The sequence below is a fragment of the Vulpes lagopus genome, chromosome 8 (genome assembly GCF_018345385.1).
Source record: "Vulpes lagopus strain Blue_001 chromosome 8, ASM1834538v1, whole genome shotgun sequence".
Classification (NCBI taxonomy): domain Eukaryota; kingdom Metazoa; phylum Chordata; class Mammalia; order Carnivora; family Canidae; genus Vulpes; species Vulpes lagopus.
Genome location: NC_054831.1, coordinates 33,081,023 through 33,225,201, shown reverse-complemented (window position 1 = coordinate 33,225,201; position 144,179 = coordinate 33,081,023). Strand labels below are relative to the sequence as shown.

General features: G+C 36.1%; 1 protein-coding gene across 4 annotated transcripts; it reads right to left on the bottom strand.

Moving 5' to 3' along the window:
* Nucleotides 1-26,114: 26,114 nt before the first annotated feature.
* Nucleotides 26,115-134,689, bottom strand: ZMYM2 (zinc finger MYM-type containing 2). Of its 4 annotated transcripts, XM_041765641.1 has the most exons (26): nt 134,520-134,689; nt 133,633-133,698; nt 103,391-103,892; nt 103,036-103,129; nt 97,308-97,593; nt 95,184-95,349; nt 94,188-94,400; nt 83,377-83,448; nt 79,377-79,527; nt 78,780-78,895; nt 75,982-76,098; nt 73,672-73,822; nt 71,071-71,243; nt 63,438-63,603; nt 62,875-62,909; nt 55,597-55,726; nt 54,738-54,853; nt 53,635-53,806; nt 52,256-52,381; nt 51,339-51,433; nt 49,884-50,052; nt 49,489-49,640; nt 32,367-32,481; nt 31,232-31,483; nt 30,811-30,931; nt 26,115-29,490 (listed from the first exon to the last, which is right to left on the bottom strand). In XM_041765641.1, exons 3-26 carry the CDS (start codon nt 103,880-103,882, stop codon nt 29,298-29,300), a joined length of 3,873 nt encoding a protein of 1,290 aa, XP_041621575.1. In that variant the 5' UTR covers nt 103,883-103,892; nt 133,633-133,698; nt 134,520-134,689; the 3' UTR covers nt 26,115-29,297. The 4 variants fall into 4 exon arrangements, 3 of the variants coding, with proteins under 3 accessions (XP_041621575.1, XP_041621573.1, XP_041621574.1); XM_041765639.1 differs by lacking the exon at nt 134,520-134,689 and having other exon boundaries at nt 103,036-103,892; nt 133,633-134,044; XM_041765640.1 differs by lacking the exons at nt 83,377-83,448; nt 134,520-134,689 and having other exon boundaries at nt 103,036-103,892; nt 133,633-134,142.
* Between the last annotated feature and the right edge of the window lie 9,490 nt (nt 134,690-144,179).

Here is a 144,179-nt window from a genome sequence, read left to right as displayed (position 1 = left end):
GGTTAATTTTTTAACCCAGTTTGAACCAAGTTTGGAACAAACTTTTTAACCAAGTTTGTTCCCAAGTTTGGGAACACTTGCATACAAGTCCTTATGGAGACATATTTTTGGTTCTAAGAGTGCGATATAGCTGGGCTATATGGTGAGTGTACATTTAACTTTTTAAAGAAACTGTAAAGTGTTTGTCAAAGTTGTACAATTGTATATCTCCACCAACAGGGTAGGAGGGTTTTAGTTAGAGCTGCCTAATTCTTGGCAAATTAACATGGAAGATAAATATTTTTATTGATTACAGGAATCATGAATATATACAAATAGATCTCAGATTTTTCATATGCCTTTTAAATATCATTACTTAGTTGATTACATCTTTGGCAGTTAATTCAGTGGAAAAGGAAAATCCAGAGTTACCTTTTAGGAACCTGGGTGTGTCAGTCATTTATTTCCACAATATTGCTGCTTAACAAATAGTCATATACAAAAATAAACAATTGTTTTGTTTACAAGACTTCAAGGTTCACTTTATCTGCGTGTCTGTTCTTCCAGGACTGTGATCACTTGCAGGTTAGCCAGTGGGCCAGGCAGCTTTTCTATCTTAGCTGCAGCTGCTCAGAATGTTGACAGTTGCTGGCTGTCAGCTGACATGAGACATGGTCACTGGCAGAGACTTGGGTGGCTCTGCTGTGTTCTTTGTGCCCCATCTCCCAGCAGACCAACCAAGGCACGTCTTTAAGGGCATGTAAGGAGTAAAGGTGGGAATGGAGACACACAGCACTTTTCCAAGCCTCTGCTTGTGTCCCATCTGCTAACGTCCCATGGCCAAAGCAAGTCACACAGCCAAATTCAGAATCAAGAGGCTGGAAACCACATCCTCTCTTTAGTGAGAACCGAAGACTCATATGATAAAAAAATATAGCTGCAGACAGGGTCATTAATGCAATCAGTCTTTCACACCCCATATGTCACATTTCCTACAATGATAGTGAAGAATCAAAGCCCTTCAAGAAAACAAAGTCATCAAGAGGCCAGGTATGACAATGCAGAAGGAGGCCTTCTTCCTGGGTCATTGATTTCAGCACAGCTGGTTGCTACAGGTACTAGATCAGCAATTCTGGAGCTCTAGCCTGCACTAGCTCCCTGGAGATGCTTCTTTTATTTCCCTCAGTATATACAAATACTGACAAATACAAATATTTGACACACAGAGAAGAGTATACATAAGCTCCATCTATCCAATGTAAAGAATAATAAAAGCTGAACATCCACCCTCCAGATTAAAAAATACAATATTAAAAAAAATACAATATTACTAAAACCTATGAAGCTCTCACTTGCTTCTTTGTGATCTCAATGCCCCCCTCCCCACAAGAAGTAGCTTCTTTCTTAAAATTTCATGTTAGTAATGCCTTTGCTTTTCTTCATGGTGTTACAACATCTGTATGTATCCCTTAACAATAAATATTGTTTAGTTTTCCTTTTATTTTGGGCTTTATGTAAATGGAATCAGTGTATATATATTTCTTTGAAATTTGCTGTTTGTTCCTTAAAACTATGTTTCTGAGATTTATCCATATTGTCCATTAAGATAGTTTGCTCTTTTTCATGGCTAAGTATTATACTGCTCTATCCACAGTAGTTAGACAATAACTACTGTTGGTGTGCATTCAGATTGTTTTTTGCTTTAGGCTAATTTAAGCAATGATGCTATGAACCTACTTGTACATTTCTCCTGAACTCCAGTACAAGAGTATGTCTAATTTATAAAACTAAGAGTAAAACTGCTTGGCATTTACATGTTCAATTTCATTAGGCAATACCAAATTGTTCTACAAAATAACACAAGCTACAAATAAACAGCTTTAGTATAAAGATTAAAAGCTAAGGAAATATGATGAAATAGCTATATGTCAATAGATTTAAGAAATTAAGTACACTAAAAAAATTCCTAGAAAAATAGATTACTAAAACTGATTCCAGAAGAAAAAGAACACCTGAATGGTCACTCCTGTAACTGTTAAAAACATTGAGCCAGTGCTTAAATATCTTACCACAAAGAAAACACTCATTTTCCAGTTAGTTTCATAAGATAGTTTCACAGGATAATTCTACCAAATGTTTGTGGAAGAGATTATTCTAACCCTATATTAACTTTTCATATTAATCATACTTATCATTTCTTTGCTAACCATTCTTTCTTGCATCTCAGAACTTTTCCTGCTTCCCGAAGGAAACATGGAAGTTCCTTTAGTGAAGACTTAATGCCAATAAACTGAGTTTTTATTTCTCTGAAATAGCTTCATTTTCCCCTTATAATTTAAAGACAGTTTCAATATATACAGAAATATAGGCTGATATTCCTTTTGAAAATGTCACTCCACTATCTTTTGACCTCCATTATTATGGTTAAGAGCTATGTGCTCAAATGAAAAAACAAACAAACAGAAGTTACATGCTCAATGTTAAGTAAAATTGTTATTCCTGTGAAGTTCTTCTTTCTTTATAACTGCTAAGAATTGTTTTCTCTTCCCAGTGCAGTTTCACACAGTAAAAGAAGAAAAGAAAAAGAAAAAGGAAAGGCCACTTTTTTGTGCTATACAGAATTTGTAAGAAAACTTCTTAGCTAATGTCTCCAAGAATCCCCTTGAATCCCACTCTGAAGAAACTGGATACTTTGGTAGGTAAGCAAGCACAAGACCATTCTCTAGTGTTTATATAGAGAAGTCATGGAAATTTTCCCATTATATGTATCTAAGAGGATGTGAATGCCACTTGAAGCAAATTGTAGTTTGGGGCAGTTAAGCACAGTATCGTTCTCTATTTTTGTAAGGAGGCTTTTAAGAATACCTCTTACTGAATGTATTTTTTTTAAATAGAGAATTTTCTCTTTTCTTTGGTATTCAGCATTTTTATTACAATGAATGGATTTCCCTTTCGGATTTCTGCTTCCTGAGTGTGAGAATTCCTGTCCTTTGTCGACTTTGGACAATTCTTAGCCATCATATCTTCAAACATTGCGTCTTCACCTTTGGAACTCCGATACATTTACATCAGACATTTTCTTTGTAACTCCTTGTCTTACTCTCATCTCTTTGTTTCTATCAATGGCTTTCTACATAGTTTCCTCTAGTTCATTTTTAGCTGTGCCTAATCTGCTATTTAACCTATCCACTGAGTTTTAGCTTCAATCATTATGATTTTCAGTCCTAAAAGTTGTTTTTTGATTTATTCTTTAGTCTTACAAGTCCGTCTTGATTGCCATATATTAATCTTCTCTTTAATTCTTTAAAATTCATTTTATGCTTTCATCTGATATTTCCAGTATCTTCTGTTTTCATGAGTCTGCTTCTGCAATTTAATTCTGCTGACTCTCACTCATCGTGTTTTGTACATTTAATGATATGTATTTGTGAGCTTTTGTTCTTTAGAACTTTTTCTGTTGGAATTCCTTGAGATCTAGTTTTGAGTTCTGGGGTTATGATTAACTCAGAAACACTTTTCTCTCTTTTTTTTTTTTTTTTTTGGCTTAGGTTTTCTCAAACCACACAAATAGTGTAAATTTTGACCACACAACATGTGAATGAGGATTTGTGGTTTGTATTTCTCAGAAAAGAATTTTTCTTGCCCTCATGAAGCAGCTTCATTCTAGTGAGGTGAGATAGATAATAAAAAATAAACATAAAAAATGAGAAAATGACAATGCTTAGAATCTAATAAGTGCATGCAAAGAAAAAGAAAAAGTAGAGCAGAGTAAAGGAACTGGAAGCCCAGTGGGGTGGGAAAGTTTTCAATACTTAATAGATTCAACAGGGTAGGCCTCATTGGAAAAGTGGCATTTGAGCAAAGCCTTAACTGAGCTGAGGAGTATCTGAGTGAAGAGTGAGTTTGCATGATCAAGGAAACACTGGAGGGGTCATGTGGCTTGAAAAACATGAGTGAGGGGACAGTGGTAGTTAATGAGGTTGGAGAGGTAAGACGTTTAATAACAGCATTATAAAATCTTTATTTTGCTCTCAGTGAAATGAGGAACCATTTCAGGGTTTGGGGCAGAGAAGTCAAGTGATCTGACCTATAAAAGGGTCACTCTTTCTGCTGCGTTGAGAACAGACTTCTGGAATACAAGGCAGAAGCAGGAAGATTGGGTAACCTAGGCTAGACATGACAATGGCTCAGACCAGAGGCAACAGTTGAGGTGGTGTGAAGTGGTAAGATTCTAATATTAATTAAAGATAAAACCAATGGGGCACATGAATGCTTCAGTTGGTTAAGCTTCTGTCTTCGGTTCAGGTCATAGTCTCAGGGTCCTGGGATTGAACCTCGTGTTGGGCTCCCTGCTCATGGGGAGTCAGCTTCCCCCCTGCCTCTGCCACTCCCCTGCTTTGCCCTCTCTCTCTCTCTCTCATGCTTTGTCTCAAATAAATAAAATCCTCTTATTTATTTTTTTAAATCCTTTTAAAAATTAAGAAAAAAACATTATCATATCCTGTCAGATTCACTGTGCAAAATGGTGATAAAGAAAGGGGTTGAGGACTAATTTGAGCCTCCGTTTCCATGGCCTAGTGAGGAGCACTGAGGTTAAGGCTAAAGTCCATTCAAGGAGCCTAGTAGGTACGCAAAAGTTCGCACCCTGAAAGACTACACACTCAGCCTAAAAATTAGGGGAAAAAAAAGAATTAGAAATCCCTTCTGTTTCCCAAGACCACAAGAAACTTTGCCTGATTTAATCCTCGGTGCTAACTGGACAAGGGCCACTGTGCCTCAGATGGCTGATAGCCATAGCTGGTTCTCAGGCAGATTTGTAGCCTGACTCCACACTACCAGTTTGACAAAACATCTTCACACAGAGTTGGGTTTAAGGTGTCTACAAACTGGCAAAAATGCCTCCAAATCCTTTCTAGAGGAATCTAGGTCCATCCTACATCTCAAAGAAACCCACAAATGATTTTCCAGTGAGTAGCTACTGGAGAAGTAATTTCTTTCCCTTTCATCAGCAAAATAATCCATTTTTAAATTTATCCTCACACAGCACACAGATAAAACTCATTATATGCCCAAAGAAATGTGGCTTGATGAGTGACAACAAACAGACACAGTAGATGGCAGAAATAGACCTACAAAGATTTCAGATTTTAGAATTAGCAAATGCAGGATATAAAATAACTATATTCACTATTTTAAAGAACTAAAAGACAAGATAAATATATGTGCAGAGAGTAAGAACTCATAAATAAGGACCGAACAGAAATTCTAGAAATTAAAAATATAATAATAATACTAATTGAAATTTAAAACTCAGTACACAGATTTAACACAGAGGTGAAGAAAGACTTGCGATTTGAACAATATGGATATAGGTGAAGAAATTATCCAGGATGCTACCTGGTGAGTCAAAGAAATGGGAAATATGAAAAAGAAAGTTCAGAGATAGGAAGAATAGGGAAGAGTTCATATATATCTAACCAATATACTAGAAGGAAAGGAAATCAAGAAGAAGCAAAGACAATATTTCAAAAGATTACATCTAAGAATTTTCCAGGATTAATCCAATCCATAGATTGGAAGATCCAATCCATAGATTCAAAATCCCAATAAATCTCAAGTCCAAAAGAAAAAAAAATCTCTGCATTATACTAAAAGTACATACACCAAGGCATTTAGAAAAATATAAAAGACATTTAAAATCTCACTACCGGGATCCCTGGGTGGCGCAGCGTTTTGGCGCCTGCCTTTGGCCCAGGGCTCGATCCTGGAGACCCGGGATCGAATCCCACGTCGGGCTCCCGGTGCATGGAGCCTGCTTCTCCCTCTGCCTGTGTCTCTGCCTCTCTCTCTCTCTCTCTGTGTGACTATCATAAATTAATTAATTAATTAATTAAAAATAAATAAATAAAATCTCACTACCTAGAGAAAAACTTTGCTAACAGTTTTTTCTTTGAAGTATTTTCTAAATGTATACTTGTACAAAATTAGTATCATACTATACATTCATTGATGCTGTTTTCTTAACATATTATGAATATTTCCCTATGTTAGTACATTTTCTTCAGAATCCTAATTTTAAAGGCTCCATGTTATTCTGTCATATAAATGTATGACAATTTGTTTAAGCAGAATCTTATTGTTGGACATTTAAGTTATTTCCAATTTTTGATTATTTTAAATAATGTATAGTATATGTAAATATCTTCTACATTCCTATTTCTTTAGGACAAATTCCTAGAAGTGGAATTGCTGAGTTGATAAATACAAATTCATTATTACTTTTTGATTCAAAGAACACATCCAGATGGCCAACAGATACATGAAAAAATGCTCAACATCACTCATCGTCAGGAAAATGTGAATCAAAACTACAATTAAATATCACATCATACGTGTTAGAATGGTTGAAATAAAAAACACGAGAAACAACAGGTGTTGGCAAGACATGAAGAAAAAGAAGCCCTCATGCACTTTTGGTGGAAATGTAAACTGGGCAGCCACTCTGGAAAACAGTATAGAGTCTCCTCAAAAAGACTACCGTTCATTCCCGGGTTTCGGCACCAAAAAAGACTACCCTATGATCCAGTAATCACATTACTGTGTATTTACCCAAGAAATACAAAAACACTAATTCAAAGGGATACATGCACCCTGATGTTTATTGTAGCATTATTTACAAGAGCCAAATTATGGGAAGCAACTGAATGTCCATCAATAAATGAATAAAGAAGAGGTGGTATGTGTATATAATGGGATATTATCAGCCATAAAAAGAATGAAATCTTGCCATTTGCAATAACATGGACGAATCTAGAGAGTATAATGCTAAGAGAAATAAGTCAGAGAAAAACAACTACCATATGATTTCACTCATGTGGAATTTAAGAAACAAAACAAATAAGCAAAGGGAAAAAAGAGAAACAATCCAAGAAACAGACTCTTAACTATAGAGAACAAACCAATGCTTACCAAAGGAGAGGTGGAGGTAGAAGATGGTTGAAATAGGGGATGGGGATTAAAGAGTACACTTATCATGATGAAAAAAAATAATGCTCATACAATAAAATGATTAAAATTATAATATGTGCTCATAAAATATTACTTGCTTAAAATATTTTTAAAAGACTTTTTGATTCATATTGTCAAACTGCTTCCCAAAAAGAATGTGCTGAATTATTTCCTTGTCAGCAGCCTAAGAGCACACATGTCTCACCACATGTGAGGGCCTTTCCCCTCACTTTCCTCAAGTAAATTCAAAATAGTTCCGTGAACTTACTCCCCAAATGTTAACTGGCTTTCATTTACGTATCCAAAAACAGAAGCCCCTGATACTTATAAATTAGTGAAAGTATCATTTCACATGACTGGTAAGAACTAAAGTAACCGAAGTCCCCAAGAACACAAAAATATGAACATTTGAAAACATTTTCAGCTATTTTAAAACTTTGTTTCCCTGTTTTCCAAAGTGACTATTCATTTACTTGAACAAAACATTTTAAAATGCAGTTGTCATCTATTCTATGCCTCCAAGAGCTGGGCAGTTTGTTTTATAATAAATGGTGGCCTTAGTTCATACCATGTGATTGAAGGGCATTCAGCACACGTTGGAGCCTCTAATCACAGCCTATAATCTCGTTTTCACATTTCTCTCTGGTATATCCTACTTGACCCTGCTTATTGAAGCACTTTTATTGTGCTGGTTAAAAGGACAAGGGATTGAGCAGAAACAAAAGTGAGGTCTGAGAATTGTTTTTATGCCATGTGCCCAGTCCAGCTCTACTGCTAAATGAATAGAAACTATCTGGAATTCAGCCAAAGCTACTTGATGGAAAACTCTGACTTCCAAAAAGTATTCCTGGTTCTTTTTTAAAAGCATCACAATTTTCCCAGGATGAAAGAGAAAGGTTTGTGTGCTCACAATAAGAGCACAGCTAGCTAGGTAGCTGGCCATATAATCCAGATTTCGTCAAACTTTCTGTAAAGAGCTAAATAGTAAATATTTTAGATTTTGTGAGCCAGACAGTCTGTGATGCAACTAACTCAATTCTGCTACTGTTGCAAGAAAGCACCCCTAGATAATATGTGGCCTAATGGATATGGCTGTGCACCAATAAAACTTTACCCAACAGGGCCACAGCAATATTTGGTCTCCAGTGTAGTTTACAACCTAATAGTTGTCTCTAAGGTCCCTTCCAACTTTGAAATTCTTCAAATCTGTCACAAGGCTTGGACTTCTGGGGCATGTGGTGTTTTGGATTTAGGATGTCCAATATTGGCTGGTGTTTAGGATGAGGGTGGAGAGAAAGGAAGTTCTGCTAATCTCCAGACACAAATAGATTCAGCATATTGGCCAGTAAAACTACCAGTTGGAGGAGGCTAAATTTTTGACTCAGATGTTAACATTGAATCTTTTTTAACTCAATTCCTGTGAGATTTCTCCAATCACGGGTGAATCTTCCAGTTCTACAGTTGTACGGAATCCATTCCTAGCCTGTATTGTGATGAGAGGCAGCCACAGGAACCTTCAATTCTTTAGAGAACAGACACAAGACAAAACTGTGTAGACAGCTGAGAAATGGTGGACTGAAGTCCGCACCCCACCCCCTTGGATTCTTTTACAGGAAATATGAGTTCAGATGAATGATCCTCTGATATCCGCAGTGCCTACTTCCAGGAAAGCCTAAAAAAGGGAAACGGAGCTCTTTTTCTCCTCCTGCTTTTCACAGCAAAATTCTCTGAAGGCAGCAATGTTACTTTCTCAAGTTCCTAGTCTGTGTATTTAACTCAACATCTGTATTTGCCCCAGTGCTTCTGACATCCAGGCATCCCGGTCTTTTTTTAACCCCCACGCCTGCCCCATAGTAATGTATTCACTGACCATCAAGTTGCTGGTTGTGCCTTCTAGTCTCTTCTTTCTATTATCCTAAAATGTAGTCATTCCCCACATTTCTGTCTTTTGTTCTTTTCCCTGTAAAGTCTCCCTTTTGAGATCTCATTCATTTCTAGGTCTGTATTTCTTCGTGATCAATCTCAATTTCTTCCCACCTTTCCCTTAAGCTTCAGTATTCCAGCTGGATCCCAAACTCAATATATCCAAAGCTGGATTTAGGAACTCCTCAAACTGAGTACTCCTGCCCTGGGTCCTCTTTCAGTTTATGGCATCTCTCACCATCCCAAACTCAAAACCTCAGAATAATCATTCACTTCTCCCTCTTCTTCAATCCAAATTGTATCAATTCTTCTGTCCTGGTTCCTCTCTGCCTGGCAACCCTTACTTTCTATTTCCTGGCCTTTTAATTGTAGTCTCTGCCTGCAGACTGGCCCCTGTTCAGCCCATCTTGAGCAAAACTACTTAGATTAACATTTTAAAGCTCCCGTTTGAAGTCACTCACCTATTTAAAAACAATCTGTAGCTTCCCATTTAAATAAAGCCTTGAGACCCTCCATAATCCAACTCCACACTATTGTTGGCTTTTCCAGCACCATTGCCCCACATGAACTTCACATTTCAACGAGCTCATTATTCTTCTAACGATCCTTTCTTTAGTGACTGCTTTTGTTTATGTCTGATAATAAAATGTCTTCTGTCTTTCCCTATCTACTCCTCAGCTTCAATTTAAAATCCAATCCACGCGATCCTGGAGACCCGGGATCGAATCCCACGTCAGGCTCCCGGTGCATGGAGCCTGCTTCTCCCTCTGCCTGTGTCTCTGCCTCTCTCTCTCTCTCTCTCTGTGACTATCATAAATAAATTAAAAAAAAAAAATTAAAATCCAATCCCTCCATGGTAGTTCCCCAATCACTGTAGCCCAAAACAGCTCCTTTATCCTCTCTCTATACACCATGATACTTAATTTGTATCTTTTTTTTTTTTCTGAGTGAGAGAGAGAGCAAGGGGGGGAGGGGAGGAGAGGAGTTTGAAGTAAAAAGGAGAGAGAGAGAATGCCAAGCAGGCTCTACACCCTGTGCAGAGCTCCACACAGGCTCCATCTCACAACCTGGGCCAAGATCAGGAGTCGGACACTTAACCAACTGCACCACCCAGGCACCCTTCATCCCATGTATCCTAAGTGGCATGTGAAATGATGCTTTTTTACTAAATCATAGGCTTCTGTTTTTGGATACGTAAATGAAAGCCAGTTAACATTTGGGGAGTAAGTTCACGGAACTATTTTGAATTTACTTGAGGAAAGTGAGGGGAAAAGTCCTCACATGTGGTGAGACGTGTGCTCTTAGGCTGCTGACAAGGAAATAATTCAGCACATTCTTTTTGGGAAGCAGTTTGACAATATGAATCAAAAAGTCTTTTAAAAATATTTTAAGCAAGTAATATTTTATGAGCACATATTAATTTTATAATTTTAATCATTTTATTGTATGAGCATTATTTTTTTTTCATCATGATAAGTGTACTCTTTAATCCCCATCCCCTATTTCACCCATCTTCTACTTCCATCTCTTTCCTCTGGTAAACATCGGTTTGTTCTTTATAGTTAAGAGTCTGTTTCTTGGTTTCTCTCTCTCTCTCTCTCTCTTTTTCCTCTGTTCATTTGTTTTGTTTCTTAGATTCCACACATGACTGAAATCATGATATTTGAGAAACATCATTATAGGACAGTGGGATACCTCTCCTGTAGATGATGAACTTGCTGAGGGCAGAAACTGACTGTCCTATAATGATATTTCTCACACAAGGCCTTGCCCATTGTCTGTATCCAATTAATACTGATATAATAAATACGCATAAATGAAGGAGGGATATTGTTTTTACCATTCCTGTAGAAAAGGTCCACAAAGCTTTTTTTGTTTAGGGGTTGAGTTTTTTTTGTATATTTTAAGCCCTTTCAAAGAATAGCACAACCATGAATTTCATTGATGGGACTTATAAATATAAAATTAATCTTAACAATAACGAGTAAAACAAGAATGGCAGCCCCTTCCCAATGACCTTATGCTTAAAAACATTTTTAAGGTTGTCATAGTAAACTATAGAAAAATACTGTATAATTAAAAATCCTCAAAGGAACTATATAAAAACACATGACATTTTAATGAAAAGATGGAATATAAACATAATTATATTTATATACAAGTAATATGAATATATGGATAAGGACAAGATGGGGGAAGTATTAATATACTAAGAAGATGAAATTTCAGATTTGTTATGCTAAAATTTTCCCCTTATGCTTACAATTTAATAGTCTTTACTGATCTTACAAAATTATCTGAGTCCCCAAATTAAAAAATCTAAGGCAGAATATTTCACCAAAAAGAATGAAAATTAAAAAATAAAAATAAAAATAAATTTAAAAAAAAAGAATGAAAATTGTTGGGATCCTGGGGTAGCTCAGTGGTTGAGTATCTGCCTTTGGTCCAGGGCATGATCCTGGAGTCCTGGGATCGAGTCCCACATCGGGCTCCCTGCATGGAGCCTGCTTCTCCCTCTGCCTGTGCCTCTGCCTCTCTCTCTGTGTGTCTCTCATGAATAAATAAATAAAATCTTTAAAAAAAAAAAAAGAATGAGAATTGTCCAGAAAGTTGTCATTTGAAAATCCTAACTCCAAAAAGTAGTCATTTTCTACTATCTCTGATACAAAAATTCTTCAATAGGGAACCCTGGGTGGCGCAGCAGTTTAGCACCTGCCTTTGGCCCAAGGCTCGATCCTGGAGACCCGGGATCGAATCCCACGTCGGGCTCCCGGTGCATGGAGCCTGCTTCTCCCTCTGCCTGTGTCTCTGCCTCTCTCTCTCTCTATCATAAATAAATAAAAATAAAAAAAAACAAAAATTCTTCAATATTTTTTTTTTTTTTGCTTCATGTCCTTGATTGCCTGCAGCTCACTAGAACGTGTTTCCATCAGCCTTTCATTGTACAGTGTCAATACATGGCTGCAGTTCTCTGTTGTGTATTAACTGAAAGCTTGACCACATGACTGTCTCAGACATTTAATTCAATAGGATGGAGAAATTTCTGGTCAACATCATCAGACTAGGGAGTGAAAACAAGAAGAATGAGAATTTAAATAATAACCTCTTATTTCAGAAGGCTTGTTCTTTTGTAGAAAAGGCTTTGAGCTAAACCCACCAGTATCTTGAGGGTTTCTGCAAAGCTACCATAAAGCTGAGATTTCAGCTATAAAACAAACCCATCTCTTTTTTTGGTGATGCTCCTCCATGTCACTAGCTGGAATATCCCTCAAATAAAGCAATCCAACACAAACTGCCAAAAAGAAAAACTCTTTCCTTCCTGTACACATTAAGGGAAAAAAATAGTTATAAATGATGTCTGATAAGTACATACCAGCCATTCAAAATGTGAGGATATGAGGCTGCTTGAATTACCCACCAACTTAAGTCCACACATACTATTTCCTTAACCAAAGGAACAAATTCAAGTGTACCCAGCAGGGCTTGTGTGACAACAGATAATACTTAAATATAGATCTTTTATCTTCAGGTTCAGAAAAAAAAGACATAGTTTTACTCTTGCTTTTCAACCAAAGAATTTTGTAAGCCTAGTCAACCTCCAATAATAATAATTAACAGTAATAATAATTGCTCTAAGTACTCACCATGTAGAAGACATATGGCCTGCTGCACAGCCAGTGTCACCAGTATCCTGGAAGCAAGAGGAAGGCCAGGCAACCAGTTGTCAGGATGTCAGTCTAACAAAGAGCATTCAAACGTGACCAGAAACATAACTATTACCTAAAACTGTGTTTGCTTCTTGGTGGGTGTCAGGCCAAAAGACACAACCAAGCCAAAGAATAGGAAAAGGAAGGGTTTTACTTGCAACAGGTAAAGGAGAGCACCAGGGATGTTCCTAAATCGGTGTCTCCTCAATCAATAAAACGGGGAGTTTTAAGCTAAGGGTGCATCAATATTCATGAAGGGACTTGTGCAGCCGGAATTCAGCAAGGAAGTGGGGGCACAAGTCACCTTCAGGTGAGAAAGTACAGGTCAAAGTCAAGAGGGCCAACGAAGTCAACATCAACTAGTCTTTGGCTCCAGTTGGTCCAGTATCTGCATGCTCAAAGGGGTTTAGATCCTCCAAAGATAACCCAAGAATGTGGGTGGAACCAATCTTCACACTTGAATCAGGACTGGCAGTTTTACCACTGATTGATTGCCCCTGATATCATCAGGTTCTCTCCTGGCTCGACAGTGGCTATTTGTTCTCAGATTCTCTCACAAGGTGCTAGGGAGCTCGAAAATGGCATTTCTTACGTCAAAGAAAAAGCTACGTCTCTCTTTCTTTTGGGGGGACTCCTAACTCTCTCTGCTTATGCGACCTCACAGAGAAAAGTGGACTTTGCAGAACCCCCCTCAGCAAGAACAGCATGTGTGATGGGAAGATGTGCTTCGGCCAGCGGCCTGGGGAGAAAGTGAGATGCCCAGGGGCATATCCAAGCTATATGGGTTGGCCTCTTGATTGCCTCCCCTGGAGGGCACATCCAGGTGACCATATTTCCTCAAGTGAGGTGTGCACATTACAGGCCAGAGCAGACTTCTGGGAGGACCTTTAGGGAGAGGCTGAGTCCTCCCTCCTGGCCTCCTTTTCACCCACCACCACTCCCAGGTCAGCATCTCTTAAAGTTGAACATGTTTAAAGAATACTATTTTAAAGGGGGGCCAAATAATGAAGCCAACCAGCCACCAGCAAGACTGGAGCCAGCCCTGCTCCCTCTATTTCTTCAAGGGCTCCATTTCCCATTTCCCAGGGCCAGGGAGCCCCACTCGCCAGGGCCATAGCCTGCTGTGCTGGTTATGTTGCGGGCAGAGGCCTGGCTGGGCTGCCTCCATCTCTTCCTCGGCTACAACTGCTGTCATCCATGGGAGCTCGAGCCTGAAACTGCCCACAGCCATGACTCCCTTTTCTTCACCCCCTGACACACATGCCCTCCAGCACCCATGTGACACTTCACTCCTCGTGGCGGAGTCTCTGCTGATAGGTTCAGTCTCCTCGGTGACACTGTGACTGTTTTAAAAACTTCCCGAAAAAAAAAAAAAAAAAAAAAAAAAAAAAAACTTCCCGAGACATATTTGTCAGGTACCTCCAACAAGCCTCTAGCACGGTAATGAGCTTCAGAATAAGCATTTCACACAGAAATGCAATTTAGAGATCAGCTAATCCATGGTCATGACAGATATGGAAGCAGGAGTAAAGGAGAGCTCCTCAAAAGCTGCTGGGCAGTGTCAGGCATGATGTGCCCACTAGGCTACATCACCCTTGTTGCCGTGACCCCAGGACAAAATCTCATTTGCCCTGGAAGACCCATTTTTAGCTCTCTGAAATGCTTTGCCTGGCCTCCTCTCACATCATGTCACAGGCTCTTTTTTCTCTTTATCTGTTCTTCTACATTGTGAGGAATATTTTGAGGAAATACCATTCATCTTTGTTTACCCAGTGCCTCTCAGGCCTGATACCATAGTAGGTCCATGAATACTTCTCGAATGAGGTAGGAACATCCCTTCAACAAGTCATGGAATGCCAAGTTAGGTAATGGCCACTTAATGCATAAGACAAAGACAAGATAGATAACTTTGGCATGGTAAATAACAAAATTCCCCAAATATCTCCTTCCCAAGCAGATGTGTAATTATCTTCACGGAGATGTTTATATTTCAAGTCAACAGGCATGAATTAATGTTCTTTCTATCAGAGACTCATATCTTGAATGCATCAACTTTATTAAATTTAAATTTTCTTAATGTGATAAAATAGACATTACATAAAGTTTACTGTTTTAACCTTTTTTTATGTACAGTTCAATGGCATTAAGTACATTCACATAGATGTGGAACCATCACCACTATCCACTTCTAGAACTTTTTCATTTTTCCAAACTGAATCTCTGTACCCATTAGACAATAATCTCCTATTCCCCTCTCCTCCCAGCCCCTGCAACCACCATTCTACTGTCTCTATGAATTTGCCTATTCTAGGGACTCCATACAAGTGGAATCATATAATTGTCATCCTTCTGTGTCTGGCTTATTTCACTATAATGTTTTCAAGGTGCATCCATGTTATAGTGTCAGTTTTTTTTCTTTTCAGATTCCACATTTTGTTTATCTATTCATCTGTTGATAGACATTTGGGGAGGTTCCACCTTTTAACTACTGTGAATAAATTTAAAATGTTTAAGCAATATATTTAAATAATTTAAAAATAAAGCAGTACTAAAAGGCACATAATGAAAACTAGCAGTCTCCTGCTTGCTGACCTATTGCTCCCCAAAGGAAATAACTTTCATGTCACTTAGCTATTCTGGTCATTTCAACCATCTTTCTTTCTTTTTTTTTTTTTAAGAGTTTATTTATTCATTCATGAGAGAGAGAGAGAGAGAGAGAGAGAGAGAGAGAGAGAGAGAGAGAGGCAGAGACACAGGCAGAGGGAGAAGCAGGCTCCATGCAGGGAGCCAATGTGGGACTCTATCTCAGGTATACAGGACTATGTCCTGGGCTGAAGGCGGCGCTAAATCGCTGAGCCAACCGGACTGCCCAGCCATCTTTCTAAATGTAGTGTATTTTCTTGAGTTTTTTTTTTTCTTGAGTTTTTAACGCTTTAATGTAATCTGCTGATTCCCCACCATAAGAGCTAGCTCTCCTACTACACATACCCTTCATGTATCCACAGAGCTATCTCCCCTCTACCAGAGTCCCAATACAACTACATCACACATTTTGATAAAATACATTTCAGTGTTTATTGTATTATGTGTGCAAATCAGGGTCCAGCCAGGAGACAGAAGCCATACCAGTAATATGAACAGAGAAAATTTAGCAGGAAGAATTATTAACTTAGCAATTAGGAAAATGCTTGAAAGAGAACCCTAAAGAATAAAGATATATCAGGTGCACAGAGAAACTAGTATCTCTAGGATGGACGAGAGTGCCCACAGAAGGGCCAGTTCAGAAGAGCCCTCTCCCTAAGGTGGAGAGGGTGTGGCTGTGCACAAAAGTGCGACCATGTGCCGAGGCTGGGCTGATACCCAGGTACCCACCACTAAGGTGTCAGGGAATCTCACTGGGAAGCTGCCCACTGAGAATCTGTTGGCAGCCTTAGCGTGAAAATGAGGAAACCAAAATTCAAGAAATGCCCCTTCCTCTTACAAGGTCCACCAGTGCCCTTTATTGGACAAGGTTTGATGTTGCAACATCGCCAAAGGAAATATTTATATAGAGTCCAGCTCCAATATCACAAAGTAGGGCAAAGAGGGGTGAATGTGGAGCAGACAGGTAATAAATACCATGTTAATGAAACAGTGACCCTGAAACCCTCTTCACTACCCTTCATTGCCTCACATCTGGGTTGGATCTCCTATTTCCTGGATCCATATCTTCCTCTCCATTTACAATCTCATTTTGGTGGAAGTGTCACTTCTTGACAGTTACCTAAGAGAGGTAAGCTTCCTGAGAATATGCATTCTGAAAATGTCCTTAATCTACCTGATAGTTTAGCCAGCTATAGAATTCTAAACTCATTTTTCCTCAGAATTTTAAAGGCATTGCACCATTATTTTTTAACTTCTAGCACTGCTGTTAAAAATCCTGATGACATTGATTTCTTATCTTTTGCATGTAATCTGTTTCTTGAATTTTTTTCTTCCTCCGTGGAAGCCTTTGGGATCTTTTCTTCCTATCCAGATTTTTGAAATTTCACAATGATGAGTCTTGGTCTGAGCCTGAATTATTCTGGGCACGCTGTGCCCTTTCAATCTGGGTAATCCTGTTCTCTGGATCTGGGAAATTTTCCCATATTACATCTCTGCCATTTACCACCCTGTTCTTTCTCTGTTCTCTTTCTGGAACTTATAGTTGTTTGATGTTAGATCCCCTAGGCTGAATCTTTGGGAAGCTGCCCACTGAAGATATGCTGACAGTCTTGCCCTGAAAACAAGAAAACCAAAGCCTGAAATCCAAGGGCAGCCCTCTTGCAATGTCCTCCAGCGCCCTCTACTGACAAGATTTGACGTTGTGACATTGGCAAAAGAAGTGTTTATGGAGTGGGGCTCCGGGATCACATAGCAGGACAAAGAGGGGTGGATATAGAACTGAGAGGCAATACATTTTCCTCTCTCATACTTTGCCCCTTTTCATCTTTTTTTCTCGGCTTTATGCAATTTTTCTCAACCTTGTTATCCAGTTTTTCTACTGAATTTTTTGTTTCTGCTATTTTTTTTTTAATTTTCCAGTCTTTAATATTCCTTTTTCATAGCCTGATTGCTTCCTGTGTTTCTGTATTACTTCTTAAGTTTTTTGCCTTTTTTTTTTTTTTGGTTGGTTTGGTTTTGAGGGGTTTTTTTTGCCTCTTACACTGTGGCTTTTTCTTCCACCTCCTTTTTTATTTTATTTTTATCTCCATCTTCCACTGAAGCTTACCTCAAATGTCTAGTCCATTTTTCTTAAAAGTACAAAACACCCGAAAGGGAGCTCTGTGGGTGTGGGTAAGTTTCCTGCCTGTTGGAGTTCACCCTAAGTTCACTGTGCAGATTGTGATGTCAGCAGCTGTAGGTATCTCTGTCTTTTGTCTTGGGCTAGTTGTTTCCCAAGAGGAATCCTCAGATCTTCTGCCAAATGGGCTAGAAGCCTGGCCTCAAGCATCCTGGGCACCAAGGGCCAGGACTTGTTCTTTTAATCCTCCTGTTTCCAGAAAAGCCTTTCACTCCTGCCTCAGTTGTGTCTGGTTCCTGAGTCCCCGGTCTTTCTGTCCCCTCTCCTCTAAACCTCCAGACTTCTACAGGTAGAGGAAAAGGCTGCATAGAATGGGGAGAGGGCTAAATGGCTTTTTAGACTTTTATTTATATTTTTAGTAATCTCTACACCCAACATGGGCTCAAACCCACAACCCCGAGATCAAGAGTTGCATGCTCTTCTGATGGACCCAGCCAAGCACCCCTCTTTTGCAGACTTTAAAACAATCTTCCATATCCTATCTTCAGAGCATCTGGTGCCCCCAATTCCTGAGACTTTTGGAGGTTCTGGAAATAAATCACCAGCTTTTTGTTAACTTATCTTTCTGAAGACATATTCACTCACTCTCTAGACACTATAGTGTAGTGAATAAACTCACAGTGTCTGGAGCCATGATTGCTTATTGGTACCCTAGTTTCACCACTTACAAGCTGGTGAGCTTGGACAAGTTATTTAGCCTCTTTGTGCCTTAGTTTCTCCAACTGTAAAATGGGAATGATACAAGTACCATATTATAGCTTACAGCAAGGGTTAACACACTATAATCCACAAATGAAATCTGGCCCACAGCCTGTATTTGTATGGCCTGTGAGCTAAGATTGGTTTTACATTTTTAAAGGGTTACAAAAACCCCAACTCACAGAACATATGACAAACCTTGAGAGGAGCACAAAGCCCTTAGTTAACTATTTAAAAGTTTTCTGTCTTGACTTACAGGATAGTTGTATTAACTGAACTAAAGCAGTTAAAGCACTAGAACGAAATAAAGTCACTTATTCTCCAGATTGGAGGTATATATTTTATACATGTACTGGAATTTTCAGCTTATCAATGGCATTTAAAGCCATTGAGACCACAGAAGAACCCCAAAGGATTAAGTTAAAGAGGCCCAAGAACTGACCTCTGGTACCCAACTTTAAGAGACCAGAGAATAAGGAGGATAGTAGCAAAAAACACCAAGGACTATATGAAGTCAGAGAAAAATCAGGACAGTGTAGAATATTGGAAACTAAGTTGTAAAAGCATTTCAAAAAGGATGTGATCTATAGTTTTAAATACTTCTGATAGACTAAGTAGTATGATGGCTAAGAATTAGCCATTGGATTTAACAACAGAGGGTCACGGGTGACATTAGTGAGCACAATTAGTGAAATGATGGGGACAAAAACCTTAAATAAGAGGAAACCGGAGACGAGAAATTAAAGACCATGAGGACAGAAATTATGAGGAATTCTGCTACAAAGAGAAGCGGAGAAATGAGGTGGAGGGAAGTAAAATTAGGACATTTCTTTCGTTTTTTTTTTTTTTTTTTTTTCAAGATGGGAGCAACAAGAAATTGCATTCTAATGGAAACAATCCATATACATTAGGTGGGTAAAGGTGATGGTGGGAGGGATGGAAGTCTCTTGATTACTTTAACATTGCATTAATTATTTTCATTGAATTAGGAATCAAGGTAAGCAATTTAAGCAAGGGTTGACAAATTTGCAGACTTTTCTTCCTATCCAGACATGCAGGCAAAGCCTTACCCACAGTCTGTTTTTGCATGACATACTAAGAATGGGTTTTGTATTTTTAAATGGTTGGAACGTTAATTTTAAAATATTCAGTGACACATGAAAACTATATGAAATTAAAATGTCAGTGTCCACAAATAAAGTTTTATTGGAATGCAGTCATGCCTTTTCATCTACATATTTTTATGGCTGCTTCTGCATTATCAGGGCACAGTTTAGTTGCAACAGAGTAGTATGTGGTGCTCTACTAGATTCGGGCTGCTACTCAGTGACTTAGTCATGACACTGTCTCAAGTGCCATGTGTATTGCCATACACCATCATTTAATTTTTTTTTTTTTTTACCATTGCAAATCCATGTCAAAATAAAATGTCTCTTGAATGTCACACTCCCAAAGCACAGTGGCATGTACATTCTTCTTATCAAACTAGGTAGCATTGTCTTTTTATTCAATGACACTATAGCTATGCTAAAAGAACAGCATTACCAGACTGAGAATTTATCACAATATTTCCAATTCAGAGGAAAGCAATGGTCAGAAAAATAAGAAAAGTTGCAATGGAATAGCTCAGTCCAGCAGAATTTCCTCACAAAAATGAAAACATTCACATGAGGCTGCAACCAAGTAAGTTCCAAGTGGCTCGTTTGTTAGCCAAGCAAGTCATTTACCAATAGCTAACTAAATCTTATCTGATTGCAGCAACCAAAGAAATGTATCCAGATAAAATAAGCTTAGCCTTTTAAGTCATTTAAAACTTTAAAAAGAAGGTAAAGGATTTTAAGTGGTTTTCTTAGCTCTTGATGAGTCAAAAGATTTTTAACCAGTATTGCATAGCTGTCTTCAAGGAGTCAATGTCATTAGAAGGGACTGAAGAATTAGTCTCAACAGTTTGTTAACTACAGGCAAGAATATTTTCAAAGTTGAGAAAACACTAATTCAGTAAAAATGAAAAAGTAATCTAAGATGTGTGCAAGAAATGGTGGCAAAAATATATATGTCGTATAAAAAGTCTTGGTTGAAATGTAAATATTTAAAGCCCATGGTTGTTCATGGTATTGTTCCTCAGCAGGTACTTTTTAGTTGAATCTATCATGTGTTAATTAAGCCGTAGTATCAAGGGTTAATTTCATTCATTCTTGTGGACATGAGTAGGTCAGGTTAAGAAGCTGAATATCCTGACATGCCATATCACACAGCAGTCCCAGTGGCTTAGCAGTACTAAGGTAGCATTGTGAGGTTCTGAGTTCAGGGCCATTGACATTGAATGAAAAGAACCGTACTCAACCACTATTATTGAACAGAGTAACTTTAGAAATTGTTTTTTGTTGCTGGCTTCATAATGGGTTCTTAATAAATTCAACCTAAAATTACAAGGCAAAACAGTGCTTAGTAAAAAAAAAAAACATATTGCAGTCATTCCCAACAACTAATGTTGCTTGAATCACTAGTAACATCAAACTGCTTACAATTCTCATGCTGTTGGTAGTTAAAAGAAGCATCTCCAAAAAAATAAAACATAAAAATATAAAGCAGCATCTCCATTCCCACACCTATTTACAGCAGATAGATACATCTTCCATGTTCAAACTATAGTTCTACCAGTATGTTTCAAAGATCAACGCAAGTGTAATGGAAATTTCCTTATATCAAAATTCATTTATAACTGTGCAACTGAAGAGATCCCATCAAATTGTCAGAAGTAATTAACCTGCAACATAATAACATGCTAAAAGGCAAGTATCAAAAGAACCTAACTGTATAAATGCCTTCTATGTGATGAACATGCTTGATCAAAATCATATAGTCATGGATTGGTACCAGTATTTGGCAACACTTATATTTAAAAATATACTTTCAAAGATGAAATGTGCAAAATCTAACAGATGAACATTTGCAATTGATCTTGATGTTAACTTGAAATACCAATTAAGCAAAAGGATACTCCCCAAAAAGGCATTCCATCCTTCTCAATAGATGTGTTAGAAGTTGTACTCAATTATTACATTTTGAATTGTCAATAAATTTGTGAAAATTTAAGTATCTACATAACTTCCATGTTGCCCAAAATATGGACTCTCTGGTACTTTCCAGAAAGTTTGTTGACTCCTAAGCTTAAGGATGGGGAAGTGTTAGAGTTTTGAGACGAGAGGAAAAGGTACGAAATAGTAATCGAGGAGAGTGAGACAACGAATGGACTAGAGCAGCATTGGTCATGGTTGTGTCTGTCTCGGTCTCTCTCTCTTTGGTACATCCTGCTGCAAATATGCAGATGAGGGCTGGCAGAGTTAAGTGCTCTAGTTGTGGCTATTATTGGCTCTGCTAAGCCCATCTCCATTTAGCTATCTGCCTCCTGTCTTCCAAAATTTCGCTGCATACTCACCTATTAATGTTTGTCTTGGTGTATGCTTACTAATAAACATGTTTTATCATTGAAAAGCAGTTCATGGATGATGGGGATTGACTGAAAGGATTACCTACTTTCATGTCTGTTAACAGTAAATGGACAGCAAAAAGGTTAAGCAGCACACATGAACTTTCCCATATAGACCTTAATTTGGATCACAGTTCCAGCATTGTGTGGCCCTAGGCTTTATTGATCTTTGGAGATAATACCAACAAACCTTATGGGTTATCACACAAAAAGGACTCCAATAACTATTGATCTTATTCCCCTTTACACACACACAAAAAGCCTCAAATATAGAAAACAGAGAAATAAGTCTATCTCAGATAATCCACATTAAATTTACCTAGCTACTTATTTATGGCAAAATAAAAAGCATGTGCCTCCATAGCTCACGACTCTGAAACTGTGTGGATAAAATTAAGTGACATTTGAAAACAAAATGGAAGGCTCCAGTTATCAGTAAATCCTTCCATAGATGCAGTTTCCTAGAGGAGGGCTTTCAAACATTTGACTAAAAAACATAAGAAACATATTTTATATTTGTCATCCAATACCCAAATATAAAACAACTTTCATGAGGAAAACACCTTTATTGTGTTCTATCCTACTCAATTCCATTTTTTAAAATTTGGAGGGGCCAACTTTTTTATTGTAGATCTTTGGGTTTTTAACCCAGGCATTAAAAAATGCAGCTCTGTAACCCACTGTCAATCTTACTAAATCAATCTCCAGGGGACAGGTCAGAAATCTGCATTTCAACAATAAACTTCGTAAGTGATTTTTAAGTGTCTATATTTTGAACACTACTACAAATCTAGCCCTATATACCAATCCCATTGGCCCTCTTAACTGGGAAGGTTATAGAAATTCATTGTATATGCTGAGTAAACTGAAGACACAGCCATAGAAACACAAGTGTTCAAAGGCACACCAAAAATTGTGACTTCATGAATCATAGGTCCTATTTGAACGGCTCCTTTATTTTAAAAGTTATTGAATTTCTAAGTACTTATAGTCATAAATTCATTCAACAGTAACTAGCAAATGCCACAAACTTTGCTGGGAGCTAGGGATATAGCGGGGGGCGGGGGAGGGAACCTCCCTACTTCATGAGCTTACATTCTAATCTTTTTTTTTTATGAGATTACATTCTAATGAAATATATTGTTGTAGCATAGTGATTAAAAACTGAATTGATGGGAAACTTGGGTGGCTCAGTTGTTGAGCGTCTGCCTTCAGCTTTGGCTTAGGACATGTCCCAGAGTTTGGGAATCGAGTCCCACGTCAGGCTCCCTGCATGGAGCCTGCTACTCTCTGCCTCTCTCTGTGTCTCTCATGAATAAATAAAATTATTAAAAATAAATAAAAACAATTAAAAAGCACTAATAACCTTTGAGAGCTTTCAATGTGGTAGATATTCACTGCTATTTTTCAATTTGAATCTATTTCTGCACCCTAAAAGTAACTGGCACCTCTCCCTTTCCAGAGTGAAAAATAGAATAATACAGAAATCTGGAACCGCATTCAGGAATTAAAGAGATGAGCTAAGAGTAGGATATTGATTAAAAAAAAAAAAAAAAAAAACCTTGACAATATTAGTTTGCTTTCTAATACAAGTGATTGTTCTCAATAAGGCCTGAGACCCGAACTTACTCTGACATTCCATCACATGATATTTCTCCCCAACTAGATCAAGTCTTTGAGAGGAGGGGCTGGGTCTTACATTCTATTGTGTTCTCAGTACCTGGCTTAATGTGCCTGAAAGAATAATCACCCAAATATCTGTTGAATGAATAAATGACTGGATTCAATGACTGCAGCTATTCATATGTGTATCATACCTCTACAGAATTATGCTACAAATACAGATGCAAATGGAAAGTAAAAGTAAAAAAAAAAGTAAAAAAAAAAAAAGAAAGTAAAAGTAGTTATTTTTAAGTTTCACAATTCAAAAATGATTTTAAGAAGTGCCATTTATATTTATGCCTAAGCACTCCTTGCATTTTTTTCTTTAAATATAATATACATTTTATTAAAAAATCTTCAGTTACCTCTATCACAACTAAGCAAAAAGAGAAAAAATAATAGATATTTTATTAGAAGGAAAATACTAGATAGGACATTACTTTTATTTACAGGTCTGCAGTTCCTTGTTAGAAATTCTAAGATCCAAGTCTGAAAATCTAGTTTTTCCTGTTTGTGACAAAAACTGAGCTTAACTATGTAAAGCTTTCTATAGCTGTACAGTTCATTCCAGTTACTGTGGATATCTGACTTACTGCTGCGTAAGGACTGCCCCAAGCCCCAATGCGAAGGTATTATGTAAACTACAGGCACATATGTATGTATGTATGTATGTATGTATGTATAGATAGATAGATAAGATAGATAGATAGATAGATTTTATTTATTTATTCATGAGAGACATAGAGAAAAGCAGAGACAGGTAGAGGGAGAAGCAGGTTTCCCGCAGGGAGCTCGACACAGGACTCGATCCCAGGACCCCCAGATCACAACCTGAGCCAAAGGCAGATGCTTAACCACTAAGCCACCCAGGCATCCCTCAAGCATATATTTTTTTGAAAATTCTGAATTCTAAATCTCCCAAGGGTTTCTGATCACGATCATACTCATAGTAGCACCCTGTGCTGTAGACTATTGCCATCTGCTGACATCAATTTAGAACTACAAATACATAATCCAAATGGAAAGGTTTAATCTTTCTTATAGTGTTAAGAAGAGTACAACCATGATTTAGAAAATTATTTGAGAGGTTCTATCTTCAAAAGCATTTACTACGAAAAAAATTCTTAGTGTATAAAGTCTTTAAAAATATTTTTAATATATTGCACCTTGTATGTTCCATCCATACTATATAACCCAGAAGTTGAATTACTCACCTTGATTCAATGTTAGTTTAATGCCTTTTAGAATCCTCTGGGATGCATGATGAGGGTACTCTAAGCTATCTACCTCTTTGGCTGGGTTTTTTTTTTTTTTTTTTTTTTTACTTATTTGAGAGAGAGAGAGAGAGAAGCAGGCTCCCTGCTCCCGGCTAACATGGGGCTCTACCCCAGGACCTGAGCCAAAGGCAGACACTTAACTGACTGAGCCACCTAGGTGCCCCCCTTTGGGTGCTATTTTTAACTACTCTTGTAATGGGTCAGTCTGAAAGCCAGAGATGAATCTGATGCCATCAAAAGGGAGCCATCAAGAGTCAGAAATTGTGCCACTGACCATTTTTAATGGAGCTAAAAGCATTATCAACCAGGTTATGGGAATCTAATATTTTATATAATCAACAGGCGGTGGCAATTCTATGAAACTTACTCTAGACCAAAAAGCCTCTTAGGGTATTTCTGAATATACACCATCTTCTCTGTTGTAAACTATCATGAATATATCCAATGTTCTCTAGTAGTTAAATGTACATATAACAGTATATCTTGTTTACAGCCCGTAACTGCAACACTTTTGTCTTCTTAATCTTTTTCTCTTCCTTCTTAACTACCATGGTTAGCAACAGTTCTTTGGCACAGAGAAAATATGTAACAAAGATAGGCTGTTAAGTTTTATAATAATAAATTTTCATGTGCTGAATTTACTTCTGAGGAGTTATCTGAATAGGACTTATAAAAAACCAGGACTAATACTTTCTGTATTAAGGCTATTTTAGGAAAGATCTTTCCCCTTTCCAAGGAAATGTGTCTAAATAAATCATAAGGCTTCACACATAAATCTGTAGGATTTACTACTAAGCCTCTTAAGCCTAGTATCAACTGTGCTTAATTTGAAATTCCAGAATCAGAAATCAATTCACTTTACAGATCTAGAAATCAAGGCCCAAAGAGAATAAAGTACGTGGTTGGAAGTCCCAGAAAGAGCTGTAATTTTTCTTTCCACTGTATTACAACAGAAAATAAAATATACTCAATTAGGATTTACACCTGCCTTCCTTCAATGATAGAAAGATCTCCAATGGTAGACACAAATGGTCTGTGACCCTCTCTTTGGTTCTATTTCTAATTCTGTATTTACAGATTAAACCTTAGTTTCTCTTTGGTTCTTTTTTCTCAAAAGGCCTAAATTCATGAGCTTAATTCAATAATTACTTAAGACACTATCTGCCCAGATTTTAAGAAACAACTTTCTTTTGTCCAGTTCCTTATAAGGCAAGGAATCACAGTGACTTATTTTGGGAGTTCCTCTATCATCTAGCTTCTAAGAAAAAAAAAATAATATAAATGGAGACACCACACTTTAGATGTTTCTATTCTCAGACCCAGACTGATGCAGTTAACCTGTTCTGGACATCAACTTCTAAATGTATCAGATTTTTGTATCACTTTCAAGTATGATAAACCCAAAAACAACAAAAAAAACTTAACACTGGAAAACAGCATTACAAAGGGTCCACTCCTAAAAACACACTAAAATGGACTAACTGAATCAAAGAACTTCTCTAAAAATGAGCAAGGGGCTTATTAAGGGGGGAAATCCAAAAGTATTATAATTTAGTTAAAGAAATTTATTCTTTAAAAATATTTTCATGTACACTTTCATGACTATTTTGTATGAGGGGAACAAGGACATTATCCTACAGTCAGTGTTAACTTAGAACATTAAGTGACATATGTATAACAGTACATTTTGGAAATAACTGGCAAAATAAGTGTAAATTTTTATAGTGATTTAAGACTGCAAAATATTTAAGATCTCGGATTCAATGAACCCACATAAGAGTAGTACAAACCAAAAATTCGCAGTTTTAGGACTTCTCCATTACTGTAATCCTTAATACTATGCATAAGCACGTTATCCCATTTTCAAATTGTCCCAAAAATGAGTTATCCCACTCCAAATTGGCCAGGACATAGGGAAAGTCCATGAGAAAAACAGTGACAAAAGTTTGAATGCACAGTACAATATGCATCTTCTCCCTATCTCAATTATGTTTAACACACTGGTAACAACTTATGTAATAGAAGTATTTTTTTTTTGTTATTTTTTAATAGAAGTATTTTTATGGCCAAAAAAGAAAAAAAAAAAGTTGAACTTCTTGCCTAGAAAAATCCTTTAATGTCTTATATTACCTAATACAGTTTAAAACCCAAAAATTGTGTTAATGAAGATTCAATTTGCACGGGAAAATCACCCTTCTCAGTATGAATAAAAACTCTGATTCATTTTAAATGGCAAAATCTTCAGAACAAAAAATATAGCATCTCCAATAGACATCTAAAGACAATAAAGTTATATTTACAGGATGCTATCATCAGAAATCACTTGGAAGCAAAAAGAAACTGCTACCATTTAACTGTCCTCTTTGTCAGCAGTCAGCTACGACCACACAAATTAAGGACATTCAGGAACCAATGAAATAAATGTATTCTAGGTGAAATAAGTTTCACAGAACAGACAATTCTTATAAAGTTTTTTTTTCTTTTCCCCCTGAGAGTCAAGTTAATCAATCCTTGGATTGCATTCAAGACAAAAACAAGAGCTCTAAATCCTCAATCATGTTAAGATCAAAATTATGTAGACATTTGTTTAGAAAAGCTAAAATGTACAATAAAGGAAATGTAAATAGCAAGACAAGGTGCTTAATAGTAGTACCATGGCAGAATGTATGGTATTTGGTAGAATAAACATTAAGTGACATTTGGGGCAAACATTATTGCTTGATGGAATATAGCACCACTTTGAAGAATAAAAGATGGTTAGGATTAACCGCCTTTTAATCAACAATATGCATTTATCGGAAAAGTGCTTGAAGTACTTCCGGAAAAAGGTTAAGTATGAGGAAAATTTTTGTAGTATATATTTTAAATACGTTACCCACTTTTCTTCATTAAACAGACAATGAGCAATCTATTTTAGTAAACTAATATCAGATTTGCTACTGTCAGTCTGATTATCAAATCAACAAATATAAAATTAAGGGACAGAAATGTTATTCAAACTTATAAAACAAGTTAGAACATTATAAAGTAATTTTATGTCAAAAACATTTCTGATAATTATTGCTTAAATATACAGTGATTACACTTGTGAAATTTTCCATATCATGATTGAGAAAATTTCTTCTGAATGCTAACATTTATCCTAAGCAAGAGAGAAATATCTAAGGGACATGTAGACACTGCCTAACCACTGTGGAAAATAGCCCAAATTCCCCCCAACAATTTTAAAAAACTAATGTCACCATGATGAGTCAGGAATCAGAAACAAGACAATATGATTACACACATGCTCTAGGAATTCAGCCAAATGATTTCTTTATAATAATTTGCAGCTAGCATTTTGCTTAGTCTTTATAAAGTAGGATTTTAAGTAAACTTCCTTGTTCTAAAAGAAAAGGTCTGCAACGGATAAATTGCTATGCAGAAGCACAAAGTTTTTTAATGCAATCTTCTATAAGAAGTAATTAAATTTTAAAAGCCAAACAATCTAACATCAAATGTGACTTCCTTCGAGATAGACTTTATCTTATCCATCAGTTTCTTTTTCTTCTTCAATCATCTGAAATATCAGAATTACTACACTGGTAACCTTCATAGTAAAATGTGATACTATCTTATTTAAACTAGCTTGACTTTCTATAACAACTATTTTGGGAGTGGCATTTCTAAAAATAATTTTATCCAACATATGCATCAGTCATATTTGAAGGCAATACAAAATTTCTAATAAAATTGGTAAAGTTTTTAGAGTACTACTCAGATACTGCAACATGATCTCTATTTTTAAGGGGAGGGGGGAAAAGAAAAAATCAAACTTCTATAAATGAATGGGATTTTGGATACTTATGGTTGGCATAGAAAACAGAATTCTGTAGTTTCATTGGACATTTTTACAAAGAAAATGTCTCAATGATCATGTTTTCAACATCATTCTTCATATATATATATATATACACACACATATATACATACATATATATACATACATATATATATATATATATATTTTTTTTTTTATTGTTGACTGGGGTGATGCAGAAAGCCACAAATGAGAAAAGGACACTAAGGTTTTAATAAGGGGAACAAAAAGTTGTTTTCACCAGTATAGATTCACATTACAGTACACCAATATTGACAGCATTCTCTTGTCTATTTTTGGTACAGAAGATGGTATCTCTCTACACAACCTTGTAAGGCTTCAGTAACTGAAACATAAAACAAAACAAACAAAACCCCCAAAAAACAAAACAAAAAACCCAGCCTATTAGTTTACAGTTTATTTTAAAAATTCTGAAAGACACTGCAAGTTCTAAACTTTTAGTAGTGCTACCCATACACAACCATCTGGTCAAGAACCCAGTAAAAGAGCCTCCTTTCAGGGAAGCTTTGCAACAGTAGAGTTGTGCAATATGGATGTTTCTTACTACAAGAAAAAAATTATACATGGCACATTCTCATTCGTATTTTGTAATGTAAAAAGTTACAAACATACCTAATCAAATAAATAATAAAAAAAGAATTTGAATGTATTTGTTAAGTATCCTAAAACCACTACATAGAATAATGGCAACTTTCACTCACAGATTATTTACATGGTAATACCCAGTGTGGGTACACTGCTACAAAACTCAAAACAGAAGGAGTAAACTTGAAATGTTTTCCATAATAAAGATCTAGCAGCATGACTATCTAATGCTGTTTTATCCCGATTGCTTCTGAAATGTTCCTTTTTAGTCTGTGTCTTCATCCAGTTCATAATTGTCTTTATCATAAATATCTTTTACTAAAAGAACCCGTACAAGCATATTTTCCAAGGTGTTTCGGTCCAGTGAAGTAGATGTGTACCAGACAGGACTATCTGTAGAACTAGAGCATTCTGGTTGCAAATAAAAAACATCCATTCTCTGATTAAGATTCTGTGGACTTTGGGAGAAAGGAAAAAGTCAATTTCACAGTATATACACAAAACTCCCCCAAACTTTCTTTTTTTCTTCCAAGAATAATTCCATTACTATTAATCGTATCATGTGGTCAGACCACGTCTCATTACTTACATTAAATATTCTATCATTAAGATATATTGGAAGTTAATTTCTGTGATGAAAGATTATTTTCCCACCATAATTTAAATTCTGTATTTCACTGAATCCAAAACAATATAAACAATATTTTTAATCATTACTTTAAAACTGCCACTCAACCAGTAAAATGCTGCCAATTACAATTTTAAAATGTAAACATAACATGCATCCCAGTTTCAGAAATAGTAAAATCTGAAAAATGTGTCTTAAAATTGATGAAATACAGTCGCTCATAAAATAAAATTACCCAATAGCATTTTACAAAAGAAATTTTAACTTTTAAAATACCAACAAGATAATAGTAAGATAAGAGTTTCTAATCTATAGATGACACCATTACTTTTATGAGTTCTTAAGAACTAACCTGGGGACCTCATCATAACTTATAAAACTTTACATAAGAAAATATACTTAATTCATAAGTATATTGAAATATACTTTCAACTCTTTGAAAATTAAAGAGTACATATATAAAGCAAAGGACAAGCATAAAATAATTTATGATCTGTAAACATTTCACTGGTTTAAAATTTTCAAAAATGTCTGTTCTTATTAGATTGGGGGGCGGGCAGTGGTAGTAGTAAAACTACTATATTTTTCAACCCTGTATCCTTCCAACCTTAATGGACTGTTTTCTCTTAAATGTAAAGTACTTCATTTTCATCTCCATTTTACCTTTGAACATACCTTTCATCAGGGGAGTGGGCAAATTATAGCCTATCACTTATTTGTGTTAAATTTTATAACACAATAAAACTATTTACTATAAATAAATTTAAAATATATAGTATTATTGACATATAGTATATGGCTGCTTTCTGGCTATAATAACAGAAGAGCTGCAGCAGAGACTCTATAACCCAAAAAAGCTGAAAACATTTACTATCTGATCCTTTACAAAAACAGTTTGTGCCCTATGCATTTATATATAATATAATCATTGGGATTACTGTAGTTTAAAAGATGACTTCTTAACATAAGCTCTAATCCTAAAGTATAAAGTATAAGCTGGGTATTTTATAATAATGAGACAACAAACATTAGGCATGAAGAGAGAAAAATCTAAAAAAAGATCAGTGAAAAAAAAGTCACTTTGTAATGTTAAATTCAAGGCAACTAACCCATACTACCATTTGAAAAATTAAATATCATTAACACTTACCTTTTAGACAAGTAGCATTCAAACATTTTCACAGGACATCTAGACGGATTGGCTGTATTTTCAATTTGTTCAAATACTGGCTCATCATCTTCATGTTTTCTTTTTCCAGTAGTAATTTTATCTTAAAAAATAAAAATAACATAAACTCCTAAGACCAATCTTGAAGACAGGATATACTATTCACTTCTAGTATCTACTATACCAAATATGTGGCTTCTGGTAACTCACAATTTTTCTAACAGAATGAACTAAGATTTTTTTTTTTTTTTTTTTGAACTAAGATGTTTTAAGAAGTTGTCTTACTTCATGAAAATAGCAGTCCTTAGATTCCTGACAAGTGACCTAAGGTAGTCTTTATTAAGTAAGGCTAAGTTTGGTTATCCTTGCCACAGACGACCTGAAAATAAAAATGTTACACTACCTTCATTATCTGTTCCACATAAGGAAGACACTTGGTATCGAAGACATGCTTTGTTTTCCATTGTTAAAGGATTTTTTTTCCAGTGCCTAAATACAGTGCCAAAGGAAAGTCTTAAGTGTTGTTCCACTGTTTTCAGGCCAAAATACTTAGTGTTAAAGTAGAACAGGGTATTCAGAAGAGCTACAGGAGAGTGTGATCCTAGCTGTTTTATCCTCCAGAGATAATCTTCTTCAACTCGAGAAAAAATTGACCCTTAAATAAAGAGAAATATTTTTAAAGAATTACAATAAATAAAACAATTTTAATTTAATCATCTAAAAAATAAAGTTAATTCAAGAACAAACCTATTCCAATCCTCCATTCACACCAGGTCAAAACTGGAATGAATTTCAGAATTCCCTATGCAGCTCTTTAAAAAAAGAGGCCAGGGGAGACACACTAGACTATGGAACTAGCATCTCTGGAGTAAGGGGCTAGATGTTTGCTTCTGTTCTTCTGTAGGACAAGCACAGAAGGTCAGAAAGGAATTTAAACCTGTAGAATTCCTGAAAAAAGATCGTTGATTTCCATTCACAAACATATTTTCTTCACACACCTAAAACAGATTTCTTAGAGAAATTTACATTACAATATTATCCCCTAGAAGCCTTATGAAATAAACATCCAGTGTCTTACTCCAGAGAAAGAGGTTCACATTTATTACAAAATTCTTCATAAACAGTAGTTATCAACTACATTCATTTCTAACTCAACAAAAGATGAACAGTAAGTTCATGAATAGGTATACTGAAAAATATGCCATCTAATTTAAATTATTCCCTAATTATTTCTAATATGCTTCCTGTAAAAATAAAAATCCCAGCAGCAAGTCAGCAATGGAATGCCTTATTTAAAAGGCATTACAGGGACACCTGGGTGGCTCAGTTGGTTAAGCATTCGACTCTTGACTTCAGCTCATGTCATGATCTCAGGGTCATAAAACGGAGTACTGCATGGGGCTCCACACTCAGCAGAGAATCTACCGGAGATTCTCTTTCCTTCACCCTCTCCCTTTGACCCCTCCTCCAACTCGCATGCATGTGTGCTCTCTAAAATAAATTACCAAATCTTTTTAAAAAAATAAAAAGAGTATTACCATCTGGAAGTATGCTGGGTTGCCAACTTCGGAGTATTTTATTCAATTCTTGCTCAAATGTTTGGTATCCTGGATCAATAAATATGTTGTCTTTTCGATTACTACCACCCAAGTACTACAAAAAAAAAAAGTTTCTTGAAGGAAAAACCAACTAATTTTAAGTAGTGAATACATTACTTATATTCTCTATGTCTTAAGAAAGAAAGAAATCTTATGTCTATGAAAAAGAGGCACAGTAATGCAACATGAGAGATTACTGGCTTTATCTATATATGTAAAAATCATAAAGTTACCAATTACTCTGATGCCTAAAAAACTCAAAGCTGAAATACACATCTAAGAATCCAGAATGTAAGAACTGGGAGAAATCTTCAGTCTGTCAGATAAAAGCAGAATATCTGGCTCTAATGCTCATTATATAGCACATGGAGAAAAAACAAAATTAGACTTTCCAGTAAGAGTAACTAAAAGAAAAATTGTGAATGGTACAGATGGGATAAAATGTTACTCTGTAGCTGTCTGAGGATCTCTTCGAGCAATCTTTGTCAGGCTAAGGCTTTTTTACTTACTGCCTCTCTTTGTTTAACTCCTGTGAGTCACACAAATTAATGACTCTAACAACTTACTATGACAAACCTTAACAGCGAGGGTTGTTAAAGAATAATTTAAACACTAAAGTTTGCAAAGTCTCTCTCCAATGTAATCTAAAAATAAAATAACGTAAAAGTAAAATGTATGACAATAGCACAGAGAACAGGAGGCAAGAGTTGGAAAACTTACACTATTTTAAGGTTCATACATTATACATAAGAGATAAAATAATTTGGAGGGTAAATAACTGGAGATGCATATTAAATTCTAGGGCAATCACTACAAAAAGGCATAAATAAACCAGTAGTGGAGATAAAATACAATCATAGAAAAATAACTAATTCAAAAGAGAGCAGAGAAAGAAAAACAAAATACCCCACAAAGAACAGATAGAACAAATACAAAACAACCAGGAGGACAGATTTTCATCCAATGAAAATGTGATTACACTGAGTATAAAAGGTAAACCAGGTAGCAAACTAGAGTCCTTGAGCCAAATCTGGCCCACTGCCTATTTCTGTCAATAAAGGTTTCTTGAAATACAGACAAGATTGACATTTGCATACTGCCCAAGTCTGCTTTCATACTACAATGGCAAAATTGAATGGGTGCATGACACAGACCAGTGGGACCACAAAGACCAAATAAAATGTTTACTCTCTGGTCCTTTATTAAAAAAGGGAAAAAACTTGTTGGTCTAAACACAGCAAAACAAGATTGGTCGACTGGATTTAAAAAAAAAAAAAAAGGTGAAGCCTAACAATATGCTACTTACAAGACACCTATTTTTTTTTAAAGTAATCTCTACACCCGACATGGTACTCAAACGCATAACCCCAAGATCAAGAGTTGCATACTCTTTCAACTGAGGCAGGGAGATGCCTCAAGACACCTATTTTAAACATGAGGACACAGATAAGTGAAAAATTAAAGGATGAAAAGATATATACATATACTAATCAAAAATCAGACTAGCAGGGCACCTGGGTGGCTCAGTGGTTGAGCGTCTGCCTTTGGCTCCAGGTATGATCCCAGGGTCCTGGGATAGAGTCTCACATCAAGCTCCCTGTGGGGAGCTTGCTCCTCCTTCTATGTCTCTGACTCTGTGTGTCTCTCATGAATACATAAATAAAATCTTTTAAAAAAAAATCAGACTAGCATATCATCATCTGATCTAATATTAGTACTACTAATCAGACGGAAGATTGGCCATCATAATTTCAAAATAGCAGAACAAAAATTCCTAACTAATGCCTTTCAAATAGGATGCAAACCAAGTGCCTGGCAATCAATGAAGTAACAACGTCAGAGCTTCCTCTGCTTTTAGGTTAGTCAGAGGACTGGAATTAAACTATTTTCTAAGCTATCTGGAAATTCTCAACGTTATTATTGTAGCATTAATTGGTTAAAATGCAGTATCACAATTTGATCTATTTAATGAGACTACAAATATTTTTTTAAAGTTTTATTGTTGTTTTTTAAGTAGGCTCCACAACTAGCAGGGAGCCCATGTTGGGGCCTAAACTCACCAGCCTGAGATCAAGACCTGAGCTAAAATCACGAGTTGTACACTTAACCAATGAGGCACCCCTATAAATATTTTTTTTAAGTAGGGTCCCTAGACATTTTTAAAATGCAAATTTAGGGCACATTATAGAAAACAATCACAAAAGTGAAATCCTAATGTTTGGAATAGCAATTTATATTTTTTGTTCCTAACATAGAGCAGCATACATAATAATAAAATAAAAAAAAGAGGGAAGGGATTCTGAAATAATCTTCAACTATATTAAGTCAAGCAACAAAGGGAAAGTACTTTTTATGTACATTCAGAACTTATATTCAGAACTTATATTCAGAACATTCAGAACAATAACTAGCCAAAAACTATTAGGCTCTCGGCTCTACTACAAGTAGCTCCTAAATGATATGTCAACACTCAGTCTTTCTGAAGAGGCTTCTCTGGCAATCCTTGATAAGTTAAAATATCTGCTGCTTTTACTGTTACAGAAGAAATGACAATTTATGTTATGAGTCACTGCTGTAGTATATGAAGTAATACTATATTATGGTATTGTTATTTTCCATTAAAAGTAGTCTCAATTTACAAATAACTAATCTACAAAATTTACAAACACCTAATCTTCCCTATCACCAAAGCCCAGTAACTTCTGCTTTTCAGAAACAAATGAGAAGCCAAAGACAGCAGCACCTAGAAAGTAATCCTGGAGAAAATGCCCTGATGGGCCAGGCCTGTCTGAAGAGCAACAATCTCAATCAAAAATTATATTCATAGAGGATGCCTGGGAGGCTGTGGGTTAAGCATTTGACTCTGGTTTTCAGCTCAGGTCAGATCTCAGAGTCCTGGGATAGGCCCAGCATGGACTCCACCCTCAGTGGTGAGTCTGCTTCAGATTCTCTCTCTACCTCTCCCTTTGCCTGTCCCCCTACACTCACACACATTTATTTAAAGATAAATAAATATTTAAAAACAAAAAAGCAATGTAAACACAACCCACCATTAATTTAGCTACAAATCAGCAGCTCTGGCATTTCAATAATATTATTCCAACCATCAGCTACCAGAAAAAATACCTCCAAGAAAAAAATGTTGAATGTTGAATGTGATCATTAAAAATGCTTAATATCTTTCATGTTTCACCATGGATAAAAGATGAAGTCTAAACATTTTATCAATGAATACAGGCCCTTTGCTATATGATTCTTACCTACTTCATACCCCACCCCCAAACTCTCTACACTTCACATTCTACATTCTAGCCATGCCAAGTAGTTCCTGGAAAACTGTGACCTGATATGTATTTTTCTCTCTTCTTGGAGTGTCATTGTTCTTCCTTGATTCTTCTTGCCTAGAATTTCTATATATATCTCAAAGCTCAATTTAAAGGTCTTTACCACTGTTCTATTTCTTCAGATTACATCCTTAGAATCAATTAGTCCTATTTCTGTGCGACCACCATACCATTCATGAGAACGATGCTGTTTAAATATCATTTGTATATGTATTTCAAATCCCTGAGCAGAGTGAGCTACTTAACTTCCCTTCATCACCAAAAAATGGTAATAGTAAGGTTGTTGAGAGGATTAAATGATATGTCAAGCAATTAGCACAGAAAGCAGTAAACAATTTAAAAAAAAATAATCTCTGATATCTACTCCAATGTTCAGTGTTCAGCATACAATAAGCATTTAACTAATATTTCCTGAAAAAAAACAATGAAATAAGGATTAGTATAGTAAAACTCTGACTGTTTTACACCACTGCTATGAAAAATAAGGCAAATTATTAAGGCCTTTCTGAATCAAAAAAATATTAAATGTTTTAAAATGCTGGATGTATTTTAATAGAATTTAACTATCAAAAAAAAAAAAAACAATTATACAGAACTCAAACAAGATATACAATTAAGCCTGTTCACCTGACTTAGCGACTGCCACAATGTATTGGGAAACAGAGGGAAGGAAGCTATAGTACAAAAGTGATTAATATGGTTCCATGTTCTTAGTTGACAAACTATTATACCTTTTACATGTTCATAACAAAAACACAGAGAAGCATACATATCTAGCTAACCATGATGAGGTGGGAGGATTCAGGAAAAGGGTATCCACAGTTCCACTGACAATGGCACTTGGTTTGGGGGCATGCATGTGTTAACCTGTGTAAGATAGTGGGATTTCATGTAATTTTCTTTTTTTAACAATAATCATTATTCCTTATTAAGCCAAGGGGAAAATCAACTATTTCGTTTGTGAGGGAAAAAAAAAAAAATGCTGTGCTCCCCTTTCATATAACACCCAGTTAAACATCCATTTAATTACATTTAACATCTCAATATACAATACAGAAGCAGCTACCTGTTTACCTACCTATATTCACAAGACTTAGTCCTCACAACTAAAGATGTTATTTCTTCTAAACACAAATCTAAGAAAATCATACTTCAACATTATCTTATTTTTATTGTCATATGTGAACAAAACCAGTAAATACAACGGATAAAAATGCACACCCTTACAAAAATAGCTGCTATTTCTGTACACATCCTTGAAGTAACATTAAACAGCAATGATTTCCAGAAAGTATATTTTAGATACCTTATTTTTACACTGAATTTTAGGATTATTTTTAAAGCTGCTTAGAAATACCAAACAGTCTTTTACAAAATTAAATCAAGTCTGTGAAAATATGTCCAATGATGAAAAAAGTAAAAGAAAATTTTCAAGTGTATTAAAAAAAAAACCCCACAAAATTTATCATCTTTACTATTTTAAAGTAGAGTTCAGCAGTTAACAACTTTTTAGAGGACACATTGTTTAGTACATAAAGAACCTGTAAAAATAGAAGAGGTAATTCTGACATATGCTATAGAATAGATAAAATTTGAGGACATTATGCTAAGTGCAATAAACCAGTCACAAAAAGAGTAATACTGTATGATTTCACTTATACAAGATACCTAGAGTAATCAAAAATATGGAGACAAAAAACAGAATGGGATTGCCAGGGGGAGAGGGAGGAGAGAATGAGGAGTTACTGCCTACTGGGTAAAGCATTTCAGTTGTGCAAGAAGAAGAATTATCAGTATGGATGGTGTGAATGTGCACAGGATTACCAAGGTACTTAATACCACTGACTTCTACACTTTAAATTAAATTAAATTAATATGGTTAAGTTTTATATTTATTTTACCACAATAAAAAAAATTTCGAAAGAAGAACTTAAAGACTTCATTTATAATCATTCATTACATAATCCATTTAGCTCTAAAACCTCTAACAGTAATTGGAATTCTAATATTTACATAATCCATTCAGAAAAAAGCAACCCAGAGATTCAACCTCCTGTAACAGGGTTATAAGGAAGCCAGCCAATTCTTTTTACTTAAAGAAAATGAAAATATAACAAAAATTTGTGGAATGGAGGTAAACTAGTTCATAGAAGAAAATTTATAGCTTTAAATGTTTTACCAGAAAAGAAAAAAAGGTCTATAATCAATGACCTTAAGCTAGAAAGAAAGAACAAATTAAGAAAAGAACTAGAGACCAGAGATTCAAAAAAAGAAAAATCAATGAAACCAAAAGCTCTGAAAAGATCAACAAAAGAAAACTGAAAAACCTTAGCTTCATCAGCAATACAGGCAGACTAGAAAGAACCCTAGCCCAATTAGGCCCAATCCCACTAGCCATCTGTTTTTCACAACCTATAAACTAGTAAGGACTGTTCTGTTTTGTTTTACATCTATAAACAGTTACATTTTTAATGTGTTCTCTAAGTAGCTACAGAACATTGTAGATTTTTGCCCTTTGGCCAGCAAAGCCTATATTATTTACTATCTTACCCTTTAAGAAAGTCTGATTCTAAAAAAAAAAAAAGTCTGTTTTCTCAGTTAGATTGCCCAAAACAAAAAGACACAAATTATCAGTATCGGGGATGAAAGAAGGATAAGCACATCCTACAGACATTAAAAGGATAAGGGAATATTACCAACCTATACTAACAAAAATTTGACAGCTTTGATGAAATGCATAAATTTCTTTAAAGATAAAACTGCCAAAATGTACTCAAAAGAAAGAGAAACTAAATAACTCTATAGCAATTACATGAATTGACTTAGAAATTTAAAACCACCTCAAACAAAAATACAAAAATACAAAAAAACAAAACAAAACAAAACAAAAAACCCAGACCCATAAGGATTTAAGGAAGGAATAATACCAATTCTCACAAATTCTTTCAGGAAATTGGAGGAAGGGACACTTCCCAATTCATTTAATGAAGCCAGTGGTATTATTCCAATATCAAAGCCAGGGAAAGACTATGGACATTTGCCAAGTCACTAATTAATGGTAAATTAGCAAGTTTAATCAGCAATATATAAAAAGGATGATATATCATTATCAAACAGAGTCTCTCTCAGAAATTCAAGGTTGATTTAACATCTGAAAATTGATATGCCATTATTCACAGAAAAAGGGAGAAAAACCATATGATTGTTTCAATAGATGCAGAAAAGGCAACTGACAAAATTCAATAACCTTTAATGATAAAAATAGCAATATTAACTAACTGGAACTTAATAAAAATTTGGAAGGATAAAAAGGGGAAAAAAATCCTCTCAGCAACAAAATAAAAACCTATAAAAATTTTCAGCCAGTTAGGAAATAGAAGAAAATTTCCTGGTAATAGGAAATTACAAAAAACATATGGGCAACATCATACATAATGGTGAAGGATCTCCCCCAAGAATTAGAAACAATCTAAGGGTCTTACTCTCATCACTTGCATTAAATGTTAGGAGGTGGGAGGAGGCCTGAGATCTCTAACTGATGTAATAAGACAGGAAAAAGAAGACATGCAGGTACACGAGAAAGAAGTAAAACTGTCTTTATTCAGACATGATTATATATGTAGAAATATCTAAGAAAAAAAAACATGTACTTGAACTAACCATGAATTGGTATATACAGAATATAAAATGAATTTTACAAAAATCAATTATATTTCTACATACAATTAATTGTCAGAGGAAACAACTAAGAGAACAAAGAATATTTGACTTTACAGGAAGTAAACTAGGTGGAATAGAGATGGGTAGGACAGAGATCCCCATTTTTTTAAATTTTTTATTTTATTTTATCGTTTATTACACTGTAATTTAATGTTATCTAGATACTAGTTTGTAAGCTGAATTTCTAGCAGAGGCCATTTTTAACTGAAATTTTATACAGAACCCAAAACATACAAAAAAAGTACACCTGGATTAAAACAACACAAAGAGCTGGAGTTTAGATGGCAGAGAAGTAAGGGGACCCTGGGTTTTCCTCATTCCTCAAACAGAGCTGTGCTGAGGTCAGATCACTTGGAGGAAATCAATCTGAGGACTGGAAGAAGGACCTCCATGATTGGGAGTGAGACCTCATGGAAGGTACAAGGTACATGGAAGTAAACTGAGGGAGAGAAAAGTATCCATACTCCGGAGGGAAAGGAATGCTTTCCTCGGGCAGAGAGAAAGGAGAGAGGAAGAGAGCGGTTGAAATGAATGGGGTGGTGCCATTTTAGCCTCCTTACCAACATGTTCAGACTTGAGAGAGCAACACAGCAGCCCCCAGGGGAAGTGGGAGTCGTTTACATCAAACCCAGCCCCCAAGTGCCTGGCAAATACTTTAATGGGGCAGGGCAGACACCAAGCTAGCACAGCAGGGAACTCCCCCAAAAGAGCAACACAGGCAGCATACTACCTGCACCAAGTCTACTGATCATATAGGCGCTTCAAAGTATCCTCTTCAGTTCTGGTGGAAATAGGACCAGGCTGTACTACTTCTTTCCACTGGAATCAGGCTTATAGTTTTTTGCTTGTAACTTTGTTTTTTTTTTTTTTTTTTTTTTTCATTTCCTTTTCTGTTAGGATCAGGCATCTTTTTTCTTCTTTGAAATCAGGCTTATAGTAATTTTTTAAATTGTCTTGTTTTTTTTTCATTCCTTTTCCTTTTCTCTTCCTTGTGGAACAGGCTTTCCTGTTTTTCTCCCTTTTTTTTTCTTTCTTTCCTTTTTCCCATGCTTTTTTTCAACAAACAAATCAAAGCGTACCTAGATAAATGTCCAAACACTCCCCACTGCAAGAAAAGAGGAATCCTGCACAGGACTGACCAGTGAGAAAGAACAGGCAAAATCCATCAGTAGAGTGTTCACAACATACACCAGAAACACTTCCTTAAGTACCAGGCCCGGGTCAGTGTATGACCTCTTTTTAATACAGCATTACTCTCAGGTGGAGAAAATATAACAAACTTTCGTAACACGCAAAAGAAGACAGAAACTTAGCCAAAATGACAAGATGGAGGAATACTCCACAAAAGAAAGATCAGGAAGATATTACAGCCAGGGACCTACTCAAAATAGATATAAGCAATGTATCTGAACAAGAATTTAGATCAATGGTCATAAGACTACTAGCTGGATTTGAAAAAAGCATAGAAGACACCAGAGAAACCCTGCCTGCAGAGATAAAAGACCTAAAAACTAGTCAGGCCAAAATAAAAAATGCTGTAACTGAGATGTAAACCTACTGGATATAATCACAACAAGGACTAGAGAACGAGAAGAGAGAAGAGGACAGAAAAACACTATAGAAGATAAAATTATGGAAAAATAATGAAGCTCAAAAGAAGAGGGAAAGAAAGCTATTAGATCAGGAAGGCAGGTTTAGGGAACTCAGCAACTCCATAAAGCAAAATAATGCCCATCATCACAGAAGTCCCAGGAGAACAGTGGGATAAAGGGGCAGAAGGTTTATTTGAACAAATTATATCTGAGAACTTCCCTAGTCTGGGGAAGAAAACAGGCATTCAACTTCAAGAGGCACAGAGAATGCTCCTCAAAATCAATAAAAATAGGTCAACATCAGGGCATACCATAGTGAAACTCACAAAATACAAAGATAATGACAGAAGTCTGAAAGCAGCTAGGGAAAAAAGATCCTAACCTATAAAGGTAGACACATAAGGCTGGCAGCAGGCCTGTCCACAGAGACCTGGTAGGCCAGAAAGTAGTGGCAGGATATATTCAACGTGTAAAATGGGAAAAATATGCAGCCAAAAATATTTTATCCAGCAAGGCTATCATTCAGAATAGGAGAGAGAGTTTCTGAGACAAAAACTAAAGGAGTTTGTGACCACTAAACCATCTCTGCAAGAAATATTAAAGGGGAACTTCTGAGCAAAAAGAGAGACCAAAAGTAACAAAGTATAGAAAGGAACAGAGACAATCTACAAACACAGTGACTTTACAGGTAATACAATGGCACTAAATTAATATCTATCAATAATTACTCTGAATGTAAATGGACTAAATGCTTCAATCAAAAGACATAGGGTATCAGAATGGATTAAAAATAAAGACATCAATATGCTATTTACAAGAGACTCATTTTAGACAAAGACACCTCTACATAGAAAGTGAGAGAACCATTTATCATGCTAATGGACGTCAAAAGAGAGCTGGAGTAGCCATCCTTACATCAGACAAACTAGATTTTTTTTTTTTTAAGATTTTACTTATTTATTCATGAGAGACACACAGAGAGAGGCAGAGACAGGAGAAGCAGGTTCCATGCAGGGAGCCCGATATGGGACTCAATCCCAGGACTCTGGGATCACGCCGTGAGCCGAAGGCAGGCATCCCCAGACAAATTAGATTTTATTTTATTTTTTTAAGATTTTATTTATTTATTCATGAGACACACACACACACACACACACACACACACAGAGAAAGAGGCATAGACATAGGCAGAGGGAGAAGCAGGCTCCATGCAGGGAGCCCATCATGGGACTCAATCCCGGGCCTCCAGGATCATACCCTGGGCTGAAGGCTTTAAATCAAAGACTGTAATAAGAGATGAAAAGGATATTATAGCATAATAAAGGAATTCATCCAACAAGAAGCTCTAACAATTGTAAATATTCATGCTCCAAACTAGGAGCAGCTGAATATATAAACCAATTAATAACAAAGAAATTCATTGATAATAATAACAGTACGAGACTGTAATACCCCACTCACAGCAAAAGACAGATCATCTAAGCAAAGGATCAACAGGGAAACAAGGACTTTAAATGACTAAAAATGACTAACTGGACCAGATGGACTTAACAGGTAAATTCAAAACATTTCAAACCTAAAGCAGCAGAAAAACATTCTTTTTGAGTGCACATGGAACATTCTCCAGAATCGATGACATAGTGGGTCACAAATCAGGTCTCAACTGGTACAAAAAGACTGAGATCATACCACGCATATTTTCAGATCACAATGCAATGAAACTTGAAATCAATCATAAGAAAAAAAACTGGAAAGACCAAAAATACATGGAGTTTAGCTTAAAGAACTTCCTCCTAAGAAATGAATGGGTCAATCAGGAAATTTGCTCAGGAAATGCCAGGGCAGCCCGGGTGGCTCAGCGGTGTAGTGCCACCTTCAGCCCAGGGTGTGATACTGGAGACCTGGGATCAAGTCCCACATCAGGCTCCCTGCATGGAGCCTGCTTCTCCCTCTGCCTGTGTCTGTGCCCGCCCCATCCCCCTCATAAATAAATAAATAAATAAATGAATGAATGAATGAATGAATGAATGAATGAATGAATAAATAAATAAATAAATAAATAAAATCTTAAAAAAAAAAAAAAAAGACGGAGACACCTGCCTTCAGCCCAGGGCATGATCCTGGAGTGCTGGGATGGAGTCCCTTGTCAGGCTCCCAGCGTGGAGCCTGCATCTCCCTCTGCCCTATGTCTTTGCCTCTGCCTCTGCCTCTGCCTCTGACTCTGCCTCTCTCTCTCTCTCTCTCTCTTTGTTTCTCATGAATAAATAAAATCTTTAAAAAAAAAAAAAAGGAAATTAAAGACGAATTAAAAAAACAAAACGGAAGAAAAAGAAAATGGAAATACCACAATCCAAACCTTTGGGATACAGCCTTTGCTGAAGTATACTGCAATACAGGCCTTGCTAAAGAAGCAAGAAAAGTCTCAAATATATAACCTAACCTTATACCAAAAAGAGCTAGAAAAAGAACAGTAAATAACACCTAAATCCAGCAGAAGGGAAATAATAAAGATTAGAGCAGAAATGAACGATAATCAAAAGAACAGATTAATGAAACTAGGAATTAGTTCTTTGAATTAACAAAACTGATAAATCCCTAGCCAGACTTAGCAAAAAGAAAAAAAACCCAAATAAATAACGAATGAAAAAGAAGAGCTCACAACCAATACCACTGAAATACATAAACTTGTTTGTGAATACTGTGAGAAATCATTTGCCAACAAATTAGGCAATTAGAAATGGACAAATTCCTAAAAACATATAAACTACCAAAACTGAAACAGGAAGAAATAGGAAACCTGATCAGACCCATAACCAGAAAAGAATGAGATCAATAATCAAGTCTACCAATCAAAAAGATAAGTTCCTTAGGGATTCTGGATATTAGCCATCTCAGGGGTGGATGGCTTCCCAGGGGAATTCTACCAAACATTTAAAGAAGCACTAACATCTATTCCTCTGAAACTGTTTCAGAAAAATAGAAATGGGGGACGCCTGGGTGGCTCAGCGGTTGAGCACCTCTGGCTCAGAGCGTGATCCCAGTTTGGGGATTGAGTCCCACATCGGGCTCCCTGTGAGGGGCCTATTTTCCCTCTGCCTTCGTTTCTGCCTCTCCTCTCTCTCTCTCATGAATAAATAGATAAAATCTTAAAAAAAAAAAAAATGAAAAAAAAAATGGAAATGGAAGGAAAACTTCCAAACTCATTCTATGAAGCCAGCATTACCTTATTCCCAAAACCAGATAAAGACCCCACTAAAAAAGATAACTACAGACCAATATCCTCTGATGAACAAGGATGGAAAATTCTAAGATACTAGCTAATCGGATCCAACAGTACATTAAAAGGATTATTCACCACAACTAAGTGGGATTTATTCCTGGGTTACAGGGGTGATTCAACATACGCAAATCAATCAACATGATACACCACACTAATAAAAGAAAGGGTAAGAACCATATGATTCTCTCAACTGACACAGAAAAAGCATTTGACAAAATACAGCATCTTTTCTTCATAAAAACCCTCAAGAAAGTAGGGATAGAAGGAAAATACCTCTACATCATAAAGACCACACACGAGAAAGATTCACAGCTAATATCATCGTCAATGAGGAAAAATGGAGAGCTTTTACCCTAAGTTCAGGAACACAAGAGGGATATCTACTCTCACCACTGTTGTTCAACATAATACTAGAAGTCCTAGCCTCAGCAATTGGACAACAAAATGAAATAAAATGCAACCCAATCAGCAAGGAAGAAGTCAAACTTTCACTCTTCACATATGACATGATACTCCGTAAAAAACCTGCAAGACTCTACCCTAGGGGAACCCTGGGTGGCTCAGCGGTTCAGCGCCTAACTGACTCAGGGCGTAATCCTGGAGTCCCGGGATCGAGTCCCGCTTCAGACTCCCAGCATGGAGCCTGCTTCTCCCTTCTGCCTGTGTCTCTGCCTCTCTCTCTCTCTCTCCGGCTATCATGAAGAAATAATAAATAAAATCTTAAAAAAAAAAAAAAAAAAAAGACTCCACCCCAAAATTCCTAGAAGTGATACAGGAATTCAGCAAAGTGGCAAGATGTAACATCAACACACAGAAGCCTGTAACATTTCTAGGTACCAACAATGAAGCAGAAGAAAGGGAAATCAGAATCCGATCCCATTTACAATTGCACCAAAAAAACATAAAATACCTAGGAATAAACCTAACCACAGAGGTAAAGGATCTGTACTCTGAAAACTATAGAACACTTATCAAAGAAATTAAGGAAGACATAAAGAAACATTCCATGCTCACAGACTGGAAGAACAAATATTGTTAAAATGTCTTGTGCTACCCATAGCAATCTACAAATTCAATACAATCTCTATCAAAATAACAGCATTTTTCACAGAGCTGGAACAAACAATTCTAAAATTTATGGAACCAGAGAAGACCCCAAATAACCAAAGTAATGTTGAAAAAGAAAACTAAAGCTGCAGGCATCAAAATTCGGAGTTTAAGCTGTATTTTTTTTTTTTTTTTTTAAGCTGTATTATTAAAGTTGTAATCCAGGTGCCTCCATGGCTCAGTCAGTTAAGTTTCTGCCTTCAAGTCAGGTCACGATCCTAGGGTCATAGGATAGAGCCCCGCATGGGGCTCTCTGCTCAGTAGGAAGTCTGATTCTCCCTCTCGTTAAGCACCCCCCTACTCATTCTCTCTCAAATAAATAAATATCTTTTTTAAAAAAATAAAATAAAATAAATAAAGCTGTAATCATCAAGACAGTATGGTACTAGCACAAAAATCAATTCATATATCAGTGGAACAGAATAGCGAACCCAGAAATGGACCTTCAACTATTTGGTCAACTAATCTTCAGCAAAGCAGAAAAGAATATCCAATGGAAGTTTCTTCAACAAATGTTGTAGGAAAATTGGACAGCCATATGTAGAAGAATGAAACTGGACCATTTTCTTATACCATACACAAAAATAGACTCAAAATGGATAAAAGACCTACATGTGAGACAGGAATCCGTCAAAATCCTAAAGGAGAACACAGGCGGCAACCTCTGTGACCTTGGCCACAGCAACTTCTTGCTAGACATGTCTCCAAAGGGAAGGGAAACAAAAGCAAAAATGAACTATTGGGACTTCATCAAGATAAAATGTTCTGCACAGCAAAAGAAACAATCAACAAAACTAAAAGGCAGCCCACAGAGGGGGAGAAGATATTTGCAAATGACATATCAGATAAAGAGCTAGCATTCAATATCTATAAGAACTTATCAAACTCAATATCCAAAGAACAAATAAATAATCCAATCAAGAAGGAAAGGGAAAGGAAAGGAAAATAAAATAAAAATAGGGTGCAAACTATTAAGAGACTATTAAATATAGAAACAAACACAGTTGCTAGAGGGGAGGTGCATGGGAATATGGGGATGTGCATTAAGGAGGAGGAGCCTATCTGGGCAGCCCGGATGGCTCAGCGTTTTAGTGCCACCTTCAGCCCAGGGTCTGATCCTGGAGACCTGGGATCGAGTCTCATGTCGGGCTCCCTGCATGGAGCCTGTTTCTCCCTCTGCCTGTGTCTCTGCCATGCTCGCTCTCTCTCTCTCTCGGTCTCATTAATAAATAAATAAAATCTTTAAAAAAAAAAAAAAAGGAGGAGACTATCTTTTTTGATGCACTGAGCACTGGATGTTACATGCAACTGATGAATCACTAAATTCTACCCCTAAAACTAGTAATACACTATATGTTAACTAACTTGATTTTTAAAAAGTCTTAAAAAAAAAAAAAGAAACCACTAGTAAGAGTCTAGGACTCAATTTCTTCCCTTCCTGATGAGTTATGTTGGCAGAATCCTAGAGTGCTCTTCAACATTTTTACAAATGATTGATCTAGGGGCGCCTGGGTGGCTCAGCAGTTGAGCAACTGTCTTTGGCTCAGGGCGTGATCCTGGGGTTCCAGATCAAGTTCCACATCAAGCTCCCTGTGGAGTCGTCTGCTTCTCCCTCTGCCTATGTCTCTGCCTCTCTGTCTGTCTCTCAAGAATAAATAAATTAAAATCTTTAAAAAACAAAAAAAAACCAAATGATTGATCTAGAAAACAAAACTATTTCTATGATGATATAAACATCTTTTTAAAAAGATTGTTCCAAAAAAAAAGAGGGATCCCTGGGTGGCTCAGTGGTTTGGTGCCTGCTTTCAGCCCAGGGAATGATCCTGGAGTCCCGGGATCGAATCCTACATCGGGCTTCCTGCATGGGGCCTGCTTCCCCCTCTGCCTGTGTCTCTGCCTCTCTCTCTTTCTCTCTCTCTCATGAATAAAATCTTTAAAAAAAAAAAAAAAAGATTGTTCCATCATCTTAAATAAATACACACAATAAAAAGCAGTGGAAAACTGAAGATAGGTTTATTGTGTACAAGTCAATAAGTGCCTACTATATGGACAGCATGGAACAAGACACAAAGAGTAAAAGCCAGCTCCTATTTGCTCTGAAGAGGATTTATACGTAATAAATAACTGATTCTGATGCTTACTGAGATGTTTTCACCTACACCTGGGACCTGCTATTTCTACTCTTTTTTACTACTCGGTATAATAAAACGGGAAAAACATACATGGGTCCACAATGAGTCAGAACCACTGAGGACAGATATGTTTAGGGATTCTTAATGTTTTGGATTTTACATGGTATGTATATACTTATATAATATTCCTAGAGTGGTCTAGGGAAGTACCCTATATTTGTTTAGAAACATTAACAATTGGGATCCCTGGGTGGCACAGCAGTTTGGCGCCTGCCTTTGGCTCAGGGCGCGATCCTGGAGACCCGGGATCGAATCCCACATCGGGCTCCCGGTGCATGGAGCCTGCTTCTCCCTCTGCCTATGTCTCTGCCTCTCTCTCTCTCTCTCTCTCTCTCTCTCTCTCTCTCTCTGTGACTATCATAAATAAATTTTTTTAAAAAATTTAAAAAAAAAGAAACATTAACAATTGTTTAGTGACTTATATAGTTCATATTTTATGGATAATCAAACAGAAAGTATAATAAATAGTAACCTGAAAACTCTTCAAGTCAGGTTTTACTATCAAATGAGTCTGTGAAAACATAAAGGGTGAAATCTCTAGTTTTCAAGGGTTTTGGGATTTGGAATGGTGGACCTATTTACCAAGTAAACATGAGGTTCATAAAACCTTCTATATATTTTAGATTGTTATTGTAAAGTTTATGATGGCCTTTTTCAATAATTTAATTTATAGTATTGTGGTATTTCCCCACTGCCACTTGTATAATCTCAGGCAAATCTCTATCCTGAAGAATATATAACTAAAATATAAATTAAAACAATTCGAATTTTCTGAGTAATTTACTTCAGTATCTACCACCTGTTAGCAGCATTAACATTTAATTTTGGGCCTGGGGCACATGAGTGCACATGCTCAGTTGGTTAAGCATCTGTATTCTTCTAAGGTCATGATCCCAGGGTTCTGGGATGGAGCTCTACATTGGGCTCCCTGCTCAGCAGGGAGTCTGCTTCTCCCTTTGCCCCTACCCCCCCTTCTCATACTCACTTGCACTCTCTCTCTTTCATTTACTCTCTCTCTAAAAAATAAATAAAATCTTTAAAAAAAAAAAAAAAAGTCTATCTTTTACCACAGCTAAAAATACACAAAATGTCAACAAGATCCTTTCTAACATCTGGGCTCCAACTTGAACAATTTGTTCAGAATTACAAGTTGATCCTTATGTTTATTATGGAAAACAGACTCCCAGACATGTGGTTTGTTTATCTAAAACCCCTAAAGAATCATCTTTTATAAGATGATTCCGAAGAACTAATGAGTAAATATCCTATTTCACAACTTAGAAACATGAGAAGTGTACAACTGAAACAGATCCACTATTTGCAAAGGAACTCATTTTCTGTTAACCTTTATACATATATAGGCAATACATATACATATATATACAGATCACGCCTCAGAATGTTAATTCATTTATTTCTAATTGTAAGGAGGAAATGAAGTCATCCTGATTACCATATATCCTAACGAATATACAGCTTTGTGAGGTCTGTTAGAAAAGATACAGGAGTTTCAAGTGGCCTGACCCAACCTCCATTTTTCACATAAACTCTTTTGGTTATGGTACAACAGTTTCGGAGAACTTGAGGATTTTTAGGAACATATCTCATTATAACAGAAAGACCTATATACGAAATAGCTAAGAAAATCCTTTTTAATATCCTAATATTTTCAAAGAAATTCTTTTTTATCTTGGTAAACTAAGAAATCATTATGTTCCATAAAGCTACCCTTAATTTTCTTGAAACATAACATTTTTCTTTTCCAAAGCAACTACAACAACCTTTCTTATTAACATTAGATTCAAAAGTAGCCATCATATTACTAACCTCCTGTATTCCAAGGCAAAGATAATAGATGCTGTCAGGTGCATAACTCTCTCCATTTGGACGTCGGATCTCATTGACAAAATGGGCTAACCCATAGTTAAGCTCAGCTGTGGTATGAGAGAGCAGATCCTCTTTTAACTTTACTGATTTAGCTAAAAAGAAAGAAAAAATTAGTAACTGTTATTATTTACTCTAAAGATTGAGAAACTTTAAGAATGAGAAACTTTCTGAAATTGATTTATACTCTAAGAATTTAAGAGTAAAATGCGATCTATATTTGAATGTACTTAAAATACTGTGAACTATACTTATGGTTTTTTTAAAGTAAATGTAGTTTAATAACCAAAATCTTGATTTGAAGTAAGACATAGAGGAAACAAAATCAGAACACTTACGAGATTTTAGCTCATCTAATACCAGAAGATCTTCATCAAGTTGCCTAGTTTTGACCCAGTGTTTCCATGCGTTTACACCATACGTATATTTGAAAGGAAAGGTACATTCTGAATTGTCAGAACTATCATCATGAGACTGGTATCCTGATACAGCTTTTCTCTTGGCTCCCTATTAGTAAAACACCATTGTAAGATGTTTTTTTAAAAAAACCTGTATTATTTCATGACTTTATGTAAAAAAATCTCTCAACAAATGCAAATTAAGAAAAACATATACACTTAGAATTGATTGGTATTCCAGAATCTGAGAATAGTTACTTGAAATATATCTCCAGGAGTGCCATATTTCTACATAAACCACTTTATATATCAAAATCATTTTAACTTCTGTGAGAGTCACTGATAAAATAATTAAGTATAAGATATAATAAATAATCTGAAAAGGATTCTACATATTAATGGGAGAGAGAAATGGAATTTTTCTGTGATCCCAACTTATGGGGAATGACCACTCAGCTCCTTTCACTGTCATGATGGCATTATTTGCTGTATTAAAAGTTTTAAATTTTGATGTAGTACACCTAATTCACCAATTTTTCCTGTTATTCCTAGTACTTTTGGTATATCAAAGTACACCTACATAACCCAAGGTAATCAAGATTTAAACCTATGTTATTTTATAATTTTAGTCCTTACATTTAGGCCTATGACCTATTTTGAGTTCATTTTTGTGTGTGGTATCAAAGAGGAATCCAACTTCATTCTATTGTAGGTACTCACTACTTTTTCGATTTTTTCTTTTTCTTTGTGGGGAAATTTGTGAAAGTCATCATTTTCTTTTTCTTTTAATCTCGCTTTGTGTTATTTTTTTATCTTGCTTTATGTTAAATAAATATATAAAGTTGTTGATAAAGTATTCTTAAAAAATCACACCTGTTAATACACGTAGATTTGACCTACCTGAACAATTAAACTATCCAGCACGTCTTTCCATATGCTGACATGCTTAAAAAGACCAGATATTATAAACTGTGTACATCAATCTCACAGATTAGTCTCATCAGAAAAAATAATGGAAAAAACAGATCTCTAGAAAACAGTCTCAATTCTTGCTAAATAATTGAGTTTATTCTTTAGCTACATCAATCTTTTGTCAGGATAAAAGGAAAATTAAATGGCAATAATATTCACTGTTCTATAAAGTTATAAGTAAATCTGAGACATTTTTATTACTTAGAAATGAAGTAATAAAGACTAACTCTTAAAGCCTTTTAACACCAATAAAAATTAATTTAAAAAAATAAATAAATAAAATAAAGCCTTTTAAATCTAGGGGAAACAAGTCTTCCCATAGTCTCAGACACAACTGTGGATCACTATACCCTTGCTCCACACCTAAAGAGGTATCACTACATAGAGATAGTGGTTAAATGCAAGAATACTATTACTTTATACCTTTTTTTTAGATCGAGGTCTAGGCTGTTCCTCATATTCTTCTCCAAAAACAGGTGGCAATAAAAATTCATTTTCCATATCAAGCTCCTCAGCAGCTGGCAATCAGATCAGAAGAACTTTTATTTCCAAATATAACAGCACAAGCTTACGTTACATAAAACAGCCAACAAAGAACTAATCACAGAATATAAACAAGCACCTATATATGGGGATAACTTATGCTGGGGGGCGGGGGGGGGGGATATCATCTATGAGTTCTGGTAAACCCTATTCAGACCTTTAAATAACAACATGAAATTTTCATGGAAATGTCTAAGATCAGAAAAACTATTACAACCTGAAATTCAATTCTAAGATTTAAACGGTCTTAAGTACAAATCCAATTCAACATATCAAACTTTTAAAATAAAATGCTTTACATTCTATTGGATGTGATTAGTCATCAATAAATTTAGGAAAATAATGAAAAACAGAACATCTCTTTCACAACAAAAGACCTGAAAATACTTTTTTTCCCCTTGAAGGTGAAACTTAATTTTTAAAAAAACTTATGAAAAATACTATCAACATTTTATTTAATTTTTTAAAAAGAAACAACCACTTCTTTATCTTTTCTCTATCTACAAAGTTTTCTATAATGAATTACAGTAGGAAAGTATCTTTTTAGGCTCTAAAAATTTAGAGAATTTCTAAAGAAATTCTCTTCAAGTTTCTTCAATTCAATCCTATAGCCCATTTCAGAAATTAACTGTTGAATTTTGTTTGGGTAAAAAAAGAAAAGAAAAAAAGACAAATATAAACAGTAAAGGTAATAGCACAAACATTAAATGATAATGATCATAACCACAGTTATGATTCCGTAACTAAATTCCACAACCATAGTTTACACTTAAAGAATAAAATAGCATTTTGAGTACCTCTGGGGAAATCTATTTCAATATCCAAATCTGGTTCATATGGTACATCAGGCATATTCGACTGTGTCTCCGGGTCAGAGTTCTTCAAGAGATCTGAACCAATTATGTCAGTTTCAATAATTACACCTGTAATCAAGTCATAATATAAAAAAATCAAAACAGAAGAACTTAAAAGTACCTTTATTTAACCTAGCAAAAGAAGTCATTTAATTTTAAATATAAAACAAGAATTAACACATTAATGTCACAAAAGGAAAAGGTATATATAGCTATCTTGAAATGTAACTACCATAAATTTTGTTATTGTTAGATAAGCAAGCATTAGCACATGGAAACTTTTAATCCTTTAACTGCCCCTTTTCAAAAGTTAACAGGTATGCTTTGATAAACAACTCTGGTATGCAGAGTATTTCTAAAAGCAATCTCTCATGAAAAATAAAATAAGGGTGGATAATGCCATTTTCAACAGTTTTTGAATTATGACCTAAGTTTTTCATTACAACTGCTTTCCAATGTTTTGATCAGTTGTTTTCAGTTTTATATTACAACCCACAGAAAGATATGCATTTTATCCATTTGAAGGTGGTGATGGGAGACAGAAAGACAAATATAGACACACATACAGGAAACAAAAGTTTCACAAAACAATATCCTTTCGATGAGATTCACACTAACATTTTCCCATTTCACTTCATTAACAAACAAACAAAACCACTGGTTGCAACCCCCTAAATTAATCTGTAACAAAGTCCTCAACAAACACTGTCACATTATGAAACACACAGAATTTATACTGCTTCTATTGTATCCTAGGGCAAAAAAGATTAGGCAGTTTTGTGGTTGAAATAAGACTGTGGGTAATACCAAAAGAGTAAGGGTAGGAATAAATATTCTAAGAGAATCATCTATAACATACTTATGTTACATTTGGCAAACACTGCCCTAAGAGAAATTAGGATAAACCCCGGTTTAGATAATGCAAATTATTTTATTAAGTATAGCCAACAAAACAAAATTGGGGATAACCATTACAAAATAAGAGTTTGGATCATTATTAAAGTCTACTACAAGTTTTTTTTTGTCTGAGCTAGTACATTAAAACAGGAATTCTGAGTTGATTTTACAAGTCAAATTCTGTTCCAATTAAAACAGGGACCTTAAAAATTCCTGCTTGAAACTGGGCATGGCATAAGAGACAGCATGTGCCTAGAAAAGAGTATGGATCTCTTAATACAAAAATACGTTTTTGTTGCAATACTTCCCCCACTCCTATATCAAGTTGAAACATAATGATATGTCCTGCAACATACTATAATAATTACAACACTTATTGAAAACCAATGATACACATTCACAAGGTGAAATATAGTGCAGCTCACTGTTAATGTTGGCAGCTTCTGTTTTCCCCTCATCTTCAGTCATCATATCTGTCATTGTAAGCAGCTCTGTATCAAGAGGATCTGAAGAAACTTTGCTTTTTAGATCTTCAATGGCTGCAGGGATCTTCTCATTGCTATCCAATGAGGCAGGCAGAAAAACAGGAACCGGCACCTAATTAACCAAAGTATTTACTGTTAGGTTCACTCAACATTAGAAGGTAATTTTCCTGGGAGGGCAGGGGAAGCCAGTCTGGTATAGTCAGTGGAGGGTGTGGAGATTACTTAAAATTAAAATCTTTAGGGGCACCTGGATGGCTCAGTCAGTTAAGAGTCTGCGTTTGGCTCAGGTCATGATCTCTGGGTCCTGAGACTAAGCCCTCACATAGGCTGCTTAGCAGGGAGCCTGCTTCTCCTTCTCCCTCTCCGCTTTTCCCTTTTCTCCCTGCTCTTGCTCCTGCTTTCTCTCTCTCATTCTCTAACAAATAAATAATTTCCCAAATTAAAAATTATTCTAACACATGATCTTTATAATACCACAGTGGATAAAAGTTTTGGAAAAAACACATACCAAAACTAAGATGTCAACTGTAACACAGCCCAGAAAACAAGCAGCCTTTTTTTTTAAATAAAAATTAAAGAAAAATAGTATTTGAGGTACTTCAGTCTCCCAGGAGACTATGGCAGCCAAGTCCTGGCATAATGTCTTTACTGCAAGTGACTTAGGACAAAATAATGTAATGATAATTTATATGAAATTTTATTCCATGTTTCAGTTTTAAACCTTACAACTTCACAAATATTTTTCTCTAAAATGAACTCAAATAGAAAATACTACATATATGCATAAAGCACACAAAGGCATTTGCTAAACTTCACCTTTAAAGATGAACATATAAAAAAAATAAAAAAATAAAGACGAACATATACTTGATTAAACACAAAGCAAACATTGACAGAGATTCAACCAAACCTTATTTAAATGGTAAAGGCAAAGACTCAACCCTCTGTTCTACTGGCTTCACTAATGTAGGAATTACAACATTGTTCTCCTATCTAATGCCTGATAAACCTCAAAATGAAAAAAAACTTAAAATCTGACTTACAGGAACAGGAACTGTAGTAGGAACAGGAATATTCTGACTGTACATGTGCATAGGTACTGGGATATACACAGGTACAGGAATAGGCACTGGAACATACTCTGTTTTCCAATTATCATCTAAAAATACAAAATGTGTTTAAGAAGCAATATTAAATAACACTTAATACATAGTTACTCCATGTTAAAATAATTTGGTAACAAATAAAAATTTAAGTTAAGCCTCAGTTCCCTTTTAAAAGAAATTAGGTACAGTTTCACAAATTTAGGTACAGTAAAAACAGTAAAACTAAATACAGTAATTTTTAATAAAGAGAGCAAAAACAGAATTTAGCCCCCTTTTTAATACAAAGAAAACATCCTTTAAAAACATTATATAGTTTGAGATATACTATCAGATTTCCCTCATATCCCCTGCAAAAAGATTTATCTAGTTAAACAATTAGAATACATTTAAATCTTATAAAAATATACAATTGAATTATTTCATCTCATTCTGACAAGGAAATAGAATTGTTAACATTACAGGTCACACTTACAGAGATGACTTTCTCAGTGGGATTACTGTAATTTTAGTGAATTTAGCCCCAAGGAAATTTTTGATACAGCATTTTTTTTCACTTGTGACATAATTTATATTCTGGGCCTTTAAGGGATTGATTTTCACTAATTATTTTAAATAATTAGACCTTGAAACCTGTATTCTCAATGTCATGTTTAAACTCAGATAAGCAAAATAAACAGAAAATTACAAAGTGACCAAACAAATACATTCCATAGCCTATTATTTGAGGAAAGCATGAATTTCAGGAAGAGAAGTATTAAGTATAAGAAAGTATATAAGGCAATCTTTCCTAAGTTACCTGTCTGACAAGATTTGGTCTGCATATGAGGTTTACAATAAGTAGCTTTCGTCATTGTTAAAGGTTTGCAAAGAACAGCTTTGTTCTTCATTTCCTTATTAGGTGTTGGAGAAGGGGGTGGTGCTGAACCCTACAGAGAAGCAAAGAGAAACATTTTATTTTTGCCTCTAATTTTTATTACTTCCCAGTGTTAATGAATATCTGGTTTCTAGGTGATGTGAGGGAACAGACAAGAGTTTAAGAGTATAACCAAATTATGTTACTATTACTATGTTTACAATAGTCTTAATGTGAAAGGATCACTGTGAATCTGTCCTAAGTACTGACAAAGCAGGAGAAATCATTCCACAGAACCGTAGAATGGCTACCACCAGCATATTATTTTAAAAACATAAAAAGACGATTTTCACTTTTAAATAAAAAATACAACATTGTTAACCTGAATATTGAAAATAATTAGGCTCTTTTAAATTTATTTGAGAAAGAAAAAAGTTCTTGTATGTTGCAGCAATTATAATTTCAGAAACCTGTCCTAGGTAATAGTCTCTCAGCTGTTTTCACCATGTTCACTGTAGCATTATTTGCAATTGAGAAGCTCCCCCTGCCCACAACATCCCCTGTAACACACACACACACACACACACACTTACTTTAAAATAAGCTAAAGATCTGTCTATAAGGGACTAAACATAGGTGCTCGCCATACCACCTATTAATATAGGAAAAAAGGTACAACAATAGCCAAACTGTGGAAGGAGCCTCGGTGTCCATCGAAAAATGAATGGATAAAGAAGATGTGGTCTATGTATACAATGGAATATTACTCAGCCATTAAGAAATGACAAATACCCACCATTTGCTTCAACGTGGATGGAACTGGAGGGTATTATGCTGAGTGAAGTAAGTCAATCGAAGAAGGACAAACATTATATGTTCTCATTCATTTGGGGAATATAAATAATAGTGAAAGGGAATAGAAGGGAAGGGAGAAGAAATGTGTGGGAAATATCAGAAAGGGAGACAGAACATAAAGACTCCTAACTCTGGGAAACGAACTAGGGGTGGTGGAAGGGGAGGAGGGTGGGGGGTGGGAGTGAATGGGTGACGGGCACTGAGGGGGGCACTTGATGGGATGAGCACTGGGTGTTATTCTGTATGTTGGTAAATTAAACACCAATAAAAAATAAATTTATTTTAAAAAAAGGAAAAAAGGTACAGAATACAGAATATCTGAGGTACTTCTATACAGTCACCATGAATACTTAAGTAGTAAATACTGAATCATTACTCCAATAGTAAATATAAAGTTAGGTTCCTACAAGTCTCTGGTCACATCATTTTCATCAACAGATCAATACATAACAGTGTTTCTCTTAAAACACATTTGTTTTCATATACATTTCTTACAAATCATTATATGCCATGTTTTTTTAATAACACATGATTATAGCATTTACTCGTGCTATACTGTACTAGGATTATTGACTCACTCAGCTGTGTACACATTTGCACAGTATACAGATACAGTACATACATACTGTATGGTACTCATAATCAGTCCTGTTAACACATACTGTATATTGTGCATTAATGCAAATAAAATCCTGGGGGAAAAAAGAGTAAATATTTTAAGTTTTATAAAAACATTAACATCTTACTCTTAGTGGACTTGCAGAATGTACAATGGGGCAGTGCACTGTGTGGTTAAACCTCTCAACCTTTGGTATGCCCATAAAAACCAAGGGAAAGGTTGATGGCAATTATTCTGTAGAAGAGGAAGAAGTTAAAGAAGGTGACATGGTGACATCTGGCAGTTCTATCTCAAGAGTTGGCTCTTCATTGTCTTGTTGACAATGTCAGCACTTTTCCCTCCCAAACTGGCTTCAAAAAATGAAAGCAGCCTTGTCTGCTTGGCTTTTAGGCATCTTGATATAAACAATAAACACAGTGGTACTTAAATTTGGGGCTTTGTTCAAGCATAGGGTCATATTTTTTCAGGTCACTGACAATTTTTCCCAAGGCAGAATTCCATTCCAGTATTTTGGCCATTCTTGGGAGTCTTAGGCTGACTTTCATCACTGAACTGATGCCTTGTTTTGTCATCTTGTCAAGGTCTTCATCGGTGGGCTATACTGCCCTCTCTACCAAACTTTCTCAAACACATGCATGTCCCCAAAGTGTTCTTCACTTATTTGGTACAATACACATTATGTTTTTAACACCGTTCTTTTTATTTTCTGTTACACCTTCAAAGACTCTGAAACTTTTCACACTGTCTGGTCAAACATTTTCCTAACAATTACTCATAGTAGCCTGCTTGATCCTGTCCTAAGCTGTGCCAACATAATAAATAATGTTGCGTACAGTGACTAATTTCCAATAATCTATCAAGGTGGTTTCCTTGTTGGTACGGACGCTCGAAAGCTTTCTCATGAAGTAGGTCTTGAAAGCTTTAATTATGCACTGATTGAGAGTCTGGATGAGAGAGAGTGTGTTTGAGGGCATAAAAGGAAATATAACCGAAATAGGCATTTTTCTTCAAGGCAATGGAATTACCTTGTAATAAAACCTCAAAGCAACGTTTTCATTCTGGAGACAGTGTTCGACTTCTAGGATGAAACAGTTGGGAGAACCAATCCCAGAATATTTTAGATACCATTCATGCTTTTTTGTTCCACCTCCAATGTACAGTTCAGTTTTTTCCCTGGGTTTTTCATGGATTTTGGGCTCTATGTACCAAGAGGGGTTTGAAGTTATCCTTGGCTTTGGCACACAATAGCAAGGTTGTATGGTCTCTAAATGATTTAAAGTCAGGGGCTTTGAAGACCACTTGTATTATTTAGGTTCATTTGCCACTGACCTTGTGAAAGCAAGTCACAGTCCCACTAGTGTTGAGATCTTCCTGAATGCATATCCCTGTTTCCTGTGTTAACATTTCGCTAATATTCTTCCACAGCATCCTGGTCCTAACCTGCAGAAACTATCTCACATGCAAGTCTAATATTTTTCATACCATTTTGCTTGAAATGTGTGAGCCAGCCAGCTATAGGCAAGAAGAGTAACTTTTTCTTGATCCTGGGTAACACATTATAAGCTGAAAGCCTGACAACAATGCTGTTTCACTATGGTTTGTTTGTTTGTTTTTTAATTAGTCCTAAGTCCATGAATCCATAAATATAATCAATCTTACTTCTTTTCCATTGCTTCACCATGTACTATAGATTTTACTTCAACACTTGGAGTTGCCTCATCTTTTGTGAATTTCTTACTCCTTTTTCTTTTTTTTTTTTTTTTTTAATTTTTATTTATTTATTATAGTCACAGAGAGAGAGAGAGAGAGAGAGAGAGAGAGAGGCAGAGACACAGGCAGAGGGAGAAGCAGGCTCCATGCACTGGGAGCCTGACGTGGGATTCGATCCCGGGTCTCCAGGATCGCGCCCTGGGCCAAAGGCAGGCGCCAAACCGCTGCGCCACCCAGGGATCCCTCCTTTTTCTCATTGTACCATATTGCTGACTTGCGAACATTAAACTCACTGCCAAACTGAATGAAGCTCACCTAATACACATTATTTCCTCCATAAGGCATAGAGCAGCCTTTTGGTGTTTAGGAACATAGGTAGCATGTTAATACTATGCTTGGGGGATCTTTTATAAAGCAAAAATCATCAACAAAAAGGACAAAAAACGAAAAAGACAATACTAATTATTAGACTACGAAAAGGACACCTGCTTATAGGGTGAGGCGTGACAAGAAGGGAAAGCTTTGCTTTGTTCTAACTCAGGAGAAGATATGCCTCAGGAGATTCACGTTTTTTACCACTCTGCACATGTCTGCAAATTTCTTTGAAAATACCATGGGTATTGATTTAGGGGTTACAAATATATTTTAGGGAAATGGCAAATTTGCAAATGATGATCAATTGTACTTAAAGCATTTACTGTGTAATAAATTTATCTGTGCATATTTAAAGAGATAGAAATTTTTTCAAGAATTTTTTTAAAAGCTGTTTATATGGTACATATCTCTCAAGTTACAAATAATGCATATGGCCAAGGGACTGGTACTATTCTAGATTCATCAGGATTTCAAACCACATTATTAATCAGCTAAGAAAAAGAGCTATGAACAAAGAGCTAGGGAACCTAGTCCTAATACTACTGCTGTGCAACATCAGGAAAGTGACTCAATCTCTTGTGTTTCAACTTCCTCAACTGTAAAATGGGAAGAATAATTTAACAAATAGGCACCGAGTATCTACAACATACCAAAATTAGGTAACCTGGTTCAAGCAGGAAAATCCCCTAGAACTCTCACATAAGAACCAGGGGTCCAAAATTATAGATATCCTAGATCATGCAATGTTTTCCCTCCTGTCATTTAGAAACATCACATCATATCAATCAAAGTATGCCACCTAGTAAAGACCTACACTTGATGCTTGTTACTTTTCTGTCTGTCAGTAAGCAAGATATACGTACGTCTATTTATACTGAATATTGGAGGAGAACCCAAAATAATTAAAATTATAATGACAAAAGCTACCATCTGTTCAGTATTTACTTCGTGCCAGAGACTATGTGCTATAGACAATGTATGTTGAAATCTAATACCCAATGTGATGGTATCTGAAGGTGTGGCCATAATATGGGGATTATATCACGACAACAGAGGCCTCATAAATGGGAGTAATGCCATCATAAAAGAAATCCTAGAGATCTCTCGCCCCTTTTTACAATGTGAAGACACCGTGAAAAGATGGCTGATTTATAAAGCTAGAAGCAGACTCGCTCCAGATATTGTTATCTGCTAGCATCTTGATTTTAGACTTCCCAGCCTCCAGAACTGTGAAAAATAATTCTTGTTTGTTAACCACCCCATCTATATGGTATTGCTATAGTAGCTCAAATGGACTAAGACATTACATAAAACACCAAATCTACGCAACTCATAGAAGGAGTTATTTAATTCTCTTAACACTATAAGAGGAAGGCCTTTTAATCAATCCCACTTTACAGTAAAGATGAAAAAACTAAGGTGCAGAAATTACACAACCTGGGAAAGATGACAGAGCTAAAGTTCTCAAGTCAGGATTCAAGTAAATTCACTGAACACCAAGCTTATGTTCTTTACTATACACAGTACCTTTATGAGGTCTGGAACATAAAAACTACCATGTGTTTAATACTTACTATGTGATAATCCTGAAAGAGTTACTATCTTCATCCCCATTTTACAAACAAGAAATTCACACAAAGAACTTGTGTAAAGAGACTTGTTCAAAATTACACAGCTAAGGGACGCCTGGGTAGCTCAGCGGTTGATCATCTGCCTTTGGCTCAGGGCGTGATCCCGGGATCTGGGATCAAGTCCCACACTGGGCTCCTTGTGGTAAGCCTGCTTCTTCCTCTGCCTGTGTCTCTGCCTCTCTCTGTCAACGTGTCTCTCGTGAATAAATAAATAAATAAATTATACAGCTAAGTTCTCACCCTTTAGTTTATGGGTGGGGAATTAAAAGATTTCAAAAGCTTACAAGGAAAAGATGGGAGACAGCTTTTATAAGACAAAAGACAATAGTTGCTGTCGCACACTGATATCCTTCCCTAGACCCTTCCATCTGTCATATAATGTGGTTCAAGTGCTATGAGAGAAAAAAAGCATTTCATATTGTGCTGGTAGAAAGTGGGCCTTAAAGCCTTAGTCTACAACTTACATATTTGAAACAGGGTTGCAAGTTGCCTATGGCTACACAAAGTTAACAAAACACATCCTCATCATGGATAAAAATTGCCTGTTACTAAAATGACATGATTCAACTGAATACTTAAATGTATTTCTGAACTCTCTGATTTTAAATACATTTCCACAAGGCGGGAGAATGACATATAGGGGAGGAAGCAAAGGAGAAAGCATTCTTACTTTTCTAGGATTCTAATTATTAACATCAAAAGCAAAAACTGAACAGAATAAGGTAGAATTACCACTATTTCATCCAGGTCAGTGATCTAAAGTGGTGGTTACATACTAAAATCACCCAAAGAACTTTTTAAAACACAGAATTTCTGAGTTGGTGCCTAGGCACTAGAAAGTTCCAAAAACTCTTCAGGTGATTCTAATGTGTAGCCCGACCTAAGAAGCATTGATTTATACTTTCTTATCAGGACAAAAACTAGCCCAGAGATTCAATATAATGCCAATAAATTACTCCTGTAGAGCTTCCTTTAGATAAGGATGCCAGAAATACCAGTATTCAGACACTGGTAATTATTGTTACTCAGCCTATGAGAGGGCAGGCTTATAGTGCTTCAAAGTATAGCAAAACATTGATTCTTCTCTTTATTCATTACACATAAATGGATACTTTCAACCCACAATAGCCTTAAAATGCTAACATAAAAACAGAATTTGATGTATTAAACCAAAGTCTAAAGAAAAAAGAAAAAAATCCACAGGACACATTATGGAAATAGTTCTCATACTTAAAAACTTGTAAGTCCTGGCCTCCAACACAGACCTTCAGATATCTGTTTGAGAAATAAAAGCTCAAAGCCATTAATAATCTGGCCCAATCTATCCTTCTACCGCATTCCCATGATTCCACCACAAGTCCCCCTGAAGTTTTGTCCTAATGAATAGTGCATGCCCTTAACACATTCCTACTACATTTCATCACTATCTGGCAACCTTCTACTCAACTGCTCTGAAGTTTTTGACAGCTACCAAGAACAGATACAATCAGTCAGTCAATCATTTGAAACATAGTATTGCGCTGCCTTTAAGAATATGGGTACTTTGAAGCACCTGAGTGGCTCAGTCAGTCAACTATCTGATTTCAGCTCATGTCATCATGATCTCAGGGTCCTGGAATAGAGCCTCATGCTGGGTTCCCCGCTCAGCGGGCAAGCCTCCCTGTCCTTCTGCCCCTCCCCACACTCTTGCTCACACTCACTCAATCTCTCTCTCAAATGAATAAAAACTAAAAAATAAATAATAAAAATTAAAAATTTTTCAAACAATTATGGGTACTTCACCTCTAATACCATTTATATGTCTACTCCCTCAATGTGGGTAGAGGCCATAATTAATTTACCTTTATATTCCTAAGCATGTATGAAAGTATCTGTTTCTTAATATTAGGTAATAATTCAGCTGAATACTTCAACTGACCCAACAGAGGAAAGTAAAGACCTTTTATTATGATGATCAAATTAAATTGGACTATTTATTTATTCCCACATTATAAAATTCAATATTTAGCACTTTACTTAAGCAATACTTACTGTCATTTTGGTTCGGGACGTCTGACAACCCTGATCTAAAAACAAACAAATTTAAAATAAGACAAATATCACAAATCTCTATTTCTCATTAAATGTTACTGATTTTTTTAAATTGTTAAGAAAATATTTTAAGTAGAGAGTACCAAATTTGAGAGCTGAAATACAAAGCTAAATAAGTGGAATTTCTAAGTCCTCTTAGAAAGTATTCATTATTTTGGCATCAATACCATTCTTATGCTTAACTTGTAAATAAGTCACAACTTCTAAAGGGTCTTCATTGTTCCTCCCAACCTAACACCCAGCACATACAATTTGCTAAAATTGGTTTTCACTTAAAATTGCCATTTTTTTTTAACTAGCACTAAGTTTTCAAAATAAAATAAAATAAAAAAACAATGTATCTACAGAAATTTTATACAGGCACCTCTATCCAGACAAATGATGGAAGTTGGTCTTAAACTATGTCCAAAATCAACTATTCATTATCATTAGTTTGAACTGGGAGCTAAGAAACTAAAAACTACTATACAGATTTTTCAGTTACTATCTAAACTATTACATACCATAATGTAAGTTTTCAGGTCCTTTCTGAGTCGTCATGTTGGGCTCGTTTTGCTGACAGTAGAAACGTAGTAAGCAGTGTTGATCACAGAAATGTTTCATTTCTCCACGCCACTGCACTCTCTCTTTAAGCGTTCCTTGAGATTTACAGCAGTCACATCTTGCAGCCTTAATAAAAAAAAGGAAGGTATCAGACATTTCAAATTAGAAAATTTAAAAACTCAGACATGCATTTTAAAAGATTTCTAAAAGTTGATCAGTGATTTTTGCCAAATGTGATAAAACAATTTGATAAATAAAAAATAATATGAATCATTAACATACAGGAAAAATCCACAATAAAAGTGAAAAAAAATGTAGCAATTTACCTAGTGTCAAAATTCCTTTTTATACTTACCAGTAGTTAAAGACCAGCATTAAAAGATAGGATAACCAAAAAAAACAAAAACAAAAACAAAAACAAAAAAAAAAAACAGATAGGATAACCAAAAAAAGTGAACAGCAGTAGACCAAATGGATACAATGTATTTTAATATTTTAAAATAATTTTGAGGACTTTAATGATATACTAGTAGAAGTTTCCTACAATCAGAATACACTGAAAATCTCTGATTAATAAACAGATTTCCTGTGTTCTTGACAGCTCAAGAGAAATCAATTTAAAGATGTTTAAGACCAGGAAAAATTTTAAGCAAGCTCTTATGAGAAAATCATAAGATTTTTAATTTGAAGTATTTTCAACAGTTTAATAAAAGAGCTTTATTAAATATATTGATTTAACTATTAACAAAAACTTTAAGTTCATATTTTAAAACACTCAAATACTTAATTAAAAAAGAATCCTATTTGAAGACAATCAGCCCCAACTAGTAAAATTCATACATAAAAAAATTAAACCTTATGATGGTGAATCCATAATCCAGGAACAGATTTTCATTTTTTAGTGAACCCATTTTCCCCTAGATTTTGCCATTTTCACTATTTTTTAACAACTTCATCAATGCATGGACCAAAAGATATGAATAATTCCAAATACAGTTCTTTTCATAATTGTTTGATCCAGTTAAGAGTAGAAATAAATTACCATATTTTAATTACCCTTTGGTGTAACTACCAACTTTAGAAGTTTTGATAAAACAATGCATATTAAGTTCATTATAATCATGTATCTTTTCCTTACTACCTAAATAATCTATAGTTCTATACTGTGGGTTCTGAAATCTCTCACTTTATTTCTCAATAGGAGTTCTATGAATAAATACTATGTCAAAATTCCTAGTCAGGAATATTAATAAATGATTGTGTTGATAAACAGGTCTTATATAACAAACATACCCCAAGGTTAGAACACAGGCTCTTTTTTTTCTCCAGGTCAGGTATTTCTCCTGCTGAATAAATGTTAAATGAATGAAGATTTGTAGTATAAATTATGACTATTAAGTGATGCCAATATCACATCTCTTGTCCAAAAACTGTGAGCTCAAATTTTATATTGCTGGTAATATCATGTGGTAACTTCAGTAACATTAGCACTTACAATCAACCAGATCATATTTTACTCAATAATGGAAAAGGTCTCTGGTCACCACTGAAAAACTGTTCTTTAAAATAACCTTTAAGTATTCAAAGTTTCAAGGTTTGGCTCCCTTTTTATACTTTACACTCAAAGACAAAGCACAAAGGAAGAAATTTAAAGTTTAACATTCTAAAGAAAATTAAAAAATAAAATTTAACATTCTAATTATTGAATCTAAACAATACAAGGACATAGCAAAAGTGAAGTTGTAGCCCAACTACCTCTCATTCACTGAGAACCTGAAAAATAAAAGCCCAGTATGTTGTTGTATCTACTGTCTATAGTCCTAATCACAGTACTGGAAATGAGGTGACTTGTTTAAGGCCAAACATTAAAAATGCAGAGACAGGATTCCAAGCAGACAATCCAAATCAAAAACTGGGCTTTATTTAGTAAATCAAGTTATAAAGACAATGGAAAGACAAAATGAATTAATATGAATAACTAGAGAATAAAAATCTTGAGAAGTAAAATGCTGCAAGAAGATTCTCAATGGGGATCCCTGGGTGGCGCAGCGGTTTGGCGCCTGCCTTTGGCCCAGGGCGCGATCCTGGAGACCCGGGATCGAATCCCACATCGGGCTCCCGGTGCATGGAGCCTGCTTCTCCCTCTGCCTATGTCTCTGGCTATGTCTCTGCCTGTGTCTCTGGCTCTGTCTCTCCTTCTATCTCTCAAGAATAAATAAATAAAATCTTTAAAAAAAAAAAAAAAAAGATAAGAAGGTTCTCAATGTAACATCTAAAACCTAAAACAATTTGTATAAAACTCAAGTTACTATATGTACTATGCTGATTAAAATATTTCCATTTACACATTAATTTAGAAGGTAAAGGACATAAAGCCAAGTACATTCGACTCAAAGAATCTGAACAATGAAATCACTTCATTATTTTATAATTATAGACATTTGGATTTTATAGTAACAAGACTCGAAGCTCCTTTCTTCCAAAGGGTTCAAAACAAATTTAGATGACTTCTCTATATCCGAGGAGCAAAATTAATGCCAATTCAAATTTAGATGACTTCTCTATATCCGAGGAGCAAAATTAATGCCAATTCACAAATGGAAATAAAATATGTATGTTTTTTCAGAATGGAAGGATAACAACAATACTCAATACTAATTCCAAGTTCAATCAAATTTTAGAAGTGTGAACTTCATTTTCATTTTGTTTTTTCTTTCTAAGACACTCATTCAAATTCTGGGTAAAGTGTTCAGAGTTGAGTTTAAAATACAATGGCTAGAGCAGCCCAGGTGGCTCAGCAGTTTAGCGCTGCCTTCAGCCCAGGGCGTGATCCTGGAGACCCAGGATTGAGTCCCACATCAGACTCCCTGCATGGAGCCTGCTTCTCCCTCTGCGTGTGTCTCTGCCTCTCTCTCTCTCTCTCTCTCTCTGTGTGTGTGTCTCTCATGAATAAATAAAATCTTTAAAATAAATAATAAAATGAAATGAAATGAATAAAATAAAATAAAATAAAATAAAATAAAATAAAATAAAATAAAATAGCTAATTGTATTAAAAATGACCAAGATTCCTTACCAAAACCACTTCCCCCCCAACCACAGGAGAGAACTCTTAGAAAACCTTAGTATTTCTACAGCATAACAACTGAAGAATGGGGCACCTGGGTGCCTCAGTCAATTGAGTGTCTCTTGGTTTTAACTCAGGTGGTGATCTTGTCTCAGGGTGATCTCATGAGTTGTGGTATCTCCTGATGGACTCTGCAGTTGGGGTGGAGTCGAGCTGGAGATTCTATCCCTCTGCCACCCCCCCCAGCATGTGCATACTCTCTCATAAATAAATAAATCTTTATAAAACAAAAGAACTGGAGTATGACTTAAGTTGCTAGCTTAAAAATTATCACTTCATCATCTACTAGTGGTAGATCAGGGGAATGTCTGTTATTGGGGGTAGGGAGGAGTGGGTAACAGTAACCAGTTCAAAAACCTAAATAAAATAAGTTCTTAATTCAAAAATCTTAATCTAACATCTCAGCTAATACCTGAATCTCTCCTTCAATAATCAACAATAGGTCACTGAGCCTATACTGATGCAGTCCCTTATTATTTGGCAGTTTCAAATACTCATTTTTGGTTGATATATATATATATACACTACGTTTAACTTTAACTTGCTCATCTACTTGTTTCTCATTTGACTAATCAGACCTAATTTTGAGGCGGAGGAATCCATGAATATGAATGAAATAGGGGATTTTACAGCCATTTAAAAAAATCATTACTTATGACTTCCTAATATCTAAGTACACCACAGTTATATAAAGAAAAAAATGCAGTGATAAAACAGGTGATTGTTGGCAAAGCAGTCCAGTGACAAGAATTCTCCACTTACCCAAAAAGCACATTTAAAGCAAGAATATTAGATATTTCCTTTCTAAAATTATTTCAAAAACAAAGTATTTTTTTAAATCAGTATTTCCAGCAATTTATCAAAAAAGGCAGAACTTAAAACCCCAATATTTTGTACCCAGATATCCTTTTATAACTAAGATTTACTAAAACATAAGTATTAATTTGATTAAAGCCCATAAAACATAATACTTTTATAGTATTGCAGGGCACTCATATTAAAGAAGGCTGCCATTCACTATTGGTTTGTACAACAAATCAAAATCCTCGTTAAAGAACTGTAATTTCAAGTAATAACACTTAACACTTGAAAGATTATTAGTTTTACTAAGTACAGTGAAGGAGTCTGGAGAAACATTAGGTCTTCTGAATTAACTTCACGTTATCAAACACCTCACTATTATTCCATTACAATAATAAGCCCTTTTTCTCCTAAAATTTCAAACTTATAGAGATCAAAAGAACTATTATCCCACCTGGTTTCACATTATGCCTGGAAACATTTATTTTGAGGAATAGTAAAATCTACCTCCTTCTAAAAAACTATCTGGGAGAAGAAAAAAACATTAACCTTATTCTCAACATTTTTTGGTTGCATGATTTCAACATATTTTGTATTCCAATTTAGAAGACAGTATTTAATAAACCTCTATTTAAATCCAAATGCAAACCATTACATAAACCAAAAAACAGACCATTCAAAACATCTTGTCAAGAAACAAAAGCCAAAAATTTAAAGTATAATTATAAATATTTAAATTTAATTTAAATAATTAAAAAATGTAAAGTTATTTATACTCTAGATAGTCTCTGAAATTGAGGCACAAAGATAAGAAAGTGGAAAATACAATTTATGCACTCCTCTGGTGAGGAAGCAAATGCTCATGACTAAAGGTGAAGTTAACAACTGGACTGGCTAGCTTCTGGTTTTAAAGTTTCCTTGATGAGGCATTTTTTTTATAAATTATTTTTCTAATCAAAGTTGGACAGTTAAGGGTCACATTTTTTTTTAATGAACTAAAACCTAAAACTTGAGTTTTAAATTTAAAAAGTGGAAGAGGAAAGGTCAAAGAAATCATAATTCGGTTTGAGACTCAACTTACTACGTTTTCAAGTTGATGACAGGATGTAGCAGTGAATAGAAGTGACTCATGAAAGGTCTAAGAAAATACATTTTGACTCAAGTAGAAAGCATACAGAACAAAGTTTTTCCTTGATTATAGTGTTGGCTGCTGCCACAAAGAAGCCAATGATGAATAAGGAGAGTTAACTCTTCTTCATCTGAAAGCTGGTATTCCTATTGATTGTACAGAAAAATCATTACTTGCTTTACAAATCCCTACCATATCACAAAAATGCTCTTACCTTAATTCCTCAGATTAGTATAGTATGTAATAATGCCACTGTGCATATTATACATTTGTTAAGTTTCAAATAAGATAAGGAATAATAATAAAAATGTGTTTAATGTACAGAATATTGACTTTATGCCAACAGACAATTACAACTGGTTATTTAACTAACATGTTATTATATATTCTGGAATGCACTGCCTCGCCAAAATTTCATCACTAACCATTACGTAAATAAAAACATTAGACATCGTGAAAAAAAAAAAAAAAAAAAAAACATTAGACACAATTATCCTTTAAACAGAAAAATGGAAAAATGGCAACATCTAGAATAATGTGGTCTTTTGCCAAAGAACATTTCTTTGCTTCCCCAAAAAAGAAAAACAAAATAACCAAGACTTCTCTATTTTAAATAATATAAAAGAAGGCAAGAAGAATTTATTCAAAGAAAGAAGACAGAGACATACATTCAGTGTTCTGTGATCAAAAAACAAAATCCTCCAAAAAGGATTTTAAAATATTAAAGGTTTGGATTCACAATTACACAATTAGGCAGAAATTTGTAAAGCAACAGAGAATCATCATTATCACATGGTAACAATTTTTGTCTCTAAAATTATAAAATAAACAAAGGATGACAGGAAATAAGAATAAAATGGAATTTTCCCATCTGTAGTCACTAAATAACTTTACTATTTTGAGTACAAAACAAATTTTCATTAATAAAACCTCCTGAACAGTGGACAGTATTTGTAGGTATTATACAAAATTGAGCTTTTAAAGCTACTAAAGTAACATTTTGAATCATTTCTCAAAATTGCTAGTGTCTATAATAAAACAAAAGGTTGGTTTAGACTAAAAGAAATGAATGTTAGAGAGTGTCAGTACGTTTATCCTGTGTTTCTAAAATTTGAACCTTAATTGAAAGATTTTTTTTTTTAAGTTTTTTAAAATTTATTTTAGAGACAGAGCTTGAGCAGGGAAGGGACACAAGAAGAGGAAAGAGAGAATCTCAAACACCATGTTGAGCATAGAGCCAGACATGGGGCTCCATCTCATGACCCTGAGATCTTGACTCAAGCTGAAATCAAGACTTGGACACTTAATCTACTGAGCCACCCAGGTGCCCCTAGTGGTAAGAAAATTAGAAGCAACAGTAAAATTATGAAGTAATTTTAAAACTACACCAAAACTCTTAGCCTCCACAACCTCTTTCAACTTGGAAAGAAAATATTTAAAAAATGTTACTTGATATGTTGAGCTGTAGACAGTCAAGAACTACACCAAGAATGTTTGTAATTCTACTATATAGTATTAACACTAATCACGTTCATTAAATAAACTAAATAATATTCTATATATTTCAACCATTTTAACCCTTTGTTCTTTTAGCAATATTTCACAGCTTTAAAGTTATGATGTCTGTCTTCACATGCTTTAGAAGTGCCACCATAATGAAGTTTTTTTTTTTTTTAATTCTTTTTAATTTATTTATGATAGTCATACAGAGAGAGAGAGAGAGGCAGAGACACAGGCAGAGGGAGAAGCAGGCTCCATGCACCGGGAGCCCGACGTGGGATTCGATCCCGGGTCTCCAGGATCGCGCCCTGGGCCAAAGGCAGGCGCCAAACCGCTGCGCCACCCAGGGATCCCCCATAATGAAGTTTTAATAATGAGATGGTTTTCCATGTTATGGACATATGAACTAATTACTTTTTCTTGGGTAGTATCTGACCAAACAAAGCCCAAATTTACACTAATTTTTCTCACCTAGAAAAAAAAAAAAAATGTAATGGACAAAAAGTCCATTATCTTTTCTAGAAGTAGATTATAATACTACACACACACACACACACACACACACTTATAGTTTCAAATTAAATATTTTTGGCCTCTATCCATATAGTGTCTTTTCACTTTGAAACTCTCCAAAGATCCACAACTAAAAAGGTAAAAAGGAACAAAGTGTTTTAAAATACATCCTAAGTATCTAAAACAATGTTCAACACTGATAAAGTAGTCTGTTTATATTTGGTGAAATAAAGACAATAAATTTTAGAGAAATAATCCATTTGGTTAAACTGTATTGCTGAAAATAAAGATATATTCTAGTTTTGGGAATAGGTAAGTTATAAGACAAGTAAAAATGCTACCTCAAGTTACACAGAAAAACTTTCTGAAATGACAAAAATTTTAATGAATTCTATTATCTGGGCTGGGCTTAGTATGTGTACGTTTTTTAAGTAAATAAGCTACCATATTTGTAATGGTAACTGTAATATTTTATTAAAGATTGGATAAAGCAGCTGCTACAATAAAAAATTTTAGTTACTTGCCTTGTAGTACCAATCCTGAAATTTCTTACAGCAGTCTTCACTACAGAAATCTCTCACGACACCATCAAGTTCTTTAGTTGCTCCCTTCTTACACAGTTGAGAGCAATAGTTGCAAGTAACACATCTCAATCCTAAACGTCGTGCAAAATCCTGTTTATACAATAGTTTGCAGCCTGAAAAATACAAGGTTTTAATATTAAAACAAAAAAAAATCAAAAACTATTCTCTGAGGTGAGAAAAAGCTTATAAATCAAATAGATCATTGGCTTTACAAAGTGTCTATAAGTTCACATATAAAGTCCTTTTATTCTGAGCAAAACCGAAATCTACTATGATCAACAACAACCTGTAAATACTGGAACAGAACATGGAATATTATATTAGATCTCATGTGTATTCAAATAATTAATGTTCTAAGACTTTCAAATCTAGTAACATCTGGTAACTATTTTGTTTGCTCTATTTAAATACATTCCTGCTAAGCTATCATGTTTATATAGTATATAGTAAACATCATAAATAGGCATTAGAGAAACAATGTAGATTGTTGAGAAGCACTGAGTAAACTTAAAGATATACTCAGCTAAGTAGACATTTAAAGCCAAATTTTCTAGCCTTACCTTTCTGTCACCCTACATGGACCTTAAGAAAAGTAAAACTGAAACCAGTTTGTCCAGGGAAAATGTTTCATATTCTTTTAATAAAGTATTTATTTTATTTATTTATTCATATATTGACTTGTCCAGGGAAAATGTTTCATATTCTTTTAATAAAGTATTTATTTTATCTGCTATATGAATGCATTAAATTTAAGTCTTTTTACATATCAACCTTAATCTCTACAATAGCTCTATAAAAAATAAATAATTTCCATACTTTTTACTAATACTGTGCCACATAAAAATGACCTTGCATTGCTATCTACTGAAATCCTACTCACCCATTACTAAGGACCTCAAATTACACCTCCTCTGCAAAATCTTTATTAAACCTAGTTTTAAATACTCTTTCTTATCTGTGAACTCAAACTGCAATTGTTTTCTATCATTTTATTTGGCAATTATGTACTATCCTATGATTTCTGTTAATATGAACTATATTTAAAAGTCTTAATATTATACCTTTATTAAAGCTTTGTCTAGTTTCTAATTAGATTTTGATGGTAGTACCAGGTATTACACATGTTTTGTTATTTCTGCCAAGTTCCAGGAGAGAACTAGGTGCAGTTAGAAAAAGCACAAAATACATTACTAAACAGGAAGAAGACATACGTCCTTTTTTACCTTGTATTGCCTAGAGATATTAAGTCCCTCCAATTGCATATTAGACTCTTATATGCCAATTCTTTATTTGCTGCTACTTGTCTATTCATTTTAGTAATAAAATCCATGTTATCTAAATGGTACAAGATCGTGGATAGGTATGTTAGCCATCAACACCAATATATTCAGACTTAAGAATCACTAAGACTCTCACTGCAGAAAAATTCAGGTGTAGAATTAAATTAATTCAGCATCAATCTTTTCAATGAAACACTGTCACTTTTCATCACAGCTATGATCTTAACAGTAAACATGGTTACCTTTCTCATTCCAGATGAAATGTACTCAAACCTATAAAAACAGGAATGCCTTGTTTTATAAGCAGTACCCTCTTACATATATAACCTTATATGTGAAATGTATAATGTATTAGACAAAGGCACTAACTGAAGGGACCAATAGATCTTTTGAATTTTTGGTCATTCAATATTGCTGGCATTTAGGATTTTCCAACCTTTTTCTTGCCCCTAACTAGCATTAGAAATTCATATAAAAAGTGGATCCAGTGGAGAAAAAAAAAAAAAAAAACAACTGGAAAACAACAGATGAGGATAGCTGATAGAAAAGCTGGGAAAGTTTAGTGCCTGGGGCCAAAGAAAGAATAGAAACCGAAAGCCAGCTTAGAGAGAATGTGACATTTAGGGAAAGGTAATAACAAGAGCCCAAAACCCAGTTACAATCCTGGTTCCTATCTCTGGAGAATTAGAATGAGAACAGTTCATTTCTATAATCAGCTGCCTGGTACCAGAGCAGCAAAGTATAAATGAGACGAGAAAAGGAATTCTTGAGTATACAATAACAAGAGGCAGTGTTGCCTGGTATTCCAAATTAAAAACCTAAAAGTATTTTCCCATTGTAGTAATGCCACATATGATTTTTTTTCTGATATACTGAAAACCTTTGTAGACTAGGCAGGAAGCTGGGCAGGGAAATGAACCCAATGGAAAGTAATTCTAATCCACTTGGAAAATCAATTTTCAGATCACAATTTCTATGTTGAGAAATGACATATAATATTTTTATTTTTAAAACTTCCTTTTAATGGGAAAAACGGTTATCAACTTTTTAGGGATAAAATACCTTGAGGCCTAGAATCTACAAATTAAAATAACAAAACAAGTCAGTAGAAAATCAAATTCAATTTTTTTTTTTGGTTCAGCTACACTAAAATTGTACAGCTACTCTGGACATATGTAGTTATATATTTTGAAAATATTTTGGCAAAAAATTAACATTAAATATCAATAAAAGTTATGAACAACACTGTATATACACTTGCCTTCACTACAGAAAGGTCTCTTAACGCCAGAGAAATTTACTGTTTCATGAAGAGTCTTCTCCTCTTGACAGTATTCGCAATATGTAACTATGCAATGCAACTTCTTATAGTCATCTGAACAAGTTTTGCTGCAGAATTGATGCACTTTGTTCTAAATGCACAATGGGAACCTTTGGTAAGTATTTGACAACCACCTCAAGAACAAGTTTAAGAAATAAACAAGCCACTTTTACAGAAACAAAGTTAAATCATTTACCTAGTTAACGTGATTGGTAATCCTTGGGATACATTTCCTATAGGCCAGAGACAACTATTTAACTAATTCACTGCTTTATTTAAAAAGACCTCCACAAAATTCAATACCATTAACTATCCAAAAATTACTCAGTGAAATAGTAAAAGTATCACTAGAACAAGATGGCAGTTTGGTGTTGCTAAGGGAACTGGAGAAATGGGGGAAAAACAATAGAAGATACAACATGGGTAAACTACAAAAAGATGAGAAATATGACATTAACACCAGTTTGACTCAAAAAGAAATATTCTTTGTTGAGTACAGTCAAGTAGACTCAATCACATTCCTATCGCAGCTTAATAGTAACAGACCTATCATGGACAAAATATTCAATTTGGGGCCATCACACAGTGTACTGCTAAACTTTAGCCTGAGTTGGTTCCCCTGAATGGAGTAAGGATAGTATTATCTAGTTATTTCTCCTGGCCCCAAAACTACAATAGCCAAAGGTACTTTCCAAAAACCAGCCAAACATAAACAAGTTACAATTCCCAGGGCAGCAATTTTTCCCCTCTGTTATTATGGAGGATACAGACTAGGTCTAATCCATCTACCTAACAGTTGGCAAAGATAGCTGAAGACCAAGACAAGGAAGGTGCAAGAGTCTAGGAAGCAACTCAAATAGTAAGGCAATCATCAGCGGAAAGTTGCCCCATCATGGACATACAAATTACAAGAGGAAAAACAGCAACAAGGAAACTGCAAATGCCAACCATGGAATGAGAAGAAGAGACCCCTGAATTCTCAATCGCCTGAGTGACAGGCTCAACTCTCATTCAGTTTGAATGTGTTTCTTAATTCCTTCCAACACTTAACCTCCATGTTCATAAAAGCAACACCAAGACTACAAAAGCCAGGTAGCACTAACATGGAGATGGTAGAAAGGACCTCAATTTCATCTAGTATTATCAAAATTCAATTTAGGCAGGGTCTTTATTCCCTATGTAACATTATTCATTGCGCTTGTTTATGGATTTTTTTCCTCATTCCCTACCATTCCTTTATTCTTACTAGGCCTTCAACATTTTTCCTGCCATATGATTTAAAGAGGGTGTTATTCACTAAAAACCATCTCTGGGTGCCAACAACAGTCTGCAAAAATAACTGGTTTAAATGCTCTTGAGAAAGCACCAAACAAAATAGCAAGCTAAACAATTTTCTAGAGACTAAAGTATTAAAATAATGAAATTTCAGACTTCCAAAGTACTTTACTAATCATGTAGTCAGGTTCTGGTAATCTTTCTCCTAAGACTCAGCTACTGAGTGACTTGCCAATAACTACTAGCAAGTTGTAGCTCAAAATCAATCTATTATTGGTACTTATATCTTGTACACTATTTTATTACATATTCCATGCCCTCGAAAAAGGTGAAAAAAAAGAATGGCCAAAGATGAAAACTGATCAAGAAAGCAATGTTCAGCACGTCTGTCCACTGCCCATCCATCCACACATCCATCCATTACTGTTCCCTTATTTAAACAAAAATAATTATCAGGTTTTGCTAATGGCAAAATATATGGCAAAGGAAATTAATAAACTGGTGAAGGCAAGAGTGATGAGAAAGGTTAAATAACTTTCTATTAGGATTCTTTTATAAAATTATAAATTTTAAAAATTTAAATGAAAACATGGTGACAAATTCTAATTTGTACAGGTAGCAGGCAATATAAAATATTATAGTTCACAGACAATATTTATAAGGATGGGGGAAAATGGAAAAATACAGTATAAACAGATGCTCCAAGTATGCAGCTAAACTAAACAAAATAACTTTCTATACACTACTACAAATATAATGTATAGTGAATAGGACTTCAATAATTTTTGTTTGACCAAATAATCAGATCCTTTGTTGATTTTATTCCCACAAAAGAAAGTAAATAATTCAATCATCACAATATCTGAAGAACTAATCCTTATCCATTAAGAAATAGGTCATCAAATGGAAACACCATTATTATTTTACTAGACTCTCATTTAAGCAAGACAATATTCATAACAAAATAGAACTTGCCTCCCATTCCAGGATTTCTGGCTTTGAACAAAAGGAATTTTTACAATAGTTGCATTTCAACTGAATATCACTTGGAGCTACAAACTGGCCATTTGAAGATGACTGCATACTTAGAGCCTAAAACAAAGAACAAAAGATACTGAGTCTGATACAGATTTTAGAATTTTTATTTGCCACTACTATTATATATTGACTATGTCCAAAAAAATAGTATGTATCTTCCTTAAATATTTCCTCAACACATAAAATTACATTTCTGAGCTTTGTCTTTAAAAATTATATTAGTACACTAAATTTTATGAAATTGAGATTCATTTTTTACTACAGGATTACTACTATTAACTTTAAAATAACATGAAAAGGGAAAAAAAATCACACAGCTCAGGTATGATTTTTTAACTGTAAGTAAATATAAGCAAATAATAGTTAAAGGTGAACAAGTTCTGAACTAGTATTTAAACATTTTAAAAAGCCTGGCTCCTAGTTCTTTCTAATAGCTATCTTAAGTAATAATTTGTCTCACATGCAATATTGCTATCATTTTAATTCCAAGTCTATCAGTGAAAACAGCCTATAATACTTTTTTTAAACTGATCATTTCTTTTATAAAGTTAGGGGCAAAAAGATTTAGAAACTGGAATTGATGCCAATAATTTTAGTTTTATTACATCTTAAGAAGCTAAAACAATTTATAGAATAGGAAAAGATATAAGCATACATGGGTTAAAAAGTTTTGTGCCAGGCGCACCTGGGTGACTCAGTCAGTTGAACAAAGGACTCTTGGTTTCAGCTCAGGTCATGATCTCAGGGTTGTGAGACAGAGTCCTGCACAAGGCTCCCCACTCAGCAGAGAGTCTGCTTGAGATTCTCTTTCCATCTCCCTCTGCCCTCCACCTCCACCGCTGGTGAATGCACACACACACATCCACTCTCCCACGCTCCCTAATAAATAATTCTATTAAGTTTTGTTCTAATTTGTAACCTGAGTGGTGAGTACACTGATATTTCATTATCATTCTCTAATATATATCACATATTACATATAATCTTCTGAATATATTAAAATTAAAAATTTTTTCAGGGTGACAGTGAAGAGAAGGAAAAAACATCTTTATAAAAAAAGAAAACCTTATCATTTTTTAAAACTTCTCTATGCATCATACAACACAATTAAAATCCGTTAAAAACTAAAACATGCAGATTTTAAGATAGCAGGTGAATAAGTTTTTTAAATAAAAACCAGCAACAGGGCCCTTAATGTTTCAAAAAAAAATTGTTCATTAAAGTCAACTATACTTTCAAAATAAATGAATACTATCCTGTTACCTATATACCTTATTCTGAAATGGAAAAACATCTAATGAAAACAAAAGTTCAAAATCTATGGTTTGCTTTAAGATAAAGGAAAAAAATGTTGTTTTCTATTCTTTATATCACTTTTATGCAGTTACAGCAATGAGGCTGCCTACAGACTTATCAGGATGCACTCCCCAGAAATAAGAGTCTACATTAAGTGCTTTCCTTAAAATATACAATGTGCATATACCAATGGTCTCATCAAATCATGGGCAATATAAGTTTTACTTAAATGAAAAAAGTAGCTAAAACATTTTCTATTAACATTTCATTTTACCAACACCAAAAAGTAATAAAGAAAATTAAAATCTGAGAAACAGCATGCCAAAGATACTGTTGTTCTCTCATCTAATTAATCCTCACTCCTTACTTTCTGGTTTAAAAAAAGCCAACAAGTCAGAAGCAACGTTTACCACTCTAAGTATGTATCAATGGCCATGATCCCAACTTCCAAAATAAAAGTTTAGTCTTGAGAATGGTTTATTACCTAAACTCAGTCAAGGTTAGAACTATTAATAAAAACAACATTCACCTGGCTGAATTAATAACCACCTGAATTTAAATGCTAATAATGGTTATAAATACTATAGATCTACTATAACTAGATCTCAAGCTGATCTCTTAAGAGACTGCATTTTCAGTTTAACTTACACAGAACACAGTGTCTGCAACATTGTAGAACTGCTGGAAGATTAACTGGAATCACTTTATATACTGATTTGAACCTTTGAATAAATACTTTGAAATTTTTATCTACAGCAAGATAAACTTACCTACTCATTCTACTTAACTAATGCTGAATCCCCTTTTCAACTCTTCCTGCCCAGTGGTCAGTAAGTTTATGTTTTCACACTTCCAGTAATACTTCTGAGATTACTTCCAGTAACCTTCTGAGATTATCCATAATCAACTTTGAAGAACTATGTCAGAAAGTTCTTTATATTTACGAAAATGAAAAATGTCTCCCAAAACTCATCTAAAATTAAATTAGGGTCCACTATAACAAGTCCAATCCCCTTTCTACAAGGCATATTTCTAATATATGAAGCAGACATTTATGCTCACTTCCAGGCTAAATACACCTATGTCCTTCACCATTTATCACAAAACAATTTCCCGTAAAGTTACATATTATTGAAATTATCAACTAAGAAAATAGTAGACATCAGGCACTGAGCTCAATTATACTAAAATTTATTTTCCTTAAAGTCTCCATCATAAATAACAATTTAAAAAGGCAATTAGATTATTCATTCTAAGTGGTAAGCTGCTGCAGCTATGTCTGCTACTGTGACTCTACCTATAATTTCCACCCTGCAGTTTGACACTCAACAAACTATATACAAAACTTAGCACATTAAATAAAGATAAAGCACAGTACACTGTTTGTTTTTTATGTGTATTTTACTGGGAGTGAGAGTTATCTAAAATAAATAACAAACCTGAAATTTAGCAACACAACTGGAATTGCAAAAGTTATACAGTTTCCCATCAGGCATTGTGGCTTGATACTGAGGTAAAGAGTTTCGCTTACAAAAATGGCAAATAATTCCCAAACCTAGGAGAGAAAAGGTACATATCTGATTTCTCTATAAAGTGATAAAAGTCTACAACAAAATCTTAATTGACCTCTGAGAGTAATTTTTTTAGTGGAAGCTCCTGTAAACTACTCTTTTATTAATTTCAAGATTATCTGCACCTTAAAAAATACTGTCATAAAGAGTCTGACATCATGTCTCTAAAATATACATGGATATATGAAACAATCTGTCTTAGATCTTTGGAAGGAAAAACAATTTTAGCTACTGGAGACATGGACAGAACTCCACCAATAACTTATAATTAAAGAAAATAAAAGAAATATGGAATGGTCAAAGCCACTGAAGAAGTCTACAGTAATAAAGTTTAACGTGGTAAAATAAAAAATAGTGTATAGAGTTAAAAACAAGTATAAAAACAAAGTTATGGGGAAAGAGTAGTTAAGAAATCAGTCATGTTATTAAGGTTTTTTTTTAATTTTCCAAATATCTGAAACTTACTTTGTGATTTTGCATATTTTGTCTTGTGACTGTTCATGCAAGCAGTTGAACAATATGGCTCCATATATCCATTAGGACCTATACATTGAGTCATATCAAAAAACCTGCACTGTGTTCGGCAACCAGTACAAGTGGTCAGTTTTCCATATTTCTAAAATTTGAAACATAAAAAGATAATTAAGAGAACTATAATTTAATTAGAAAAAATTATCATTTTTTTAGTACACCTTTTCTCTCTGAAAAACAATTCTGTTAATCTCTAATTAGGTTTGGTGGGTCAGAAATCTTCATCTGGATGCAAACTTAACTACAATGCAACTAAATTAGGTTCAAACAAAAGTAATGATCTCAGCTAAGTCTCCTTCAAAAAATAGGGCTTTTCTCTATTATAATTAAATAGAATTCCCACATATAGGTAAAGTAAAAACTGAAAAACAAAGGCACAGAGTCTTCTGTTTACCATGACACCACCTCTTTGTCATTTGATGGAATAAACTAAATGGACGTACAACATATAAACCTTGTATCAAAGGACTAGGGTCCTTCAGAAGGATAATTTGATGTTAAATACTTTTTCCATTGAGCTGTGCTATTGTCTCAAGAACTTCTGAACTTCTCTTAAAACCAATTAATCATCTATGTATATCACATTTAAAACCTCATTCAACCACAATAAAACATTATTTTAAATGTTTTTAAACTAAAAAAAATGTCATTTAACAGGATTTGGGGCTGTTAAGTCAAGAGATAAGAACAGTCAATACTTCTGGCAAGAGTATTTGCCAACATGTAACTCAAAGAAACAAGGTAAAATATATAATGGTAAGACCAAAGAAGATACATTTGAAACTTATTAGATAAAAGTAATATAACTGAAATATACACAGTTTAACAAAAATACAAATACAGCAGATGAACTGTTGTATTTGTATTAAAAACATGATAGTCACAATTAGAAATCAAGCATAAGGAAAAACAAATCTTTAAGGTACAACTTGTGTTTGATCTCTCTTCTGAGAGGCTGGCTACACAACCATCATAAACTGTTAAATCAAATACTACATATATTACAAAATAATTGTATCCATCTTTCCACCTGATATTGAGATTTTATTCATTGTCATACCAAACAGTGTCTAGATACAATATGATGATATGAAAAGGCCTCAAAGTGTTCCATGGATGGATGACTATTAGATGTCAAGGAAGATGACAATCAGGCCAAAAATAACAAAATGGGTAAATTGCATGGAGAAATTTCATGAACGCCACAAGATTTTAGAAAATAAAGGTAATAAATTGAAGGTAAAATAATCAAAAACAAGTAACTAACATTAACATCAAAAAAGGAAAAAGAAAAAAAAAAAAAAAAGAAAAAAATACAACTTTCTCAGCATACAACAAATAGAAGAATTGATAAAAAACCAAAACCAAAACCAAAACCAAAACCAAACAAACAAAAACTCTAGCTACTTATGTGCCAGGCATGTATGTTATATTCATTCTGGTATCATAAAAAATAACCAATACCACCTAGTCCTCATTTACTTAAGTATCACTTCAAGGAAGTCCTAAGTTTTACTTTTCAAAGTGGAAATCAACTCATTCTTCAATCTCTGATAGACTGCAAAAAGAAACACTCATCAACAGTAAAAGAATGGTAACAAAGAAGAGAGAAGAGTAGCTGCAAACTTATTAAGTCTAATTACGATTCTCCCAAAATTACAAAGACAACAGAAGAAAATGCTGGTTTTTTGTTTTGAAATGACAAAATATTTTCCTGAGGCCTATATGATAACTCAAACTTTTATAATAGGAAAAGGGTCAAAGAAAACACATCAATAAAACAATGAAAGAAAAAAGAATGTTTAAAATCTGGCACCACAGTATAAATTAGGAATGCTAAAAATATCAGGACACTTGCCATTAGATCACAGGATTAGAGAGAGAAAAAGCAAGCAGCTCTTAGTAGATGTTTGTATAAGACCTGCATGTAGCAGCACCCATCAAGAACTCTTTTATCAATATAAATGTCCAACCATGTAATCTAATCTTAGATTAGATTTTTTTTAACTTATTAGAAACATCTTTCAAGTTGACAATAATTTTATTGGCAGAATGGTTAAGTAATTAGTAAGTTTTAAGACGTACCAATAAAAAGTAGACCAGTTGAATTGGGTCAAGTAAACAAGGAGCTAAGCAACTGGTCCACACTGACAAATACTTTTATCTGAAGAGAATGAGAAAGTACTATCAGAAAGATAGAATCATTAATATTGAAAATATTTTAACACAGCCACTTTCATAGCCACCACTACTTCAAAAATAAAAGGACCCATTTAACAAAAGAACATTAGTTAAAAAAAAAAAAAATCCGTTCATGCCATGTTTTCTGTTTTATGTGTAAACAATCAAAATAATAATATCTAAATCTCATTCATCCTATACATATACATTGAGTAAGGTAAAAAAATGAAATTAATTGGAACAAATTCACAATTATTATATTTCCCATGTAGGCATGGGAGAAAATAAACCTACTTACAAACTTAGTGAAAAAGAATAAGGTAGAACTAATTATAACAAGATACTGGTAAGGTAATGGTGCCTTGCATTTAAATTTCACCCAATTCCATATGAATATCAAATTAATCATCACATGATTTTAAAACTTTCCCCTAATTTTTTTTACATTGTAGATAATACATACTATAACATTTTGACCAAGTAAGTAAACCACAGGGGAAGGTACTCAAGAGATAAAAGCTTGATGTACTTGAAACTGAGGGGCACTCTATTAAACGTCCTATAGTATTCAAAAATGTTAAGGTCATGAAAGACAAAGATTAGGGAACTATTTCAGATTAAAGCAGATAGGACTTCCAATCTCTGCCATGATAGAGTATAGAGACTAGACTCAACCTCCCACTTTTAAAAACCAGAAAACTATACAAAAGATAGGAAACAATGGCTTTTAAACATTCCACAAAACATAATATGACTCATTATATACAAATTTTTTTTTAAAAAATCAAGCTGTAGAAACAGATCTAGAAATGACAGCTATGAAAATAGGCAAAAATGTTAAAAGAGCTATGATAAATATGCTGATATTCAAGAAAGCAGAAGAAAACATGAACATAATGAGGCAAAGAATAAAAGGTATAAAAAAGATCCAGATGGAACTTCTAGAGATGAGAAATGCAAGATCTGAGACACAAAATATACCACATGGGACTAATATTAGAAAAGATTAATAAAATTAAAGATAACAACAATAGACAGTCTCCAAAATGAAGAAGAAAAAAAAGACCAAAAAAAGAAAACAAATAATAGAGCCACAAGGACCATGGGACAGTAGCAGGATCTAATATATCTGGAATTGGAGTTTCAAAAGAAGGGGGAAAGGGGAGGAGATAAACATTTTTAAAGAAATAATGGCCTATGATCTGGGATTGGATCCTAAACAAGAAACAATTTTTTTTCCATTTACTGCAAGAAACATTAATGTTTTAAGATTTGAATAAGATCAATAGATGAATTATATAGCAGTATTATGTCAATATTAAATTCCCTGTACTACAGTTATGATAATTAATTGTATACATTTATTATTCACATATTTAGGTACTAATCTATTCATCTGGATTAAGGAATGCAATTTTGAAATTTTTTATAAAATAAAGGGTTTTTATTATCTTTGAGGTAGGCACAAAGGAGAGAGCCTTTTGTATCCTAGTTAAATGTCTATTATAGACAAGTTCTAAGCATAAATTTATCTGAAAATAATTTTTAACAAATACCTAAAAGCAAACAAGCATACCACAATAAATGTAAAATTTAGTGAAAAAAAGATTGCCTATAATAACATAAGAACACATTCATCACCTGACATATTTTAAGTTCATAAATCTTAATACACTTCAAAATGCATATGATTTTTCACATAATAAAGACATGAAATTGTCAAGGGCTTAACCACAGCTACATTCCTGCTTACCTCAGGCTGCATTAAGAAAGAGTCCTGCATATGGTCTCGAACCTCTTTCAGAAAGCTTGGATGGCTACCTACCTAAAAAAATATTTTAAAAGACTTTAAAATATATACATATGAAAACACTGCTTAACTGAAAGACAAGTAATCTGTAAAAGTTGATTCTTAATGGTCTGTGTCTTACGAACTCAATTCCAACTTTTTTTTTTTTTTCAATTCCAACTTTTAAAAATGCCTATCTGTCCTATCCCTATTGCCATAATTAAATAATTTTAATTATTTTATAGGAAAAAATCATTTCATGATAAAACAATAATTATAAACAAATTATAAATAGACCCTTAAACTTACTTGCCTCTATGTAGACCTAGCCAAAAAAAAAAAAATTTTTTTTTTACTTCTTTCTCTTAGATGACAGTATATTCTAAGATCTCATTATACCCTATGGTATCTCAAAACATTCTAAATTAAGTGATTTGTAGATTGTGCAGGTAGTTTTCATTATTGGCAAAAGGGCTGTTTTTGAAACTCTTTTTACAGCACATGACAGCTTACAGCACAGTATGAATTTACATCTTTACTCTGCAGAAACCCTCTTGCTTTCCATTAAAAATACTATGCAACAAAATGGAAAATAAAATATTGAAAAAAGAAGTGTAAAGTATTATACAGTCTCCACTGCCAAGGTCTAAATTATTAAGTACCCGCATCAGTATGCTCCAGAAACTAATTCAGCAATGGAGACATGAAGAACAATGGCAGCCAAGTTAAATGTTAGAGACAAAAGTCAAAAGGGGAGGGTAGGGGTAAGAATAAGAAAAGATCACCATACAGTTTTAGTTCTCCCAGACTACAGTGTCTTATGTAGTGATTTGTGTAGTGATTTGAATATGTCCCCTTATCGAGTAACAATGTATTCATGGATTTCCATATATTTACTGGAAAATTATGAACATGCAATATATGAAATTAGACATAAAATAATATTTCACAGAATGAAAGATAAAAAAAACTTTTAATATAATTTTTACTTTATTTAATGATAGTACAAAGAATATTTCCTATATCCACTAGATTGGAATCATTTGGGGTTAGTGGAGGCTATGTGGGGAGCAGTAAGGTGGTACTCCTACTCCTCCCAGTTAGTGTGAGTCATCCAAAGCCCAGAGGGGAGCCAGAACTCTTACCCTCATCCAGCAATAACAAGGAGCTCCTCCCACCTCAATGGGTGTCAACAGAGGCCAAATGGAGAGCCTGGATTTTGAAACTACACCTGGCAATACTGAGGTTAGGCCTTCCTAGCCCTGCCAGAGCAGTGTCAAATAAAGCTAGCTAAAGAAGGTTTAAAGAAATCCAGAATATAATAACATTATACCCAAAATTTCCAGGTTTCACTTAAAAAAAAAAAAATCATGTATCCTAAATCAAAACCCAGAAAAACAATTTAAATGGAAAGACAATCAGTAGATACAACAACAAAGTAGAGATTTTAGAATTACATGACAAAGATTCTAAAGCAGCCATGATAAAAATGCTTCAACAAAGAATAAAAATACACTTAACAATGAAAAAAATAGAAATTCACATCAAAAAAATAAAGATATATAAAGAACTAAATGGAAGTCCTAAGACTGAAAAAAAGGGTTCTAGGATCAAGCAAGCCCCTCTCCAGTTCCCCCTGGCTTGTGCACTCTATCAAATAAACAAAATCTTAAAAAAAAAAGTAACAAATATTTTTTAAAAATCAATGGATAGAGTATGTCAAAAGACAGAGGAACCAAGTAAAAGTGCTTGTAATAGCCAAAGCAAGAAAATGTTGACCAAGAAAATAAAACTGTATTTTATTATAGCCCCAAATTAATCTTTTATTTAAGATTTTATTCATTTATTCCTGAGAGAAAGAGAGAGAGAATCAGAGACATAGGCAGAGGAAGAAGCAGGCTCCATGCAGAGAGACCAACATGGGACTCGATCCCAGGTCTCCAGGATCAGGCCCTGAAGGCAGCGCTAAACCGCTGAGCCACCCGTATAGCCCCAGATTATAAAATATCCATGAGTACCTACTAATGGATAGTCATTAATTAAATTACTAAATAAATTAATAAATGTATGAGGAAAGACAAATTTCTTATGCAGAAAATGTCCAAGTATCTGTATACTCCACTCTAAAGGTGACAGTAACTTCATTCTCAAGAATACAAGTGGGGGGAGGGCACCTGGGTCACTCAATTTTAAGAGCTGACCCTTGATTTTGGCTCATGTTGCAATCTCAGGACCCTGCCTCAGGCTCCAGGTGCAAGGTTTGAAGCCTACTTAAGATTTCTCTCTCTTCCTCTCCCTGTGCCCCTCACCCTCTCTTGCTGGGCACATGCTCTCTCACTTTCCGAAAAAAAAAAAAGGAGCACAACATGGAAATGGAGTAGAGACTTTACAATGGAAAATCCTGACAAATGCTACTGCAGCAAAATGATCAACATCAACTTCAACAGTCATTTTAAATCATGTTGATAGATATACTCTTGTGACATGATGAAAATGGCAAAAGCATAAAAAGTAAACACCTCTGTAATATTCCTCAACACCCATAGCTCCAATCTACCTAATGATCATTAAAAAAATCAGGAAAATTCCAATAGAGGGGCATCTTACAATATACCTAAATCCTAAAAACCGTCAAGGTCATCAAAAACAAACAAAGTCAAAAAAAAAAAGTCTGAGAAATATCACAACCAAGACTAGCCTAAGGTGACATGATTACTGAATATAATGTGGTATCCTAGATGGGATCCTGGAACAGAAAATGGACATTATAAAAGATAAGGAAATCTGAATAAAGTATGGACTTCACATAACAAATCTATTAAATGCCAGTTCATTAACTGCAACAAATGTTATCTTACTGATAACATCAAGTACAAAGAATCCTCAATTAGATTTTCCACCAATTTCTCATCAGAGGCCATGGAAGCCAAAAGGTAGTAAGATGACATATATAAAATGATAAAAGAAAAAATCTTTCAAACAAAAATACTCCGTCTGGCAAAACTATTATCCAACATGAAAAAGAAATAAAGACATATACAAAAAACTGACAGAAGTTCTTACTACTAGAACTACTCTACAAGAAATGCTAAAGAGAGTCAAAGATTTATGCTGAAGTGGAAACTAGACAGTAATTCACACAGAATAAAATAAGGATCTTTAGTAAAAGTAACTACATGGACAAATATAAAATGCAGTGTTGCTATATTTTTGGTTTGTAAGTCCACTTTATGTTTCCTACATGATTTTAAGGATAAATGCACAAAACATAATTGTAAATCTGTTATTTATGCTAACAATGTTTACAATGTCATTTATTACAACATAAATGGGGGCAGGATATATAGGAGCAGAGTTCTTAAATGCTAATTAAGTTATAAACTCAAATGAGATATCAACTAGAATGTTAACCACATTCAGCAGCATATTGAAAGTATTATATACCACAACCAAGTGGGATTTATCCCAGTAATGCAAAGAGTTGTTCAATAGAAGATAACGAATGTAATAAAATACATGAACTAAGTAAAAACCACATGATAACGTCAAATGGTAAAGAAAGTTTGACAAGATCCAACACTTTTATGATTAAAAATAAAACTCAACAAGAATAGAATACTATCTCAACATAGTTAATGCCATATATGAACAACCCACAGCTAACATCAGAATGAACAAAGACACAAGGCTTTCCCTCCAAGATCAGAAACAAAAAATGGCTGCACAATTTCATCACTTCTAGTCTACAAAATATTTAAAATTCTAGCCAGAACACTTAAGAAAAAGAAATAAAAGGCTATTTGCAGATGATATAACTCTATATGGAGAAAATCCCAAGGGATCCACAATAAAGCTACTAGAAATAATAAATTTAACAAAGTTGCAGGTACAAGATCAACACTTAAATACCAGCTGTATTTCTAAACACTAGGAATGTACAATCTGAAAAGGAAATTAATAAAGTAATTACATCAACAATAGTGTTCCAAAGAATAAATTATCTAAATATAAATAAATATACCCAAGGAGGTGAAGACTTGTATGCTGAAAACTACAAACTGCTGAGAGAAATTAAGAAAGGTCTAAATGAATGGGGAAGACATCCCATATTTACAAACAGGAAGATTTAACACAGCTGAAGTGTCAATACTACTCAAAGCAATCTACAAGATCAATGCAATCACTATCAAAATTTTAATAGCCTTTTCTGGAGAAATGGAAAAGCTGAGATCTTCAAATTCATATAACATTGGAATGGGTCTACAATACTCAATCTTTAAAAAAAGTTGGAAGAATCATTTCCTAATTTCAAAACTTACTACAAAGACACAGTTATCATAACAGTTTGGTACTTGCATTAGAACAGACATGTAGACCAATGGAATACACAATAAGTTCAGAAATAAAACTACCCATCTACAGCCAATTAATATTTGACAAGTATACAAGTCCATTCCATGGGTAAAAAATATTCTCTTCAACAGATAGATGATGATGGGACAACTTAGATTTCCATATACAAATGAATTAAGCTGGATGCCTGTCTCATCATAAGCACAAGTTAATTCAAAATGGACCATACACCTAAATATAATAATAAAACCATAAAGCTGCTAAAAGAAAACACCGGGATAAGCCATCTTAATTTGGCAACAAATTCTTAGATAGGGTACCAAAGACATAATCAATAGAGGAAAAAAAGAGGGTAACTGGACGTTCTTAACATTCATATTTTTTTATATCAAATGACATTATCAAGAAAGTAAAAAGGCAACCAATATATGGGAGATATTATCTGCAGCCATGTATCAAATAAGGGATCAAGGGCACCTGGGTGGTGCAGTCAGTGAAGTGGCTGACACTCTTAGTTTTGGCTTGGGTGGTGAACTCCAGGTTCTCAGATCCAGCCCTGTGAGGGCCTTTGTGCTCTGTACTGGACGTGGAGTTTGCTCAGAACATTCTTTCCCTCTCCCTGAATCCCTGTGCCCCACATTCAGGTTTGGGCACTCTTTCTCTCTCTTTTGCTCTCTTTCAAATGAATAAATAAATCTTAAAAAAAAAAAAAAACTTAAATGAGGGATTAATATTCAGAATATATATATATTTTAAAAAACCCTCCTGGGGCACCTGTGTGGTTCAGCTGGTTAAACGTCTGCCTTCAGCTCATGTCATGATCCCAGGGTCCTGGGATCAAGACCCACATCAGGCTCCCTGCTCAGTACAAAGTCTGCTTCTCCTCCCCTTTCTTCTGCCCCTCACCAGCTTGTGTTTTCTCTCTCAAATAAATAAAATCTTAAAAAAAAAAAAGAAAAGAAAGAAAGAAACATTTGAGTCTGTTTCTACTTCTCTTTGTGGGGTAGTTCATTGCTAACTATCTCTATTTCGCCTATGGAAATTTTTCTGCCTTATATCTGCTTTGAGTCAATTTAAGTAAATTATGCTTTCACGGAAAATCAGGGTTGGTTTTCAACATTTTTATATAAAGTTGTATACAAAGTACTCCCTTTTAAAAGATTTTCTTCAATTTCCTCTGTTTTGATGATAAATACACCTTGTCATTTCTTATTTTTGTAATCTGGGAATTTCTAAACCTCTTACCCTAATCTCTTGGTCTAGTTTTTCATGGGCCTGACTTATATACAAGCATTCTGGATTATTTTGGTAGTTTTAATTTCCTAACTCCTTAATTTCTACTTTTATCTTTATTTCTTTTCTTCTCATTTTAGTTTGTTTTCTTTTTACAACTTTTTGAGTTAAATATTTAATTCAGTTTTTTATTGTTTTAAGATGTAAAGGTATTAATTTTGCTCTTGAGCATTTTTTAAAGCAAATATAACACTAAATGGGGTACGTTTTTGGGTACCTAAATGTATCCCAAAAAAGGGTAATTAAGGACCAATGTCACTTAATAAATACCATTGGGAAAGTACTAAATGTAAACAATGACAACTCAATATTTAAAATAATGACCTGGTATGGTTTAAAATTCTAGCAATGCAAGACTGGTTGGATCGACTACAAAATTCATTAAGATAATTCACATATTAACAGAATAAAAGCAGAGGGAAAAAAATCAATCACTTCCATAGAAATGGAAGACCTTTAAAACACACTCATTTTTGATAAAATACTTAATAAAACAAAATTCAATCAGTAATTCTTTAATATGGTAATATATTCAGCTCAACCCTAAAGCCAGCATCTAATTTAATAAGGAAACATCAAAGGCATTCCCACTGGAAAAACAAAGATATTTACTATTTCCATTATTTAAAACCGTACTTGAGTTTTTGGAAAAACCATCAGGCAAGACAAAATAATAATAGGGATGAGAAATGTAAAGAAAGACCTAAACATTCTTTATTTGCAGGTGGTATGATGGTTTAGTTACAAATTCAAGAAAATTAACCGATCATTATTTAGATAGCAGGTATTTGAATTCAATTTAAAAAAATACATGCATACATATATGTATACACACACATAAAATAATGGAAAACCTCATTTAAAATAGCAACAGAGAGGATCCCTGGGTGGCGCAGCGGTTTAGCGCCTGCCTTTGGCCCAGGGCGCGATCCTGGAGACCTGGGATCGAATCCCACGTGGGGCTCCCGGTGCATGGAACCTGCTTCTCCCTCTGCCTATGTCTCTGCCTCTCTCTCTCTCTCTCTCTCTCTCTCTGTGACTATCATAAATAAATAAAAATTAAAAATAAAATAGCAACAGAGGGAGGGGATCCCTGGGTGGCTCAGCAGTTTGGCGCCTGCCTTCGGTCCAGGGCCTGATCCTGAAGTCCCAAGATCAAGTCCTGCGTCAGGCTCCCTGGGAGGAGCCTGCTTCTCCCTCTGCCTGTATCTCTGTCTGTCTCTGTCTCTGTCTCTGTCTCTCTCTCTCGTGTCTCTCAAGAATAAATGAATGAAACATTTTTTAAAGGCGGGGGGGGGGGTGCGTCTTGATGGCTCAGTTGGTTAAAGTAGCTGCCTTTGGTTCAGGTTATAATCTTAGGGTTCTGGGACTGGGCCCCTATTCTGGCTCCCTGCTCAGGGAAAAGTCTGCTTCTCCCTTTCCCTCTGAACCAGTCCCGGCTTGGGCACTAGCTCACAATCTCTCAAATAAATAAAATAAAATCTTTAAAAATAAATGAACTGAAATAAAATAAAATTAAAATAAAATAAAATAGCAACAGGTGTGGCCTGGGTGGCTCAGTCAATTAAGCATCCAACTCTTGGTTTCTTTTTTTTTTTTTTTTATGATAGTCATAGAGAGAGAGAGAGAGAGAGAGAGAGAGGCAGAGACATAGGCAAAGGGAGAAGCAGGCTGCATGCACCAGGAGCCCGACGTGGGATTCGATCCCAGGTCTCCAGGATCGCGCCCCGGGCCAAAGGCAGGCACCAAACCGCTGCGCCACCCAGGGATCCCCGGACTCTTGGTTTCTACTCAGGTCATGATTCTCAGAGTTGTGAGATGAAGCCAGTGGAGTTTGCTTAGGATTCTCTCCCTTTCCCTCTCCCTCCCCCTCTACCTTTCCCCCTCCTGGTGGGCACATGCATATGAGTGCACACCCACAGTCTCTCTCAAATAAATAAATAATATCTTTAAAATAGCAACAAAAAGGGACACCTGGGTGGCTCAGCAGTTGATTGAGCATCTGCCTTTGGCTCAGGGTGTGATCCTGGAGTCCCACATTGGACCTCCTGCATGGAGCCTGCTTCTCCTTCTGCCTATGTCTCTGACTGTGTGTGTGTGTGTGTGTGTGTGTGTGTGTGTGTCTCTAATGAATAAATAAATAAAATATTTTAAAAAAATAAAATAGCAACAAAAAGATAAAATATTTATGAATAAGCTTAAGAACACTGATATAAAAATAAAATGAAATCCCTTGTTCTATGATACTTTGACATCGTTAAGGATGCGGATTCTTAAGGACAGTCATGTGAACACTGATAATATTTGCCCATAATTCAGCAATATGCCAGAATAAATTCCATTAAATGTATTAAAGATTTAAATATTAAAACGAAGCCTTGCAAACATTAAAAGGAAAATATGAAAAATATTCCTTTATACTCTGAGAGTAAGGAAAGTGTATAAAACAAAATCCAGAAGTAATAAAACTGTTAAATTCGACAAAAAGGGACACCTGGGTGGCTCAGTGGTTGAGTGCCTGCCTTCGGCCCAGGGCATGATCCTGGAGTCCTAGGATTGAGCCCCACATCAGCTCCCTTCATGGAGCCCACTTCTCTCTCTGCCTATGTCTCTGCCTCTCTCTGCATGTCTCCCATGAATAAATAAATAAAATCTTCAAAAAAAAAGTTTTTTGACAATAAAATTTACAACTTTACATAACAAAAATTTATATAAGCATCCAATCACAGTTATATATAACATGGCAGGGTATCATTACATATTAATGCCACATAAACTTTATAAAAAGTCGAACCATGTTAGAAGTCAAAGACAGTGGTTTTCTTTTTTTTTTTAAGATTTTATTTATTTATTTGAGAAAGATACAGAGATAGAGAGCATGAGCAGTAAGGAAGGGAAAGTTCAGCAGGGAGCCTGTCTCGGTCTTGATCCCAGGACTCATGACCTGAGCTGAATGTAGGCACTTTTTTTTTCTTTTTTTAAGATTTCATTTATTTACTCATGAAAGACACAGGGAAAGAGAGAGAGACATAGGCAGAGAGAGAAGCAGGCCCCATGCAGGGAGCCCGATGCGGGACTCGATCCTGGGTCTCCAGGATCAGGCCCTGGGCCGAAGGCAGGCGCCAAACCGCCGACCACCCGGGCTGCCCCTGAATGTCAGCACTTAATTGACTGAGCCACCCAGACATCCTGACAGTGTATCTGAGGAGGTAGAAGGAGATTAGTAATTGGGAGAGAACACAAAGGGGCTGAACTGGTAATGTTACGTTTCTTGAAGTAGATCTTAAAAATCAAGAAGAAAGGCTTATATTTCATTTTTTTAAATAACACTATGAGACAGGGATTGCTATTTCTACAACTTTACACAGGGGAAACAAGGCAAGGCATGAAAGAGGTTAAATAATTTGCTCAGGACACAGATGGATGATTGGTGAGGCCAGGATTTTAACCCACACCAACTTACTAAAGCCAGCATTCTTAAACCAAACTTTCCATATATCAGAAGATAATAAATGCAACCTAATCATCAAACACAGGTAATATTAAAATACAATAAAATGATTAGGAAGTAATAGGTTTATTTTTCTTGTTTTGTTTTTTTATTATTATTTATGAGAGACATAGAGAGAGAGAGAGAGAGAGAGAGAGAGAGAGAGGCAGAGACACAGGAGGAGGGAGAAGCAGGCTCCATGCCAGGAGTCCGATGCGGGACTCGATCCCGGGACTCCAGGATCGCGCCCTGGGCCAAAGGCAGGCACTTAACCACTGAGCCACCCAGGGATCCCCGGAAGTAATAGGTTTTGAGTATTTATTTTGTTTCCAATAATGTTAAGGTCTGAATTTTGTTCCCCCAAAATTCCTATGTTGAAGCCCTACTCCTAATGAGATTATATTTGGAATTGAGCCTATACAAAGGCAGTTAATGTCAGTAAGTCCTAAAAGTGAGGTCCTATCAGACAGGACTAATGTCCATCCTTATAAAAGGAAGAGATCAGATAATCCCTTCTCCTCCCCTCCCTTCACCAACCACCCTTTTGCAAAGAGGAAAGACCATGTGAGGACACTACAAGAAGCAAGGCTATCTACAAGGCTAAAAGAGCAGCCTCACGAGAATCCAATCCAGAAAGGTACTGGGATCTTAGACTTGTAGCCTCCAGAACTGAGAATATAAACTTGTTATTTGAGCCCTCTAGTCTGGTATTTTGTTATGGCAGCCCCAGCAGACTAATACAAATTTACCTATCTATATTTTTTAAAGTGTGTTTTTAATAATGTACAAATTTCCTAAAAATTTAACTTGGGCAGTCATAAAAAAGGAGGAAAGTCCATATATCACTGATAATGATTTCCAAGATATTAGACTCTTTTAAACATTAACAGATATTAGACTCTACTAGATATTAATAGTGTTTTTTAATAACTCACAAATTTCCTGAAAATTTAACTTGATCAGCCATAAAAAAAAGAGGAAAGTCCTTGATAGACAATGATTTCCAAGATATACTATGAAGTGAAAAACGGAAGATGCAGCATAGTACATACAATATGCTCTTTTCTATAGACAAAAGAGAAACTAAGAAACAATTACATATTTTCTTAATTTTTCATAAGGAACAGAACACATAAAATATTAAGAACTAAAAAGCTAATACCTATAAAAGATGAGAAGAAATCAAAAGAAACAGGAGCTACTTTTCTCTGAATGTATGTTTTTATGTACACTTTACTTCTGAACCACATGTATATATTCAAAAACAAACTAAATCAAAAAAAAAAAAAAAAAAAAACTAAATCAAAAGACCTTAACATTGAAATATAAGTAAGATAATCATTCCTAAGCTAAGCTTTAAAAAATTGTACTTGGAACTCTTCTCCTTTACCCATAAACAATATTTCAAAAGAGGAATCATTCTGCCAGCATTTACCATTATATGTAAAATCACAATGTCTGAAAATCTACATACATCAGTATTCATTTGGGTTAGGTCAACTCTAAGAGTTGAAGAAAATAATGGAATTAAATGAGATTCCAGAATAAACCTAGTTAATAAACACTGCTAAAGTAAAACTATTACGGCAACTTAAAAATATTCAAAAGAATGGCCAATTCTGATTAGATCATGAATTACCTGTTTGTATTCACTGACACAACTTTGACAGCAAAATCTTTTCTGCTGACCATCGATCACCAGGACATTGTTTCCAGCACCTTTGCTCGGCAGGTACTCTCCACACTGCTCGCAGCAATTCATTATTAAACCATTAGCCATTCTGTATCTATTAAAGCAGTGGTCACTGCACAGCTTATGAGTCATATTTTTAAAGCTAACTTCATGGCGAATCTAAAAACAAGCAAACAAAATTTTAAAGACCAATGAGTATCACACATAGCTAAATAATAAGGTGCTCCAACAGAAAGAAAACAACTCAATGATTTTTCTGTGGAAGGCTTATTTAGGCAAAGAGAAAGAAAATAGCTTTCATTATTCTTTGAACTATTTTTATACACACAAGAAATACATGTATGGCAGAGGGGGAACCACTAGTGAATTATTACAAACTTCTCTAGAGTTATCTAAAAATGATAGGAAACAACTCAGGTTGGATATTGTTAATATAAAATTCTAAAACAGATTGAAAAATCTTTAACCAATCCAAAAGGAACTAAAATTAAGTACATTGCTCTAGAAAGGGAGGAGAGAACCAATATTATAAAAAATTCAAATGATATGTAGAGTACACAGGTTTTTCTTCAAACAAATGCAGACATGTTAATATATCAGTAATGTGAAGTTATCAAAAAATAGTCTCTCCACTTATTCTTCTTCTTAAGCATGCTAGTCTGTTGTCTTTTGGTAATCAGCCTATGTGTTTAAACACTATGGTTTTGGCTCTCTCTACATGTTCCAAACCTCAAGAAAAAGTCAACTAATATTAAATTTTAGTATTTCCTAAATCATGCTCCCCATGTGAGAATGGGATTACATAATGGGATATTATTATAAGATAAATTTTATATATCCTCTGTTTTAAGGAAATATATACTGATCAGTTTATCCTATTAAATAATGTTAAGAATATTTCCATTATTTAGAACTAAAGAGAGAAGGCACAAAAATACAAACCTCTGTTAGTTTACCACAAATTGTACATCTTGATTTATTTAGAGCTCCTTTAGTAGGATTCTGTTTGTCCTCATAGAGAGACAAACAAGATGTACTACAGAATTCCTGGAAGGATTCACTTGAATCCACTTGAGCAACAATGGTTCCTTTCATTGTAGTTATATCTCTGAAAAATAAGCAGGACAACTTAAAGCAAAATTCTATTTTAAAAAAAATCAAATATAAGAGTAATAACTAACATTTCTAATTTCTATAAATTGAACCATGTGAATCAAATACCATTTAGATCCATGAAATCACTTTTACTATTTAAAACTCTTGGCAATAAAATTTTAATACAAAAGATTAAAAAGCAAAAGTATTTTATACTATTAAATCTTTGCCAGTACTCAATTTATCTTCAAACTCCTTAACAAGGCTTCAAGATATTGGAAACACTTTTTTAAAAAGCTATTACTTAAAAGGAGTTTAATGTCCAGGTCTAATCCCCTGAGGTATGAATTTGTAATACCTAGTCAATTCCTTTCCCATGCGTAAGTATAAAGTCTGAAAGATCTAGGTCACAGAGATGACAGATATTCTAGAGAAGATGACTGAACTTAAGTACACCCCCATATCCATAACCCAAAACAACCCTACCTACCATTCTACACAGCTCTCCAAATGCAATTAGAAATCAAAAAAACAATACTGATGACATGTGACGATTCCCTTCAATAAAATTCTGAATTTTGAGGTCCTATGTTACAGTATGCAAAAGGCTACTACTATAAAGCAATCTAAAAACTGTGTGATTGTTCCAATATTTGAATTCAATTTATACAGAACACTAAGGCTTTTTCAAAGTTCTAATATCTAAAAAATATCGTCACAAACATAGGCTGCTCCAAAATATGGTAGGCTCCAGGCTCAGCATGGATCTCAGTGCAGGGCTTGAACTCACAACCCTGAGACCAAGACCAAAGCTGAAAGTGAGTTGGATGCTTAACTGACTAAGCCACCCAGATGCTCCAATATTCCATTTATTTTTAACTAGTGGAAGCCAGATCTAAAAATTGTCAGAAGAGAGAACTGTCTCTCTCCAAGGCTATCAAAAAACTGGTACCTGAGTCTTAAAACCATGAGCAGGAGCACCTAGATGGCTCAGTTGGTTACGCATCTGCCTTAGGCTCAGGTCATGACCCCAGGGGTCCTGGGATAGAGCCAGAATCCGCTCCCTGTTCAGCAGAGGGACAAGCTTCTCCCTCTCTCTCTGCCACTCCCCCTGCTTGTACTTGCTTGCTCCCTCTGTCAAATAAATAAATAAAATCTTTAAAAATAAATAAATAAAATCTAAAGACATGCCAATTTAAAATGATCTTAAAATGAAGGTAGTGCAAAATCTGACCTATTTTTATATAGTACTAGTTATATATAAACTGCAAAACAATATTATCTTGCCAAAATTAAATTATAATAATTAGTAATGTGAATAAGCTGTATGCATTTTGACAAATGTCAAGGAGTCCAATGGAGGTTACAGACAAAATTACAAGGGCCTTAAATCAACCTCAGAGCACCTGGCTGGCTCAGTCATTTGGGTATCTGACTCTTGACTTTGGCTAGGGTCATGGTCTCATGGAGTGAGCCTCAAATCCAGCTCCACACTCAGCATGAAGTCTGCTTAGGATGCTCTCTCTCCCTCTCCCTCTGCACAACCCCCCTCCACCCCGCATGCTCACGTGCTTTCTCTCTCTCAAATCAATAAATCTTTTATAAATAAAGAAATAAACAAACCCCAAAGTCTGCTCAATAGGAAGTCTTTTACCATAAGCCACCTGGTGTGGTAGAAAAGCCTCCAAAGCCATTACACATTTGAGTTTGGCTTTAAGATTTAAACAACTAGCTTACTAATTTTTCAAACACCATAATTCACCTCTTAGACTCATGATTTACCTAAAATTATATACCACCAATATCTAATCATATGGAATGATGTCGAAAGGTAAACCTTACCTACATTTGTGATGAGCAAAGCATAACCTACAGACTTGTTGGACCACTCCTCTGTTGTACACCTGAAACTAATGTAATACCATGTGTCAACTATACTTCAATTTAAAAAAAAAGAAAAGAAAACCTTACTTTTTACACATAACACAAAGTTTCTTTGGAGCAGGCTTGTGAGAGAAGGAGGAAAGGCAGGTGGTAGAACAAAAGAGGTGAGCTGATCCTTTTCGTTGATAAGCTGTCTGTCCCTTCTGTAAAGGTTTTTTGCAGTTTGCACAAGTGACTTTAACTGGTTTAGTGGGTTGTTGCTGTGCAGAAGGCTGGAAAATTTGTTTAGGAAGTGAGGCCACTGGTGATAAAGAATCCACCCCTGGTTGTTTCTGATTACGAGGAAATGAAGCTGACTGGGAAATCCAGGAATCTTAAAAACAAAATGCACAAGGAAAAGTAATGAAACAGGTATTTATATACACTGAAAATGCTATCAAACAGTTTTAACCTCCCATCTAGTACTAGTACACATTTTAGATATTAATAAGGCAATAGTACAGTAGAGAGGTATAAACCAAGGTTTTGGCATAAGAATGCCTCGTTGACATTTAGACTTCACCTACTAGAATCAAAAGTAATTTAAACTCTGTGCCTGGGATGCCTGGGTGGCTCGGTGGTTGAGCATCTGCCTTTGGCCTAGCGCATGATCCTGGAGTCCCAGGATGGAGTCCCACATCAGGCTTCCTGCATGGAGCCTGCTCTTCTCTCCATGTCTCTGCCTTTCTCTCTGTGTCTCTCATGAATAAATAAAATCTTTAAATAAATAAATAAACTGTGCCTAACTCTTTTCTAAACTGGAAATTATAACAACTTCATACAAATGGTAACATTAAAGATAATATATGCAATAAATACATGCAATGAATCAGAGTGACTAGAACAGAGGAAGCAATAAAAGATATTAGCCATTATTTATTAAACTGAAATATTAAGTAAGGAAAACTTACATCAATGTAATAAAATCTTGACCAGTTAGAACCTTTGACAAATATAGTACAGGTCTGATAAAGTTTATATAAGGTTATATTCAAAATATTTTAAGTGTGGAGCCCAACATGGTGCTTGAATTCACAACCCAGAGATCAGTCCTTAGCTGAGATCAAGAGTTCCATACTTAACCGTCTGAGCCAACCAGGCACCCTTCAAAACATCTTTTTTTTTTTAAGATTTTATTTATTTATTCATGAGAGGCACAGAGCAAGAGAGAGAGAGAGAAGAGAGAGAGAGAGAGGCAGAGACACAGGCAGAGGGAGAAACAGGCTCTATGCAGGGAGCCCAACGTGAGACTCGATCCCGGGTCTCCAGGATCACTCCCTGGGCTGAAGGCAGCGCCAAAACACTGAGCCACCAGGGCTGCCCCAAAACATCTTTTTAAATACAACTTTTCCATGTTTACTTCCATGGCCTCTAGACCACATAATTTCAAACAAATACAAGTGTAGCACAGAAATGATAACCCACCATATAGTGACCAATCTAACATCATATTATTCTCTCACTGCAAACAGTTTCATCATAGCACAGAATTGAAAGATATGTGTAACAGTAACATTAGATTGCAAAATAATTTAACTTTTCTCTCTTTAATAGTAAGCTTTTTAGGTATACTACAGGAAATCTTCAGCTTCTTCACTAGTTACTACTGCATAAACATCTCACTACACTACCAATATCAAAACCTTTTTCCCTTCTGGAACTTTACAGACCACCATTTCTAGTATCTACTACTGTCTCTAGTAATTTATTTCCTTTCTAAGTTCTTCCAAATTTTGAGCTTTCATACATAAAAAGTTGCCCTTTATAGGAAAAACATTTTTTTTTTCCTTCCACAGGAAGTACAAATATATCTGAAGCTCAGGAAAACTTCTATACTATCAAAATCTTGAGGAGAGTGATTTCCTGGCACCAACCCAGTCTATCAACCTAATGATTTCCAGGGGCTACATTAACACTGCTACTGAAATTTTACCTTGCTCCACCATATCCCTCCCCACAAAAACTGTACTTTATACATAGAGTAAATTGAGTGCATTCTGGAATCTTGTTATTCTGCTATCATCAAGGTAATGGACCAGTTTTAATAAATAGGTAAAAATACTAATAAATACAAAGAAAATACAATTGGCCTTTGAACAACATGGGTTTGAACTACATACTACTTATATGCAGATTTTTTTCATAGTACAGTATTATAAAGGTATTTTCTTTTCCTTATGATTTTCATAATAATATTTCTTTCCTCCAACTTACTTTACAGTAAGAATTCAGCATATAATACATGTCATACAAAATATATGTTGAGGGACGCCTGGGTGGCTCAGCGGTACAGTGTCTGTCTTTGGCTCAGGGCGTGATCCCGGGATCCCAGGATCAAGTCCCACATCGGGCTCCCTGCATGGAGCCTGCTTCTCCCTCTGCCTGTGTCTCTGCCTCTCTGTGTCTCTCGTGAATAAGTAAATAAAATCTATATATAGATAGATAGATAGACAATTATACATGTATATATATACATATATATGTATAGATAGATATATATGTGTGTATATATACACATGTATGGTTATATACACATACATGTATATATGTATATATATTATATGTATGTTGACTTTATTATTAAGGCTTCCAGTCAACAGTAGGCTACTAGTAAAACAAAACAAAAAAACAGCAGGCTACTAGTAGTTAAGTTTTGGGGGAGTCAAAAGTTATACATGGATTTTCAAGTGCATGGTAAGCAGGGGTAAGTAGCTGGCACCTCTAAGCCCTGCAATGCTTAAAAGTCAACTATAGTCACTAACTGAAAATTTCACATTATGAAGGGCCTCCAATCAAAAATTTTATTTGAACATATGCTAGAAGAAATAGTTTCTTGTTAAACAAATACTGGGTCCTTAGGATTTTCTATTTTAAAGGTTTATCATCTGAATACATACTTAAAGAAACTACTTAAACTTAAGGGCATCTAGTAACTTGATTTTGAAAAAATGGCATGCTTTATTTCCAATTTAGTTTTAGACCCTTTATAAATAATATGATGTCTCCCTTTATCTATTTTTCAGCTCTTATATTTCTCCCACTTTCAAATTTTCACACCCTCCGACATCAAAATACTTTTAGGAAGAGAGGTTTTGTCTAAATCCTCTATTTTATACAAAGGATATCAGGGAATAACAGTTTAATTTGCCCAAGTCACAATTAGTCTGAGAGCCATATAAATAGCCAAGATTTTATAACTCCCTATTACAAATAAAAACAGCAAATAAAAACAAGAGTTAATTCAAAAACAAAAGAGCAAATGGTGTATCTATTGAGTTTTTCTGATAATATACATTCCCTTGTATGACAGTTAGAATAAACACAATTCGTTTTTTGATTTTTAAATTTTTAAAAAATAATCTCTATACCCATGGGCTCGAACCCACAACCCCAAGATCAAGAGTCACATTCTCCACCAACTGAGTCAGCCAAGTATCCCCAGCAACACAATTCTTACAATGATATACTCCTTTGACTCAGCAATATTCCTAAAGAAATAAGATCCTAAGATACACACATAAGAATATTCTTAAGAGTTATTTAAATAGTAAAAACTGGAATCAGGGCAAAAAGAGAATAAAATCAAACATACAGACTTCATATGGTCAAAAAATTCAAGACTTACTGTTAGGTATTTAAAGGGGAGGTTGGAGAAAAGAGTTTACAAAACTATACCTAAACCATGATCTCAGGTTAGATTTTTTTTCTTTTCTTTTTTTTTTTTTTTTTTTTTGTTTGTTTTTATGAGAGACAAGGAGACAGAGAGCGAGCGCAGAGACACAGGCAGAAAGAGGCAGGCTCCATGCAGGAGCCCGATGTGGGACTCGATCCTGGGACCCCAGGATCACGCCCTGGGCCAAAGACAGGTGCTCAACTGCTGAGCCACCCAGGCGTCCCTCAGGTTAGAATTAAATGTACTACTCTCAATAGTGAGATTATTTTCCTCTTCATATTCTTATGTTTTTAATATATTTATAATTATATAAAGACAAAACGGCTATTTTGAAATTGATTTGAGCATTATCATATTTCTTTTTTTTTCATTATCATATTTCTTAAACTTTTACATGAACCCGAAGATTACAACATATATACAGCTGGTAGTATAAATTGGTAAGATGTTTCTGGAAGGCAGTACAACAATATAATTTCTAAACCTTTAAAACGCTCATACAAACTCAGTAGATACATCCTCCCCAACCCAGACCTATCTACACATATAAGTTAAACACATAAGGGAAAGGGTCTTGGAAGGCAGGAGAAATTTCCCAAATTAAATAATAAGGAACCTATTTCTTTCAAAATCACTATAAACCAGATAAATTTTTTCAACAAAAAAATCTTTGGAAGGATAGGGACAATGATATCCTTTGGCCTAGTAACTTCACTACTAGGAATATACTCTAAAGAAATAATGAAAAGTTTGAACAAAGATGTTCATCATAAACCTATAACAGCAAAATATGGGAAACAGTATGAAGACCAAATATGAGAATGGTATATCCTCATCCACTGTGCAGCCATTAAAACTTTTGTGTATAAAATGTTAATGGTATGAGAAAATACAATGTAATGTTAAATGGGAAACAAACAGAAAGCAAAATTATTCAGAGCTGTATTTCAATCAAGTTAAAATACAATGGAAAAAGACTGACAGATAGCCACTCAAAAAGCACTGACAATTGTAATCTTCTGTTTATAATACTATCCAGGAATTTCTTTCCCTCATTTTTAATTACAGATTTTCCAAACATTCTTCAAAAAACCTTACTCTCATAATCAAAAAAATAAGAAAAAAGGAAAAATGACTAACATTTTATAGCATTCTACACTACTTAAAATTTAGTCATTCCTTATTATTTTCCACAACTTCTAGGCTGATAAAATTGCTAATGAGCCTAAAATGATGAAAAAATGAGAGAGAAACAGAGAGAGAAGGATATATATAGAGAGAGAAAGACAAAGGTTGAGGGGCAGAGGTGAAAGAGAAAGGGACAAACACAGACATGGTCATCAAAAACCCTGAGTTGTTATAACTTTCTTTTTTAATGTGTTCACAGAGCAAAGCTGCCTGAAGAAAAAATTTTTAAATAGTCCAGAAATTTACCAACATTCAAATATTAAAAACTAATAAAATGCTATTACAAAAAAATTAAAATCAGATAAGCCATCAAAATTAGCACAAATAAAGTAAAAACATATCTAATGCACCTATTATACAATACTGTATTGCTCCTTAACTGTGCTATTTATCTTTTTTCACGATTTACACATTACTACTAAATACTAAAAACATATCAGCAAAAACTAAGCATGTGACAAATAAGATGCCAAACTGTTAGAAACCAGTGGTACTGAATGTAAAGTTTATTCCAATTCTTTAAACAAAAATTCCTGCAATTAGTTTTCTAATAATCTGCAGAGACATAATACATGGTTTTACATCTCATTAGCCAAAATTTCAAACTTTTTTTTTTTTAAGATTTTATTTATTTATTCATGAGAGACACAGAGAGAGAGAGGCAGAGACATAGGCAGAGGGAGAAGCTAGCTCCATACACGGAGCCTGACATGGGACTCAATCCCGGGACTCCAGGATCATGCCCTGGGCTGAAGGCGGGTGCTAAATCACTGAACCACCCAGGCGTCCCGCCAAAATTTCAAACTTAAAAGTCAATGGAATTAATTTCTCTTACATGAATAAACTGACCAAGTACCAATTAATACAATGAAAGTATCAGGGAAGTTTACATGGGGTACATCACTTACTACTTACCAGGATTATGATGAGTTGCAGATTCTCCATTCTGAAAAACGTCTCCTGCCACATTCATTCTACCAGGATTAAAAGGTCCTACTCCAGTCTTGGTCTGTGAAGTTAAAGATGGGGTGTATGTTTGTATATTAACACCAAAATTACTTGACTGCAGTCCGTTAGAGACATCTCCCAAGTTGGTATTCTGCAGTGATGTTACATGTGTAATCATTAAGTTCATATCTCGCCCGTCAGTATTTTCTAATTGGCCATCATTCACAGAGCTTACACCTGTTTCTAAGGTTGTAACATTAGCAATCTGAATTTCAGAGTCTGGTTCTGTGGTGATACCACTATTACCCATTCCTGCATTTACCTTACTTCTTGAAAAACTGGAAGTGGAGAAATCCACATCATTGGTTCTGTTTTTAGTCTCAGGTGGTCTCCGTTCAATAAAATTGGAGGAATTTTTCTCTTGCCCTTGATTTGTTTCCATGTCCTCTTCATCATCAATGACAATTGTCTCACTTACACTTCCCTTCTGAGAAGCCAACTCTTTTGAGGAAGGAAGAATTTTGGAATCATTTCCTTGTAGTTCTTCATTTTTGGATGATGTAAATGTTATGGTTCTTTGATCAGCTACCACTGGTGCAGAAGGTGGGGGAGGTTGTACAGGTTCAATAAAAACAACATCATCATCATCTTCCACTGATGAGTTTTGAAACTTATTAGATCTAGCAACTAAAGAATTGGGTGGACCACTAAATGAATTTCCTACATTGGTGAGACTGGTTGCCATGGCCGTACTCCCTAATAAAACAGGAGTTTGCTCAGTCAATTCTAATCCTCCCACTGAACCTGTGTCCATGCCAAAAAACCTGTGAAGAAAATGGAAAAAAGAAAAATAAAACAAATGTCAGTATAATCTTTTGCTCTTCTAACTGAATTTTTAAAGTACTTTTTTTATTCTAAATGACAATAATTCTTATCTAATAAAGGGAAAATTTGGTATCCATTCTATACTCTCATTCACTAATCATTTCATATAGTTTACATGTGAACCTCTTGACTATAAAAAGAAACCCAATTAACCAATTTTCAGTAATGATATGCAGTGCATTATTTCCACCTCCAACCCCTCCTTTCTACCATACTACTTAAGCTATAAACTTTATAAACTTTAACACTGAAAACACAGATAAATCCTTTGATATGTATTTAACAAGAAAATAACCAAAATACGACAACAAAAATCCCTTCACTATACTTTTATCCCATTTATCCACTGTATTAAATAAAGTGATACAATTTAATCCCTAATTTCACCTACCTCATCTTTTTTCATCCTTTGTCTCATATTCCCTGGCTCCCCTATAACCATATAATTAAATCCTTCTGAGAATCTGAAATCTCTCTTGACCCTATCCTGAAAGCTTAAATCTTTATTTGCCAGGCACTATGCTGTGTGCTTTATATCCATGTATCAGGCTGAAGAATGGCTCCCAAAGATATCAGATCCTAATCCCTAGAACCTGTAAATGTTATTTTATATGAGAAAGGGGTCTTTGCAGATATGATTAAGATTGAGAATTTAAAAACAGATTAGCCCTAATGCACAAGTTTACAATGGGAAGTGGAAGGAGATTATAGGCATAAGAGAAAGTAATGTGACCTTTGAGGCAGGTCAGATTAGAGACTGAAGTGATGCAGCCCAGGAATACTGGACCAGAATGTAAAAACAAAAAGGAATGGATTCTTTCCTAAAGCCTCCAGAGGAAGCCTCACCCTGCTGACACCTTGATTTGAGCTCTATGACACTAATTTCTGACTTTTGACCTCCAGGATTATGAGACAAAAAATATGTTGTTTTAAGCCACCAAACTATGCTCATTTGTTAAAATGACCACAAGAAATTTATACAATCCACTTCTTAGTTACATTTCTTTTAATTTTATTTATTTATGAGAGATATAGAAAGAGTGGCAGAGACAAAGACAGAGGAAGGAGAAGCAGGCTCCATGCAAGGAACCCAATGTGGGAGTGGATCTTGGGAATCCAGGATCACACTGAGCCAAAGGCAGACGCTCAACCGCTGGGCCTCTTAGTTACATTTTCAAAACAACCACTGATATAATCTTTGTCATTTTTGTCTCATTTTATGAATAAGAAATTAAGGCTGAGAGATGCTAACTAACCTGCCCAAGTCACATAGCTAGAACGCATATCTGAGTCTTTATAATCCAATACTCCAAACTCTTCATTACTCTGCTATAACCAGTAATTTCTGACCACCTAATATATATGTAGGGCCATGTTGAAGCCAAAGAGACAGCAGAGACTTGATTGATAGTCAAGAGCCAGAAAAGAAAGTTCTTGAGCAGATGGAGAGGATGAGGTCATGGACATAGGTGGTAGTAGAACTAATCCTGAACATGAATCAGAGAATTTCAGAGAATAAATAGGGAAAATATGAAAGAAAAGAAAAAAAATAGAGGGGTGGAGGTAGGAGGGTCGTTATAGATTGTAGGTTACTTTGTGGATAAAGCGGATGGGAATTTGAAGTGGTTTATACATGGTAACCTAATTTTCACAAAGTTATCTGAGAAGGTGAGGAAACAGTGGTTGTACAAGTCTTAAACACTGGTCTAAGAGCCCCAAGGCCAACTCTTAAATCCTGTATAATCCCTTTTCTCTAATAAAGCCACTTAGCCCCATTTAAAAATAAAAAATTAAAAAAAAAAGGCTGGTTTAAGAACATTTACTACTTCATATATATTGCCATTTGCTTATTTTGCTGTAAGGAGCATCTGGGACAATGAAGAAGATACTAAGATACATAGATACCACTTTGGCAGACAGGTGACAGGGATGGAGAAATTGTATATTTTGTTGTGTTTTGATTTCTAAATATAATTTATTTGTTTTTTTTTTAATTTTTATTTACTTATGATAGTCACACAGAGAGAGAGAGAGGCAGAGACACAGGCAGAGGGAGAAGCAGGCTCCATGCACCGGGAGCCCGACGTGGGATTCGATCCCGGGACTCCAGGATCGCGCCCTGGGCCAAAGGCAGACGCTAAACCACTGCGCCACCCAGGGATCCCAATTTATTTGTTTTTAAAGCAAAATTTAAAGTTTTAAAAACAAAGTGGTAATAGAATGATCAGAGAAGACCTCTTTGAGCAGGTCACACTTACACAGAAATCTGGAATGACAAGAAAGATAAAATTGTGGGAAAATTGTAGGAAGGGAATTCCAGATCCTGCAAAGCCAGAGGGAATAGTTGGTGAATTCAAACAAAAGAATAAAGACCAAATGTGGCTAAACAAGGTAGGTAGGGAAGAACTGTAGGAGATATAAAAACATGCACAGAACAACCCACCAAAGCCAACAAGCTAATTGATTAACTGCATTTAACAAAGATTTAAGAATCACCCAACCTAGTATGTATAAAACACTGATTTGGACACCTGAAGAGAGAAAGGAAAAAAAAGAACAAGTAGGCCTTCCTGAAACTAGCAATCATAAATTCTTTTTTTTTTTTTCTAAGATTTTACTTATTTATTAGAGACACAGAGAGAGAGAGAGGCAGAGACACAAGCAGGGAGCCTGACGTGGGACTCACTCCCGGGTCTCCAGGATCATGCCCTGGGCTGAAGGCAGCGCTAAACCGCTAAGTCACGGGGGGCTGCCCAACAATCATAAAATCTAAACGCAAGTTTGGATGTTACTGTAACAGGAAAAATTGTAGTGTTTTCACCAAAAGGTTACATGTCACTTACATTTTTGATACTTTGCTTGGGCTGCTATTTGGGAAATGGATTATAAAAGAAGGCATGACTAGAAGGAAAGAAACCAACTAGATGGCCATTGATCCAAGTGAGAGATGATGGTACTTGAAACAAAGGTGATGACAGGAGATGGAAAAAAGTGGACAGATTAGAGATTTTTAAAAAGTAGATCTTACTAACATGAAAAGATCAGTTAAGATTACCGTTAACTGGAAAAGTCACAGAACACAGGGCATTATTACCAGAATGTTATGCATTTTCCCAAAACCCAATATATACACAATACACACACTACGCTTTCCCTCAATACATCTATTTTTATGTAAAATCACGGAAAATAAAAAAAAAAAATTCTGAAAGTTCCCCATTATACTGATAGACACTGTTTACGAGGAGGGGCAGAGAGTCTGAGCAGGAGAGGTGATCAACAAATTGCACATTAAATTCAACATTAATCTAAAAAAATTTTCAGGCAGCTAGGCCCCTGAAAGAACAATGGGAAAATGAGGAGTCAGTAACAGAAGACAATATAAAGTTGATAAAGCATTAAAGGGATTATCAATCTCCAGAAACCAAAGTGATACAGAATAAGCACTTTTCAGACATTAAATAGGAGTATACCGACCATATTATGAAAACACTGGCTAGACCATAACTGAAAACCAGTCTCAAGTCATTACTCTAAGAGCAAGAGCTGTGTCTGTGTCAGTATGGAAGACATGTTAATACTGGAAAATGGCAGAATATACATTTATATCTGCTTTAAAGAAAATGGATAGATAATTCTATTTAAAACTTTAAGTGGTAAGGTGACTATTTGCTTTACTCAAAGACCTACACATTACCATTCCATATTCAGATATTTTAAATATTTTCAAAACTTAAAATATAGAGGGGCACCTGGGTGGCTCAGTGGTTGAGTGTGTGCCTTTTGGCTTGGATCGTGATCCCAAGATCCTGGGATCAAGTCCCACACATTAGGCTCCCTTAAGCAGGGAGCCTCCTGCTCCCTCTGCCTGTGTCTCTGTCTCTCTCTCTGTGTCTCTCATGAATAAATAAAATCTTAAAAAACAAAACTTAAAATATATACACCAGAGGCACTGGGTGGCTCAGTTGGTTAGCACCCAGCTTTTTGATTTCTGCTCAGGTCATGATCTCAGGATTGTGGGATGGAGCTTCCAATCAGGCTCCGCACTCAGCAGGGAGTCTGCATCTCTCCCTATCTCTCTCCCTTTGCCCCTTCACCTGCTCATGAGTGCTCTCTCTCTCCCTCTTTTTCAAATAAGTAAATCCTTAAAAAAAGTAAAATAAAAAATACACATCTACTATTACTCTGAAAGAGCTTCTCACTAAGTAAATTTCTTCATGGTAAATCAGTAACATATACTACAGAAAACCCTCCTATAAGGCCTTCATATAATTTTAAGTAAACATAAAAAATTTTTTAACATTACCACTACAGAGAGTATTAAAAGTTGAAATACGCTGAATACTATTGGTTCAAAATTTTCATAACTAAATCAATTAAATTTGTCTTAAAAAATAAGTGCAAAAAAAAAAAATACAAGTGCATACATCCAGTAATATTTTAACATTTATTTGATGCTTCTTAAGAGTCGAAAATTCATGTGAGTTAAAGATTAAAGCAAATCCATGAAGGAAATCACTATTGCCTTCTCTACACAGTTTTAAAAACAAGAAGTGCCTGGTTGGCTCAATCAGTGCGTGCAACTCTTTATCTCAGGGTCCTGAGTTCAAGGCCCACACATTGATGGGGTCTAGAGCTTACGTTAAAAATATATATTAATAATCTTCAAAGCTAAGCTGTCCACAATGACAGCCACTAAGTTGGATATTAAAATTTGAATATTCATATTGTTAGGTAATATGTAATTAAATACTGAACAATAAAATAATATAGCACAGCTCTTACTTAATAAAAAATTCAATAGAACAATAACCCAAATCAATATTCAAACTACACAAGTATCAAAAGGAAGAAATCAAGTTGAACTTGAAGTTAGCATTCATGTCCACAAGGCAGAAAGTATCCTCATCAAGGTTAATAAATTTTCACAGGAATAAGGGAAGCAGAAATGTACAAATGTTATGATATGCATAGGCTTTTAATGCATGAATTCTCTAGATCCTTTCTATAGTTTTAGCATAACTAAAACAGAAGACAACAATTTCTAAGACAGAAAAGCTAGAACTGACTTCACAATACCCTTAGAAAGCAGACTGCTAGGTACCAATTCATTCTTCTCAGAAGAAAACAGTGAAGCAAGGAATAGGACTTTCTTTACCAAAGTTCATCCTCTGCATTAATCCACATCTCAAACAGAATAACTACTGAGCTAGAACTGTTTTCAAATCCTAGACTGCAAAAAAATTTAGCCACTTCTGTATCTCACTGAGAATATGTTTCAACCACCAAACACTCAATTAACTCCTTTCAAGTGATTAAAAGTTGACCCCAAGTCTGAATTACATCTAATTAAAAGTTGACCACTTCTACATTATGTATATAAAATCTATTCCATTTAACCACTTTTCTGCATCAAGTCCATTCTAATTAGCTATTTTACACGGAGAAAATTCCTTTACTTCTCTGAGCTTCAATTTTCCCTAAAGAAAATGGTATAAAAATAGTTCTCAGGGTTTCTCTTAGAATTCAAGAAGATAACCAGATGTGAAAATCAATTAGCAAACTGTTAACTTCTGAATGATTATCAGGCAATTTTTGCTTAAGCCCCAAGATTTCAGTAAATTTCTAATATTGGTATTCCATTAATATGTCACTAACTGAATTGAATGTTTGCGTCCCCTCAAATTTGTATGTTAAGATAGTATTAGGAGGTAGGGCCTTTGTGAGGTGATTAAGTCACAAAGGTGGAGCCCTCATGAATGAGATTAATGCCCTTTTTATAAAACACCGCAGAGAACTCCCTTCCCCCTTCTACCATATGAGGACACAATAAGAAGACAGCACTCCCATCTATGAACCGGTAAACTATCCCACACCAAATCTGCCAGAGCCTTGATCTTAGACTTCCCAGCCTCCAGAACTATGAGAAATAAATGTTTGCTGTCTTTGGAAATTCTGTGATGGTCATCATAAATTATGACTAAGATGGTCATCATAAATTATGAATGTTTTACAGTATTATTTGGTCTTTATTTTGATTCAACAAGACTCAATTAATACAATACTTAATGTTTTCATGGAAAAAAAAAAAAACAAAGAAAATGTGGTAGTTAAAATGTGTTGATAAAAGTATCCCTACCAATAAAAGTATCAGTACTTGCTGAAAAAAGCTTAAGAACATTGAGAGAAAATCACAAAGAAAACACTTCAAAGTGATTCAAGAAGAACGGTTATCATTTTCTCACTGATAAGCCTATCTAAGAGCTTTCTAGGTAACATAAACGTTCAAAAGAAAGCTAAGTTGTATTCTTCTCTATACACAGGTTACTACTCAATATGTGATCATGGATACTTTTAATAGTTCTGAGTCAATGTGACAAATTTTAAATTTTAAGAATAAAAATTCCTAATCAAAGAGGAGTAAGGGCACCTGGGTGGCTTAGTCAGTTAAGCGCCCAACTCTTAATTTCAGCTTAGGTCATGATCTCAGGGTCGTGAGATTGAAACACGTGTCAAAATCCACACTCAACACAGAGTGTAGGCTTGAGATTCTTTCTTTCCCCCTGCCCCTTCCCCTGCTTACACAGACGAATGTATACACACACTCTCTCCCAAATAAACAAATAAAATCTTAAAGGAATAAATGGATTTATAAATACATATATAAAATACCCATCAAAAGATAGACCAAACTTAATGTGAAATATTAAAATATATTATTAAAGTCAAGAATAAGATAAGGATATTATTTATTATTACCATATAGCAATGTTCTGAAGTACCACCAATGCAATTACATGAAAAAGAAAAGGAGGTATAAAAATTTAAATGGTGAGGAGCCTGGGTGGCACAGTCAGTTAAGTGGTTAAGTGTCCAACTCTTGATTTTGGTTCAACTCTCAAGTCATGATCTCAGGGTCGAGATTGAGCCCCACACTCATCTCCATGCTCAGCGGGGAGTTTGCTTGAGATTCTCTCTCCCTATCTCCCTCTGCTCCTCCCACCTGTGCATATTCTCTCTCTCTCAAATAAAAAAAAATATATCTTTAAAAAAAATTTTTTCAAAGGAAAATTATCATTACATGCTAATTAGGTCTTTACCCCAAAGACCCAAAAATTTTACCTGAAAAACTACCACAGTGAGAAAATTTAATCAAGCACTGGATAAAAATTTATAGGTAGATTACATTAACTGGATGGAGAGGTATCTGGGTGGCTCAGTTGGTTGAGCTCCTAACTCTTGATTTTGGCTCAGGTTATGATCTCAGGGTCAGTCATGAGATCAAGCTATGGGTTGGGCTCTGCACTCAGTGGGGAGTCCGCTGCTCTCCTTCTGCCCTTTCCCCCTCTCATTCACTCTCTCCCCCCACCTCGAAAATAAATAAATAAATCTCTAAAAAAAAATTAATTGGATGACCAACTGGAGACAGATATAAAACTTCGCTTCCATCCAAAGACCAAGTAAATATAGAGATTAAGAAAAAAAGACAAAAAAAAAAAAGAAAGAAAAAAAAGACAAACCTACAAAGGCAAGGAGAACATGGGAGAATTCAACAGCATCAGATATGTTAGAAGAGGGAAAACAGGGCAGCCCAGGTGGCTCAGCAGTTTGGCGCCACCTTCAGTCCAGGGCCTGATCCTAGAGACCCAGGATCGAGTCCCACATTGGGTTCCCTGCATAGAGCCTGCTTCTCCCTCTGCCTGTCTCTCTCTCTCTCTCTCTCTCTCTCTCTCTCTGGGTCTCTCATGAATAAATAAATAAAATTAAATTTAAAAAAAGAGGAAGAGGAAAAACAGAAAAGCATGGATTCACTGTGACTGGCTTAGAAGTTCTCAAAAGGGTAAAACTCTGAATAACTCATAAAGAAAGTCTTTCAAGGACTCGATTACAAATGAAGTTAAACTTGTAGTTAAGATTCACTTCTCATAAGGCAAAAAGTATCCTGACCAGCACAAAATTTTCAGAAGAACAAGGCAATTGGTCCTTTTAAGAATAACATGAAAAATAAATCAAGACAAGATAGCCGAGGTGGAAGTTCTAGGTAAGGGTCCCTACACACAAGTAACCACTGAGCTAGACAGAGTGATGGGAACCAACTACTTTAGACCCCTGGAGCCCCCACTGAACACTCATAACCAGAGGAGTGCTTCAGGAAGAAGTTGCTGATCATTCATAAGTGATCAGAATGCATGACCTAGCAATCATCCCCCATTCCTCACCCCAACTAGACTATGGGGATAGCATTCCTGCATATCTGGAAAGTCTGGCTGGTCAGAGGATTGGCAGTGAAGAACTTCTAAAAACTTTGGAATTGTGTCTGAGACGGTTTTTTTTTTTTTTTTTTTTTAAAGATTTTATTTATTTATTCTTGAGAGATAGAAGGAGAGACAGAGCCAGAGACACAGGCAGAGACATAGCCAGAGGGAGAAGCAGGCTCCATGCACCGGGAGCCCGACGTGGGATTCGATCCCAGGTCTCCAGGATTGCGCCCTGGGCCAAAGGCAGGCGCCAAACCGCTGCGCCACCCAGGGATCCCTGTCTGAGACGGTTTTAAGCAGATGCTTCTCTTGGTTTCAGCCCTCTGGACAGCAACAGCTTTCCCAGCAGCATCTATCAGATTCAATGAGACATGACCCTTTCTTTTTCTTTTCTTTTCTTTTTCTTAACTCAGACATTTAAGGAAATTTTCGTCAGGTCACTAGTTCACCATAGGAATAATGAAACAGAACTTCAAAACATACAAAGAAAAAGAAAAGTAGGTCATATTCACAGAAATAAAAGAATTTGACAGAACCATCCCTGAGAAATCCCATATATTGGAATAACTAGTAAGACATTAAATCGACTATCTTATATATGCTCAGTGAGCTAATGGAAAGCTCTGACAGAACTAAAGGAAATCAGGGATGCCTAGGTGGCTCAGTGGTTGAGCATCTGCTTTTGGCTCAGGGCATGATCCTGGGGTCCTGGGATTGAGTTCCACATCAGGCCTCCCCACAGGGAGCCTGCTTCTCCCTCTGCCTATGTCTCTGCCTTTCCATGTCTCTCATGAATAAATAGATAAAATCTTAAAAAATAAAAAAAGAACTAAAGGAAATCAGAAAACAATACATAATCAAAATTAAAATATCAAGATACAAGATACAAATTATTAAAAAGTAAACAAAATTCTGGAGATGAAAAATACAGTACCAAATGAAAAATTCACTACAGAAGATCAACAACAGATTTGGACCAGCAGAAGAATCAGTAAACTAAAGACAGAATAATTGAAATTATCCAATCTGATGAGCAGGGAAAAAAGGGAAGAAAAATGAAGAGCCTCAGGGATCTACAAAACATTATCAAGTAAACCAACATATATGTATCATAAAGAGAACAAAGGGACAGGAATAAACATTTGAAGAAGCAATGGCCAAAACACTTCCCAAATATACACATCCAACAAGCTCAACCAACTCCATATCACAAGACACGTAATGGCCACCAAAGATAGAGAAATCTGAAAGAAAAGTAATTCATCATGTACAATGAATGCTCAACAATATATTTAGATTATCAGCTTATTTCTAATTAGAAACCATGGAAGCCAGAAGCTAGTGGGATGACATTTAAAGTGATCAACAGCAAAAAAATGTCAACTAACAATTCTATATCCAGCAAAAAATCCCTCCAAAATTAAGGAGAAATTAAGACATTTCTAGGTCAACAAAAGCAGAGGGAGTTCATACCTGCATGAAATGCTATGAGGCAATAATAAAAACACACTACAAAGTAAACTGAAGCCATAAGAAAAAAAGAACATAAGTGAAATTACCTACATAAAATCAACAGAAAGCCAGTATTACTGTTCTTTTAGTTTACAATTACTTTTTTCCTATGACTTACAAGACAAATAGATAAAACAACTATCAGTATGCTAATAAATACACATATAAAAATCTGAGAAAGATAAGGAAGGTGACAAAGATACATATGAGGAGAATGCATGCCACTGAAACTAAGTTGGTATCATGTGCAATAAGTTGTAAATTTAAGATGGTCATTTTAATCCTCAAGGTAACCACTGGAAAAAACATTTTAAACTATACTGTAGGGAAGCCAGGGTGGCTCAGCGGTTAAGCACCTGCCTTCAGCTCAGGGCATGATCCTGAGGTCCTTGGATCAAGTCCCACATCAGACTCCCTGTGAGGAGGCTGCTTCTCCCTCTGCCTATATTTCTGCCCCTCTTTCTGTGTGTCTCTTATGAATAAATAAATAAAATCTTTAAAATAAATAAATAAAAATAAACTATACTGCAAAGGATATCAAAATGATACACTAAAATAAACACAAAGGAAGGCAGTAAAGAAATGGCAGTTGAGTGGATGGACATACAAGACATACAAAAAACAAAGAGCAAGATGAGGTGAATCCTTCCTTATTCATAATTATCTTAAATGTAAATTTATATTAAAGGACAAAGGCAGGTTAGATTAAAAAAACTCACGATCTATGTATCTGCTGTGTAAAAGAGATTCACTTTGGATACAAAGACACAAAGAGACTGAAAGCAGATGAAAAGACACACCATGCAAATAGTGATGAGAAGAGAATGGAGTAGATATACTAATATTAGACATAATAAACATTAAGTCAAAAAAGGCTATAAAAGACAAAGGAAGCCACTGTATACTGATAAAAGATTCAACCCACCAAGAAGATATAAATATGTATACATACACACAACTAACAAAAGCGTGCCCAAAATATATGAAGTAAAACTGTCACAATTAGAGAAAAATAATAGAAGCAAAAATGTAAAACCAGAAATAGTTAGAAATTAAACAACACATTTCAACAACCAATGGGTCCCTTGTGATTTCACAAGGGATGAAAAAACAATTTGAGACCAAAGAAAACACAAACACAACATATTAAGACATGGGATGCAGTAATAGCCGAGCTCAGCAGGAAACTTACAGCTATTTAATACTTACATTTAAGACTATCTGAAATCAATAAACTTTATACCTTAAGAAATCAGAGAAAGAAAAGTAATCGAAACCCAAGCCTACCAGAAAGAATGAAATAAAGATTAGTGCAGAGAGGAACCAACAAAATGAAAAGGCAATTCTTTGAAAAAACAAATCTTTAGCTAGATTAACTAAGAAGCAAAAGAAAATCTCAAATTATTAAAATCAGAAATGAAAACAGGGCAGCACTACTGATTTTATAGAAAGAGAATTATGAGAGCACAATGAACAACTGTATGCCAACAAATCAAATAATCAAGTTAAATGGACAAATTCCTGGATATACACAAACTACCAAAACTGACTCAAGAAGAAATATAAAATCTAGGGGTGGCTGGCAGGCTTAGTCAGTACAGCATGTAACTCTTGGTCTTGAGGTTGTCAGTTCAAGCCCCAAATCAGACGTAGAGATTGCATTAAATAAATAAAATAAAATCTAAATAGAAATACAACAAACAAGAAGATTAAATCAGCCATCAAAAATCTCCCAAAAAAGAAATGCCCAGGAACAGATGGCTTCACTGATAACTTCTACCTAACATTTGAAGAAAACTTAACATTGATCTTTCTAAAAGTGATCCCCAAAACACTGAAGGGAAGAACACTCACTTCCAAATTCATTCTATGAGGCCTGCACTACTCTAATACCAAATCCAGACAAAGACATTACAAGAAAACTACAGGCCAACACTACTTATGAATATAGATGTAAAAATCCTGAACTAAAACAGTAGCAAATCAAAACCAGGAGCATATTAAAAAGATTCTATATCAAGACTATGTGGGATTTATCCCAAAATGCAGTTGGTTAACTTAAGAAAATCAAAATAAGGGATGCCTGGGTGGCTCAGCAGTTGCATGCCTTTGGCTCAAAGCGTGATCCCAGATTCCCAGGATCAGGTCCCACTAGGGGCTACTTCCACTGAGTCTGCTTCTCCTCCCTCTGCCTGTGTCTCTGCCTCTCTTTCTGTCTCTTATGAATAAGTAAAATCTTTAAAAAAAAATAATCAAAATAATATACCATATTAATAGAAGGGGGGGAAACACATGATCATCTCAACTGAGGCAAAAAAGCTTTTGGATAAAATACAACCTGCTTCCTTGACAAAAATAATAAACTAGGTAGTGAAGGAAACTTCAGCATGATAAAGGCCTTAGATGGAAAAAAACATGGCTAGTATCACACTCAATGGTAAAACATGGAATGCTTTTCCTCTAAGATTAGAACAATGAACAAATACCTATTTTCACTATTTTAATTCAAAACAGTATGGAAAGTTCTGGCCAGACCAATTAGGCAAGAAATAAAAAGCATCCTAATAGGAAAAGGAAAAAGTAAAATCATTTCTGCAGATGGAAAAAACAAAATTTTTTGACAATTTTGTTTTCTTAAAGGAGGGGTGGGGCAAGAGATAGGATAAAGAGAATCTTACCTAACATTTGAAGAAATGTTCTACCTAACATTTGAGGAATTGTTCTACCTAACATCTGAAGAAAAATTAGCCAGCTCTGTGCTGGGTGTGAAGCCTGACCTGGGGCTCAGTCTCACAACCATGAGATGAGGACCTGAACCAAAATCAACTTGTATGAATTCTTAATATTTCCTGGATATAAATCCCTTCTCAGATGTGATTTGCAAATATTTTCTCCCATTCTGAGTTGTGCTTTTATTCTCTAGTGTTTTTTGCACAAAAGTTCTTTTTTTTTCAGCTTTATCGGTGAATTTTATACTTTCATGTTCTCCTGTTATAATTAGTATCCTTTTGTTTTTGCTTGAAAAGTCTCTTTATCATTTCCTTAAGGTCAAACTAGTGATGATGAACTCCAATTTTTGTTTGGAAAATTCTTTATCTCCTTCAATCCTGATGGAAAACTTTGCTGGGTAGAGTATTCTTGGTTGTACTTTTTCTTGCAGCACAGTTTTAATTTTGATGAAGCCCACTTTATCTAGTTTTTCTTTTATTGCCTGTGTTTTTAATGTCTTATATCTAGGCAATCATTGGCAAATCCAAAGTCATGAAGCTCTTCCTCTGTTTTAAGAGTTCTATAGTATTACTTCTTTAAATATAGGTATTTGATCCATTGTGAGTTAATTTTTATATAAAGTGTAAGGTGTGGTTTGTTTGTTTTTTTAAACAACTGTCCTTTATCATCAAATGGTCTTGACATCCTTGTCTAGTCATTAGACCAAATATCTGGAGATTGTTTGTTTTTTTTAATTTTTTTTAATTTTTATTTATTTATGATAGTCACAGAGAGAGAGAGAGAGGCAGAGAGACACAGGCAGAGGGAGAAGCAGGCTCCATGCACCGGGAGCCCGATGTGGGATTCGATCCCGGGTCTCCAGGATCGCGCCCTGGGCCAAAGGCAGGCGCCAAACCGCTGTGCCACCCAGGGATCCCTGGAGATTGTTTTCTGAACTCTCTCTTCTAAGTCATTGGTCTATATAATCTGTCTTATTGTCTGTACCAAGTTGTTTTAATATACTGTAGCTTTATAGTAAGTTTTGAAATCATGTAGTATGAGACCCCTCTAGTTTTGTTCTTCCTTCACAAGATTAATGTCCCTTGAGATCCATGTGGACTTTAGGATGATACTCTGCAAAACCATTTGGGTTCTGATGGAGATTGCATTAAATCTGTAGACTGCTTCAGGTGTAGTATTCTCATCTTAATCTTCCAATCCATGAACATGGGATATCTTTCCACTTACTTGTGTCTTTAATTTTCTTTCAGCAACATTTCGTAGTTTTCATAATATTAAGTCTTTCAATTTCCTTGGTGAAATTTATTTCTATCTATTTTATTATTTTTGATGTTATTGTAAGTGGGACTGTTTCTCAATTTCCTTTTTGGATTATTCATTGTTAGCATGTAGAAATGCCACTGATTTTTCACATTGATTTTGTATTCTGAAACTTTGCTTATGTTTCCTACTGTAAGATCATGTAGGGTCGCCTGGGTGGCTCAATTGATTAGGCATCTGAATCTTGATTTGGTTCAGGTCATGATCTTGGGGTTGTGAGATGGAGCCCCAAGTCAGGCTCCGTGTTCAGCAGGGAATATGCTTGGGATTCTTTCCCCTTCCTCTGGCCCTTTCTGCCACCCCCCACCCCATAAACATACTCTTTCTCTCTCTAAAATAAAGTCTTTATTAAAAAATATAAATAGACAAAAACTTAACTATTTGATAATACCCAAGAATGTGGAAAAACTAGTGGAAATTCACTCAGTATAGCGGGTCCAGTGGAAGACAATTTGACAGTTATCTATCAGAACATATATGTGTATATTCTGACTCAGCAAGTCTTATTCTCATGCCTATTCTCAGAATTTCCCCTAGCAAAAACACGTATAAACCCAGAGAAACTACTACATATTCTGTGCAGCATTATAACGTTGCAAAAAGGCTAAATGTCCATCAATAAAATGTCTAAACTATATTAAATCTATCACATGAAATAATCACACAACAGTCAAAAAAGAGGTAGATCTTTATGAACTAACTCAAAGATATCTAAGGCATATCACTAAGTAAAAAGGTGCAGAAAGATATGTATAGTATACATGATTTTAAAATGCACATATGAAATTACTATATAATTCTCTGTTAGTTTGTGCACAGAAAAGAATCTGAAGTAATAAGCACTAAATTGATAGTACTACTACGAATCTCCAGGGAAGTGAAGGACAGGGCCAGGAGACCAGTGGCTGATGGCTTAACAGACAACGTCCTCACAATGCTTACAATCTAACCACAAAAGTTTTTAACATATCTTTATCAGATACCTGAAATGATGCTACTCAAGCTTTAGAAACTGATAAAAATCATTTCATTAATATACTAAAAATCCACTCAAGGGCAAAAATCCCTTTGATCTAATAAAGAATAAATCAATTAACTCATTCAGGTTATCTCTAGGGCATAGAATTTCTAGGCATATGGATAATTTCTTTCCCATTGGACCATATTTTAACTGCCAGGTACTTTCAGATGATTTTAACTTTCATTGGGGATCTCATCCATTCCCCTGATTTTAAAAATTACCAATACTCTAGTCTCCTTTATCTCAATCAAGATGTTTCAAAGCCCTAAACTGCCAACTTCATACATCTAGTACTTTCAACTTGCTCTTCCACTCTTATAGCCACACATTCTCCAGTCTGCCATTTAGGGAAGTTATATATCTAGCTACTCATACCAGAAATCTGCAGGTAATTCTTAATTTCTTCTTTCTTACTAACAGCCATGTCATCCCCAAGTCCTATCCTACTTGTAAAATAAATATTGAGGGATCCCTGGGTGGCTCAGCAGTTTAGAGCCTTCCTTTGGCCCAGGGCATGATCCTGGCCCAGGGCATGATCCTGGAGTCCCGGGATCAAGTCCTGCATCGGGCTCCCTGCATGGAGCCTGCTTCTCCCTCTGCCTGTTTCTCTGCCTCTCTCTCTCTCTCATGAATAAATAAAATAAAATAAATTATAAATTATAAATTATAAATAAAATCTTTAAAAAAAAATAAATATTGAAACTGCCCACTTTGATCCATCTCTTCTGATATTCCTCTAGGCCTAAAAATTCACCATCATTTTTCTGTTGGATTACTAACATTACCTACCCTAATCCCCAGAATACCCAAAGATCCTTTCGAAAATTAAATGAGACTACACCAATCACTTTTTAAATGGTTTTCCAGTGTACTTAAGAGAAAACCTAAGATTATCCCCCTAACCTGTAAGTTTCCTGCCTGATTTGATCACTACCAACATGCAAGGCTCAATTTCAGCACTATTCATTCCCACTTTGCTCTTAGGCTTCTGCTAAACTAAGCCTTTTTAGTTCATGGAAGGGTCCAAGACCCTCCTTGTCCCAAGAGGTCCTTTGTACACAATCTTCCTCTGAAACAATCTCTTCTGAACTTCTTTCCAGTCTCAATATAAATGTCACTCCCTCGTCTCCTGAGGCAAGGGAAGCAAGATCAAAAATAAACTACTGAGGGGCACCTGGCTGACTCAGTTGGTAGAGAACAGAACTCTTGATCTCAGGGTCATGAGTTCAAGCCCCATGCTGGGCTTACAGCTTACTTAAAAATAAAATTAATTAACTACTGGGACTATATCAAAATAAAAACCTGCTGCACAGAGCAGCCCTGGTGGCTCAGCAGTTTAGCGCCACCTTCAGCCCAGGGCCTGATCCTGGAGATCCGGGATCGAGTCCCACGTCAGGCTCCCTGCATGGAGCCTGCTTCTCCCTCTGCCTGTGTCTCTGCCTCTCTCTCTCTGTGTCTCTCATGAATAAATAAATAAAATATTTTTCTAAAAATCTGCACAGCAAAGGAAATAACCAACAAAACTAAAAGGAAACCTCTGGAATGGGAGAAGATATTTGCAAATGACATATCTGATAAAAGGTTAGTATCCAAAATATAGTAAAAACTTATAAAACTCAACACCCCAAAAATGAATAATCTAATTAAAAATGGGCAGAAGACATGAAAGACATTTAAAGACATATAGATAACCAACAGACATGTAAAAATGCTCCCACCACTTATCATTAGGAAAATACAAATCAAAACTATAATGAGATTATCACCTTACACCTGACAGAACGGCTATCAATAACACAAGAAACAGGTGTTAGTAAGGATGTGGAAAAGGGGGAACCCTCTTGCAGTGTTGGTGGGAATGCAAAGTGATGTAGCCACTCTGGAAAAGTGTGAAGGTTCCTCAAAAAGTTAAAAATGGAACTACCCTGGGGTGCCTGGGTGGCTGAATCGGTTAAGCATCTGAGTCTTGGTTTCAGCTCCGGTCAGGATCTCAGGGTTGTGGGATCAAGTCAAGCTCTGTGTCTCCTAGAGATTATCTCCCCCTCTCTCTCCCTTTGCTCCTCCCTCTGCTTGCATGTACTCAAACATGCTCTCCCTAAAACAAATAAAACCAGCAATTACACTACTAGGTAAATACCCAAAAAATATAAAAACACTAATTCAAAAGCATACATGCATCCCAATGTTTATAATAACATTATCTACAATAGCCAAATTATGAAAAAAGCCCAAGTGACCACTGATTGACAAAATGATAAAGATGTGGTATATACATATATATACACACATATATATGTATATATATAGAGTATTACCCAGCCATAAAAGAGAATGAAATCTTGCCATATGCAACATGGATGGAGCTAATGAATACTATGCTAAGGGAAATAAGTCAAAGAAAGACAAATACCATATGATTTCAACTCATGTGGAACTTAAGAAACAAAACCAGGGTGCCTGGGTGGCTCAGTTGGTTAAGCGTCTGCCTTCAGCTCAGCTCATGATGCAAGGGTCCTGGGATCAGTTCAGCATCAGGCTCCCTGCTCCATAAGGAGCCTGCTTCTCCCTCTCCCTCTGCCCCTACCTGTGCTCGCTCTAACAAATAAATAAAAATAAGGGGATCCCTGAGTGGCTCAGCGGTCTGACGCTTGCCTTTGGCCCAGGGTGTGATCCTGGAGTCTCGGGATCAAGTCCCACGTCAGGCTCCTTGTGTGGAGCCTGCTTCTCCCTCTGATTGTGTGTCTCTGCCTCTCTCTGTATCTCTCATGAATAAATAAAATCTTTTAAAAAATAAAAAATAAAATCTTTAAAAACAAACAAATAAATAAATAAATAATCTTTTAAAATAATGATGATAGGTAATGGGGATTAAGGAGTGCACTTACTGTGATGAGCACTGGGTGATGTATGGAAGTGCTGAATAACTGAACTATACAACTGAAACTAATATTACACTGTATGGTAACTGGAATTTACATATAAACTTTAAAAGAAAAAGTCACTCTCTCAAGACCTTCCCTATTAAACACTTCATTAACCCATCTCTGGTCTGAAGTTCTCCCTTATTATACTCTCATCATCACATGTTTCCTCAGATGCAGTTACCCAGTTTGAAATTCTGTTTACTTGTAATCTTATACCCCCATTAGGCTGTATGTTCCATGAGGGCAAAGACCTATGTTTTTATTATCTATCACTGTATCCTCTATAGTTAACATAATTCCTGGCTAATAATTTACTGAATGAATATTTTTCTCTAATGAAAAGAGGTAACAACTTCTCTGGGTTCTTCTTTGGTTTTTACTACTCTCCCCAATTATCTCCCCACAAATGAATTCTTTTTTTTTTTTTTTTAAGATTTTATTTATTCATGAGAGACACAAAGAGAGGAGAGACAGAGAAGCAGAGATATAGGCAGAGGGAGAAGCAGGCTCCATGCAGGGAGCACAATGTGGGACTTGATCCTGGGACTCCAGGATCATACCCTGAGCCAAAGGCAGACACCCAAACGCTGAGCCACCGAGGTGCCCCCCCCCGCCCCGCCACAACTGAATTCTAGCTCTATCTTTCCCTCCCTTCCTGTGGTCCAAAGAATAATCATCTCACCCTTGAGCTTCAGTGTACCCATTATAAAACAGAAAGTTAAAATAATGTCCTCAAAAGATGAACAACAAAAATATCTGCCCTGTGTCTTTGGTCATGACTTTTTATTACTTCCATATTCAATCTACGTAATTAGTAACATGGCTTAATCTTAGACCCCAATAACAGGTCATCATGCTCTACCCCTTTTTTAAAAAGATTTTTATTTGAGAAACAGTGAGAAAGCATGAGTAGAGGAAGAAGGAGCAGACTCCCAGCTGAGCGGATCCAGAATCATGACTTGAGCCAAAGGCAGATACTTAACCAATTGAGTCCCAAGCACCCCTGCATGATCTCTTTTTAACCCTTAACCAAAGAAGCTAAATAAACCCACACTTCCTTCCCCATATATAGTTTAAAATCTACAATACAACAACTTCAGTGACATGTTAATGTGGAAACATTTATTCTTAAAACACTTGGCATTCTAAATCTAGGACAGTAATATGACTGTCTCTGAAAACAAATTTTCCCAGTGTTTTTAACATGATGAAGTAACGAGCTTTAAAAAGAATATACTTTGTTTCCAGGAGTTCAAAAGTTCCATAATTAACAGCCTTCTAACTTAATCAAACAAAAATATTTAAAAAAAAACAAACAAACAAACAAACAAAAATATTTGCATCAGTAAGCAAATGAGATCACAGATTCAAAAAGGCTTCAGGGTGCAGCCCGGGCGGCTTAGTGCCGCCTTCAGTCCAGGGCCTGATCTGGAGCCCCAGGACTGAGTCCTGATTGGGCTCCCTGCATGGAGCCTGTTTCCCCTCTGCCTATGTCTCTTCCTCTCTCTCTCGCTCTCTGTCTCTCGTGAATAAATAAAATCTTTAAAAAAAAAAAAAAAAGCTTCAGGTACTAAGAATCTATTTCTCCAATACAGATTATTACTAAAGAAAAAAATCTATTTTCTGTTTTTTAAGACTCAAAACTAATGACAATTTCTTTTTTTTTTTTTTTTAAGATTTTTTATTTATTCGTTTGAAACAGAGTGCATGAGAGCACAAGCAAGAGGAGTTGCAAAGGCAGAGGGAGAAGCAGACTCTCCACTCAGCAGGGAGAGGGACATGGGGCTTGATCCCTGGTCCCCAGGACCTGAGAGACCACGACCTGAACCAAAGGCAGAGGTTTAACCAAATGAGCCACCCAGGCGCCCTGAAATGCATGACAATTTTTACCAGCATTCTCTCCCAGAGGTACATTCTTACATTCACTGACTGGTCATAAAATGAAAGGAATGCAAAGAAAACATGGTGTATTCCAAAGAAAACCTGTGTTTTCTTTGGTAGACAAATTACAGGAAGTAAATAGATAATCCTACCCATCATTTACAATTCAACGTAATTTAAAAAACTATCTAGTAAATATGTAAAATTCTGAAGCTAAGGCACTCAGCCTTATTTCAGTTTATCCCTTTTTTTCAATCCCTTCATGACTTGAGTTCTACTTTTTTGTCTCTGAATTTTATCACATATCTAATAAAATGATAACTTACCATTTAATAGAGATATCCTTAGTACCATTACTCATCACAACTACTTTATTTTTTTTTTAAATTTTATTTATTTATTCATGAGAAACAGAGAGAGGCAGAGACATAAGCAGAGGGAGAAGCAGGCTCCCTGCAAGGAGCCCAGTGCGGGACTTGATCCCAGACCCCAGGATCATGCCCTGAGCCAAAGGCAAACACTCAACCACTGAGCCACCCAGGAGTTCCCATCACAACTACTGTAAAATGTACCTTATAACAGACCTCTTAAATATATTATTATCCCAATTTGCAGATGAGTAAACGGTTTTGTGTAAGCAGGTAACTTTTCTACATTATAGCTGTGAGGTGCAAAACCACCATCTGTGCCTCAAGTCCCCATACCTTTCATTATACCACTTTACCCCTCAATCAAAGAACTGAGACTTATGAACTATTCTAATCATCAACCACTAGAATTCAAAAGTTAATCAACTGAAGACTTTTCCAACAGAAGGATAGGGAAAGAATTACAAGATTGTCAGTCCTGTGTAGAAAATGCCAATTATTAATAATAGTATACATACAAAATATTAGTATGACAGAGAAAAATTATAATACACTTAAAAACATAAACATCTCATATAAAATGGGATTTTCTATGTCACATTTCTCTTAGTACTTGAAGATTTTAACAGTGTGTTTTATTTTTATAACCAAAATATTAAGAACTGTCCTTTCAGACACACATATAACTACTTATGTCTGTGTATCACCTGTTATGCTTCATTGCTTATACTCATTCATTTACATGATTGTCTCTTCAAAATGAACACTGAGAACCTACCAAAAATCATATATATATATGGCACATTTCCTAACATTTCTTTTTAAAGGTTTCTAAGCTTAGTTCCTATTTTGTTTCACATGCCAACAAGAATCTCTCAAGTTTTTACAAAATGAGCGATGTGATCAGACTGGGCTTTATGAAAAATTAATCTAGCTGTAGACTGGAATAGGGAATAGGATGAAAAGTACCTTTTAGGGACGCCTGGGTGGCTCAGAGGTTCAGTTCAGGGCGTAATCCTGGAGTTCCAGGATTGAGTCCCACATTAGGCTCCCTGTATAGAGCTTGCTTCTCCCTCTGCCTAAGTCTCTGCCTCTCTGTTTTTGTGTATCTCATGAATAAATTTGGGAAGCCTGGGTGGCTCAGCGGTTGAGCACCTGCCTTCAGCTTAGGGTATGATCCCAGAGTCCGGGATGGAGTCCCATATAGCGCTCCTTGTGGGGAGCCTGCTTCTCGCTCTGCCTGTATCTCTGCCTCTCTCTCTCTCTCAATCTGTCTCTCATGAATAAGTAAATAAAATCCTTTAAAAAAATCTTAATTAAAAAAAGGTGTCTTTTATATATAAAAATTAAAATATCTAACACAGGGATCCCTGGCTGGCGCAGCGGTTTGGCGCATGCCTTTGGCCCAGGGCGTGATCCTGGAGACCCGGGATCGAATCCCACATCGGGCTCCCGGTGCATGGAGCCTGCTTCTTCCTTCGCCTGTGTCTCTGCCTCTCTCTCTCTCTCTCTCTCTCTCTGTGACTATCATAAATAAAAAAAATAAAAAACATAAATATCTAACACAATGGACTACAGTCAATGTACAAAACAAAACTAGAGAGAGCCAAGTGCGTTAGGACATAAGAACATTTAAAGGTCTCAACATTTCAGTCTAATGTGGGGAAATGAAGAAGATAGAGAAGCATAAGACAACATTAAGTTTGCAGTCCCAGAAATCAAGAGGTTCAGGGAATATAAACTTTAAATGCTAGAAGATGAAGACAAAAAAGAAGCACTTAAGGATTTGACAATTAAATCACTAGGGACCTCAAAAAAATATTTGGTATAGTGTTGCGAGTCCAAATCAGTGAAATTTCTTTAACAAAGGAGCAGGCAGAGAAAAATCAGTAAAGAGAAAGATATAATTGCCTCCCTCTACAACCTGATGAGCATTCAGTGAGGTTATCGTACCAGTAGTGGCAAGAAATTCATGATGTTTGGTCCATTGAGACAGATTTAGAATCTTAACAGCTATTAACTGAGCACCTACTCACCTGAGGTGAACAGCTTATACATCTATTTTTTTTAACATTTTATTTATTTATTCATGAGAGATAGAGAGAGAGAGAGAGGGGCAGAGACATAGGCAGTGGGAGAAGCAGGCTCCATGCAGGGAGCCCAATATGGGACTCGACCCCGGGACTCCAGGATCATGCCCTGGGCCGAAGGCAGGTGCTAAACCGCTGAGCCTCCCAGGATGCTCAGTGGTTTAGCAGCTATTAACTGAGCACCAGTCACATACTCTGCATGATTTTTAATTTTTATATCATAGCAATCACAGAAAAGCAGGCATTATTACGCTCATTTGTCAGATGAGTAAACTAAGTCTCAGAGGTTAAATAACTTATGAGAGATCACAAGCTGGTAAATAAATGGTAGAGCAAAACTGGTTTTAAAAGTTTTATAGGAAAAAAATAAAAAAATAAAAAAAAAATAAAAGTTTTATAGGGGCGGTATTTCCATACAATAAAAGTTTACTTATTTTAGGGTCGCATGAGTGGTTCAGTTGGTTAGGCATCAGACTCTAGATTTTGCTCAAGTCATGATCTCAGGTCCTGAGATCAAGCCCTTGTGTCTGGCTCCGCATTCAGCAAGGAGTCTGCTTGGGATTCTCTCTCTTTCCCTCTGCCCCTCCCCTCCAGTACTGTGCTCTATCGAAAATAAATAAGTAAATCTTTAAATTTACTCATTTTAAGTGAAAAGTTTGACAATTCTTTGTAAATTTATACACTTATGCAGTCATCATCACAACCTAGTTTAAGAAAACTTTCATCATGGGATCCCTGGGTGGCGCAGCGGTTTGGCGCCTGCCTTTGGCCCAGGGCGCGATCCTGGAGACCCGGGATCGAATCCCACATCGGGCTCCCGGTGCATGGAGCCTGCTTCTCCCTCTGCCTGTGTCTCTGCCTCTCTCTCTCTCTCTCTCTCTGTATGACTATCATAAATAAATAAAAATTAAAAAAAAAAAATTAAAAAAAAAAGAAAACTTTCATCAGCCCAAAAGTTCCCTCATAAGCAAGGGCAGACTTGAACCCCAATCTCTCTGGCTCCAAACTCATGTCACACTGCAAATCCCCTAGCAACATCAAGTAGCAAAAATAAATTTTTTAGACAGAAAAAAACAAATTAAGTCTCACTAGTTCCCCTTCCATGTGAGGCACCAACATAACACTAGAACCACGCCCACATTCCATGATCTCAGCAAATTCAAACATTTACTAAAATTTGGATATGCCTAGTATAAGTAGAGCAAAAAGAGTAGATACTGTGTGCTGTTTTGGGTTGTTTTTTTTTTCCCCCTCCCTAAATGTAAAAGCAGTTAGAAATGGGAAAGATAAATGAACACTAAAGTCCAGGAGAAAGGTAGGATGAAAACAGCTGGGCAGGGACATAAGGATGGAAAATGTAACATACAAATAAAGTAAGGAATAAAAAGTAGTCAAGAGTTTGGGTCATGGAAAACAAAGACTAACTTGAACATAAGCTGCTCTTTGCTATGCAACATAAAACTGTTCAGATAATCGAATTAAATGACTTACTAATAAGCAGGAGTTAAAATATCTGATTAAGAAACAGAACTATACAATCTATACAATTTAAGATAGTCAAAGAAAAATAAAAATACACAGTGAGACAATATTCATAGTAATTAAAGTTGAAAAGTTAAGGGGTAACTGAGTGGCTCAGTCAGTTAAGTGTCTGACTCTGGGGCACCTGTCTGGCTCAACTGGTTAACTGTCTGCCTTCAGCTCGAGTCATGATCTTAAAGTCAGAGGTTCAAGCCCCAAGTCAGCATGGAGTTGGCTTCTCCCTCTCCCTCTGCCCCTACCCCCTGCTCCTGCTCTCTCTCAAATAAATAAAATTTTAAAAGTGTCTGAGTCTTGATTTCAGCTTGGGTCATGATCTCAGGGTTCTGGGATGGAGTCCATCAAGCTATGCACTGGGCATGGGGTCTGTGTGGGAGTCTGTCTCTCTCTCTCTCTCTCTCTCTCTCTCTCCCCCCTCTCCCTCTGTCCCTTCCCTACTTCCAAGCACATGGAAAGAAAGAAGAAAAGAAAAGAAAAGAGAAAAAAGAAAAGAAAAGAAAAGAAAAGAAAAGAAAAGAAAAGAAAAGAAAAGAAAAGAGAAAAGAAAAGAAAAAGAATTAAGTTAAAAACAACTTAATCTTATAATGATTTTACATAACTATATTAAAACAAAAACAGGGATGCCTTCGTGGCTCAATGGTTGAACATCTGCCTTTGGCTCAGGGCATGATCCCAGGTCCAGGGATCGAATCCCACATCCCTGCAAGGAGCCAGCCTCTCTCTCTCTCTCTCTCACATGAATGATCTTTAAAAATAAATAAATAAATAAAACAAAATTGTCATTACTTCAAAAACATAAGAACTTAAATACCACATTAGGGCCAGAAATACTTAAAATAAACTGAAATAATTAAAATATGACAAGCCTTGAAGAAAAAAATACAAATAGAGATAGGATAAAAGAATAAAAATTTTATTTAAACTAAATTTTTACTTATACTCTAACATTTCTTTACTTCTACAGAACCGGATTAACAATTCATTAATCTGATCATTACTGGCCTAACCACTTACAAATTCCAAATTATGGTCCTAGAGTGTAGCATTAGGTGTAGCACCAGAAGTCTAGATGAAATGCTCTTCTAAGCACTGGGCCAAAGCAAGTGCTGGCTAACTACTAATAGAACATATTTGTTATAATTACTTGATATATGATAAATGTTACAATATACAATTTGTCAAATAAATTATTTCTGCAGTGCCCTGATTACCCTGGACTATTCTCAGTCTGGTCCAGCCAGCTCAATAGTCCAAGAAATACTACTCTTTCTAATCAAAAGACATGCCTCTTAGAAATGATTATAAAATTGTTCCAGTATTACAATTTATTGTTATTACACAGAAAGTCACTTTAATGCCTTTAGGTTACAAAACCATGAATTCAGTCCCACATTCTTATAATAATAAATCCAGATAATGTAACTATCTAGGTGGCTATAGCAAAAGTACATACAGCATTCCCTAAAGTAAAAAAAACTAAAGGATTTGTCTCGTTGTGGGTCATATCTTGTGAACTTTCTTCTGTCTGATATCTGTAACTAAGCACCACAATCTCACTTGAAATCAGCATTTAAGTATTTTTCTTATTCAACTTAAATGTAGTCACAAAGAAATGTTTATTCTAAGAACTGTAACATATTTCCCAATTTTAATGAGGTTGCAACAATTAATTCCACTCATAATAGATTATACTCTTAAATTATAATTTAATTTTAAATATGAGAACTATATTAAAATATTTAAGAATAAAATATTCTTAAAATTTTTTTAATAAAGGTATAATTGGCACATAACATTATATTGTTTTAGGTGCATTATTTTTAACCTTTAAATTTTTAATTCACAAAATAAATTAAACCTTCAAATTCACTAAGAACACCAGAGGAAAGAAATCTAGAACCACTCTGGAGAAATAAGACAAACCTGAATCTTGGCAGCGTACTGATATTAAAAAGAAGGGTTAAGGAGTGCCTGGGTGGCTCAGTCAGTTAAGCATCTGCCTTCCACTCATGATCCCAGGGTCCTGGTATGGTGCCCCAGGTCCAGCTCCCTGCTCAGTGCATGAATCTGCTTCTCCCAATCACCCCTGCTAATGCTCTCTCTTGCTGTCTCTCTCTCTCAAATAAATAAAATCTTTAAACAAACAAAAACAGGGACGCCTGGGTGGTTCAGCGGTTTAGCGCATGCCTTCAGCCCAGGGCGGGATCCTGGAGACCCGGACCCGGGATCAAGTCCCACATCGGGCTCCCTGCATGGAGCCTGCTTCTCCCTCTGCCTGTGTCTCTGCCTCTCTCTCTCTCTTGTGTCTCTCATGAATAAATAAATAAAATCTTTAAAAAAAAAAAAAAAGAATGGTTAAAATTCTCTAACAGTAATGTAACTCTTCAAGAAAGAAAAAACTTTTGAATATTTGTTTATTACATGTATCTAGTTTTTGTAATGTAATAATGAAACAAACAAGTATTCAAAAGTTTTTTCTTAAACCAGATCTATTAAATATTCATTACCTACTTACACTAATATCCAAAGTTTACTCTCAAATTATTTCTTGTATTAGTAAATATTAATACTTACAGGACACTAATCAAATCAGTAAAAATAAAACCCCAGTCATATACTGCTTTCAATTTAAGGACCAGGAATTTTTCTTAAATTTTATTACTTCTAACTTTCAATGTACTGCTATTAAGTTAAAAATAAAATAGAACAAAGAACAAATCCCAAACTAGTCATATGACCAACTGATTTTGTAAACTTCTACACATCCTTTTTAAACTCTAAAATAGATTTTCCCATTGGTTTACAAAAACTTTCTCCGTGGTTCCAAAGTGTTATATAAAGCTTAATGCAAAAAATTAATGGATTTTAAAATATGCAATAAAACAACAGATATGCTCACAATCCAAATTTTAACATTTTAAGATAACCAATTTATCTTGTTACTAAGTTTGTTTTTGGTGCTGGCCCTCATAATTCCTTACCCATTTCTACCTTAATAATAGAAACCTAAGATTCCAAAGTGACTTGTTTAAAAACCAGGTTGCAAATAAAAAAATTTGCAACTCCAACTATGTAAAACAATTTTCTTGCTGGTATACAACCAAAATAAAAAATAAAATACAATTGTTACCTAGATTTGCATAGTTAAAAATCATGGATTTATCCAACAGTACTTTTTCTCACTGACAACTTCATAGGTCTTACATATTAGAGTAGTGTGTAAGAACTTTTAGATTTGAATAGTTCAAAAGTCCTGTTCAAATCTAAAACTTCAATTTTACTCTCTAACAAGAAATAGAAGAAAATTAGCCAACTGAAATTAAAAAACGGAAAATGGATGGAGTCAAACTTAAAATGCCCTACCCAAATACTATTTGAAAATTCAGAGGGAGAAAAGACTTGCATTTGGGCTCCCCTAAAAATACACATGCAAATTGAATATGCCAGAGTCTTCTTAGACGCTATTCGATATAGTAATATATAAATTAATAATATTGTTAATGGAGCAGAGACAGATATTAATGCCTAGATGACAGAAAATGTAAAATTTCTTATTATCCACACCTTTTGAAACACAGAGCTCCAGCATTTCATATATATTCTTTCCACCACAATAATACCGCAGCATCTGATCATAGGACTCACTTTGTCTCAAAAGTACAAAGTTTATGCACTTTTTTACCTCAAACAAGAGCAAAATAGAATAATCTTTAAGAAAATATTATTGGGGTGCCTGGGTGGCTCAGTTTGTTAATTAAGCCCTGGACTCTTGATTTCGATTCAATTGTGATCTTAGGGTTGTGAGATCCAGCTCTGCAAGGAGGCTCCACGCCAGAGTAGAATCTGCTTAAGATTCTCTTTTAACGAAACTCTCCCTCTTCCTCTGTCTATCCTTCTCCCTCTTGGTATTTTTAAACAAAGGAATTTTAAAATCTGAGCCAAATGATTAAGTGTAAAAAGGACCACTTTTTGGTATTATCAGAAAAAACCATGGCCTTCATTAGTATATATATACATGTTGATATTAGAGATTCTCCTGGTTATATATTTTGTTATGTCACATCTCCAAATGTCTATTAAATATAACCAATTTACCAACCTTCCTATCAACATAATTAAGAACAAAGAAAAAAATCTGAGAAAGTTAAATCTTTTGTGAAAATATGTGTTGATAAAATAAGCATTGACCATCTATGCAAAAGATCTGATCCTTGATCCATTATATCAATGATTTAATACCTGAAAAGAGCTATAAACTCATCATACAAGTTATATTCATTCAAGCTGCAGTATTTATGAAACAATTATCAACTCTGAATTGTACACAGATATACTGAAAAAGAACTTATTACTCCTGATTCAAGCAGTTTGTAAATAAGGCAGTAAAATAATCTAAGGGTAACTACAGTGGCCATTATCTTTTTAAAAGGTACTCAGTAAGATTCAAACATTTGCTATATTCTCTAGGAAAAGAACGTAAGTTGAGAGTATTCTAACCTTGGCTTTTTCACTGTTTCAATTCCCAAATGTGTAAAACAAATATATCATGTACTTTAAAACAGGACAGCAGAGTTGCTGAACGTAGGCACTGTACAACAGAGTTGCTGAACGTAGGCACTGTAATCATGCTGCTTATTTGATACTACTACTACTACTACCTGGTACCTTCCTATGCCTGTTTCCTCCTCTACAAATTAGGAATAAAAACAGTAGGTATATCACTGGTCTCTCACAATATCACACTATTACACAGTACCTCATTTTGTGAGGATTATATTACTTATCACTTTAGTTACGTGTTGAGAATTATAGAATGTAAATGACAGGTACACAAAGGTTCAGCATTACTACCTTCACTCATAAAGTTGTTTCCATAATAAACATTTTTTAAAAAACTTAGAATTATGCTGGCATATAAGGACTCAACATATACTGCTTTCATTACTCTGCAGGCCACTTGCTAAAATTAAAGGAAATAATAATACATGAAAGTGCCTTGCATTGTGCCTACAATGTTGTGTATTAAAATATAAGTTGCCATCCTCATATTATCCTACAGATCAGTATTCAGTAAAGACTGATCTCTATTAACTATCTTTTGATCCATTTGAGACTTAATATTTAAGCATAAGCTACTATATGACTCACCTCTGACAGAGAGCTACAACTTACAGCATCAACTGTCAATGAGATACAGTGTGTCCAGAGTTTAGGAAATATACTGTGTCCAGAGTGCTAGCTTCACTGATATTTTGTAACTAATTTCAATTGACAGAAATTTTGACTGGTTATGTTTATTTTACTGTCTAGCATATTAGAAGATTGTTTCTTAAAACCAACAAATTACAAGCATTAAACAATAATTGAGGCGACACATTCAAGAATGACTCAAGTGAAGACTAGTCGACACAGAAGACAGAAGACAGACGACTACAAGATCATTTGGAGCCCTGGACTAGTGTCAACACGGTAGCAACACAGGTTACCCAGTTGGATAAATTAGGATGGTCTTCATGCCCTTTCCAAAGCAGAGTCATGAAAGAGTTCTACTAACTCATGAGCCCTAAGAGTCTTTTAAATCAGGCAGAAACAAAAAGTTAAATGATTCTATTTTTTTCCAATCCCTGCAATCAATTATTCAATGGAAAGGAAGAAAAAGTGTTAAAGACGTTTGCATGCATAGCATTTAAAACGAAGTAACTACAATTCCCACTTTGGAACTCTAGAGGGCACCAGAAATATGCCCTCCTTTGCACCACCCCTCCTCCCGGGTAACGTGAGCAGCTGCAGGAGCCCGTCGTCTGGTTGCTGAGGTTGGTATTGCAGCAGCAGGAGAGATGTCTGCAGCGGTGCAAACAGCAGCGCCCACTCCCAGCTGCCTCACCAGCCATTACCCAGGCTTCACCCCGAGGGCAGCTGCCACCCAAGGGAAAGCTCCTCCCCCTCAAAACAACGGGGATGGACAAGTCCCACGGCTGTACCCCTACAACCTGACAACGTCCTTTAAGATCAACAAATTAGGGGCGAAGGACTCACAATGGGGGTGCTTTCCTCACTTTCTGCCAAAGACGCACCAGATGGGGTTGAACGCGATTCCTGGTCCTGGGGTAAGAGGAAAAATGAAAAATGGATCAAGAACATCTAACCAGGTGGTAGAACCAAGCCCTTTCCACCAGGAGGAAGCCGAGACGAGAATAAGAGGTCAAGGAGGTTTGGCCCTTCTATTATTACTCCCCAGCCAACAATCCCCTCCTACGTAAAGTAGAGCAAAACCGCGCAAAATATATATCTGGGACCAAAACCCACGTGAAAGGCAAAATCTGGAGGGAGGAGGCTGGAGGGCACCAAGCCTGCTACTGAAAAGGGGGGGGGGGGAAGGGCAGACGTTGCCTCGACGCCAGCAAGGATCCGTATTCCCTCCTAAATTTGCCCACCCAGCGTCATCCCCGTCACTCCGGGCACCAATTCGGAGGTAAGGGGTGGCTCACGTCACCGCCGGGCTGCTATCTCCCATATTTGCCCCAAGCAGTTGCCCTGGGCCCGAGACTTGCCCCCCCCCCCCTTGCAGTCGGCGACCGGCAGCGCTGCCTCCCCGTCCGCCATTAGAGACCCAGCCAAACAATACGTGAGGAGCGAGAGCCGCGCAGCGCAGCCCGGGGAAGGGAAGAGCGACGGAGGGGACCCGGCGGGGGAAGAGGCAGCACCCTCGCCCCGAAAAACTTGGGGACCTCGGGCTACCGCGGAGACGGTGCGAGCGCAGCCCCGAGAGCGGGAGAACCAACTGAGGCGCCCCTCCCCCCACCGCCCCACCACCACCCCCCCCCCGCAAGAAAGAAAGGAAAAATACCCCGCGACCTCCCGCCGCCCCGGCCCGGGCCGCCCCCCGGCCCCCGAGCGACCCCCGCCTCTGGCGTCCGCCTCACCCAGCCCTCCCGGCCTCTCCCTCACTCTCGCAGCCCTTCGGGCCGCACGCGAAGACGCCTGTGACATGAGCGGAGCCCGGAGCAGCCCCCGAGGCCCCGACGCGGCAGCGGCGACGGCGGCCGCGCCGCGGGGTATTAATCCCGGGTCGGTGGGAGGCTCCGGAGGCTGCCCTCACCCATCTCCGCCTCCCCAGCCGCCTCCGCCTCCGCCTCCTCCTCCCGAGGCTGCGCTGCTCCCAGCCACCCCCACTATCGGCGGACCCGGACTGGAAAGACAGCGGGGATAAGCCTCACCCGGTTCTGGCTGCGGCTCCGCGGAACGAACCTCCCCTCCCCCGGCCCACCCCCCTTCGGCAACACGCACAACTCCGCTCGGTCCAGTCCCGGGTTTAGCGCTGGTGAGGAGGAGGAGGCGGAGGAGGCGGTGGCGCGGCCGAGCCCGGGGAGGCTCCGCCCTCCGCGCCCTCATTGGCCGGCGGGGAGGGCGGGCCGGGGCGCCTCGGGCACGCCCATTGGCCGCCTCTGCTGTCCTTCAGCACCCCCCTCGGGGGGGTGGTCCGAAGGGCTGTCCGTCAGGCGCGGGCCACGCCCCCCGGCGTTGCCGTTCCACTCCCCCCTCCGCCGGCGCTCGGCCCTCGGCCGCGTCCCCTCCCCTCCTTACCCCCGCCTCCCTCCCCGCACCCACCCCCGGGTCCGTCAGGGTCAGGCAGCCCGAGTTACGCTGCCCGCTGCCCGCTGCCCCAGCCGCCGGCTCGCTCCCTGGGGGTCCGGGGTGCCCTCCAGGGCCCGGGACGGCCCGAGACACCGGGGCCGTGGCCGCCTACCCTGACTCGGGCCTGGGCGCCCGGGCCCCTGGAGCCGCTCCCAGCGACCCTGCCTGAGGAGAGACGCGGCCTCGATGTCCTCGGCGCCCTCCCTGTCCAGTGCGTGACGCCCCCCGGGAGGGCCGCGCCCGGGCAGGGGCCGCAGCGAGGCACGGCGGGAGGTCGGGGCAGCGCGCGCAGGGGGTTCCCGCGTGCGCTGAGGGGGTGGGAGCACCTCCACCGTCGCCTCAGCCCGTGGGGAATTGTCCCCCCACCTCCCGTCATGGCTGTAGGAGGAGACGACGTCCTCCATTTTGTCGGGACTGCTGTGGGAACTTGGGACCAATTCAAAACCAAAGCCCGTGGGGCTGGGAAACTTGGCCCCGCGAAGCCCCAACTGGGCTCCGCCATTCGGCCGAGGGCACAGCCCCTGATTCCAGCGTGTGCGCCCGAGGGGCCCCTGGGGCGGGCGCCACAGGGCACACACCCAGACGCCGCTCCCCGCCTGCATCCACCAAGATGGAGGAAGCTGCGGGCTCCCCGGGAGCGGGGCTCCCGCCTGTCGGAGGGGCCGCGGCCTCCCCTCGGCGTGTCCTCCCGCGCTGCCGTCGTCCTCCTCCGCAGCCTCGTTCGGTGGCCCTCCCCAGCCTCTACCCAGCCTCCCCACGGCCTCCACCGTCTCCTGGTCCTCAACCGTGGATGGAGACTCCACTCCGCGGTCGGCCCTATCGCTTCGCCCCGCCGGGGCTGCCCGGGTGCGGGGAGTCGAGCGGAGGTGCGGAGCGTCGCGCCGGGGCCCGAGGCGGGCGTGCCCGGGGCGCCACAGCCACCGTGGGGCTCCTCTTTGTTCACCGTCTACACCTACGTCTTCGGCGCACGTCATGGTGCTGTACGATCTCCAAGATCCCAGCCAAGAGGGCAGGGAGGCCTCTTCCGTCTCACCCTGGCGGTGGCTGGCGGGACTGCAGCCGCTGGCGGGGGACAAATGGGGGACGAGGTAGACTTGTCACTCGCCGGGTTATCTCGCGCCGCTGCCTGTTAAAAAATACACGTGCGATGGTACCGTGGAAAGTGCAACGCGGTGGTGACGAACCTGAGGTTTTTAATGAACTAGTCAACTTCTCGTAAAAACTGATGTCACACAGTTGTAGATGACACGGAGCGTCATCTAGTAGAGATTCATTCATTCATAATCCTTCCACCTAGAACTAAATGCAATAAATATACTGCTCTTTAAGTTGAATATCCAATGTATTTCACTCAACTTTCTCAGAATGTCATATTTATTTTTCAGTAAACATTTCTTAATTGAAAATTTTGTCAGTTTTCAATACAATATTCTTGTAAAACTGGGTAAAATATTACCCAGTACTGTTTTACATTGACATTCTTTTTTTTTTTTTTTAAGATTTTGTTGATTTATTTGATGAAGAGAAAATGAGCTCGAGCAGGCAGTTGGGAGGGGCGCAAAAAGAGGGAGAAGCAGATACCCCCTAAGCAGGGATCCCTAAGTGGGGCTTGATACCAGAACTCCCAGATCTTGACCCTAGCCAAAGGCAGATGCTCAAGGGTAGGGCCCCTTAGGGGCCATGTAGGTGCCCCTAAGGTGACATTCTTGATGTCACTATATTCACAACAGAAACATCCTCTATTACCAAATGCAGGGTAACATTGTAATGATAATATGAAAACTGACACCATCCCTTTTCTGTTATCTATACCAAAGCAATAGCTCCTACTCCTTGATTTTATAGTTGGAAGGCTTCAATAGATACTTCCCAATAAGCTCTGTCACAGACTTATTTGCTTAATTGGGTTTCCACATGTTCAGTTTGAGGAAGTTCTAGAGTGCTATCAATTTCCTGGCATTATTGCCATTTTATAACTAATAAGAATAATACAGTAAGATATATTATTCACATTTTGTATACCTTCATTTAAGTCTATTTGTCCAGGAAAATGCTCACTGGGTTGCCTGCATAATATCAGGGAGATACCTAGTTCAGAGCTAAGAACTGGTAAAAAAAAAAAAACAAAAAACACTTTTTTGTCATAATTTAAATTAAAATTACACTTTATTTTACACAAAAATAATTTTAAAAATTAATATTTGGATGTTTGTAACACCTTATTCATAATTTCCATAAAGGTATATAAACAACCTGGGACACCTGGGTGGCTCAGGAGGTTGAGAGTCGGCCTTTGGCTCAGGGTGTGATCCCGAGGTTCCGGGGTTGAGTCCCACATGGGGCCCCCTGAGAGGAGCCTGCTTCTCTCTCTGCTTGTGTCTCTGCCTCTCTCTCTCTGCCTCTAATGAATAAATAAATAAAATCTTTTTTTAAAAAGGTATAAACAACCCAAATGTCCATTAATTTATGAATGTATAAACCAAAGGTGATATATCTATACCATGAAATATTATTCATCCATAACATGGAATGAAGTTCTGATCCATGCTACAATATGGATGAACCTTGAAGACATTATACCAAATGAAATAAACTGAACACAAAAGACCACTTGTTGATGAATGATTATGTGAATTATCCAGGCAAAGCAAATCTATAGGGACAGAAAGTAGATTATTTGTTGCGTAGGCCTAGAGAGGTGAGGAGAGAATGGAGAAATAAAAATGTCTAAAATTGGCTATAGTGATGGTAGGACAACTCCGAATACATTAACAACACTGAATTGTTCACTTTAAGTGTGAGAACTGTATGATATGGAATTATAACTCAATAAAGCTGTTACTAAAAATCTGTGTCTATGTGTATATGTGTGTGTGTATGGAGTTATTCAGTGCTAATCACAAAAGCATACTAAGCATTGCAGGAAGGCAACATAAAGACTTGAGCAGAAGACTTGCATTTCAAATACGTGTTTGGCCACTCAAAACCTTAAGCAAGTTACCTTCTCTCTGAGCCTCCATATAGTCATTTACAAAATAGAGTAATGCAGCATTGTTGTAAGGACCAAATAACTTATGTGCAAGTGATATAAAAATGTTAGAAGTGGGATCCCTGGGTGGCGCAGCGGTTTAGCGCCTGCCTTTAGCCCAGGGCCCGATCCTGGAGACCCGGGATCGAATCCCACGTCGGGCTCCTGGTGCATGGAGCCTGCTTCTCCCTCTGCCTGTGTCTCTGCCTCTCTCTCTCTCTCTGTGTGACTATCATAAATAAATAAAAATTTTAAAAAATAAATAAATAAAAAATAAAAAAAAATAAAAATGTTAGAAGTTGTTGAGCACCTGGGTGACTCAGTTGTTAAGTGGCTGACTCTTGGTTTCGGCTTGGCTCCGGTCATGATCTCAGGGTCAGACCTCAGGGTGGTAAGAGCATGACCTCAGGGTGGTGGTGGTGAGATCAAGCCCCACCTTCAGTAAGGTTTCTGCTGAAGCTTCTCTCCCTCTTCCTTTCCCTCTTCTTATCCTTCCCCCTCTGCTCCTCCCTCTTTGTTCCTCCATACCAGCCTCCACACCTCCCCCCCACTTCCACTCTCTCTAAAATAAATAAATCTTTTTGAAAAATGTTAGAAGTTGCTAAAACAGTGTATCTTGAAAATCTCATCACAAAAGAAACAAATTTCTAATTGTGTGATCATAGATTTTAATGACTTATTGTGATGATCATCTCTTTCTGTATATATAAATACGATTATACTATATACCTATATGTGTACATATATAGAAACCAAGAGCTTACCAGTAATTGAAATGCAATATAATAGTTATTCTGAGCATAGCTTAGGAGACAGAATGCCCAAGTTTGAATTCTGGCTTTATCCATAACTAGCTGGGTGATTTTAGGGATGTGTTAACTTTCTAAACCTAAGTTTTAACATGTATAAAATGCAGATACTAATTTCACTATCACAGAGTTTGAGGGGGACTCAATGGGCATACATATGTGAAACTTGCACCTCACACTTACTAGGACCTCAAAAACATTAGCTGTTTTTTATTACTGATAACTGACTTAGTGGAATATTTTTTAAATTCTTTATAATATTTTGCAAGGAAGAAAAACAAACTGATATCTCTATCATAATTACTATGCTAGGCTATAATCCCCCCAAAAATGATCATGATAACCATTATCATCATTGCAAATCTTCAAAGAAATGTACTTCAAATCAAAGTTTGTTTGTTTTGTTTTGTTTTGTTTTGTTTTGTTTTGTTTTGTTTTTGGAAAGGTGCTCATAGTACGTCTCATCTTCCCAGTATGGAGAGTAGAAAATTAGAAGTTCAGAAAGAAGAATTGTTTGGGGCTGGGGATAGGAGAGTAAAATTGACTAACCTTTTAACTTTTACCATTGAAGGGGGGGCAATACTTTAATCATTGAAGCACTGAGAAAAATTTTCTGTGGGAGAAGGAACAAAAACTCAAAGAAGCTCAACATGGCTAACTGCTGCATAAAATTGCATGCCTGGGTAGAGTGCTTCTAACAGAATTAAACAAAAATAATATTAAATAAAAATTGTTAGTTTTAGCATGTTTGACTTTTAACAATTAGCTTATACTGAATGATAATTGATATAGCAATCAAAAATATTTTTTCTTCTAAAGATTTATTTATTCATGAGAGACACAGAAAGAGAGAAGCAGAGACATAGGCAGAGGAAGAAACAGGCTCCATGCAGGAAGCCCAATGTGGGACTCAATCTCGGGACCCCAGGATCATGCCCTGAGCTGAAGGCAAACGCTCAACCACTGAGCCACCCAGGCATCCCAACAATCAAAAATCTTAATAATGTTGTTCTATCATTGTGAAGAAAAGGTGAAGTCCTGATAAGTTAAAATAAGTCAATTGTACAATTTTACTTGACAAACTACTTGTATAGTATATATAGTGTCAGGAATTGTCTGTGTTCATTGTGAATAATAACATATTATCCTCTTAAAAATTCTATGAAGTAGTTAATATTACTGTCCCACTTTTACAGATAAGAAAACTGAGGTTAAAAAAAAGCTAGGGAGGCAGGGCACCCAGCTGGAGTCAGTGCAGCATGCGACTCTCGATCTTGGAGTTGGGCATAGAGCTTACTTTAAAAAAATAAACAATGTCTCTGAAGATTAAAAAAAAAAAAAAGGTTAGGGAACTTATCCAAGGTCACAAGTGTACAAAGTGATGGAGAGAGACTCATGGCCCCAGGATTCTTGGCTCTACAGTCCATAGGCTTAACTACCTCATCAATGCTACCTCTCCATGGTAGTCCTTTGCTAATCCTTCTCTTAAATAAATCATCTTAGACCATTTAAAACACAGCACAAAATAATACATTCTGGAGCAGTAGCTTATAAACCTTTTTGACCATGTCAACCACTAGGATTTATATTATACATAGAGCCCAAGTACAAGCCCACCTATATTCATTACTAGATAACAAAACAAAAGTTACATAGAAGAATTATTTCCTTTACTATCTAAGATGCATTTCAATATTTTCTATTCTAGTCTATTTAAATCTAGTCTATACTGTTTTCTTCCCTTTTTTAAAAAATAAACAGTGGCTTCAGCCATCCAAATTGATTTCATGGTGTACAAACTGTGGTTTGAAAAACATTATTCTAAAGAAAGCAAATCATGGATAAAATCAAGTTCTAAAACAGAAGTAAAAACACAAGATGATATCAGAAACTGAGTAATCTGGAATGAAATATAAGTTGAAAACCCCATTTTTAAAAATAGACATTTAAGCTGCCATTCTTCCTAAATATATGAGCTACTTATTCCTTCCTAACAACATGCTTTACACTTTATAAAACTGTAAAGCAGCCAATTAACAATGTCTCTGAAAAAGCAATGTGATGATTTAGGAAAGAATGAAGAGTTAGAGTTGATACTGATTCTACCATTCATTAACTTCATGACCTTAGACCTTTCTGAGCTTCAGTTTCTTCTTCAATAAGATGAGGGAATTGTACATAATATTCCAGTAAAGGAAAATCCCCTTTTTTTCCTTATAGTCTTCTCATGCCCCTGGTATCCCAACACCTCCAACCAATCTTTTCTTGCTTGTCTGGCTCATTATGAACATTCCCTTCTGCTCATCTCAGTTCCTGTGGCTATTTTATTAAATAATAAAACACATTTATACCTATATTCTTTGTTTTTATTGGAGTTTAATTTGCCAACATATAGCATAACACGCAGTGCTCATCCCGTCAGGTGCCCCCCTCAGTGCCCATCACCCAGTCACCCCAACCCCCCGCCCACCTCCCTTTCCACTTGTATACCTATATTCTTAACAAGGTTACTTCTTTGTTATTCTTCACAAAGTTACTTCAAAGTTATTCTTCACTCCTCCTTAGCTGGTTCACACTAGAATATGGAGACCCATGGTGTTCCTCATTTTATCTCCCAGTAAGCCTTGCCCATCCAAGTGTCTTCTAAGTTTTAGAGGTACTAACTGGAAAATAGAAGAAAAATTTTTTAAAAAATATTTTATTTATTTATTCAGAAATAAATCGAGAAAGAGGCAGAGACATAGGCAGAGGAAGAAGCCCCATGTGGGGACTGGATCCCAGGACCCCGGGATCATGCCCTGAGCTGAAATCAGATGCTCAACCACTGAGCCACCCAGGCGCCTCTAGAACTTTTTAAAAGAAAATATTATATTAGATAATTATGGAGGTTCTTTCCAACAACTCAATTTTATGATATTACAAAATCATAAGCTGAAAATAATGATGTCAAGCTTAATTTTTGCCCATTATGGATTCCTAATATTAACAACTATTATTTTTTAAGTTTCTATACTAGGTAGTAATTCTGCAAGACATTAAAACCTAAAATTAAGCAGGTGTAACAGTTTTGAATTTAGCAAACTTGTATTTTTAAATCTTTTTTCCTGTTTCCATAGGCAATAAATATACTCAGTGAAAAAAAAAAAAGAAAGGCAAAAAACAAACACTTGGAAAACCTGAAAAATACAAAGGAAAAAATTATCAATAATTCTTGCACCCAAGGATAATTGCTTTTTTGATTTTTTTTTTTTTAAGATTTTATTTATTTATTCATGAAAGAGACAGAGACATAGGCAGAGGGAGAAGCAGGCTCCATTCAGGGAGACCAATGTGGGACTTGATCTGGGGACTCCAGGATCACCTCCCCACCCCAGCCCCACCCTGCTGAAGGCAGGCGCTAAACCGCTGAGCCACCCAGGCGTCCCTATGATTTTATTTTTAAGTAATCTATACACCCAAGGTGGAGTTTGAATTCACCACCCTGACACCAAGAGTGTCACCCTGACACACTCTACTGACTGAGCCAGCTATGTGCCCCAAATCTTTCTTTGTTGTTGTTTTTAAGATTTTATTTTTAAATAATCTTGGCACCTAAACTGGGGCTCGAATTCACAACCCCAAGATAAATAACTACTGTTAACATTTTTTTCAACATACTTTATTTCTTAAAGCATTTTTTTTTTCAGATTCACAGTAAAATTGAGCAGAAAGTACAAAGAATTCCCATATCCTTCCTGTCCCCACACTTGCATAGCCTCATGGCTCACAACATTCCACAACCAGAGTGGTATATTTGTTACAATGGACGAACCTACACTGATGTATGGTACAAACTGAAAGTCCATAGGCTACATTGGGTTCACTCTTGGTGTTGTACATTCTATATATTCTGCTAAATGTATCATGACATGTATCTACCATTATAGTATCATCTATAATAGTTTAACTGCCCTAAAAACCACCTGCGCTCCACCTATTTATCCCTCCCTGCCCCCTAACTCATGGCAACCTCTGGCCTTTTTACTATGTCCATAGTTTTGTATTCTCCAAAATATCATACAGTTCTAATCATACATTAATAAGGTCTTTTCTAATTGTTTTCTTTCACCTAGCAACCAGCATTTAATGTTTCTCCATGTTTTTTTTTTTTTTTTTTTTTTTGGCTTGATGGCTCATTTCTTTTTAGCACTGAACAAATATACCGCTTTTAATTTATCTATTCACCTACCAATGCACATCTTGGTTGCTCCCAAGGTTTGGGAATTATGAATACAGCTGCTATAAAGTCTATATTCAGGTCTTTATGTGGACATCAGTTTCCAATTCATTTAATAAATACCAAAGGAGAGAAAATGCTCTGCATCACTTGCCATCAGGGAAATACAAATCAAAACCACAATGAGATACCACCTCACACCAGTGAGAATGGGGAAAATTAACAAGGCAGGAAACAACAAATGTTGGAGAGGATGTGGAGAAAGGGGAACCCTCTTGCACTGTTGGTGGGAATGTGAACTGGTGCAGCCACTCTGGAAAACTGTGTGGAGGTTCCTCAAAGAGTTAAAAATAGACCTGCCCTACGACCCAGCAATTGCACTGTTGGGGATTTACCCCAAAGATTCAGATGCAATGAAACGCCGGGACACCTGCACCCCGATATTTCTAGCAGCAATGGCCACAATAGCCAAACTGTGGAAGGAGCCTCCGTGTCCATCGAAAGATGAATGGATAAAGAAGATGTGGTCTATGTATACAATGGAATATTACTCAGCAATTAGAAACGACAAATACCCACCATTTGCTTCAACGTGGATGGAACTGGAGGGTATTATGCTGAGTGAAATAAGTAAATCGGAGAAGGACAAACAGTGTATGTTCTCATTCATTTGGGGAATATAAATAATAGTGAAAAGGAATATAAAGGAAGGGAAAAGAAATGTTGGGAAATATCAGGAAGGGAGACAGAACATAAAGACTCCTAACTCTGGGAAACGAACTAGGGGTGGTGGAAGGGGAGGAGGGCGGGTGTTGGAGGGGAATGGGTGCCGGGCACTGAGGCGGACACTTGACGGGATGAGCACTGGGTGTTTTTCTGTATGTTGGTAAATTGA

Bases quoted from the DNA above. Each gene is read 5' to 3' on its own strand.
- ZMYM2 (XM_041765639.1), bottom strand. From the start codon at position 103,882: ATGGACACAGGTTCAGTGGGAGGATTAGAATTGACTGAGCAAACTCCT. The intron at 83,449-94,187 runs GTAATTCATGAT...ATATTTTTTTAG, and splicing joins GTGTCAGTGAATACAAACAG to GTAGGTAGCCATCCAAGCTT. The intron at 63,604-71,070 runs GCAAGTAACTAA...TTTTTTATTAAG, and splicing joins TTCAGGATTGGTACTACAAG to GCTGCAAGATGTGACTGCTG.